Source organism: Pieris napi, chromosome 20 (assembly GCF_905475465.1).
Source record: "Pieris napi chromosome 20, ilPieNapi1.2, whole genome shotgun sequence".
Lineage (NCBI taxonomy): Eukaryota > Metazoa > Arthropoda > Insecta > Lepidoptera > Pieridae > Pieris > Pieris napi.
Window position 1 is genome coordinate 5,242,773 of NC_062253.1, and position 144,179 is coordinate 5,386,951.

The 144,179-nt window shown below is 33.6% G+C and overlaps 9 protein-coding genes across 13 annotated transcripts; 4 read left to right on the plus strand and 5 right to left on the minus strand.

Moving 5' to 3' along the window:
* Window positions 1-4,055: 4,055 nt before the first annotated feature.
* On the minus strand, window positions 4,056-57,199 carry LOC125059841 (neuroglian). Of its 4 annotated transcripts, none has more exons than XR_007118733.1 (17): window positions 57,062-57,198; window positions 56,653-56,734; window positions 48,746-48,872; window positions 37,558-38,175; window positions 35,440-35,630; window positions 27,826-28,101; window positions 23,069-23,210; window positions 18,641-18,768; window positions 17,834-18,115; window positions 16,161-16,528; window positions 15,043-15,204; window positions 14,382-14,585; window positions 12,610-13,378; window positions 11,064-11,268; window positions 10,470-10,567; window positions 8,836-9,562; window positions 8,100-8,237 (listed from the first exon to the last, which is right to left on the minus strand). XR_007118733.1 is itself a non-coding variant. In XM_047664481.1 (16 exons), exons 2-16 carry the CDS (start codon window positions 56,705-56,707, stop codon window positions 8,122-8,124), a joined length of 3,750 nt encoding a protein of 1,249 aa, XP_047520437.1. In that variant the 5' UTR covers window positions 56,708-56,734; window positions 57,062-57,199; the 3' UTR covers window positions 4,056-8,121. The 4 variants fall into 4 exon arrangements, 2 of the variants coding, with proteins under 2 accessions (XP_047520437.1, XP_047520438.1); XR_007118732.1 differs by having other exon boundaries at window positions 12,601-13,378; XM_047664481.1 differs by lacking the exon at window positions 8,836-9,562 and having other exon boundaries at window positions 4,056-8,237; window positions 12,601-13,378; window positions 57,062-57,199.
* A 2,697-nt stretch (window positions 57,200-59,896) lies between these two features.
* On the plus strand, window positions 59,897-61,562 carry LOC125059513. Its single transcript, XM_047663962.1, has 2 exons — window positions 59,897-60,175; window positions 60,329-61,562. The coding sequence occupies exons 1-2, from the start codon at window positions 60,172-60,174 to the stop codon at window positions 61,357-61,359; spliced, it is 1,035 nt and encodes a 344-aa protein (XP_047519918.1). The 5' UTR covers window positions 59,897-60,171; the 3' UTR covers window positions 61,360-61,562.
* LOC125059512 (scm-like with four MBT domains protein 1) lies at window positions 61,372-68,988 on the minus strand. Its single transcript, XM_047663961.1, has 7 exons — window positions 68,670-68,988; window positions 67,392-67,802; window positions 66,780-66,902; window positions 65,605-65,733; window positions 63,731-64,593; window positions 62,567-62,742; window positions 61,372-62,237 (listed from the first exon to the last, which is right to left on the minus strand). The coding sequence occupies exons 1-7, from the start codon at window positions 68,739-68,741 to the stop codon at window positions 61,420-61,422; spliced, it is 2,592 nt and encodes an 863-aa protein (XP_047519917.1). The 5' UTR covers window positions 68,742-68,988; the 3' UTR covers window positions 61,372-61,419.
* A 624-nt stretch (window positions 68,989-69,612) lies between these two features.
* LOC125059514 (CSC1-like protein 1) lies at window positions 69,613-73,127 on the plus strand. Its single transcript, XM_047663963.1, has one exon. The coding sequence runs from the start codon at window positions 69,902-69,904 to the stop codon at window positions 72,143-72,145; it is 2,244 nt and encodes a 747-aa protein (XP_047519919.1). The 5' UTR covers window positions 69,613-69,901; the 3' UTR covers window positions 72,146-73,127.
* A 3,579-nt stretch (window positions 73,128-76,706) lies between these two features.
* On the minus strand, window positions 76,707-78,152 carry LOC125059524 (translocon-associated protein subunit beta). Its single transcript, XM_047663974.1, has 3 exons — window positions 78,001-78,152; window positions 77,456-77,832; window positions 76,707-77,152 (listed from the first exon to the last, which is right to left on the minus strand). The coding sequence occupies exons 2-3, from the start codon at window positions 77,825-77,827 to the stop codon at window positions 76,952-76,954; spliced, it is 573 nt and encodes a 190-aa protein (XP_047519930.1). The 5' UTR covers window positions 77,828-77,832; window positions 78,001-78,152; the 3' UTR covers window positions 76,707-76,951.
* A 122-nt stretch (window positions 78,153-78,274) lies between these two features.
* Window positions 78,275-83,553, plus strand: LOC125059522 (centromere/kinetochore protein zw10 homolog). Its single transcript, XM_047663973.1, has 6 exons — window positions 78,275-78,405; window positions 78,652-80,430; window positions 80,705-80,911; window positions 82,065-82,194; window positions 82,758-82,899; window positions 83,301-83,553. Exons 2-6 carry the CDS (start codon window positions 78,912-78,914, stop codon window positions 83,514-83,516), a joined length of 2,214 nt encoding a protein of 737 aa, XP_047519929.1. The 5' UTR covers window positions 78,275-78,405; window positions 78,652-78,911; the 3' UTR covers window positions 83,517-83,553.
* Window positions 83,554-89,047: 5,494 nt separating this feature from the next.
* On the plus strand, window positions 89,048-92,214 carry LOC125059736 (RCC1-like G exchanging factor-like protein). Of its 2 annotated transcripts, none has more exons than XM_047664281.1 (7): window positions 89,048-89,283; window positions 89,471-89,646; window positions 89,890-90,081; window positions 90,494-90,696; window positions 91,162-91,334; window positions 91,444-91,608; window positions 91,805-92,214. In XM_047664281.1, the coding sequence occupies exons 1-7, from the start codon at window positions 89,172-89,174 to the stop codon at window positions 92,140-92,142; spliced, it is 1,359 nt and encodes a 452-aa protein (XP_047520237.1). In that variant the 5' UTR covers window positions 89,048-89,171; the 3' UTR covers window positions 92,143-92,214. The 2 variants fall into 2 exon arrangements, with proteins under 2 accessions (XP_047520237.1, XP_047520238.1); XM_047664282.1 differs by having other exon boundaries at window positions 89,239-89,332.
* Window positions 92,160-93,721, minus strand: LOC125059738 (mediator of RNA polymerase II transcription subunit 27). The gene has a single exon (XM_047664283.1). It carries the CDS (start codon window positions 93,593-93,595, stop codon window positions 92,699-92,701), a length of 897 nt encoding a protein of 298 aa, XP_047520239.1. The 5' UTR covers window positions 93,596-93,721; the 3' UTR covers window positions 92,160-92,698.
* Window positions 93,722-116,472: 22,751 nt separating this feature from the next.
* LOC125059930 lies at window positions 116,473-117,156 on the minus strand. The gene has a single exon (XM_047664627.1). It carries the CDS (start codon window positions 117,122-117,124, stop codon window positions 116,597-116,599), a length of 528 nt encoding a protein of 175 aa, XP_047520583.1. The 5' UTR covers window positions 117,125-117,156; the 3' UTR covers window positions 116,473-116,596.
* Window positions 117,157-144,179: the final 27,023 nt, after the last annotated feature.

Consider the following 144,179-nt stretch of genomic DNA (forward strand, 5'->3'; position numbering starts at 1 on the left):
AAGCATATTATACTTGTATTTAAGAATCAAATAGAGCGGAAATTGTTATTATTAATAATTTACTAAGATAACATATTTACACAATGTTGTTGTAACAGATTTAAACGTGATTTAAAATTCTATGGTCAAATTTTATTTATGCACGGTTATGCGTTGTAACACGTTAAGTGCGTGTTTAAATATTTTATTTAACTTAAATGCGTGTACAGTATTGTATACACATAAATATACAAAAAAAAAGAGTGTGTGTACTTATGTACATTGTACACGCGTTAGAAGTTATACTTCTTTGGCGTATGGAAAAAAACTAAAATGCAGTAGTGATTAACGATAAAAATATTAAAATTAATCAATAAAATTATTATTAGTAAATACTATCGCCGTCGTATATGAAATTGATTTAATAAAAACACCAAAATAATATTTATTTATTCACACTGTTTAATTGTACTGTTACGAAACACGTATTCTCAAATATATAAAAATACTAGAATATACAACTTGAACATAGTTATTATCGATTTTCATGCCACCTAGAACTAACTTCATACTGATAATTTTGTGTAACGGTGGGCGCGCATCGTAAAATTTCACTCTCATCAATTTTTCATAACGCGCCTAAAGAAGTATAACTTCAAAAATTGTGAAATTCCTTAGTTTTAAAAATTACCAATGTTTCGATAGTTACGTAGATTATTGCAAATATTTTAATTTATACTCATTCGAATGTCGGCGCCCGGCGGAGTCTGCAAGACTTAGCATTATTTTTGCACGTTATTCTTAATGGGCAGATAGATAGCCCCCTTAATTGCTGTTGTTAATTTCTTTAACAATCCCTGCAACGTTTGAGACAAAATACTCACAATTGTTCCATGTGCCTCGTACGAACACGAATTACCTGCATAATTCGCCGATGTTTCGGGTTTTATCAAACTACGAGTATGACACTAATTATGAGGATGTTGATATTTTCTACCTCACCAAAGAGGATGTGAGTACATATTTGAGGAGGCGGGAAGACTTTGACTTTGATTAGCAGTAACAACTGTTATTAATTGTTTAGTTATAATTTTCAGTTTTCTTTTTGTCTATTAATGTTAATACCTATGTTTTCTGCTTCATATATCTTGTTTATCAATGTTATCTTTTTTGGCTTTGTATATTGTTTAAGTGTTTTGTATTATAATTGTTAGCTGTAAGATTATTAATAAATAAAACCAAAATATTGTCACATTTTTTTTAAATTTATAAGGCCTTGGAAGTTCTTTCTTTACACAATTACACCTGTCATATAATATCAATATTATCTATGCTTTTTTTATCGGAATAACAATCAACAGACGATAATAAAAGTACTTTAGAAAAATTACGTCTTCTTTATAAATATTTGTCAACATTACATTTTTGGTATATATTATACAGCAGCCGTGGCTTCATCGTGCGACTCTCATCACAACCTTGAGGTCGTAGGTTCGATCCCCGGCTGTGCAATGCCAACCAATATACTTTCTATGTTCGTATTTGACATTTACTCGAACGGTGAAGGAAAACAGCGCGATGAAACCGGCCTTAAACCCTAAAAGCCGACGATGTGTGTCAAGCAAAGGAGGCTGATCACCTACTTGCCTATTAGAATGATAAATGATCATGTAACAGATACATAAATGTGAGGCTCAGATCTCCAGAAAAAGGGTACAGCGCCACAAGTTCTTTTATATAATACATATCCCCTCGAGAAATACGTGGATCCTCAAAAACTACCTACTAAATAGATTTTGATGAAATTGAGCCTGTTCCGGAAGTTAGAATATAGCTCTTGATTCAATCCAATACAAAAGATCGTCGGAATATGACGTGCAGTTAATGGGAAATTTTGCGATTTTATGATATAAATATTATATATGTAGTAATAAAATAAAATAGATAGAAAAATTCTATTTTATTCGCTTAAAGTTCTAAACTACATAATTACTTTATATCCGTAAATAGGTTTAGTACCTACATCCAGTTGCGCTTCAACACAGGGTTGAAACCCCGAGGATTGCCGCAAGCTCCTAGTATATTATAGTCGGTCTTAATAATATCTAAAATCTATCCTTGAATTTATTAGTTATAAAAAATTAAAAGCCTCACGTTATAAGTAATAGTTTTCGTTATTAAAACGAACGTCATAAATAAGCCTTGGTAATTTTGGAAATATGTAAAAAGCCAAAGAGCTGAAAGACAGCTTAGGTATAGTGTTATTAATGGAAAAGTGTTAATGATTGATAAACGTTTACGAGGCATTAGCCAATAATTTCAAATTTTGTCTATGTCATGCAAATCCGGATTACATGCGGATTTTGTAAATCGGAGGCATCGGTTCATGTAGAGAAGTTGTAGTTAAAAGTCTTCCCACCTTACAACACGGCCTCGAGGCCGAGTTGATCCTGCTAGTATGGGATGTGCTTTGGATCTAAAGGGTTTTTCAACAAGAACTTTGTTTTCTAAAACAAAATAAAACAAAGAATTTAGAGGAAAATGAATAAATTTTTTATTGTATTACAAAGAGAAAAGTTTGGCAATTATGAATGAAAAATGATATCTGGCAAATGTCCACCACGACCACGCTGACAGATGTTGATTCTTTCATCAAAATTTTTAATCACTTTTTGGCAAAATGGAGGGTCTATTTCGTTAATGACATCACGGATTTTGAGTTTTAAGGCTGCAATCGATTCGATTGGCTCCGTATAGACTCTGTCTTTAACATAGCCCCACAAAAAATAATCCAGTGGTGTTAAATCACACGATCTGGCTGGCCACTTAACAGCTGAATTTCGCGAAATTATGCGCTCGGGAAATTTGGTTTGCAATAAATTGATCGTTTCATTGGCTGTGTGACATGTGGCACCGTCCTGTTGAAACCACATTTCAGTGATATCCATGTCATCAATAATAGGCCAAAATTTAGTGGTTAACATCTCGCGATACCGTGATCCATTGACTGTTACCGCATTTCCAGCCTCATCTTCGAAAAAAAACGGCCCAATCACGCCTCCAGACCACATAGTGCACCACACAGTAACACGTTGAGTATGCAAAGCCTTCTCAATAATTGCTTTAGGATTTTCAGAAGCCCAAATGCGACAATTTTGCTTGTTGACGTACCCTGACAAATGAAAATGGGCTTCGTCTGAAAAAATGATTTTTTCAGAAAAACCAGCAGGTTGTTCCTGAATGAACTGAGCGAATCTGCGGCGATTTGAATGGTCGATCAGCTTTAATTCCTGCACCAGTTGAATCTTGTAAGGCTTCAAAGCCAAATCCTTTCGCAAAATTCGCCATGTTGTGCTTTTGGATAACCCCAATTGTTGAGAACGTCGTGAAATTGACAAATTTTGATCTTCTTCAACACTGTGGCTCACGGCGGCGATGTTTTCTGTTGAACGACCCGGTCGAACACGTGTTGGTGTTGGCACATTTTGTACCGAGCCTGTCGACTCAAATTTCGCGACCAAATTCTTAACAGCGGTCTCAGAAGGACGATTATGCTGGCCGAAAATATCACGAATTTTACGAAATGTAACTTTAACAGAACCACCATTTTTATAGTGGATTTGAATTATTTTAATGCGATTTTCGAGCGAAATTGAATTCATTGTAATAATTGCCTAAGCACCTGCTACGAATACCGCCAAAAACTAAATGTCAAAACTATCACGTTCTCGGTGTTGCCACAATTGAAAAACAAACTTCTTGTTGAAATACCTTTTAGTATATCGTCCGCATATTCAGCCATTTGTGAAGTATTGTAATCAATTGGGACTCTTATATTGAGTTTACAAGTATAACAAGATGTAGTGCTTCACCATGGTGACACCAGAGCGCATATCAGGGATCCGATTGTATTTTGCCACCATGATTTAGTGCCTTTAACTAGTCTTAGTAACTTACTTGGGACACCAAGTTCCTTTATGTCAAGGATTGTTTGCCTGCGCTTGCGTTATCGAAAGCCTATCTATAATAATGCATCACCTTTTCATATACTTAAGGCATTAAATAAAACCACAATATAATTTCTTAAAATTTATTTTCTATGCAACATAAAAAAATATCCATCATAGTTACAATAAATTACCGTCACTTAATGCGAAACAAAATGTAAATTATATTTAATTCGTGAACAGAATCTCGCGTACCACAAGAGCGATCATATAAATGCAAACTATTTCAAACTGTATAATTTCGACAAAAAAATATTCGCTTCCTTTTAATTTCCGAGTACTTTTAGGCACTCTAGGTGCTCTCTCACTAGGTTCCATTTAAAAAGAAACGCTTATTTCACCGCACTACCATATTACATATTACTTAACAGTAATTAACTATGACATCAAAATCTCAACTATTAGATACATTGCAACATCAGATCTACATATATACACTTGCCAGTTAATATACTGTATACGACTGCACTTGTGACGTCATAAATGCATTATTGTGCATATCTTACGTCACCTGTCACTTAGCGTCACGCACGTTCATAAATCACGTACACGCATGTACTTTTAGTAAGAAAAAAACTTAGAATAGACTTCTGCGAATCTAATATTTCCCGAAACATGTTCTGTAGGATACGCCGATCGATTGACGCTAAGTGAACAGCGGACTACTTATTTATACTTAAGGCAAGTGTCGACTAACGGGTACTAGATAGATAAATGAACACATACATAAACATCTTAGGGGAAGGCAGTGATGAGTATCACCGTAATTTTGTGGTCAACAACATCATTTTGAATGCTAACAAATTCGAATCAACGTGATTATAAAAAGCAAAGACGCGTCCTACATTAAATATTAAACTGACGAATTATCCAAATGAAATATCCGTAATTATATATTAAATTCTTACTAGACAATAGACGTGATAAAGACTCCTTAACAAACAACTCAAAGGGGCTACAGTAACAGTGCCATCAAATATAATGAATATAAGGTACGAATGGTTACAAAAGCTCTAAAGAACGTGGTGTTCGCAAACAATATACAATTTGAAATTACCGCTGACAGTTCATAAGCATTGCTTAGGTAAGACATTTTTAATTAATGAAATCCTAGATTTTTTAATCTTAAAAGCGAATAATCACAATGTTCCTCGCTGCCCGAAATTGAAGAAAGGTATCGAAACATCTAAATATAATGCTTATACTTGAGTTTAAGTTTTTTTTTATTCTACGAATGACAGTGACATGACAACAATGACAGCAGTGACAGCAAACTTGTCTAATTAGAATTCAAGATTTTGTTTTCTTTATGAACGTCAGCGCAGCGTCAGTCAAAGTTTTATAAACAGACCGACGAATCAAATAAAATCAACATGGTCATACCGTGGAATGTATTAGGACCCGACACCTTTCAGGCGTTGACAAATAAATACTTACATTGATAGACAAAAAGCCAAGCCAACTTAGTTTTATCTCATTATATTAAGTACCAACATGCACAGGTAACGTTTGAGTGTTCGCCTTGGTTTTTTCTCTATCGATATAACATGAAAAGGCATAGTATAATAAATAAGGGATGCGAAGCGAATGCGTTAGCTGCCTAATATTAGTTAACACGAATTCTTACAACTAGCACATACAATTGTCCCACGAGATAACGCAGAGGCAAATTAGTTTTTCATTTCAATGACGAAAAGCTTTAATGAGAATTGAAACTTCTTTATCCTAAGTCTAGTTAATCAAAGAATGAATTAAATCTTTATCTGAAACCGCAATTGTCTCGTGGATAAATTGAAACATCAACTGGTTAATATGTGAGGTGCAAACTTCACGAAGTCGATACGAAATAGTTAATACAAAAAGCCTAAATTACATAGCTAATAGATCATTTCCGCCAAATGTGATGGCATCTGTAAAAATATAGAGAGCATAGATCCAATAAACCGTTGAGATTCATGTTAATATCATTTACGATGCGTTCCTACACACAAACTAAGTACACTTTGGGAACGCTTCGGACCATCAAGCCAGCTCTACACAATTGACCGCGTCTTAACTATGACACAAAAATATGACGTTTATACTTGAAAATAGTAATGATTATTATCCGCTAACAATTCAGTATGATGAGAGATGTAATTACAAACTAGGAAACTGCACTACTGATGTTCAAATATGAATGTTTCTATTAAACGACCGAAACTTTATACACTTGTTTGTTAAGAACATAAGTGCGGTTAAAACCCGCAATGCGGTAGTGCCTCTTCATACCTCATATTACTGTGTCATGGCCTCGTGCCAGTGTGCGCATACGCCTTACACTACGTACAATCACAAGAGCGACAGAACGCCATCTTCCCGCAAAGCACCAACATCGTCCGGCGGTCAAACTTTGCTTTATTATATTCTGTATTTTCATACAAAAATATATTTTAAATAGATCTTTCGATGTTTGAACGTTGTTTTTCGTGTTTATAAAAATATTGTTGTTTATCATAAGAGTAATTGAAGTACAAAAAGAAAGTTCGAGGAATTACACTTAGTGTGGTATTTTTTACACCAAATGGAACCTCAAATAAGACTAGTATTTGAGGGTACCAGCAAAAAAATAAGGTAAATTTTATTATTTATTTAAATAGATAATCGCGCGTGTCAAAAGAAATTAGAAATCCACTATTTTACGCCATCAAACTTAATATCTTCTTTTAATAGATTTTTGATTAATAATTTCAACAAATTGGTTGATATCATAACTTTATACTGCTATTGTTTAAAAAAAATTCCGTCAACAGTTCCCTTTGGTGTAAAAAGAATCCACACCATACCACGTTGTGAATAGTCACAATTTCCTATTCAGTTTAATTTCACAGCTAGATGGCGCTATCTTCAATTAAGTTGAATCTTTAGATATATCTTTGCTACGCATATTGGAGTATAGAATATAATTTAAAAGCGCGATACAAAATAATCTGCGTAATGGTCCATCCGATATGATTTTGATATAAAAATAATTCGTTGATTTTACGATAAATTGACTCTGAAGTATCGAAGCAAGTCTGACCGCCGGCACCCAGAGCTAAAAATTTACATTCTTAATCATGTCACAAAAATAGCTTTTTCAACCTGTAGCGAAGCAACGGCGATTTTAATTTTACGATACGTGGATGATATTGTAGTACTTAAAATCATTGATATATTTTAAAACGTTTACCCTTCGCTTCGCTACCGGATTCTTTATTTCTCGCTTTACCATCCTATTTAATTGATATCGAGCCAGATCTAAACCTACATATTAAATCGTATGAAATGCCAGGGACTCAAAAGAGGAAACAATTTTTTTATATTTTTACTTAAAATCAGTCTCATAAAACAAATCTATGTCGGTTTCTAAATTTCACTATTGCAGCCGCGGTTAACAGAGCCTATTGGTTTACTATAAGGCCCATGTCAATTAATTTAAACTAAAATGTCAATTTAAATAAAATTAGCTACACAATTTTAAATATATAATATTAAGTATTACGTAACGAATTTTGGGTCTCGTCATACAATACGGAAAGTGAACGAAGTGTTTATATTATTAATAACAATGTTACGTACATGGTTTTTAATGCAATTAAAACAATAACAAAAGTATTGTAGCTACTTTTCCGTACTTTACACCACATATGACTTTTAGGTAGTATTGGTCACTGGGTAGTTACATAACGTTTTAATATTAGGTACAGAAAAACGTTACGACGCGTTACATGGGGGGAAGAGGGGTGGAAAATCTCCAAAAATTGCGTTACGTAATACTTGAACGCTTAAACGAAAAATGGCATGAACAAATTGTGACAGTTTAGGAACAATATTAATTCCATTGGTTACAAAATCACTAATATTTTCACTAGCACATAGTCATAAATCTTATTCAAAACTTTCAGCCATATACAGAACTGAAAGGCACGGAGACCTGTTAAAAATAACAGCGATTTGTTATGATAAATAGCAGATTTGAACCAGACGAAAATATCAGTGATTTCGCTTCTTAGCTAACACGGGTTATACGTTGAACGGTTAAAAATTCTGGTGTGAAGAGCAGGCCATACTGAGGAACTATGAAAAATAACAGTGATTTGTGAAATTAACAGTATTAGACGTAAGTGGGCGGTTGTTGTGCTGGAGCTGTTTGAGGCGCGGGCGGTGGAGGCAGAACTCGTGCGCCAGGCACGTACTGACCGATGAACGAACCGTCCTCCGTGAAACGACCTGTGAATTATCATTCATCCAAATATATTAATGTTTTATTAAACAATATGTAGTGTGTACTTGAGAGGTGTCGTGGAATTTAAATAAGTTTAATAACGAATTTTATATAATCTCAATCGGTAATATTCTAATTATGAAATGAAATACAGACTTTTATTGGTATATTTTATATACATACTTCTTTAAGATAATTAAAAAATTAAATTAAAGCATTATTCTCCTAACAAAACAATGCTTTAAAATATTTTTTTAATTATTGATGTACAATGTGTCCTGACCAAGGAGGTTTCAATTCAATTTAAGTACTTGTCTAATCTTATTAAAAACTTCACTCATGTTTTAATACCCTCTATTATATGACAGTTGTATAAACTACTATAATATTCTATCAGCTTTTATTTTTTTCATAACTGTGAGAACATAACATATAAAAAACTATTAGTTTTCGTATACGAAAGATACAATATATATGTAAATTTGAATTTTTCCGTCACTTAAAGTAAAATGCTTCAAATTGTAAACTAAAAATTAAAAAAAATCCAACTCAATATTCTTACAAAAAAGTAAAACATGCGCAAAAATAAAAACAAAATCATACCTCACAAAACAATATATAAATGAAATAGCTGCTCGTACGCCAGCGAGGGGAGAAAGGGAAAAGGACGGAAAACTGGACACGTCTATCTATCTATTCTAACAATAAATGCAAAACCATAAAATCAACACAAGCTCGTGCTATAAAAATTAAAAAAACATTCACTGCTCACTCAAAATATACTTAAAATCTTTTTTACAAACTACATTTAAATGTGTACTTAATAATAATCTAAGTAGCATTAAATTAAACATAAAGGACGCGTTGGGTCTTAGATAACTATTTTTTAAATAGTTGAAAGACTACGCCCTATAACGAGTGAGATAATTTAATAAAATATGGTTATTCCTATAAGTAGCATACCATATTTTATTAGATTATCATTCGAGATTCATACACAACCAATAAAGAAATGGACAGTAGAATTTCGGCGGGCGATCTTTAGAGAACAATTTCTTTTTTGTATTCCAATATGGAATGGAAAGCCTTAGGCCTTAATTATTTGCATTAGATGCTGTGATTTCGTATTCAGATCTGGGTTATGAGTGGTAAAACAGTTGGGACAGGTTAAACAGGCCACAGGGATAGTGAAGTGGAAGGAGTCAAAGGTTAGGTTAGGCCTAGACGAGCGTGGCGAAGGCCTGCGAAGCGGAGTCTTGGTGAGAAGCCGCAGGGGGGCGCCTCTTTCTACCGTACTGACCGATGAATGAACCGTCTTCGTTCATACCAGCTGCAATACATGCGTACACACGGACATGCCACATTACATGCTTAAAGAATGGCGATATACGAAACCTATACAAATCGTCTAAATAAAAATTATAAGCTTTTTTTATTAAATAACATTTTAACTATACTTTATACAATTGTCTACGTTAGAGCGCATTCATCTACGCCCGAACCCAATAATTAATCCACAATCTCATACCGTGACAGTCGATCGATCTCCTAACTGCATCCCAATAACCAAACCCTACGAAGACAATCAATTTTTGGCGACGGATAAAGTGCTCTTTGTCGTTCCATTTTACCGAGTTTTCACTCATATTTGATAATCAATGTAAACCAAATAAAATAAATAAAACCGTACAAATAACATTAAAATATACACGTCTATGTTTAAAACATAACAACCAGCTTTTATAATTATTAAAAAAACTGGTGTAAGTTAAAATCTGTTAAAATAATTAACTGTTGAAATCGAGCTTTCGTCAACTGTCATTTTCATACAAAGGTCTATCCACAGACACCGATCAGACCTCCCATGGATAGCTTATATCGACAGATGGCTATTACAATCCGTCGATTGGTTATTGGCTCACTTGTTACACCATTTGGATTAAGATTTCTATCTCAGATGGTCAGAAATGGGATAGGTTATTGGGTTCGGGCGCTAATCTAATCTAATTGACCTAAGAATGTGGAAATCAAACAAACGCGAATTAGGGATTTAAAAACATATAATGGATTTATTTAAAGGCAATTCAAGGTTTTGTATATCGATAAAAAAATAGCTTATTTAGCAAAATATTGAACTATAGCTAGTGTGTTAGCATAAAATTCAAATAAAACGAAATAAAATTGAATAATTTAAAGCCAATATATAATAAACACAATTAGTAATGGCCACAACTTACCCGTTTCTCCCTCGCCATACTCGGCCATCGAGTCGGTGTCGCTCTCGACGCCGGGCTTAGGACCACTACTCATAGAGTGTCGGGACTTGCTGTCCAATCTGAAATAATGTTTTTATCTATGTCACTGTCATAATGACGTAACTGTCAACTGTCAAGGTTTTCGGTTTGAGATACCAATAGGATTAGATTTTTTGTATTTAACATATTTTTAACTGAGAAATCAAAGACTTTAAGACCGAAGAAGTTTATAATATAAAATCAGTGTTCAAACATAAAAGTATTTCACTTAATAAGTTGTGATCACCCGATGAAGGTTTATTATTAAATTATTTATTTTACAAAATTAGATACTCAAAGGACAATATTTGGTATAGCTACAAAATAAAATCTACTAGGTAGTGTAAGAGAGCTGTCTATATAACAGGAGGAAAATGGGTAGCCTATGGAAACTAACATTGCCTGAAGGCTCGCATGTGCGTTGACGGCCTTTTAGTAATTGATACGCTCTTTTCTTGAAGGACCCTATATAATCTCCAAAAATTGCGTGACAGAGGTAATAATAACATAAATTTGGAATATTTAAAATATACTTACGGATGATTATATTCATGGAAAGCGGCGTCCGGATAATCCGCCCGTCCGTGAGCGAGTTCGCGGTCGTGCACGTCGTACTTCCCGCCTCGGTTACGACGCGCAACGCACACCGCTACCAGCACGAGCACTAAGAAAGCCAACGCCACCATCACTCCGATGAACCATCCTGCCGTTGCCATCGCCTCTTCCCGCATTATTACTGGATCTAGAAAATTAATTATATCTTATTTGTATTCTATTATAATATAATAATTGTTATTAACACCTTTAAGTCATCGAAAGGTATCTTGAACACAAAAATCTATAAATGTAACTTCAAGACCTGTTACGCTGTAAATTTTGATTCTATAGTAACTGTATGCCTCATTTTTTAATACCTGCTGTCCGCGTAGTTTATTTCTAATACTGGGTGGCGTAAAAGTACTGGCACTAAAGAATTTTTTTTTTTATATGACACTAGTGGACCCCACAGACGTTGTCCTGCATGATATTTCAAGCTATTAGGATATTAAAATATGAAAGTACCGACTGCAGCGCCATCTGGCGGGCTGATTTGTGAATTTAAACCATTCCCAGATCCCCTTGAACACACACAAAAAATTTCATCAAAATCGGTCCAATCGTTTGAGAGAAGTTCAGTGACATACACACTCACAGAAGAATTATATATATAAAGATTTCCTGTCATTCTGTTGTTGAAAATTGTGTAGTGAACAAATGTAAAATACACTGAAAATAAACATGGACCGTTTTACTCCCCAAGAACGTGAAATAATCCACGTTTATGTGGTAAAAATGATTTCATTCTACTGATTGAAACATTTTTAGTAGTCTTAAACACCGAAAAGACTATTAAAAAATGTTTTCAGTCCCAATATTGTAGGACTGAAGACTCATTAAGGAAACTAATTTCAAAGTCAAAATAAATTTATTCAAAACAAGTACACTTATTAACGTCAACAGAAGAGATGTTTAATTAATATTAAATTTACATTTACTACCAGTTCGCAAGTCAAGGGCGTAGAATGGACAAGAAGAACTGGCAAGAAACTCTCCGTCACTCTTTTTAATCGCAAAATTTTTATTTACAAGCCAATGGAAAGTACCAAAAAGTTAACAAAAACTTCTCCTCAAAATGATATCTTATATATAAAATTCTGGTGTCACAATGTTAGTTACCATACTCCTCCGAAACTGCTTGACCGATTTTTATCAAATTTTATATGCATATTCAGTAGGTCTGAGAATCGGCTACTATCTTTCAACCCCATAAGTGATAAGGGGAGTCCACTGTCCACCCCAAAAAATTTTTTTTTATTCTTTAGATTTTTTTTATGATATAGCATAAAAAATACATATACCCCCTAATTTTCACCCCTCTACGATCAACCCATATTTTTTTATTATTGTAGATAGCTATTTTTATTGAACTAAAATAAATTTGTCCTAGAAATAAACATGGCAAAACAATGTTTGCCGGGTCAGCTAGTTAATGTATAAAATCTCTATCCAAAAGGGATCTAAACTTGTAACTTACATAACTTACCGGTTGTCGTATCAACATCCATCACTTCACTGGTGCTAAAGTATTCTCCATCATGAGCTGTCACTTTCACCTCATACACTTGTCCGGGCTCAAGACCGGTTAGCACAACATAATCGTCTTCAGTTATTTCATTACTCCTCAACCAGTTAGGATGACCCTTGAGCCTGTACCATGCTATAAAGTGGCTTCCGGCGTGACCGTCTAAGGAAGGTAACCAGCGAACCAGTATATGAGCTGACCCCTCTTTAGCTGGGAGGGTACTGGCTTCGAACAAGGGTATATCCGGAACGGCATTCACCATCGCTTTGGTGGTCTGTTCCACGTAGTATTTGTCTCCTTCCCCAGCCTTGGTCTTAGCACGTATTTCAATACGGTACTTCGTGTTGGGTTCCAGACCAGCCAGTTTGGCACGATCCAATTTGGGGTCGATTTCCTTCTTCCTCTCTTGAAGCGGTCCTAGAGATGTGCCGGTGACTTTCTGGTAGTAAATTTTGTAGCCGGTTAAAATTCCATTTTCATCCATGGGTTTGTCCCACTTGAGGAGCATGGCTGAGGACCCGATGGGGTAGGCTTCGAAGGACTTGACCGTTCCCGGTTTCCCCTCTGGGGTAACGAAGGAGAGGATTTCGCTAGGCGGTCCATTGAAACGTCCATTGTAGACGAGAATTCGTGCGTTGTTTTTCTTGAACGGTTTGAACACGGATACAAGAGCACTGGACGCATCGGACTTCACGAGCACTTCCTTTAGCCTGTCTTCTTCGCCGTCAACCTGTAAATACATTTAAAATATTAGGAGATGTCAAACAATAATATAATAATTTCCAAATTAAATATGGCTGAGACATTTACAGAAACTACATCTAGCTTTTTTAAATTTACATCATTTACCAATTAATAATTAGAGCCATATCTTCTATATATAAATGAAAATAGTTTTGGACTTTCGGCTTCATTCTCCAAATAGGATACTTTCTATAAAACAATATATATATATTATAGGTTATATTTACTTATTACTAAATTGTTTTTTTATAAAATAAGGATATATTAAATAAGCTGAAAAGGCTTAATTTAGTTAATAGAAATTTTGCCCATATTTAGCGAAAGGCTCTTAATGGCTGTATTGTTCCCATATTCTTACTGTCCCCTAAACGTCGATATTCACTTCAACGTTCTGCTAGTCGTCATACAGAAGGCTTTATATATATATATATATATATTATATATATATATATATTGTAGTTTATATATATATATATATATATATATATATATATATATATATATAAACTACTAGCAGACCGGCCAAGCGTAGCTATCGTGTGTGGCTAAGGTTTTTGTGATATTACATAGTAGTAAACTATTCAAGGGAAACGGTAGGAGAACACCAGTCATGGGGACCACCATGCTTTTTTAGTGGTTATGCCATTAAATTGTAGCTTATGTTAAACGTTGGTAACTTTCAACACAGCGCCATCTGTTAGAATTGGGACTGTCAAATAATAGACAAAGATTTTGAAATAAAATATTATTGCGGGTATAAAATGTGATTTAAGCTATGCTATCTTTTATTTAGATCAAATTGCACACGGTGTGCAAATCTGATTGACATCGGTTCAGTAGTTTAGGGAGTCCATAGCGGACAAACAACGTGACGCGTATATATATTAAGATTGTTCATAGTAATTCCAAAAGTCTTGCAATATTTTTAAATAAAGACAATACGAAAAATAAATACAATTAATAAATTTCGCTATATTCAAGCTACATACCCAAGTCTGAATCTTGTACCCCTTGAAGTGTCCGCGGAGAGTTTCAGCTGATACTGGGTTCCAGCTTAACAATGCAGTAGTTCCAGTAGTGACCTGCACTAGAGAAAAGTTAGCGGGAGCTTGTAGGGGCGTGTCCTCCCCAGACCAGCCGATTACTTCCACCGGAGCCACGTTTGATGTTCCCTTTGAGTTTACAGCTATCACCTGTAAAGGAAATACTTATAATAATCTCCGGCTTATCTCAATTGATACTGGACTGTTCATCCGTGTTCAAACACCTCCAACTTCTAAACTTTTTTTTTACGAATTAGAGGAACGTACCTACCTAACGGCCCTACATCTGTAGGGCTTAAGGATCCGTAGGATTGTTCTTAGGTCTCACCCTCTCATATATTAAGTTATCTAGTGTACTTGCTAATATATCGGTCAGACAGATAGTTAAACGTTTTCGACACTGCTTTATTTAAATCAAAACGCTAGCAAGTTATTGAATATCGATATTTAATTAAATGTCTAGAGATTCAATTAACTCTCTGATTTAACTACTTTACTGCGACATATACACTACATATAATATACAGATACTTTTAATATTTAATACATATAAATATAAATACACATTTCACAGTCCACTGGCTGGCAAGCTGTACAACTTTCTTACCTTAATTTTATAAGGCTGGAATGTTGGCGTGTTAAGTACAATATACTCCGACTGAGTCCAATCGCGTATTTGCTGTTCGCTCCAAGGCGTTCCACTGATGTTACGTCGCCATGACACTTGGTAGTAGAAACCGGGACCGTTGTGCTCGATTTGAGGCATTTTCTAAATCAAAAATTAAATCATATCAGTTTTATTCTTAGATTATTTATTGATTATTCATATTAATAATCTAAAAAATAGTATAGTGTCACTAAAATTCGCCTCTAGCTTTTACAAACGCAAGATTAAAGAAATTAAAAGCTAAAATGAGTTCAAGTCTCAACTACTGAATTTTATGACGTTAACCAAATACAATTAGATGTTATTTCCTTTTCTTTTATAGTAGACTGAAACTAAACTGAAAGAGACCCGTTGTCTGCTTATAGGTGCCGTTCCTCTTGTCAGCAAAAGTAAGAAAAGCTCTCAAAAATAATAGTACATAAACATATAAATTTTTGGAAGGAATCCTCGAAATCGCATTTCGTTTTCAAGCATAGACAATGTGTTGGTATAAAACTAAATAATTACTGTTGACGTAATCACCAAATAAGCAAATTAAAGACCGCCGGTATTCGAAAATTGCACTTTGCTACATATTCTGCGAGAACTTTATTTCTATAGATAAACATTAAAAATCACTTTATTACTGTCTTTTATTAACATAACTTTTACATATTTAAAGAAAACACTTTCCCTCCATCTTTGAGTCGATATCAACTCCAAAAAAAAAACAGATAATACAACTTTTTCTACAGCTGTGATACTTTTTGACATTCAACAGTCACCGTGACAACGCACGCTGTAAAGCACGCGAAACGTCGGATTTTTTTGAAGTTTATATAATACATACGTGCTTAGGTCTTGGGTGTTTAAATATGTATTTATATGTTTATATACTACATACGTGCTTAGGTCTTGGGTGTTTAAATATGTATTTATATGTCTATCTATCTATAATATGTATGTATATCCGTTGTCTAGTACCCATAACACAAGCTTCACCAGCTTAGCATGGGACTAGGTCAATTGGTGTGAATTGTCTTAAAAAAAAAATAACTTTATTAGAAAAGCTCACTTACCGACCAAGATATGACCATATTAGTAGGATCGCGTCCTTTACCCTCAACATTATCCGGATTCTTATACGGTACATCCGGCTGTGTGGTACATGCATCCGAGTGTTTCGACGGCGTAGACGGTCCAATCTTATTCGAAGCTATGACTCGGAATGTATAGTTAGCCCAAGGACTCAATTCCGCAGTCCAGGACGTATCTAACCCGGGAACAGATTCGGACGCCGAAAGCCATGTATCGGGTGTAAAGGAGGTGTTATATTGTATCGAGTAACGGAGAATAGGGGCCCGATTGTCACCCATTGAATGCCAGCGTATGGTTGCGACTTTCTCGTGACATTCGATGCCTTCCAATGATGGTGGATTGGGTTTGTCTGGAATTTAAAAAGAAACCAACTATTTATTAACTTAAAAATGGCAACACAATTGGAGCGTTTAATATACGTTTAAGCCGCGTATCGACTACGCGCTCCAAGAGGGCGAACATTGGCGCGCGCTCCAGCCGCGCGCAATGGATACCACTTTGGAACGCGCGCCAATGTGTTCGTTGGAGCGCCCGAACGCGGAGCGGTCCGTTCCGACGGGTGTCGGTTTTTTACCACGCATCAATCGCGGCGCGCGCGCCAGTTGGGACGGACATATCGTATTTTTTTGTTTTTGTTGCGCTCCCAATTATAGATAACCAAAGTTGCCGTAAATTAATACAACTGTATGGTACAAAAGTTTTTTATTGTGTCTTCTACCACTTCAAACTGCATATCTCTTATAAGTGTCACTCCATACTGCATTCTTTTTCGGTACAGCTCTTTTATCCACCAACGCACTTGTCGTTTCTGCTTTTTCTTGTTTATAATACTGTGAATAATTACAAAAGCTGTTGCTGCTCGTACACGACTGGCTTCCATGATGAAGGGTCAAACACTGGAACAGTTGCCGCGCGCGCCAGGCGCGCTTAGTTGATATACTTCAAATATTTGGAACGCGTTTCACGGAACGCACTCTCGGAGCGGTCTATGGCGCGCGCGCCAGGAGCGCGTAATCGATACCCAGCTTTAGTGTACACAATTGTGTATGACAATTAATTGTAGATTTGTGTGTTATTTGTCAAATTACTTTTATTCACGATTCATTGTTGTTTCTTTATTTTATCTAGTTTCATTTTTTTGTGTTGTTAACAGTTAAGTGTCGGCGCAGATAGATTAATTATTATAGGTATATATCTTTGTGTATTTTTTTAAAAGTTGTAACAGACATAAAGATTCTAGAACCATAATGGCACCTCTGAGAACACACTTTATATAGTATAGTGCAGGAAATATTTAACCAGTTTTGAAGACAATTTAGTTCGATGTAAACTGTCAATACGACTGAAACAATGTTGACTGATCTCAAAAGAATCAAAAATAACAATTTTTTTGTCTATTGTAAAAATAATTATACCGAATGTCATAATCATTCCAAGTCTTAATGAAACCATCTCGCTCAAAGTGATAAGGAATTCCTATTTGTCTTTTCAACCACTTTTCTTTTTAATTCATTTGATACGAGTATTAGATTACAATCATCCAGCAAAAAAATAATGATTCAACACACCCTTTCTCACTCACGCACACTTACTCTCTCTCTCACTCACACGATTTCAGACACGCACACGCGTTAAATATTTGTAGTAAACATACCTTGAACAGTTAAAGTAGCCTGAGCCCTCGCTTCATCTATAGCTGTTCTCGCAATACATGTATATTCGCCGGAATCGAGCTCCGTAGTGTCGGATATTAGCAGCGAGTAGTCATTTGTCATTCTAAACCGCGGCTGGTTGTCAAAGTCAATTGGCTGTCCGTCATTGAGCCATATAATTTCTAATTTAAGGGAATCGTCCGCATTGGCATTACACCTGAATGTAGCTGAAGCACCCGCTGCAACTTCATACGGCTCAGGTTTGTCCGTTATTACCGTGTGCTCTGGAAATTTGAAATTAATTTTAGGTTTTTTATGAGTATTTTTAGAAATTTTTGTTTAAATAATTTTAAAATAGTATAATGATAAAAACAATACTTCATAGCTAATTTTTTTTTTATTAAAGACAATTCACACCAATGGATAAGTCCCATGCTAAGCTGGTGAAGCTTGTGTTATGGGTACTAGGCAACGGATATACATACATATTATAGATAGATAGACATATAAATACATATTTAAACACCCAAGACCTAAGAACAACACCAAATGCTCATCACATCGATGTTCGTCTCAGCCGGGGATCGAACCCGGGACCCATGGATTCGCAGTCAGGGGTACTAACCACTAGACCAATGAGTCGTAGACAATTAAGACTTATTTTATATTTTTGAATTATACAGAATTTCTAATAGCATATTTACTCAATCTTTCTTCTATTTAAATTATATTGTTAATTTTGATAGTATGCCTTAAAAAAAAACAAAATAATATAAGAAATAAATCAATTATTTCAATGAGACACTCACTCTTGACAGATAAGGAACCAAAAGCTGATTTTTCGCCAAACTTGTTCTTAGCATAACATTGGTAGGTGCCAACATCTGTGTACGACACGTCAGCGATTACCAAATCACCTTCCGCTGTTATGTTGTATCTGCGAAAATAAAAATAGTTTATCTAATACCATTACTTTACGCGGCAAACAAAATAGATCGAGAGAGATGACACTGTACAACAAAAGTACGAATGTGATTGGCTTAGACCAGTGATTCCCAAAGTGGTCTATATCGACCCCTAGGGGTCTATGACAACCTGCAAGGGGTCTACGTCTGCGAAAAAAAATTTGGGGGTCCACGATAGTGGATCTCAACACATACACTGATAGTACCTATTTACTTACATCATACTATCTTATAATATCATATACATTATATTGACTTATTGCTTATGTTATTTTATTTATAGTTTATATGTTTATTTAATGCTACGTATATTTTACATAACAGATAAAATTTTATTTTGAGTAGTTTTAATTTAAATTCAATTAATAAATGTATAAATTACCATATGTTTTTACTTTAAGTTTTTATTAACACTAAACTTCACTACAGTTAGAAATCTACAGGAAATCAATATCAGGTAAGTAGGGGGTCTACCCAAGACGAAAATCATGGCAAGGGGTCTACGACACAAAAAAGTTTGGGGAACTCTGGTCTAGACTCTAGTCACACGTTGACACGACGTGATACCACGTCCGTTTGACCAATCACAATAAAACGCAATGCTTTTTTTGGGATGCTGTTAAACAATTAAAGTCATATATAATTTCTACCAACTCCTGCAATCCTGCTACAATAAATACGCATTTTTATTAGATATCCAATCCCTGGCTAATAGATTTTCATGCCAGACTATTCTAAAATACCATTATAAAAAAGACAATGCGATACCTGACAACTCTAAGTACAGTGACTGTGTATTAGGTTAATAGTAACTTATACTGAATTTAAAAATTCCTTCGTACATTTTCGCTTTGAAGAAACTTGTTATAATTTTAAAACTAGAACTTTTCACGTCGTCCTAATTGTGTTGAGTACGCCTAACTACCATTAAGTATTCAGGGCATGCAATTTTAAAGTCGGAAACTGGAAATCATAATTGCCTACTACAAAACTAACTGGACCTTTAAAAATTACGTTTTGGTTTTATATCGAATACCATTCTTGTTTGCTTATTGGAGCATAAGGTGACACAAAAGAAGCAACCATTGGTTCGGAAATACTTCAGTGGGCAGCTGGTTCAACAAAGTGGTGGTGCGCGGCAAAAACTGCCTTGAAAAACGCTCAGTATGGAACGGCGGATGTCGAGGTGATACGGGTGGAATTTCGTATTCTGCCTCGTCGTCCGATGATGAAACTCAGCATAGCGGGATGCAAACAAGGCTTCGCTGATACCATGTCCTGCCTCGGGCGAATGCTGGTGGCGCCGCGCCGTGGGGTTTTAGTGGGTATGCATAACGGCGAGTCCCACATAACCCTTGGCGATTTTTCTATATATTTGACCAGCCTTCTGGTATTAAAACAAAAGACTAACTCAACCTGGGTTAAATATAGAATACAATGCTACTGCGTCATGAAGGTTTAGTTTATACTAATAATAATTCGAAACATAAAGTCATTCATCAAAATAAACTACAATACTATAAGATTACTAGCCGACCCGGCAAACGTTGTTTTACATACATTATTTCTAGGAAACATTTTTTTAGTTCAATAAAAATAGAGGTACAGATAAGAAGAAAAATTTATTAGTTACAATAACAATACAAAAGATGAATGAAAACTGAAACACATATTGCCAAACAAAGGTTTGAGTGTTTGCGTAATTTTTCTTTTAAATTGTCTCCCGACTCCTATAGTAGTTAATTTCAAAGCCTTTCAATTATTTATTTTAAGTTCGATGCTATATAAATTTCCGCCAACGGAAATCGAATTTAATATCGCATTGAATTAACCGTGCGCCTATGAACGCACGGTTTCATATTACAGTGGAAATTAATTATAGCCACTCTCAGTAAGTGAGGGAAATGAGTTAATAAAATTATCCTGGTATTTATAAATGCCAGGGGTGGGTGACGGTATGTTTATTGTGTATAGGTGGCGTGGTTACATAAGGGCTATGTCACTGACCTATAGTGTTAACAGGGGTAGCGACATACAAACTCGGCCAATACGGTTTTATTGTTTATTCAGTTCCACAATACCTAATAGCCAGTGTCAACAAGGTGTTAGGATTTTATATGGCACGAATATCAAACGCAGACAAGTATATTACGCATACACGCGATGCAAAATTAGATGAAAATTTTGAATTATGAAAGTAATATTAGAATAACAAATATGTCAGCTGTAACAGGTTTTTGTTTACGAATTTTAAAGGTAAAACTAAACTAAGTAGTAAGCACTACAACCTTATTAGGTCTGGACTTCAGATTTCTGCATCTGTTTCATGATATATCAATCTAATAGGCAAGAAGGTGATCAGCCTCCTGTACCTGACACATGCCGTCGACTGTTTGAGTCTAACGTATGCCGGTTTCCTCACGATGTTTTCCTTCACCGTTCGAGCATATCTTAAATGCGCATTTAGAAAGAAAGTCCATTGGTGCAGTCAGGGATCGAACCTACGACCTCAGGGATAAAAGTAGCACGATGAAGCCTGTAGGCTCAATTTATTTAGTAAAGGTTTTGAATTACAAAAAAGTTTATTTATGAGCCTTTCAAATACTGAAAGCCTTCATATCAAGTCTGACTTTTAAATTAATTTAACACCCAAAACAAAATTACTGCAAGTCGAGACTTGCGTCTCATTAAGGGCACCCCATGCTGTTAAATTTGGTTTTACGTCACAACCTCGCCTAATACTAATAATGGAAAATTTGAATATTCATGAAAACAAAATTGATGATTGCTACCCACGAGCCTTTGTACCTAGACTTTACCACTGGAGGTGGAGGTACCAACATTTTACTTTTATAATTCATTAGGTTTGGTTTAACCTACTGAAAAAGTATAAAACAGACTCATGATCACCATTTGGTTATGATGGAGCTGTAGCTGAGCGCATCTCGTTGCGACAGCAAAATCGCATCAAATAGTAACACGAAAAGCAAAAGGAGTATCAGGAACATCTGACTACTTCTTTTGCAATTGCCTGACCATTCTCTTAGCTCATACAAATGCTCCTCATCACACTTGCAGACTGTATTCCATAGACACAATGTATTATCATATTTCTTCGCGTACTAGCTTAAGTCGATCACATGAAGTCCCTTTACACTTCCCTCACTATTGCGGACACATGTCGACGGCCGGTAGAAGCGTCTTACGCCCGAATAGTCAATCCACAATCTCACATTGAAAATTATCTGAGATCAGACCGTGACAGTCCATCGATCTCCTATCTGCATCCCAATAACCAAACCCAACGAAGAATCCATTTTTGGCGACGGATAAAATGCTCTTTGTCGTTTCCATTTTACCGAGTTTTCACTCATATTTGATAATCAATGTAAACCAAATAAAGTGCAAATAACATTAAAATGTGTATGTTTAAAACATAACAAACAGTTTTTTTAATTATTTAAAAAACTGGTGTAAGTTAAAATAATTAACTGTTGAAATCAATCTTTCGTCAACTGTCATTTTCATACAAAGGTCTATCCACAGACACCGACACGACCTCCCATGGATAGCATGTATCGACAGATGGCTATTACAATCCGTCGATTGGTTATTGGCACACTTGTTACAAAATTTGGATGAAGATTACTATATCTCAGATGGATTGAGATAGGTTATTGGGTTCGGGCGTTATATTATTTGATACATTAACGCCATCGCCAACGTCCGACACGAGAACGAAAGAATCTTGAGGACGATTGATTGAGAGAAGCATTAACTTTAAACAATAAATTATTAACGTTTTATAAAAGTGAAAATGGAGTTTAAAACCGTACAGAGACGTTAAATGGAGGTAATGGTAAGCCATTTTATTAAAATAGTTTGTTTTTCTCAGTTACGCTTGTGTATTTAATATCGACTTTTATATAAACACGCAATCATAAAACAAATTTTGTACAAAAATAGGTGTGACCTTGGAAGACTCGTACGAATACGACATTATAGTAAATAAATTGGTACTTGTGGTTGAATCATTGTCACTATAAACATGTGCCATAATAAGACCTAAACTCACAAACAAGGCCATATAAAAAATCTATTATTCAACGATTTGATAGACACGCCTTTCAATTATCAACTGATCTACCGAGTGGCAACTTACATCCATTTTAATATATTTTTAATATGGAATTAAATATTATTATTTATACTTATAAAGAATTTGGTGTTGATCCAGTATTTGGATAAGCTTAAATAGAAAATGGTACTCACTTTCCACCAGTAACATCGACGTCATCTCTCATCCACCTGACAATGGGTTTGGGTGCTCCAAACACACGGCACTTCAGCACCGCTTCGGAACCATCTACTTTGGTCAAGTTTTCTGGGCCTTCTTTGATCTCCGGTGGTATGGCTACAAACATTTCACAAAAAATATTTAAAAAGGTATACATTATTTTTATTATAATAGCTGCCCCCGCGAACTTCGTTTCACCTTAATATGACTTTTTTAACTTAGCCTACCTTTTTAATAGCTACAAGCTTCTCCATAAAGACTGTTTGCTTTTCCGGAATAAAAACCAAAGTACTAAATAAAACAATGTTTTTTATTTTCTCTCTATAAAAAATTAATAGATTTAAAAAAAATACTCGAATTGAGTCAGCCGTCTTCGAATTTTGCGCTTAGGTGAACATTTTCTATATAGAGATATCTTTTGATTTGTGTTCGACTGTCGTTTCTCAGTACCTAAGTACATTAATTTTTTTTTAGGAACAGTGGCCATCGGGCAGGAGGCTCACTTGATACAAGGTGATACCGCCCATGGACACTTTCAATGTCAGAGGGCTCATGAGTGCGTTTCCTTTTAAGAACTGGTATGCTGTTTTCTTGAAAAACCCTTAATTAATCTTAGTAAAACTATTTCGAATTATAAAATTCCCAAGCAATTTCAAAGTACGTAGTTTATACTATCCCACACGCGAGCCCTATACATTTATATGATGGTATACGAAATGGAAATAGTGTCTGCAAAATTAGCGTGGGCGTATAAATCGTACGCCAACCTGTAGGATGTCGTATATTTCAGCTGACTGACATTTGTCTAGTTTACAGCAATCATTATTAGATAATATCCGTAACATAGTACTCTTAATCTTAGGTTTCCTAGAAAAGCGGTGCCGTTATCTATCAGCCGTAATGTAACGTTGGGTGACGTCACCCATACGTTGTCTATAAACATCGGAGTAGGTTTTCTAGAGAACGTTGTGTATCACCGTAACGTCAAATAGTGGTGCTGTCATTTGCATGACGGCCGTCATAGCGGTGAAAAACATTAGTTCAACGTTTTTCGCATGTAGCGGTGCCCATATTTAATTAATACAATGAGTGGAAACGTGACTTGGACGAGCGAAAATGATTGTTTTTTTGCATTATGTTAAAAAGTAAAGACAGGCGTTATTAACAACCGTAAAATGACGGCCGTTAGTTAACGGCACCGCTTTTCTAGGAAACCTAAGCTTAACAACCGTAGAATGACGGCCGTTAGTTAACGGCACCGCTTTTCTAGGAAACCTAAGCTTTAGGACAACTAAAGATTGTTTCCCCGAGTATGGCTACTCGTTAGTTTATGTTTTCCATTCGTCTTCGTCAATTCGAATTCGAAAGCGTGTACTTTCGCATTTCCGTTCAGACACAAATACACCCACGAAACGCTATTTACAAACATACATTACTATTACGTGAATTGTATTTAGTCAGAAGTCAGAATTGAAAGTTTTGAAAAAATACAAGGAGATTTTCCAACAACAATTGTAGCTAATCTTAAACAATGATATAAAATTACGTATCAAACGCTTGACTAGTAAAGCCTAAAGATGTAGACTGCGCCATTGCCAGCTTATATTTTCTTAATAAAATCATAATATTTGGCAAAAATTATCTTTTCTTATCATTAGGTAGTCGTTGTCGAACATCATTTTCTGTCCACATTATTCTTAAACTTATAGTCTTCCCAATTTTACTAACGATAATCTCACGTGTCCATTCATGACCATCTCAGCCCCTAGTACGGGGTGGATGAAATATTTTTACGTCGCCCGGTCACTCACCCCATTCGCACCTCAACTATCGATTCACTCCAACTATTTGCGATACCGATCGAGTGGAGGTTGAGGGCAATCTCATCCCTCTTATAATCTCTCCCTGACTCTTTGTAAAGGATTTTTATGTCTGCACAAACAAACCTTATGTGTGAGGGCATAATAATTATATCTACAAAAAGAATATCGTCGAGTTCCCAAGGTGCAGTTGCTAGTAAAGGAAGAACAAAAATTTCGACGAAGACGGAATATAAAGTTGTAATAAAAAGTGCCCAATTCTCTTTTACAAAACGTCGTTGCCTGATTTTTTAATATAAGCATTCCGTATAAAAACTCAGAGTTTTTTTGGAAAATCAAGGCAATAACTATTGCCCCGGTCGAAACTAAAAATTTAAAAAAATAATAACTATTTTTTTGTATTATTTTACAAAATTGTGTGGAGTTTTATAATTTCAGGATAAGTATACAAATTAATTATAGCAACAAGGGTCGAAATAGCCAGGTAGCGTGTTAGACACGTGGTCAGAAAAATGCAGCTGCACCTATTTCATTGTCACGCAACCGCCTTTAAATAGATCCTTAGAAAAAAGAGTCGGGTAAGAATACAATAGAATTTTATACGTACATTTTATACGCGACAACCTTTACTTCTAATCCTTATATACCCATAAACATTGACTAATTCGATGCTACCATAGGTTCCATTAAATTTACTGTGAATAAAATTCACTTACGAAAGCAATAATAGCGCCATGTAAAAGTTACACAGAACACAATTTATATAGATTTCTGTTTTAATTTTCCGGATTACTATTCCGGATGGCTGGTGATCTGTTACCTCAGGACTTCTACGTTCCCATATACATATATGTTGCCTATATACAAAGACAGGCAATACTTGTTTATTTAAACTTAACATTATTTCAATCATACAAGAGGATGGCAAAAAACGTTTCTAAAAACGCAGGTAATCTAATAAACTTCTATCAAATTAAACCAATGTAATTAGTGATGTATAGGATATACGATGACATCAATCTTTAAATTGATAGAAGGACTTTTCAATGGAGTTATTAACATTTTTTTCAATTAGCACAGCGCGGATGGAATACAATAGTCATGCCATGCCATTCGTTGACGTTTTGTAGATTTATTGTCTTGTTATTGATGTACTCGATTCGGTACCTGGGATTATATAAAGCGACAAAATCATTTTAGATCATATATTAAAGAAATATTACAATGCTCTTTTGATTTTTCAAGTTTTTAACTATGCTCCCGTTCGCCTAATGCTTCAATTTTTTATCATAAAGTAGTGGCTATTTAAATAAAATACATCAACAAAAATTATCATTTTTTGTAAGGAAAGTTTTGATAATTCAATGTGGGATTTAATATACGTATATTATAAAATAACAAAGTAACCATTATCATTCTTACGTATTCATTAATATGTCTCTCAACTATATGGTAACAATTTATACAATTTCCACGAAGAATAACTGTCACATTACGCGGTTAATTTTAACGGGTTCTTGTATCATTTATTAAAGATTAGGTATATGTATTTATATACCACATTGGCAACTAAATCAGTCCCATTACATTAAAATGTATTAATCTTTCTTTTAATGAGAGCGTAAATACAATTACATGGAAAGAAACAAAAGAGTACTTTAATTAAAACAACAAGAGCGTAACAAAAAGCCTTTATAAACACTCATACTTATTATTTATTTACTGAATAACTAACCATTCATTATCTTCTTACCTATTATAATAAATAAAATTGCCTTCAATTTCTATATAAAGAGTATACACTTTTGATTGTTACGATTAAATTAAATGGACACTTCTTATATCAGATCATTAAATTTATTGATCATAGCTCGCAATTAATCTTTTATTAAAAATATAACCAAAATCCATTAAACTTCACTTCTTACTAAGAGATTTGGATTAGTAAAATACAAACTGTAATTCATAAATTGTACAGAAGATTTATGATTATACACTTGTAATCCCCTTACACTAACATTTTTATTGCACCCGACCGTCACCCCACGCAAAGATGCTACCGTAACAGCAGTTTCTTTGTATCTACCCTCAGTTTGTTTTTGGTCGATTACCCTCCCCTTTCAGTAACTCTTGATTTCCATCCTTATTGCTTTGCCAGTATAGCAATCTATATTGTTAATGGACATTGGCAAATTATATTTGCTTCAGCATTTCATTTATTAATCCTAAACACGAGAAAAAACGTACATTCAAGTTTGTTTTTAAGCAATATTGATCCAGATTTAGATTCTGAATATAAATCAGAAATCGATCTTGAATACATTACGGGGCACTGCGAGGTGAAACTTCAGGATTAGTGTGAGCTAATTTAAATACACTGTAAACACTTTGTAAGTCAACTAAAGTTTCTTTAAAATCGAGTTAGTTGTAAATTATTGTATATATAATTCAATATACGAGTCTGAATATAGCTATGATTTCTCCTATATTTAAATTGTCCATTTTGAAGATTTTTAATTAAAAAAATACGGCTCATTAGTAGGGATTCCTGACCTTAATCAGATTATAAACTATTCACTCTTCGATGAATTGAAACTGCTATATGCGCAATATTCGATCCCAATACTCGTTATTATATCCAGGATTTAACCTACTTCACTGGAGATAATTTTGATAAATCTATATTAAATCTTTCATTAAAGTTCGGTAAAAAACCAATTACGTAATATTTAACGCCACCTTCGTGGCACAGTAGACAGAGTTCATAATCAAAGGTATTTAAACTACCCAACGGCCCGGAGTAATGATAATAATTAGAGATTGGCTGATCTCCGACTTTCAAATTATTATCAGTCAATCTCATGGTATCGGAACTTTATAAAACTTTTCAATAAATTAAAAATATTACTCACATTGAACATTAATGTAAACATCCTTGTACACGTAGCCGTTCGAGTTAGTGGCGTTACAACCGTAGTTGCCTGTGTCTTTCTTCACCAAGTCCGTGATGAGAATCGAATTTGATGCCACTTGACGTCTGGGGTTGGTCTCCGCCTGCTCTATAGGCTTTCCGTTGTGGACCCAGGTGATTGAGGGCTCTGGGGTACCGCCTGCCTTACAGTGGATGATTGCTGTCTCACCTTCAGCCAGGTTTTGGAACTGCGGTTCCTCGATGAAGAACGGCGCGGCTGTAAAAGAAATGGTAATTAGAAAGAAGATAATGTTAAGGTTAATTCTTTAAAAATACCAAAAAACATATAGTCTAGATATTTTTTATGAAATTGGTAATTTTACTGTAGTAGTAATAAAAGGTACACTTGTGTAAATATGTTAATTTTTTGTAGGGGTTGATGTATGCCACACACTTTGTATAGCGACAGTGTGTAGCGTACAAGGGAGCGTTCAAGTATTACGTAAGGAATTAGTACTTTACACCACATAATGGTAACTTTTAGGTATAAAGAGTCACCTAGGTGGTCGCGAAACGTTTTACTATACTTGGGTGCGTTACATGGGGGGGGGGGTCAATAATCTCCAAAAATTGCGTGACGTAATACTTAAACACTCCCCAATTGATAGCGCCGGTCGTTCTTCCCGCGCGCCATAAAATATTAGCTACTGATTATGTTTAATTTCCTACACACTCCTTCTAGGTGACCGCAACCGCCACAACCACGCACACCAAAAATATTAAAAAGCAGTGGCGCTACAACTCTTAGTCTTGGCCTCTAATTTCTGTCTGTTTCGTGGTCATTTATTTTCTTGTATTGCATTGCATTCAAGTAATACGTAACGCAAATTTTGAGCCGTTCCGGATTCCTCACGATGTTTTCCTTCACTGTACGAGCATAGACAGAAAAGATCGAACTAGCGAACTGTGGAATCGACTCCCGGGGGGGTCTTCCCTCAGAGATACGACCTCCAAATGTTTAAAAAGCGAGTCTACTCCTCCCTCAAAGGCCGGCAACGTACCCACTAAAAATGGGTGTCTATGGGCTGCGTAGACTGCCCTTTTTGGTCGTCCCGCAAGCTCGTTTGCCCCCCTATTATATAAAAAAAGACCATTGGTACATTGATGAGAGTCGCACGCTTAAGCAAGTAGACCAATACCGCTCTTACCATTCAATAAACGTGGAACTGGGAAGTCAGGCTCCTTAAATTCAGTTCTTACTGCAGTAGCCATTAGGGCACATGTTTATGTTATCATGATGGCAATAAATTATTATTATCGGACATTACTGAAGAATTTTCATGGCTTTTAAGTACTATTGTACTATATATATGCATTTTTTCCTCGGACTTTAGATACAAAGTACAGCATATTCAAATCTGATCATTGAGTATCTTAATAAGTAGTTTAGTTCAGACGTAAGCTTTATCAATGCGATTCTATTATAAAGAGTGTAATATAATACACACAACCACGAAAATAACTGTATATGTGTGCGATCACTAAAAATTCCTCTCTAGCTCCACACAATTGCTGTTATGAAATAAACTGGGGCATTTGTACACTAAAATTCCAACGTACAAAATCCAGTGTAGCGATGTATTGCATTCGATGGGATTTTATTACCACCGCCCGTATGTGTTCACGTAAAACACCAAAATAAATGGCATAGGAACATCAAGATAAAATATCTTTAGCAATTCTAGAGATTAGTTCATACAGTATAGGTAACCCGTTTATATGTGACTTGGTAAACTGTACTGAGAAAATCTAGGAATGGTTTAAGTAGTAAAAATCTATTTCATATATTTTTTGAATATCTACCAAGTAAACTTTGTCTTAATTCCTTTTATTAAAGACTAGTTGAGCTCTGTAGTTCCACCAGATCGTAGCTCGTACTATGTTCTTTATATATCCTAAAGCTTTACTCAGTACTTTAAAATGCAGATTTTTTTAGACATATAGTATCGCGGACTTAGGTATCTACACGCGGTATCTATCGCGGACTTAGGAAGTCTTGTAAAAACTGTTGTACATCACTTTCCTCCCTTGTCAATAGTTTCCGCATCGTATGCGATTTAGGATTTAAGAAAAAAAAAACTATTTTTTTATTTCGAAATTCTTTCACCGGTAATTTTACAAATTATTCGTTTTAGACCCTATTCAATGCAAACAAACAATCTAATCTTTCCTCCTTATAATTTTAGTATAGATAATTCAAGCCGTATATTTTAAGAATAGATGGCGTTCCAAATACAAAATTGCGAGAGCCAATAGAGTAAAGCTCGATTATGATTGGTCAACGAAATGTCTAGACACTGTAATGCGTTTTTTAAGTATTTCGACCCCTTTGCAATTTTCAAATAAGGAATACTTTGTCATACAATATATAGCTCGGTAAGAATAAAGAGCATACAATGGGCCACTTAACATATCGTCAATAGGAAGCGGAGTCCGAAATAACGAGCTGTATAAGGCGAGCGGCGCTCCTCAATTGTGTGAGGGCATTTCCGGAATTTATTATTTAACTTGATCAAATTACTGCTATAACTATTTGTCAGGATCATTGTCTTCATTAAACTATGTAGTTGAGGGGCTTCCTTTCTCGTACGACGTAATTTATGCTTCATATTTCGTAATTATTATATATTAGATACGCCATCAATTATTGAGGATTACGAAAATTTAAATGGTTTGATATCTCTTGTAACTAAATGAAACTATATTTATATGGTACATAATAGAATAACTAAATTCATACATCTACAATACTTTATAAAATAAAATATGTGTATTATAGAACATAAGATTGAATTTGTAGGCATCCCTACTCATTGGCAAAGAAGACAGAGGGTAGGCCGAGAGAAAAAACTCTCGGTACTCTTTTAAAATAGCAAATCATCAAACAACACTCTCACACACAACTTTTTTTTTTATAATAGGGGGGCAAACGAACTTGCGGGACGACCAAAAAGGGCAGTCTGCGCAGCCCATAGACACTTTTAGTGGGTGCGTTGCCGGCCTTTAAACTTACTATACCTTAGTGTACATTCAATTCAAATATTGTATGGAATTTTTAGGGCAAAGCTTTTTAGCGAAAATTCTACTTCAAAGACCGGAAGTATTTATAATAATCTACTACCTAATGTAACTTATCTACAAATTATCAATAAGAACTGTTTTGATGATTCGTAACATTTGATGCCAGTAAATTGCAATAACGAACCCTAAATAAACTACCCCACTGGGATAAAATAGCTTCTATACTATCAGATTCGGAAGTTATATCATCGGGGGGCAATCAAGCATTTGATTCAATAATAATAATTATAATCACGATACATGAATAGACTTTAATGATATTAAACTTGGCTGTACCCTGCGAAAATTCGGTCATATAATAAGGTTTAGATACTTATTTCTCATTAAAAATACCACAACATTCACTTACATTATTTGTGTACTACACTATTAAAAAAATAAAACATATATAACGCATAACAGTTGGCAAGAAACAGAAGACTTATTATAGAAACACAATTACAAATTTTAAACATTAAGAGAGAACATTAAAATTCATTTTTATGATGCGCAAACAAAAACCTATCGCCTAGAGCGCGACCATAAAATATGATAGAGTAATATTAAATAGGCTTTCCCCAATAAGTGGAAAGAAAGACAAAATCATTTTTATTCGTACCAATAGTGCTGAAATAAGTGCGTTAAGCCAAACAAATCAGCTTTATAATAGTTAATAGTTCAACTTTAGTACGCATTTAATAGATAAAATCGCAATGAATGCTATGACTAACCTAGCCTTTTCTAATTTTGTTTACGCTATGATTAAAATGTGTATACTATACGTTTACGATGTCTGCTTAAAATATTATTTATTTACTAGCTGCCCCCGCGAACTTCGTTTCTCCTTAATGCCTAGCCTACCTTTTTAGTACATACCAACATGGAACATTATGCTTGCTACCCCAGAGACTGTTCGGTTTTCCGGAACGAAAACTTTTTAGGTTTTTCTGTGATTTTTCTCTATGTAAACCTTAGAGTTATAAGTTCTTAAGTAACAAATAAAAAATAAGGATTGATCGTAGAGGGTAGATGAAAATTAAGGGTTGTATGTATTTTATCATAAAAAATAAAAGCATTTTTTTTTGTTGTGGACACCCATTATCACTTAGGCCTTAGGGGTTTGAAAGATAGATAGTAGCGGATTCTCAGACTTACTGAATATGCATAAAAAAATCATATGAATCGGTTGAGCTGTTTCGGAGGAGAATGGGAACGAACATTGTTACACGAGAATTTTATATATTAGATTTAGAAACAACCACAACACAATGAACATGACATAGTAATATAATATATATATTTAATCTCATTTTTAGTTACGGCTCATAAGTAGTAACAGTTTAAATTAGGTACTGCAATATAACCCTATAGTTTTGGTCTTAGATTACACCCGTTTCTTTGATTATATACTTAAAATAGACGTTATTTTTTTCCAACGACCCAAGTTTCATAAGTACAGTCGCCATGACAGTTCACGCACCATAATCTACCACTTTTTTACTTGTAAAATATTCGAAAACTTTCTTCCCCTTATTTTCTTGCATGTGAATCACTCAATAATTTACATAAGACGGTATAAAGTTCGCTACTATATATTTCATAATGAAAACCATAATAAAAATCTACTTAGTTAAATCGCCATTTCCTAATGGACTTTTTAAGATGGCGTTAGGTTAGATTATAATGCCATATTGTTCATATTCAAAAATAGAATGAAACCATAAAAAGTTTAGCCTGCACCCTCTAAAAGGCAGGGTTCTAGGAATTCTACTTGAACGCAATTAGCTACTTTAGTTTCAGGCAGACGTGTTAGAGCTAACATTGTACTTTATACAAATTTAATTCCAAAACTTATCTCGCAAATTATAATTTGCAATCCGACCGGGAATCGAACTCGATATCCCTATATAACGGTTAGAAACCTATTTGCTATTTTATTCAGTCGCAATTTGAGTACAATATGTGCACATATTCATAAGTTTTAAGTGATGACATGACTCTTCTCAACTCTAACAATATTTTTAACTGCCTCCCCATTATACCATTCCGCAAAACAATCAGCATCCCTCAACCCTTGCATCATTATCATGAACCCCTAAATCATGAAAAATTAAGGCTCACCCTTAGCGCAAAAAATCACCCTTTTATCATCCCCCATAACTATTTAATGCGAATATGAATGGACTTCTAATACCATAATCCTTGTACGCATATGTAATTTATGGATATGCTTTATACCTGTGCGATTAAAAGTATCACAAGACCCCTATACAGGGTATGGAATAGGGGTTTGGTTTATCCCACGGGATTAATACTAAATCGTTTAAAATTAATTAGAAAATTGCAGCGCAGCAATTCATTTATGATACATAGGTCACAGAGATTCGGTATAATCAGCGTTCTTGTGCGCACATCACATGCCACAAACAATGCTTTCATTCTTAAGACAAGCTTCATTAAAATAACTTATGTCTCGAGATAGATTTTGAGTTTCGGGTACAGAAAGGTTACAAAATCCATTAACGCCCGAACAAAATAATCAATCCAGAATCTCAGATTGAAAACAATCTGAGATCAGACCGTGACCGTCGATCGATCTCCTATCTGCATCCCAATAACCAAACCCTACGAAGACAATCCCTTTTTCGCGACGGATAAAATGCTCTTTGTCGTTCCACTCATATTTGATAATCAATGTAAACCAAATAAAGTTAATAAAACGGTACAAATAACATTAAAATATACATGTGTAGGTTAAAACATAACAAACACTTTGTTTTAAATATTTAAAAAAAATGGTGTAAGTTAAAATCTGTTAAAATAATTAACTATTCAAATAGAGCTTTCGTCAACTGTCATTTTCATACAAAGGTCTATCCTTGGTCCTTGGTTGGTTGGATAGGTCCACAGACCTATCGTACGACATCCCATGGATAGCTTGTATCGACAGATGGCTTTTGTCGTCGATTGGTTATTGGCACACTTGTTACAACATTTGGATTAAGATTACTATCTCAGATGGTGGATTATGGATTGAGATAGGTTATTAGGTTCGGAGGTAAATGAATTATGAACAGTTATCCAATGGGGAGTGGAACTTCAAAACTCTAACGTATACATATTAAATAGTGATATTATTTAATATGTATACGAATTGAAGGTACGAAGTATAAAACATGGCCTGTACATAAGGCTCTTAACAATTTGTAGACGTGTATAACTCACATGAATTTTTCATAGTGGAATGGATGCCACCCCTCCGTTTAACGTTAAACTTCCCTAGACATATGGTATTGAGATGTATGTCAAAGTGCAGACGGCATTCAAGTTAAATTACGCGTAATCCAAAGTGTGCGCATTTGACGCGTGCTCAACTCGTATACAATATATAGATTATAACTTTAAAAATAGGACTAAACTTAGTAATATCATACAACCCTTAAGGACCTAAAAGTCTCTACAGTGAGGCTATGGAATTCGCTTAGCTCCTATATCTTCCTTTAAATCTCTACTGTACAATCATTACCTGTCCACATCATATCCCTAACTTTCGTACTGATGTGAAATCGATCTAAAATTATCGTAATTCATGTGCACTTTTTCTTTTTCATGTGTCCTTTGTTGTTTCTGTTTTAGTTTTGTCTAAATAACTATATAGATATATAATATGTATTTTTACACTTCTTGCCTAATCTTATCTAAAAAAATTTCTCACAGTGGTTGCCTGGAAGTGATCGCTCGAAAGCGATAAGGTCAATTATATTATATTTCTATATGCAACGAAGTGTTAATAAATAAATTCTTTAAGAACAAGTGAGTTGATTTTAATAAATCCAATGCATTCAATTAATGACCTCGTTAAAAACAGAATTATATCTTTAATAATTTCGAAGCTTTTCTGTGCCCAACTCTTCCAACTATGCTTTCCAGTTCCCAAGTGGCCTTTCGCCAGATACTAATACATAATTAAATCCTATATAAAACATATTGCATACTTTCCCATTTATTAATAATTATTATTTAAGGTAAACAATTTAATAATATTTAATATTTAGGATATTATTCAATTATTAATCAATATTAATAACAATTATTATTATTATTTATTATTTTATTATATTATTAATTCAATTTAATAACTTGGTATGTTTCTAAACCTTTTAACTAAGTAACAATAGGTCTTTGTGAAAAAACATTGCTAAATTTCTTTGAAAAAAATAATTAAAACTCCTTTATTTGTTTAAAAGGTAAATGTCATTACGGTCATTCAAAATTCTTGGCATAGCTGCTAACTTCACGCATATTCTATTTCTTTTTACTTGTAGATTGTCTTATTCCCATCTCGCTCGCGCACGCTATAATCACACTGACAACTTTGTGTCACGGTGCGCGCGCAATCGTAAAATTTCACTCTCATCAATTTTTCATAACGCGCCTAAAGAAGTATAACTTCAAAAATTAATCTCAAAACCTGATTTATCTTTGAAAAACTCACCTTCAACATTAAGCTGTATAGAGTAAGACTGCGCTTGACCAACTCCGTTGCTAATTTCACACGTGAAAGTTCCTTGGTCTTCATATCCAGCACGTTTTATCACCAATGTCTTGCCGTAGTTATCTTGAGTTATTCGCTGTGACGATAGTATTGTTCGACCATCTTTCTTCCATACCACTTGGGGCAATGGCCTGAAAGTTTGAATTTCGAATAATAAACTCCAAAATTGAATATCACTATCGAAGTTCGAAGTTTATTTTACAAAATTGAATAACAATTATTATATTGCGTAATTAAGTGTTAAATGAATCACCAGTACCAGTTGAAATGTTATATCAATTTAGTTAATTTTATGAGACAAATATCTGCGCGTTTCAAACCGATGGAATCCAAGGAAATTAAGAACGAACTAAATGCGTTATAGGTCTGACATTAAAAAAAAAACTTATTGTAATCTAAGACCTCCTTCCAAACCAGTAACTCAAAAACAAACAAGGTTTTTTAAACTAGATTTAAAATGCCTCAATCCAGCTTTACATCGTACACGTTCTCAACATAAGGGTCTTAAAGCTCATAATCTCTTAAGTGTCGTTTTTACATTTTCTTTACCGTTTTCCATATAATAAAAGACGTAATATTAACTTTCCATTAAGAGATACATTTTTATACAATTACTAGCTGACCCGGAAAACGTTGTTTTGCCATGTTTTTTAGTTCAATAAAAATAACTATTTTCTATAAAAACAAATAGGGGTTGATCGAAGAGGGATGAAAATTAAGGGGGTTGTATGTATTTTTAATGCCACATAATAAAAAAATCAGATTTTTTTTGAAGTGGAGTTAGGAGGATCACTTAGAGGTTTGAAAGATAGATAGTAGCCGATTCTCAGACTTACTGAATATGCATAAAAAATTTCATAAGAATCGGTCGAGCCGTTTCGGGGAAGTATGGGAACGAACATTGTGACACGAGAATTTTATATATTAGAATATAGGGATAGTTTGTAGGTACACAGTAAGATACAGGTCTGCATGACCCACTAATATTGGCTGTGGTCGGCACGTCATACGATTATATTAACTAGAACAATAATTAAAATGACGTGTAATGAATCACGGTATGAATATTAATAGTCTTTATCAATGTTCGCAGGACATGCTGGAGTGACGCATCTTAGCATGAGGCGCCAGTATCAGAGACTGATTTATGAATATGCAATAGTGTCATGTCTAGGGGACCTAGTTGGCATCACAGCACTGCTGTTTGCCAATTTCGTTAATTGCTTGAAGGTTCTTTTTAAAAGTATATATAACACGAGATCCTATACCAAGCTAAGAGTAGTAATTTATTAGAAAACCTAATGTGTAAAAATAGTACCGTTCAAAATAAAAAAAAGAGTGCGTGTACTTACGTACGCGCGTAAGAAGTTATACTTCTTTGGCATTATTAAAAATAGTTTTTTATTGCATGCAAATAATTAATTACAATTAAATAATTAAAGACTGGAAAAGGAGTCATTATAGTCAATACAGTTCGGTTTACATTTGAAAAATTAAATAAATAAATCTTTATTATTATTCTCTTACATTAAGTGTAACATAAATTATATTATTATTCGAATGTTATTTTTAAATTATGTCCAATGCCGTAGCATCTTCCGTGGGCAACTTCATTCTGATAATTTCGGGTCACGGTGCGCGCGCATCGTAAAATTTCACTCTCATCAATTTTTCATAACGCGCCTAAAGAAGTATAACTTCAAAAAATAAACGGTCGAAAAAAGTTGCTTCTACTATTTGAATATATTAATTTATGCGCGATGATCTATTTTATACGACTAATGCACATCTGCAATATTGTGTCAAGAGCGAGACCTAGTTGGCTGCGGTGCCAAATTGTTACATCGTTAATATCATCTTAAGGCACTTATATGGAGATAATAACATGCCACTAGCTTTATTCTCCTTTCAGCTTTATATATACCCGCGTAAATAAACTACAGGGATTAAGATCTTAAGCCCATACTAGAAAATACTAATTGGATTCCTCATTAAAATTTTCAAGTAAAGTTAACCCTTCAATTATCCTATCGACCCGAAGAAAATTAAAATACTTACGTTCCGCCATAAATGCAGTAGAGTTCAACTTTTTTGCCTCGCCATGCCTTTTCTACTCTCCTGGTAGTGTACTGTCTGACTGGTTCATGCTTGTTCTGGGTAGGAGATATTCCCGTCTGCTGCACTTGAAGATATACTTTATTACCTAGTTTGTACTCGTTTCTGAAGACAGATTTAGCTGCGCAGGTATACGCGTAATCGACGCTAGCATCGTATCGCGTGACGTTAGAGAACCAGAGATTGCCCTCTGGATCTAGAGTCATTCTGGAGTTGTTTATGGTTTTGAGTTGACCTTGTTCACCTTGCAACATCCAGTATACGTTTGGGCTGGGGTGACCATCGGGAGGGTTACAGGTCAGTTTAAAGGGCAACCCCTCTTGGGCTGTGATCATCGTTTGCGGCCCATCTGTATCTTTGAAAGAATTGAGCTCGGCTTTCCGTACAAATACGGAGTTCGATGTAGCCGTTCCCCACTCGTTGTATGCAAAACATTGATACTGCCCGAGGTCTTCATCTCTTGGTCTGCTCACCACCAGAGTACCACGGCCAGGTTGCTGTGAGATTCGATTGTCGTAACTCGTATATTCGAATGACTTTCCGTTTTTAATCCATCTGTACCTGTTGGACAAAAATAACTCGGTTAGAACGTGACGTCAGGAGCATAATGGATGATTTATTGCCATTGAGCGGTAGGCCTATTACGTAGGCGGATGGGAAATGACTAGAATTATGTCTAGGAGCCAAGGTAGGCAAATGAAATCAAAGTGACTTCTTCCCATAAATGTTTTCTTTAAGAGCTTCACAGATCATAGTTTATAATAGAACATATCAATTAAATTTGAGTATTCCTACACGTTGTGAGTAAATAATAAAAAATAAACATGACATAATATTTCCGATGGCAGACGAGATCGCCTGACTCAATCAAGGCTGACTCATGAATAAATTATTACTATACGCGTTATACAACCGTTCAGACCCTCGCCGTATTTACTTCCCAAGAATTTAAAAAAATATTTTTACAAATCCAGCGTGCAATTTTAATATAAGTAATGAGGCTAGATCAAAATGCAACTGGGAAACTAATTTTCCTCGGGAAACTGCTACAAAGGACTCCAGTCACACTTGACCGCTTTTCATCACGCTTGCTGAGGTCGGGTCTCATCAGGATAAATTTAAAAGTAGATCAAATACATGCAAATACGAAAAAGTAGGCTACTTTCGCATTCGTGTTCACATTCAGTTTATCATCTATTAAACTTGCAAAGTGTTTAATTAAGTAATGTATCTGTTATTATTTCATTAACCTAGTGAAAATGTCGTTATTAATATTGAAAGAGGTCAAACCAAAGTAACAAAATAACTTTTTTATATTTCAAAATATACACAATTGATCAATAAAGTATGTCCGATAAATACGAAAACATATATTACTTAGTGAATTAATTTAAGTTTTCCATACCATATTAAATACAAAGGAGACAAAAGAGACTATGTATTTAATAAAAATCATCTACTATATAAAAATAAGTCGGGTTTTCCTTCCTGACGCTATAACTCCAGAACGCACGAACCGATTTCCACGGTTTTGCATTCGTTGGAAAGGTCTCGCGCTCCGTGAGGTTTATAGTAAAGAAAATTTAGGAAACATTTCAACAGAAAAGCGGGACACACATACATACAACGAAGCCATCTGGTGGCGAAACGGAGTTCGCCGGGTTTGCTAGTTTACTATAAATATGTCAATTATTATTAATATCAACTTATTTTACCTCAGATCTCCAAAATAAGATACTACAGTAGAAGAGATATACAAACGTGGACAACAGTTCGTCGAAACTTATTAATATCCATTATATTATCAACACGTCCTAAGTCACCTCAAGGATCAAGACGATATTATACATCAGTATATCGAAGCATGCGCCCGACGGATACTACCACTTATGGCTGCTAGGAAGTGCATTGCAAGCCGATTAGGATCCCCTTACCTGACCTTCCTCTAAGGCATATGGCGGAAAAAGTAGGGTTCTCTTGTTTATGACAGTATATCGGTAAATGCCTAACATATTAATACTGCATTGCATCATAGGCAAATTAAGAAATAGCCCTGCCTTTTTTTTATGGCTCTGGCACGGTTTGCGCATTAGCCAGCGTCAAGTATAAGATTTATATAATTCGTGCTTTTCCTCCATGTACGGTTTAGGCACTCGCCCGGTACCGCACAACCCAAAGGCCGAGAACAAATTTAAATTAAATTAAAACTTGCCCTCGAACCGGGAATCGAACCCGCTACCCCTCACCTAGCTGCCACTTAATAAGACCGCTAGGCTATGAGGCCATTTAGCCCTGCCTTTTGCCACTTTGGCCGTTCACGAGAATCGTAGTCAATTGTTTTCATTCACGTCACGTAGCAACTGCGTATAAAGGCTTCATCTTAAATTCTTTATTCACTAGAGTTTAAATACTCGTAATTTGTACCAAGTGTTTGTTCGCGCTATCATGAAAAATTTAAAAATATATGAAAGAATGCAGCCTGCATTCATACAGGATTTGAATGAGAAATCCCAGATGAATACAGTGGATGTCATCGTCAGAGCTTTTGCATAAAATCGCTGAAGCTTTTGCATAAAATATACGTAGGCAGGTTGTTCAACTTGCGCAAGCTTCCTTCCTTAAACAATGGTGTTGGAATTTTTTCGTTTTTAGGGAGTAGGACGCTTGCAGTATAACGGTAAACGGGCTGCAAAAGTAGAAAAAGACGCAACACGATTTTTTCCTTGGTAATAATGAAGTTGGTTAAAAACTATAACACTTATATGACTTTCAATGTTTGTTGTAATTAATTAAATAGTGTAAGAACGAGCGTATTAAAATCTTACTTTATTTTAGAATTATTTTTCTACTGGATTGACTGTTTTTTTTTTCGATTGGTTTATCTCTATATTTAATAGTAAATGAATTAAGTTTATTTAGAGGTTATAATTTATACGATGAAGGTTACAATGTTAAAAAGAATAATTTATTATTATTTATAAGAGTAGTTTCAGGGTGTTTTTTGATTTGATTTATTTTTAGCCATCCTTATATGATTTTTTTACCAATTAATTTAAAAATTATAGTAATTTATGTTAGAATTTCTCGAACCCTGCTGATTCTTATTTGACAGCCGTCTAGTTTCATAAAACAATATGGTACTTACAATGATTGAAGGCTAAATAAGGACACATTATCGATTGAAACTATAACCAATTCCATCCGATGATATAAAAGCAATAAGCTGTCGCTGTCAAGGCTCTTCAGGTCAACAGCGAGATTCCATACAAAAAAAAAAAAAAAAAAGGACCAAACAGTGACATATGTAATTATAATGAAGTTTAGGTTTAAGAACCAGGATAGAACAATAAATTTACTTGCAAAATTCTTTTTGAAAATTCCAAATTTATATGTAAAATATAAAGTCAAATTCGCGTGTTCAACCCTAATATCCAGGGAAATAGAGATATAATAAAATTTTGTTTACATATCCCTCGCCGAGGCACGCGTGCGGAAGGCAATCATACACCGGATATATATTCTTGCCGGCCGTTATTGGGTGTAATGGCTACACTCGTATGGGCATAGTAAGTACCTTAATTTTAGGCTCTTAAAGTTACCACAGAGATGTCGCTGTTAGTTACTTATGGAAGTAACTGATGAAAATGTTATTTATATAAAAAATACATGGTAGCTGAAATGTTATATATATTATTAATTGATTTGTTAATAATACAATAACACTAAATCCATCAATGTTATATAGGTACATAATATATAGTATTTGGTCAAGTATTTGTATACGACATTACAATTGTAACAATAACTTTCTGACTGATTGAACGAATCCATTTTCCAAATGGTAGTATAGTTTACTTTTTTTTAGAACGTCAACAAGCCGGCGGGTCACTTTAAACATGATAACCGCCACCCATGGACATCTCCCGGAGCTAGCGGGTGTGTTGCCGACCTTTCACGGTACGCTCTTTTCTTGAAGACTTCTAAGTCGTATCGCTTTGGAAATATCCCTACTGGCATCTGGTTCCAGAAAGAGGTGGTGAGCAGCAGAAAGTGCATTAAAAAGCGCTGTGTTATGGAACGTCAGGGGTTAGACATGGAAAGGATGGAATTTCGCACTCAGCCTTGACGTCTGATGATGGAACCACCGGTATTAGTCCGAACACAGAAGTACTGTTTCGTTACTACTGCTATTCAAACGATATATATGACCGTGCTTTAACTTAGTATGTACCTAAAACGTCCACGAAGCGCTGTTCATGTTTTTTAAATAAAAATCTTTTACAACTTGACTATGACGTTAACTATTTCAAATTGTTTGTACTAACTGTACTTTCTCCATAGTGACTTTAGCATGTAAGAGTTAGTATAGAAATCGATAGTAAATGCATTGACATTCAATTTGAACGTATTCATACACCGTATGATGTCACTAACCTTGCCTTTTAGCGCCTTTGCAGCTAAATGACGATTGCGACTAAATACGGTGTAAGATGACGTAACTTTGTGCCTTCGATGCATTGATTGTTTAAACATTACTAAGTCTTGATATACATCTTTAAATTCCAATTTTAGTAGTAAGATATACCCTAAAAACTCTTAAGACCACAAATTCAATCATGTGTAATATCACTATATAAACTATTCGTACGATCGAGTAGTTAAAAAAATAATGATACCAGTAGCTGGCGTGCAATATATACCATCAAAGCCTTTCGTATTTGTAACGAAACCTTAAAAGTGCATTTCAAATAGTATTTGTATACCTACTAAATCATGGAAAACATTTGTGTTGCTAACATTATCGAATTTAACTATTGAACCTTTCGAGTACTTATTGGTCGAACTTTATTTTATTAAAAAATACCTAGAATAGATATTAAATTTAACTGTGTACTTGTTTACCTATATGAATAAAGTTATTTTGAGTTTGAATGATTGCCCCGTTTGATTCTATTTAGGCTTGTATAGTTATAATACAAACAACATCGTAGGCAAGCATTAAAATATTGTGATTCTAAATAGAATGTATGTAACATAATCGTCTAACTCTCGACCGAGAAAGCTGTCTGCGGTTACTACTGATAATTCAATAATCGCATTATGTGTAAGAAAACGAAGTAAAATAATGAATACAACTATATTTATCTCTCATCAAAAATATTAAATATATAATATTAATAGAGCCTTGTTGGCCTAGTGGCTTCAACATGCTACTCTCACCCAGGAACAATTTATTTTCTGTCTATGTGCGCATTTAACACTCAATGGTACGGTAAACATATCGTGAAGAAACCGGCATGCCGTAGACCCAAAAAGTCATCGACGTGTGTGTCAGGCAGAAGGCTTATTTATTAGTAAAAACAAATGATCAGAAAACAAACACGCAAATCTGCGGCTCAGACCTAATAGATTGTAAGCACCACTATTTCTTTTTTTTTCTTTAATACAGGAAGGAAATATATTCTACAGTGAAAATTATCTGAATAATTATAGCGCAGAGATTAAAGATAAGAAGCCTGTTTATCGCGACAAAATTTGATATAATTTTATCCCCTGCTCTAGACTAAAAACGATTATAATTATTCAATAGTTAGGTCAAAATTACATTACTCAAAGAACCCTTATGACGCCATTGAAAAGCCTATATTTCGACGTTCGTTTTTCAATATCCATAAACCTGTCGCAAAACTTAGTGGTGTTAAAGTCGAAATTGGGATCAGAATCATTGTTACTGTAAGCTTAAATCATGGGTTGTACACGGGTATACTACGTTCCCGATACTCAACATATTTATCTTTTGACCTAGTATCCACATCGCAGTATTAATAAATGCGCCACAATTATGCATTCAGCTTTACCCACTTCTTGGAACACGACCTAGTGAAACAGGTCGCTGAAAGTTCAATAAAATTACATAGCTTCCCAGTTCAATAATATCATTCTTTAATAATGGAAACAATGCTATCTTACTTAGTTAGCATTTAAGCTTTATGTACTACTATGTGAAAAACTGAATTTTGACATTCATACATATATGAAAAAACTATATTTTTTTCCTTAATATTTTACTGATTAATTCGAATTAAAGAAAATATATTCTAATATAATCTTTCATTTACATACGAAATAAGATTCGCATACTAAATACAAGTGAACAAAAAAGTGCAGAGCAACTTAACCATTTGAGCGAACGAAGTTGATTATAGTGTTTTAATTAAATGTACTCTTAATAAACGCGTGAGAAAAATAAGTTTAACGTTGTCCCATATAATCTGTAGCAGCAAACTTTTAATTGGTTTTAAAAGTTCGCTCGCCCTTCAATATCCGTTGACGGCTGACGCTTAAGTACATCAGCCAGTTTCTTGTTATGCGTCTATATTTAACTCACAAACATGACGATACGCGTGCTGTCCACAATTTTATACGTTAACTGCGTATATTACCAATATTTATTACTCAAGTACTAGAAAAAGGACTAGTCAAATGTCATAAAGTACGAGAAAGGTAAGTCAGGAAGGCAGCAAGAGGACATCCATGGTCTCTGCCTACCGCTTCGGGAAAGAGGCGTCAGTGTATAAATGAAAAAAACAGTGTAATATACACCTTCTTTGAAAGAAGACGAAAATTTAATCATAGTGGAATACAGGGTGATGAAAACGAATGTAAATTTGTTTAAAAACAGTTTTTTTTTAATTTAAATGTATGCATTCACAAATTAACAAATCGACTAATACTAATTCATTTCCGGACCGATTTCAAAAGTTACCATAACCGATAGAAGTATAACTTATGTACACACGTAAGTTATACTTCTTTGGCGTAACAAGATAAAAATCATTTCAAAACTTTTATTCTATGTTTGTAGAAAAAACGACACTAACAATAGAAAAAAGGCATTTAATACGTTGAAAGTTTTATTATAATGCATTATCTAGTTAAATAGCTTATTTAAATATCACAAAAAAATGATTTCTACATAATTAAAGAAATGGACATTTTAAAATGTTGGCTATGCTAACTTCAGAGTGTCGATTTTTTGTGACGGTGTGCGCGCGCATCGAAAAAATTTACTCTCATAATTTTTCCCTAACGCGCCGAAAGAAGTATCTATAACTATATAATATATATATAATCTTCTTAGATATTACACAGCTCGTTCGTTCAAAATACAACTTAAAGCTCTTTAAATCTTTTATCTATTCCATTAATAATTTTAAAGATATTATCAATGTATATTGAGAAGTGTGAGTCAATATCGTAAAAATCTTTCTTCATTACGCATTATTACACGCAAACTGCCAAACGCCAAACTACGAAAATATAAGCGGAAATACAAAGCAGCCATTAACAATAGATCGCGAATTAAAAGTTTACGGGGTGTTTTGTAGTCCGTTGCTTACAGACCGCTTTCGAAACACGCTAACAATAAAACGAACACAATGGGCTGCCGATTCTACGCCGGAGCATTATTATAGTGAATTGAAAGAATATATTGAAAATTGCATATCGGCCACGAGGCAGAAATTGGCTTTTATCTTCAAGACAAACGGTGAATTATTAATTCGTATATAATTTCCTATATAAGGTAAGTCAATTGTAATAAATAAATTATGAACTTAGAGACTGAGACACGAAACTACCTTTTGGAAGGGGCAACTAGAATCTTCTTTATATATATTTTTTTTTTGACGTTCAAAAGTGCCATTTTAGATGGTCTAATTGAAATAAATGATTTGACTTTGACTTTGAGATACGTTAAAGTTAGGTAAAGAATTTGAACTAGAGTCTCAATACAATGTCTCTTGAATTTTAACAGTAGTCAAAGTTCGCGCTAATTCTCGTTTTTGAATCATACCAGTAGACTGACTCTTTTGACAAAACCCAAGACGTTTAGGGGCGTAATAGGTACTTAGTCTTAACTCGTAACTTGGCCAATTTATGCGTGAATAAAAGTCGCGCGTGTAAAAAGAAAAATCGTAAAAGCTTCGTCTGTGCATCACTTCTGACATTTATACTAACCATAATTTTCCGTACACTATTGTGAATAGATGGTAGTATTGTATAGTAATAAAATAAAGTTCAAATAATCAATTACGTTTCTCATCCTTATCTAAAATCATAATCACCGCAAAATACAGATTGCGTATATTTTTACCCTAAGCTTAAAAGTTTGACGCAATATTTGTATTGCAATACAAAACCTTCATGTAAGGACCCTCGTGGAGTCGAGCATCGTTACGCTCCAACGAGTGATGGTTTTGGGATTTTATGCATTCAGTATATTTCGCAATTTTGTTACCGTATTCCGATAATACGTATGACTAAGGGCGATAAATAACATGCTGCATATGAGCACGTACAGGATTTGAATGTAAAAAAAAACAAAGTGAATTATGTTTTTAAAAATATCATTCATGTATGCTTGTGTGGAGTTTATTTTATTGGGTTATTTATTTACATACAATTTACTATGTCCCATGAGAGCTACACAAACCAAAATTTCAGTTGATGTAGAAATCGTTTTGATTTAGTACCCATGTATCTATTTTGAAGTAAAATAGTGTTGGTCATGCGGTTAGTAATATTTTCAACGCTAGTCGCTATGTCCTTACGTTTAAGTCCAGACAAAACAATCATAGACCCAAATCGACATGTGTTAGGCACAGAAAGGAGATCTATGTAAATAAGATGTTTATAATCACATAATAAACATTATCAAATAAACAGATATAATTTATGACCCATAAGTGTTGTAGTAATTAATAAAATTGAGTAATAAAAAAAAATACCTTTAAACTGATTTAAACTATGATATAGTACACTCATAAAATGTCCGTTCCACATCACATACAGTCGCTTGTCACGAGGCCTCGTAGGCACTCACAAAGCTTAGGTATCCACGCCTTGACCTAGTCCTACATGGATCTGGTTTCTATAGACTATCCAAGATGGACAGCCAAGGCAAGAACTAACAATAAACCTACTAGACGTTAATAACACTAGACTTTATTATGCTATATAATGTATAAGCAATGATAGCCTAGTGGCTTCAGCGTGCGACTCGCAACCTTAATAACCACTGAGAAGAAAAAAAATCTGTTTTATACAGAAATTTCAAGCCTTAAAAAGTTGTGTTTTTTATTGTACAAGGCCTATTGATTTTAGTTACAAAGATAGAATAGAACTAACAGTCTTTCAGTATGCCATTTTAAAATAGTTAAGAAACAGACTTCCAGATTCGGTGGTTACTTTTTTCTAGTACCTTGGAGATGAGCGATGTGCACAAAATGATTAAAATACTCTGCTAATATTCAATGATTCTATTAAACGTATGAGCGGATAATATAATTAAAAAATAACTGAATATAAACAAGCTCCAGATTATTCATAAGTTATATGCCGTTTGCTCCACATTGTAGATATTTTTATAACACGTAAACAACGATGGGAAATATATCAGTTGTAACAAACGCAAAGCTTAACCCATCGTCACAATTTCGTTACAGGAAACGAAAAAATGTTTAATTTCGTCAATGTTTGTTAAAATATTATTATGTGTTTTTGGCCATAGTTTTAGATGGTAAAAAGGACGTATTTATTAATAACATAAATAAGTCCTTACTTCATGATTATACCAGTTAAATGACATAAGAGTCGTTTAAGAATAAAAAATAAATGGTTTTTGACATACGAGGTTATCATTCTACAGTGACGATATGCTCCTGAGAAGCATACTTAATCACGTTACTCTTACCATAAATGTTAATGCCTATTAGCTTTGACCGTAACACAGAGACAAGTAGTCGCGACACATAAATGGTACATCAAAAAAAAACTTGAATCAATTAAACGCATACCACTTACGGTAACCAATTATACCGGCTCACTTTTCCGGCCAGCGCGATGCAAGATTGAAGCAAAATTTTCAGAGAAAATTCGATATGTTTGTACAACTAATGGACCGAGGGCATTGACCGGAGCTTTATTCGCTTCAGGAAATACAAGCTTTGGGCAAAAGTCATGGGGACAGATAATATATTCGTGAGGTTATTTCGCGTCCATGTGCAGAGGTATTGTATGGTGACCATGTAACACTAAAACTGTACATATATATATTATACTACTGTGTTTTGATGCGTATGTAAACATATATCAGTAAATAAGTAACGAATGAAAGAGTAGAAATTTTTAACTCATTTCATCACTTAAAATAGTTTACTTATTATTAACAAAATAAATACAAGCGTTTTCAGGAGAAAATCCACGAATAATCCCACAAGGTACGCGGAAAATATGAATGCGGATATTCTATATTAGAGTTTTTTATCGTTTGTAATCGAGGGCTCGAACCCTTCCGAAACGCTTTTAAATATATTGAAAATAAATTATGGGGAATTATGGATACTCAGCTTATTACCGTAAAGTAGGTATATAAAATTAGAATGCATATTTGAATTAAAACAAAAGCGATTCTTTATAATCGTAGAATAAATTTCCCTTTACTATGCAGCTAGTTCTGCTCTTACAAATTAACTGTATAACCCATCGACCGACTTTACAGTACACACAAAGACTCGTTCATATTGCGGTTCCTATATTATACACAAAGTAATTATATTGCACTAGGACAATAGCTTTTTTAGCTTTATTGAAAATTACCGACCTGTTTTGGTTTCGGTTGTGGAATAATTTAGCATTGTATATTGGAAATTTGTCGAGAAGTTTCGGAGCTTATACAAACATACAAATCTAATATATAGAAAAGAAGAAGGTTGCAAGTTTCTTGTTTAATATATACCTTTGATACCCATTTTATATATTTAATTAAAATGACAGTCGTAAATTTCAATTCATACATAACCTATTGTTAAATAATGAATGGTGTGACTGATTCAAATGGAAATTATGTTTCCGGCATTTCCCTGATAAACGAAATATTGGGTATTTCACATTACATTACAAAATAATTGGCCAGTGTAGCAAGGGCCAGACACATGCATTGCTTTCGACATTTCTTAATATCTGGGCGATTAACCTTATACTTATAGAAACAATTATATCTAATCCCAAAGTAATAAGAATAAGTCAAATGTATCACAAACTCAGGTACTTAGATTAAATATATACATACTTAGGCGCCGGCTCTCCTTCAGCTTCACATTCTATTATGAAGGGTTTGTCAACTTCTCCTGGTTGTGCCACTTGGAAGAGCAGTTCTTCCACCGTCGGTTGCTTGACTATCCGAGGCGGTGACGTCACTGTAAACACAATCAATTTATAACAAGATGTTACTCTCCTCTTTGCATGAACGCACGGCTCTGAAATATACCTTCTTTAGAACGTATATTGCTATTCGTTCATACAAATTATCTACGAAATCGTAGTGTTTTCTACTATGATATACATTGACGAAATATTTTAATATAGCGTGGGTATTTTATCCTTTTTATATTATTTTATTTCCCAACATTTAATTCAGTGTTATATCTAAAGTAAATACATTTTATACTTGTAATCTGCATTGGTACACTATGTGGGCTATGAACTAACCCTTATTTAAAATTCATAAAACTAACATTCCCTAACTCTCAACTTGTGAGGGGAACAAGTGCTTTAATTATGCAACAAAAGTTCAAGTGTGTTATTGCACTGAGATTTAAGTATTGGATAATTTAAATTCTGTGTTAGATGTGTGTAGTTCTGAATATTATATAAATTTAAGTGGGTGTGAAGTTTCTTTAATGTAGTTGGAGGCAACAGCAAGAGTGTTGAAAATAAAATATTCTTAATTACTACTGCCAACTTTTCTCTTGTTAAATCTAGCCAGGGCATGTACTTTGACCAATATAAGCAAGATTTCTTTACTGTTATGATGAGTCCTCATAAGTTTAAATGACAATGCAATAAAGATTGCTGTAAAAAGTATTTGACAATGAACATAAATTTTAAGAATATTGTATCGTCCTTGCCTTATTGCCTTATGTCATGTGGAACATAATGTAATGGTTGCAGCTTCTTACAAACATTGTGTAAAACAAAAAACTTGATGATTAAAAAGAGTGGCCGAGAGTTTATTGCCAGTTATACTGGATTTGAGAACTGGCAGTAAATGTAAAATTAGAAGCATTTAATGTGTATTTTTTTATTGTCATTCATAAGTGTACATTTTGTTACCTGTATGAATAAATGAACTTGACTTTTGACTTTTTTGACTTAATTGCATATGGTTACCCCTATGTATCATGTCTACATATATCCCATTTAAATATATTTCCAAAGTACAGTCTAAGCTAAATTTGTTTAGCAACTTGTGATTGATATACTTAATTATAAATTCATAAGATTTTAAGTGTTAGAGACAGACACTTAAAATCATTAATAATTCTCATTTTTTATATAATTGTATTAGATATATAAAACATATTTATAATGTGTGTTGTTTATTATTTTGTTTAAACAAATTGTTCTATTCATAACATAGCTATCAAATAGAACTGAAGAAGAAATATGAAAATTCTTATAATCTACATTTTTACTTGTACTCATTATATGAATAAGCATGGTACACAGCAATGCAACAGAGCTATTGCAAGGCAATAGTAATGGATTCAGAATGCTTAAAACATTGCAGCAATTTAAAAATAACAAAAAAATTCACCTCATTCACAGTATATGAATACTAAAGGATACTGAAACTTTACATGAAAAATGAGGTCTAACAATGGTGTGGAGTAGGTTTATGCAAGGATTTTACCCAGTTTTGAGTTGAAACACTGTCCCTATTTTATGAAAAAGGTGTTAAATAGAGTCAAAGAAAAGACTAAAATGTACATGGGAATTCTTAACATTGGGAAGTTTTAAAAGTTATGCTTTAATTAATTAATTTCCCAGAGGCCTAAATTAGTTAATGAATGTTTTTTCATTTGCAAACTAATACATGAGTAAATAAAAAAGAAGAGTATAAAAATACATTTAAATCAAAAAGAATTTCAAATATTTTTGCTGTGGAAAATGACAAATTTGTGTACATTTACTGATGGTATTGTAGGCCCCTAGAATAAGAATGATTTCAGACTCGGAAGGCCATCAATTAAATTTGTCCTAAAATGTCCCAACAATGTACTTTAGGTTACATAGAGGGATTGATAGAGAACACTAAAACCACCATATATATATGAAATCAATAGCGCATTTGTAGTTTTCTTCCTGTTGCGGCGATAAGGTTGCTTTTTGACTGGTTAACTATTAAGTATAATTTTAGTGCAATGAAACGTCTGCTTCGCGTTGAATCTACTTTATTACTAAATATTAAAATTACAAACATAATATGACTGAACATATCCGCCCACCAAAGGACCTTTAATGTCCTTTCAAAAGATTACATGCAAACCCTTAATATGTACTTTAACAATTTGGCACTTAAGCTTCATTAATTGGGAGATAGCAAAGATTAGATACAGATCGTTTTACAATATTATTTCCATTTTTAACACTTTAAGTTTGGTGAGTATGCAGGAATGAAGTGCCATCATTTGCTAAGCTGTCTATGATTTCTTGGTCAAATTGCAATTTTGCTTCTTCCCATGCTTTACGTAACTCTTTGTTTGCTCCTACGAAGTTTTTTCCCTGATCACTCCAAAGATGTGCGGATTTACCTTTTCTTGATGTAAATCGTCTGTATGCAGCTATGAATGAATTTGACGTCATGTCACCGACTAGTTCTAAGTGAATTGCTTTAGTAGACATACAGACAAAAATCGCAGCGTAGGCTTTGTTTGTTTTGATACCTCTTCCTTTGTTCATCAAAATTTGAAATGGACCAGCGAAATCTACACCTGCATTGATAAATGGTCGAGAAGGTGTAGTACGAACGGAAGGTAAATCACCCATTAATTGAGTTTTTACCTTTGCACTTTCCTTAGCGCAAATTAGACATCGATGGATATGCTTCTTTGTCATGTCTTTTGCACGCAATACCCAATATTTAGAGCGTAAATAACAAAGCATTAGCTGAATACCTCCATGTAATGTTCTTTTATGAGCGTCGGCGATAATAAGTGAGACAAGAGTGTTGTTGTTTCCAATGATTATAGGATGTTTAGTATTTGTTTCTAAACTTGATTTTGCTAATCTTCCGCCCACCCTGAGCACTCCATTATTATCTAAAAATGGATTAAGCGTCTTCAATTTACTGTTCTTTTTAATATTGTTCTTTTTCTTTAACGAATCTATTTCAGTTTCGAATTCTTCATTTTGCACTTTTTTGATACATGTTAGTAATGCTTCTTCTATATCTTCTGTTGTGATTGTTATATTTTTATTATCCTTTTTAAACTTAATAAACTTTTTACAAAAAGCTATGGTTCTTAATAGTTCATTTAAGGTAGTAAATCTTTCAAATTTTTCAGAAAATCTTTTTTCTTCTTTAATGTTTGTCAATATGAGAATTTTAATTCTTTCCTTTTTCTTTTCTAGATCTGTTGTAAATATGTTCTCGTCTGTTAAGATGATTTCTCCTTTTTGTAACCAAGTAGGTCCTTTCCACCAAAGGTTGCAGTGTTTCAAATCGGAGATAAACATACCTCTAGATGCAATATCTGCTGGATTTTCTTGTGACTGGACATGATGCCATTGTTCTCTTTTATGATTTGCTAAAATTTCTACTACACGATTGGCCACAAATGGCTTCCATTTCGTGGGTTCACCAGACAACCAAGCTATGACTATAGATGAATCTGTCCATGCGAAAACTCTTTCCATCGGTATTCTCATGGCCTGTGCTACTTGGTTCAATAATCGGGATAAAAGCAAAGCTCCAGAAAGTTCTAATTTTGGCAACGAAATTGTCTTGAGGGGAGCCACTCTAGTTCTGGCTGCAATTAATGATGTTCTATATGAACCGTCCGTTTTCTTGACTAGGCAATACACCACGGCGGCGTAAGCTAAAATAGAAGCATCACAATAACCATGAATTTGAATTGTATCCATGTTGGAGCATGAAGTACTTAACCATCGATCGATATAAATGTTATTTACATTCATAAGATCTCGGCGAATCTTCAACCATTCTTCTTTCAGAAAAATGTTAAGATCCTCATCCCAATCAACCTTCTCAAGCCATAGTTTTTGAATTAATATTTTAGCTTGAACAATACTAGGTGCGATCCAACCTAAAGGGTCGAACAACTTTTGTATATCTGAGAGGATATTCCGCTTCGTGATAATGTTTTCTTCATCGACTTCAGGTAAGTCTAAGTTGTATTCAAATCGATCATTTCCTAAATTCCATTGAACCCCTAGTGCTTTAATTATTCCATTTAGTTTTAAATCGAAATGAGCTTTAGTAGTTCTTTCGTCTGGTTTTAAACTTTGCATAAATTCAGTATTATTAGAGGACCATTTCTTCAACTCGAATCCTCCTCTACGTAACAATTCTTTTAAATCTTTGCTAATCTGAATTGCTTTTTGAACGTCATCACTTCCAGACATGCAATCATCAACATAGAAATCTACATTTAATATTCTAGCTGCTTCAGGAAACTTATCCCCTTCATCAATCGCTAGTTGCTTCAAAGTTTTTACTGCAAGATACGGTGCTGAGGCTGTCCCGAACGTTACAGTAAGAAGGCGATAGTCACGTATCTCATCAGATGGATTTTCTCTCCATACTATACGTTGGTAATCAACATCATCTCTATGAATTTTTATCATTCTATACATCATTTGAATATCTGAGACGAAACAAATTGCATGAATACGCCATCTCATGATTAAATTTCTTAAATCTTCTTGCAAAACTGGACCTGACAGAAGCTCCTCGTTAAGTGAAATATTGTTGGAGCCTTTACAGGAAGCATCGAAAACAACTCGTGTCTTCGTAGTTTCTTTGTCCTGACGGACAACAGCGTGGTGAGGTAAGTAAACTGATTTTTTATGTAATTCTTTTTCAGGTACTTCTTCAATATGATTTAATGTTTTATATTCATTTATTACTTTCAGATATTCGTGTTTTAGTTCTGGATTTCTACTAAATCTTCTTTCAAGCTGCATTAATCTCTTAATTGCTGTTTCTTTTGTATTTCCTTCAGATGACAATGGTGCTTCAATTTTAAAGGGTAATCTAACTATATATCTTCCTTCGTTATTCCTAGCATGAGTTTCTTTATAAAATTCTTCACATCTCAATTCTTCTTTAGTTAAATTACGTTTTGTGTCTGTATCTATCTCCCAAATAGTTTTAATTAAATCATTAAAACTTGCATCAGTTGTGATATTCATTGCCATTATGGCTTTATGCTTTGGTTTCATGTTGATGTTTATTCCACCCATCACAATCCATCCCAGGCTGGTTTTCTGTGCGCATACTGTGCCTGATGGACCCTTGATTAATCCTTGTTTAAGAATTGCTGTATACTCTTGCACCCCTAATAGCAAATCCAATGCTCCGGAATCCATAAAATTTGGATCTGCTAGATTCAATTTCTCAAAGTGACGCAGTTCCTGTTGCATATATTCTGATGAAGGTATGTTAAACTTTAATGGCTGTGACATCACGTAGGCGTGTATTGGTAGCTCAAAGTTAGGTTCCCAGCGTGACAATAAATCAAAATTGACTTCTTGTTGGATGTTTACCTTCATATTATCCATACCCGTGACGACCAAATTTACAGGTTTGCGTTGCAATTTTAGTGCTTGAGTTGCCTTTTGAGTGATAAAGCATGACTGCGACCCCGAATCTATTAGCGCCCTAAGTACAGTTGTGTGCCCATAGTTTCCCTTTATAACCACAATTGCGGTTGCTAATAGATTGATATGTTCTGTAACATTATGTAAAGCTGTCATTGTACCAAGAGTCTTCTCCTCTTCCTGAGGTAATGTCATCGGTTGCTTGAGTTCTAAAGATGCCGATGCATTTGCTTTAGTTGACTGATGAAGAAGAGAATGATGACGAGCCTTGCATATTCGACATGAAAGAGGTAAATTACATCTAAATGCCGAATGCCCTGGAGCCAAGCAGTTGAAGCAGAGTTTGTTTTGTTGTGCATAGTGACTTCTTTCTGCAGGTGACATTTTTGAGAATGTTTTACAACGACATAAGCTATGATTTTCCTTACACATAATACATGTCTTCTCTATAGACATGTGGAAAACACGTTCTCTTAACGGCTTGAGAGTTGGTTTAAACGGTGGATTTAACAATTCTAACGTTCTAAATTTTCCTTCTAAAAACTTCTGTAATTCAAACCAGGTAGATAATTCTTCTTGACTTATATCATACGAAAATTGTTCCCATTCTTTATGAGTATCTGGATCCAACCTTTGAACTACTAAAAATACAATTATAGGGTCCCATGACTCTGTGGATACCTTAAGATTTTGTAAGCTGTTTAAAACTTCATTTGTTGTATCTAATATTCCTTTTAATTGTAAAGCCGATTGTGACATAATTTTCTTTTGTGAAAATAATCGTTTAAATAATGAATTAATTATCATACGTTTATTCCCATATCTAAGTTTTAAAGTCTCCCAAGCAGATAAGTAATTCGACTCTGTGATTTGGATGTGTTTTAATAAGGATGCTGCTTCACCTGTGATGCTGCATTTCAAATAATGTAGTCGCTGAACATTAGACAGTGCCGTGTTATCATGTACCAGTGCAACAAAAATATCTTTGTAAGAAGGCCATTCTTCATAATTACCCGAAAAAGTAGGTAATTCAATGCGCGGGAGTCGAACCTGTGATTGTACGTTGTGTTCGACTGCAGTGGAGCCGTTCCCTTGATTACAGGATTGTTGTCCTCTTTGAATTTCAAGACCTTCTAACATATCCCTGATGTCAGACACCATACATAAATATAAATCCTCGATCAAATAATAATCCTCATTGACAAAATATGGTAAAATTGACTTTTGTTCACGCGGTGTAATTTTTATTAAATCTAAATGTGCACTTTTATAAGTCTTCCAGTAACTTTCTATACACTCCATCCGTGTTTTTAGATAACCTTTCGTAAGTCTAGCCTTTGCACATTTTTTAATATTTATTTGAGTCTTTTTTAATAGTTCATTATTATTTTCAAGTACACTTAATAATTGTTCCACATTTGCCATTATTTGATCACTTTAAAGTCACTTGCACGTTCTATTTCAATAATATTCAAAAGTTATAAGTCTAAAAATTGCACAAAATAGTTGCTAAACGAGTTCCTTATCGCAATGGAATGCGTAGTCTATTGTTCCTTCGATGCAGCTCAGTAGACACAAGATCCGGCGAGATTGCGACCATATGTTGCGGCGATAAGGTTGCTTTTTGACTGGTTAACTATTAAGTATAATTTTAGTGCAATGAAACGTCTGCTTCGCGTTGAATCTACTTTATTACTAAATATTAAAATTACAAACATAATATGACTGAACACTTCCAAATCCGTTTTATATAATGATAAGCAACTGATCAGTGCTATAATAAATGCAGTGTCCTAGAACTTATTTGTTTTTATATATTAAGGTTACTTACTAAATAAAAATGAAACTTACTTGCTTAGCTAGCTTTCAATGCAACTTGGCTTATATAAAGTTCCTTGCTTTTATGTTTCAAAGTAAGAGTTTCATTGGTGAATTCACACCATGAGCAGTGGAATTTAAAGATAAAATATGATTGATTGTTAGGTTTTTAATTTAGAAGTTAACCAGTTGTTTTGAGTTATTTGATTATTATGAGTTCAGACACTTTAACAGCTTAACTAAGGAATTAAGAGTTAAAGTAATAATTAATATTAACACACATTATTTAGGACTATATAATTATATGTACTATAGATACTATGTAATAGGCCTCAAATTAAAATGATCTTATTAGAACATAAAATTGTTTTGTTTTGATTTTAGTTAAGTTAATAACTTTTGTCTAAAGCGTTATCTCTCTGTTGCGAGACAAATAAACAAATAAGTTAATGAACTTGCCGCGCGAGACGTTGGCAAAATGATAACAGTAAAGTTTCTTAAGCTCTTTTATCTTACTTAAAAGTGTATACTTACGCAGGGCCGCCGCTTGAGAAATTAAAACGAAGAAACATAACACTTTTGTATCCATTTTTGCAATGTTGTACTGCTTGTCGATCTATTGAGAAATTAAAAACAGAATTTTAATTATACGACAACTTTTCGGCACACATGTTCGCGGCACTCGATGACCTAATCCGAAGCTATGACAACACCCACTAAAATAGTTGTAATACCACTCAACTGCCGTTATAACACAAAATGTTTTTCACAAATATTTTAGTGCTATCTTCTCTACTGCTTTTCACTTTGTAATTCTACTAACTTAGTAAAACTGCTAAATCTCACAAGCAAAACGAAAATTGTTGAGACTGTTAGTTGGCTTACTAACAAACCCACTTTCCTTATATTAAAGAACTTAAGCTAAACAATATTTTTTTATTACCTAAAACTTATATTTTATAAAAACATCGCGAATGAGCCGTTTCAGTTATATTTACAGAATACTTTATAGGCGGGGCCTTTGAGATTCCCGAATCTCGTTTCGACAGTGATCAATTCAAGCACTACCATAGACTACGGAAGAATGTCGCAACATAGAATGAGTTTTGAGAGTTGTTTCAAATACTACGTTGGTACGGTAATTGCTGTCTCTTTCCTTCAATAGGGTTATATAAACCGCTATCTCTTTTTAAAACCATAGACAAAATAATATACTTTATCAATTACGTCAAGTATACCATCTTCAAAATCGTTACTAATTTAAAAGGAATAGTTATGATGATGTGAATTAATTTGTACTATGAATAGTACAAGCTAATGACATCAATTTAACTTGGAAATAATTAATTTTATTAATGTTCATAGACCGTTTTTTTGTAGTGAATATATTTTATTTATTAACACTTTTTTGCACAACAAACATTTTCAATAGCTTGAAAACCTTGAACAGGAAATCTTGTGTTACTTTTTTCTTGGCCATTAGATAATACTTAAACTGTAGAGATTATGCAAAATATAATTTCTGAGTCTTGTTAAATGTATTATTGTTCCCATTTGAAACTTAATTATTTAAGTTAATTTGAGTTTGCAGATCGCCAACAAGCTTGATATTGGATATTGACAGAATCCAAAGTAGATTTTTTTTCTATTTTGTAAAAAATATTATTATTTTTGGGCCACACTGTGTTGACACTTTCCAACCATAGATAAAGCATTTATAGATGGAAAAGCTGCCGATTGAAGGCTTAGAAGAATGTAGATATCAAAATCTGATAACTGCGAAGATTTCCACAGCTCTCCGTTATACAGATAACGTAACAAACATCGCTACTTCCGACAAACCATTGCGGTTAACTTATAGAGCAAGATCCCAGGGCCGCCAGACCTCACGTATTTTCTGACGGATGAAATGTGGACGATTGGGTAGTGTTAGTATGTACTATGATCGTATGCCTACCTGCTAGCTTGGTCAAACGGCCAATTTCCAGGTATCAGGTAATCAAGGTACACAAAAACATTACTTACTTCACGTAAATTCTCATGGCTGATTTTTATATATGTTTTCGAGTGTATAGTTAAAAATAAATTGTCAATACTCCCAGACACTTTCCGTCGGCCATATTGCTTAACAGACGCTTTAAGGGTCTCAAAATAATTAGTCAACTTCACGTAAATTCTGACGCTCCATTTTTATATATGTTCATTCGACAACTATTTTAAAAGCTTTGACAAGAAGACAGACCGATCCAAGGGGCCAATCATCCCCTAAACTAAATTTTAATATCTCTATGAGTGAGAGAGCATTATCTACGCGCATGAGACTGAGTGAGACCGACTGCGCTGTTAAAGCCATGAAAATTACTTGAACAGATATTTTATAATTTTTAGAACTTTTGTTGACAAGTAAATTATAGCAACAAAAATAAGAAAAAAACACATAATAAATAATACTAAAGTTAGCCGACATTTTTTTTTTCAATTTATTAATTAGAACTAAAAAATATTTTTTAAAAATACCGCTTATATTTAAATAGCAGCAATTTTTTTAATTAATTATTTATTGGAAATTTGGAAACAAAGTGGAAAAATATTAATTCTTCAATATTTCTTAACAGTGGCTTTTAATCTTCATTATCATCATCATCAAATATCAATCTTGAAATTGAATATCTAAATCGTGATCGTCATCATCAGCATTATCCTTATTTTCTTCCTCTGTAAAAAACAAGTTAAACAATGAAGGTCTGAAAAAACTAAAAAGATACAAATAATATGAGAAACGAAAATAATTTACCTGATTGTTCTTCCAGCGACTCACTGACAAAACCCGGTAATTGATCTCCATCGAACCAATGAAAATCATATTTACCATCTTGTAGTGTCCAGCCATTGTTTTCGGGGTTGAAAATATTTATCATCTTCATACTTGCATTGTTCCAAAGCTAGCCCGTCGAAACTGTTGCCAAAGCTCACTTTTACAAGGTGGTAAGTTACTGGCATCGAAGTTTCTTAAATTCTTTCGATTGAATTCTTCATTTATATCAGATACCATGTGTTGAATACACGTTCTTCTTCATCTACATCACCAACAAAATCCAACGTACCAAAACGGTGAAATGCTTGTTGGTACTCTTCATTTTTCTTCAAAATATTAAACGGCTTTTGCTTGCCCTTTTTGAATAATAATAATTTTTCAAGTAATTTTCATGGCTTTAACAGCGCAGTCGGTCTCACTCAGTCTCATGCGCGTAGATAATGCTCTCTCACTCATAGAGATATTAAAATTTAGTTTAGGGGATGATTGGCCCCTTGGATCGGTCTGTCTTCTTGTCAAAGCTTTTAAAATAGTTGTCGAATGAACATATATAAAAATGGAGCGTCAGAATTTACGTGAAGTTGACTAATTATTTTGAGACCCTTAAAGCGTCTGTTAAGCAATATGGCCGACGGAAAGTGTCTGGGAGTATTGACAATTTATTTTTAACTATACACTCGAAAACATATATAAAAATCAGCCATGAGAATTTACGTGAAGTAAGTAATGTTTTTGTGTACCTTGATTACCTGATACCTGGAAATTGGCCGTTTGACCAAGCTAGCAGGTAGGCATACGATCATAGTACATACTAACACTACCCAATCGTCCACATTTCATCCGTCAGAAAATACGTGAGGTCTGGCGGCCCTGGGATCTTGGACCATACCGCGATTTTGAAATTCGAATATCTTCACCGTTAAATTATTATTTTTTAAAATGCTACAAAATAAATGGTAAACTGTGTATAATTTCACACAGTGGGCTTAAAATAATGCTGAAAAGACATTTAGAAATATTTACTATGTTGTAAATTTTCGCAAAAATTTTGGTGTCGTAAAGTAGGGCGTGGAGCACAGTTTTTTTTAGCTTTTAATGTGTAATGTACTTTTAATGAAAAAATACTGGCCATATTAACTTTTTTCAATTTGTCATCGTTTAATCAAATTTGAAGGTTGAACTGTGTGTTATGAGGTTAAATAATTTTATTTATTCAAATATAAATTACAGTGTTCCAAATGGGTATGTAATCACTTATATATTATTTTATCAAAAATTTTGAGTAGTTTAGAGTAAAATTACATAGTTTTTATATATCTATTAAAAATAATTTAACTGAATGTATTTAACATTCAGTTAAATTATTTTTAAATGTAACCTTATACTTCTCTTTAGATAACATTCAAGCGCGTCACAGTTCGTACACAAACGCCTACCCTTCAGTATCAGTGGATACAAGAACATTTTCTAAATCAGATATGAATATGAGCAAACCTCATTGCAGTAGCAAATTGAATGAGAGCGATATATTCCGTGTCAAAAACAGTTGTGAAGAATACTATAAAAGATACGAATACGATAAGATACCAGTTAAAGAACACAGCTCAATTGACAACAGCTATAAGGAAGACAGAATGTCTGGCGACACCAAGGATTCCATGGCTAACTCAGAACTAGATAATTTAGAGTTAAAAGTATTAAAAAATATATCCCACGAATTTCAATCTGATGATACGTCAATTGAAAGCCTCGAGTCTAACATTAAACTATTTAAATGCACTGTTCAGGAAATATTTGATAAATTCTATAATAGCATGAATGATTATGAACTTTATAAGCAGAGATATAGAGAGATATTATCGAAGAAGAACGATTCTATCCTGGAAATGGAAAATTTTATTAAAAATATGATTCAAAATATACTGTCCATATCTGAAACATCTATTGATAACATTAAGAGAGAATCCAATGTGCCAGTAGTACCTCAGGAGAATGCTGTTGAAACTTACAAAAACGAAAACTTTTCATGTGAGTCGGCTGATGATTCAAAATGCAGGAATAAAAAAGAAGAAACACTAAACATTTACCTTTTAAGTGTCGCTCCATATGTAGCGATAAAAATGAATAACCGCAATCAGCTGTCTGAAATCGATATACGAGATTCCAGTATAGATGAACTTGAGGGGCAATTAGCTTCGGCAGAAAATATTAAAATTATAGCAGCCAAGAAAAGACAACTGGAAAGATACATAACCCAGCACCATGTTCAGCACAATGACAGAAGTATACCTATAAAAGTATCATGTCCAAAAAAAGATATATCACTAAATGAAGATTTTGCTAAAGACAACCAAGAAGAGAACATGTCACTTATATCTAAAATTTGCAATTACATCTGTAAGAGGTTTCGCAAGACATCTTTCTAGAAAAAGTCAAGATTTTCCAGTTTATTTATTTGAAGACTAGATAATAAATACAACAACTAACTATTCATTTTCTTCAAAATTGATTACATAATACCATCTTATCATTGTTATGTGCTTACACAATTGTATAGCAAATTCCTTTTTCATATGGAGAAAATCTCTTATGATGTCCAAATCCAACATAATAAATGCTTGGCCGTCTATTTCTTCTTGTTTCATTTTCTCTGCTACCAACTTGCAATCTTCTGTATTCTTTAGATAGTTGTACACGTCATCAACTGTCCAGTGCAATGGATTTGGAGCCAGTTTAGTTTTGCCTTTTAGCCAGGCCATTGGGAGATCTTTTTCGAACATTTTATTATCTGTGGGCAATGGATCGTCAAAGCTAAATTTAAGTTTCTTAAGTTCTGGTTCCTCACTGTCTGAAACATCGGAAATGTTTTTATCTCTCGAATTGGAGCTACTTTCATTGGTTTCATTCTCTGTGTCGCTATCATGCGTTTGTTTCTTTGCACATGTGTTATTGTATATTGTTTCTACATCTTTTTTATTCCAATGAGATTCTTTCATTTGTAGGGCAAAATTTGGTAGTTTAGCGCCGCGAGTTTTCATTTCCAGTTTCGGGAAGTTCTTAGCGTCCCTCCTTCGTCTAGTGTTTCGTTTGTAGTCTGTGAGACTTTCTGGGGAGTTAGGCCTAGTTCCAGATTCTGATGGTGGTGTAGATCCAGCGCTATGCTCGCTTTCAACAAATTCTCCATCCTTTGGATTTTCAGTTTCAATTGGTTGTGGTTCTTGACGTTTTTCCGGTACAGGCTTTTTCTTCTTACGTCGTCCATTTACCGAACCTTTGGGCCTACCACGACGTTCGGTGCCATTATCTAAAACAGTTTTATTTATGTTAAATAAACTTTACGGCTCGGTTTGAAGTGCAAGCTACATACCAATTTAAATTAATTTTCTGTCAATCCTAGAACCAGCTGAATGAATTGTACGCACAATTAAGCACGCATTAGATTTAGAATTAGTCTCAAGAAGAGCCAACAATAAAGTTGTATAATACAATCAAGATTACAATTTAGTATTTCATATTTTTACTAGTATAGTAGCGTCAAACTAATTTATAAATCGCAATTCTACGGCGTTAATGATTTAATTTTACACAGGGAACCTTATAATTGAAACAACGAAAAGAAACAATAAAACTTACGGAATGTAGACTTATCAACATTTTGGCAGTTATTGGGGCACACGTCAGGATAATGCGTAGGTCCGAATAAGACAGGGCATCCCTGCAGCTTAACACACACGGAGCGGCAGAAAGACACAACTTGGTCCGGCGAAGTTACTACGGGGACGTATGCGTGGTACGTACTTGTTTTAAGTCTGCAATGGTCGAAATATATCGAGGTTATAGCTTATGTTTATTCTAGGATTCAACTTTCAGCTGGTTACCATGGTTGTTGGTTTAGTTTTGCCAAAGTTGGTTGGAATGTTAAGGCAAGACTAATAATAGGCCTAAATTCAAGCTATATCAAAAAATGGTTGGAACATTGGTCATTGTGTGGGCTCAGGTAGAATTAATTGGATAGAGTTTTTCAGTAAAACGCATTATTAACTAAAGGTTCTAACACGCAAGAGTTTTTTAGAAGTTAACTAAATATATTTTAACATTTTATACAAACGTTATTCGTGACGGTATTTAAACACTGTAATAATTATAGGAATATTTTGAAAATAGAAGAGTAAGTACTATAAATAATAATCAATGGCGTTGCAACCTTTTTAGGTCAGGGCCTCATATTTCTGTATCTGTTTCATGATCATTTGTTTATCTAATAGGCAAGTTGGTGATCAGCCTTCTGTGCCTGACGCACGCCCTCGACTTTTTTGGGTCTAAGGCAAGCTGGTTTCCTCACGATGTTTTCCTACACCGTTCGAGCGGATGTTAAAGTAGAAGAAGTATAGGTCTGTTATCTTAAGCTGGCGGCTTGCTTGTGTAGTGTCTGAATAAGCGCGAGGCGTGACGTCACACTGAATATGCATCATGAAAAGACTGTCCTTCTCTCTTGCGCTCGGTCAAGCTTATGAGTATAAAAGAGACAGTTATTGTTTTGCTTTTGCTACTGTTTATAAAAACATGTTGATCTTTTTTCTCATTATTATTTTGTCTGTGTTTGTTTACTTATTTTAAAAGTCATATTTTTAAACATAATAGTGAAATTGCATTAGTGTGAGTACTGTGAACGCGCCAGCTTTCGATAACCGACCTTAACTATAAAAAAAATGTGTCTCTTGTATACCACAAAAAATATTTTAAGTGGTATACAAGAGACACATTTTTTTTTATTAAAGACAAGACGACTTTACTTACTTGGCTCTCAACATCTCAAGCCTCATACCCTCTTCGGGCGGACCTTCAGTTTCCCAATCTTTCAATAATTTAGCTGGCTTGTATGACGCTGAAATGATTTTATTTAAAACCTCTTTCAAGACCAGACTCAAGGGACCTGGTCCGACATGTTTTGGCAACTGAGACAATTTGTTCCGACTAATAGATGGACCAGCATAGCATTTGTAGTTAAAGAATATCCTATCGCACCATTCCTCGGTGGTTTTCAATTCTTCCCGCACTTTTTTGGCTGCCGGAGGGTCTTTTGGAACCTCCTTAGGTGACACATCTGGTATATGTAGTTCGTAATTATTGCTATCGCACCACCCAACAGGCAAAAGGAGGTCGCTGTCTTGAGAATACCAAAATTTATCACCAATCGGAAGTAATTCCACTAAGACCATATGTTCGGCTATTCTTTCTATATTTGCAACGTGGATTTCTTCTTGGTTGAGTGGGTTAACGGCTTCCAACTTCATGTCTGGCTTGATGTCTTTAAGCAAATCCTTTTTACCAAAGCAATATTCTGGTGCAGGGACAGAAGAAGTGTCAGCGAGATATTCATCCCAGTCGAAGTTATCTTTACAGGATTTTGGTTGCTTGAATGGAATGTTGTTTTGCTTAGCAAAGCCTATAGGATAAATGTATGGATGCATGCTATCACACAGCCAGGCCATTCTGGTATCTTCATAGTCTTCTAAATGGTCATCAAAGACAACTAAAAAATGTAGGTTATTAAAGATCTTGGTAACAGTAGCTGGTTGTATGGTTTTCATATCCTCAGGATTTAGTGCTTCCACTTTCATTCCCGTTGAGAAGCTATGAGCTTCATAGGTCTGATTGGCCTGTGGATGTTAAAAAATACACTTAATAGAATACACAGTGATAATTATTAGCACTTATTAAGACAAGTCAATTTTACCCAGTGATCTAACCGAAGATATTGGGACTACAACAATTAAACCACGGAGATGGGAAATACGAATTTTAAATGATATTGAAATGCTGAGTTGTTAGCAAGTCTCTTAACATTTAAGACTTGCTAACAATGCAGCCCTCATCTTATTTTAATCTTAATATATAAAAATTACGCGTCACCTTGTTTGTCCGCTATGGACTCCTAAACCACTTAACCGATTTCAATCAAATTTGCACACCGTGTGCAGTTTGATCTAACTTAAAAGATAGGGAAATTAATTTATACCAGCAATATTATTATTATTGCAAATTATTTGTTTAATATTTGACAGTAAAAATCCTAACAGATGGCGCTGTGTTAAAAGTACCAACGTTTCACATAAGGTACAATTTAATGGCATAACCACCAAAAAAGCATGGTGGTCCCCATGACTGGTGTTCTCCTACCGTTTCCTTTGAATAGTTTACTACTATGTAATATAACAAAAACCTTAGCCACAGCAACGCTTGGCCGAGTCTGCTAGTATATATATATATATAAATTACCTGTCACGTTGTTTGTCCGCTATGGACTCCTAAACTACCGACCCGATATCAATCAAATTTGCACACCGTGTGTAATTTGATCCAACTTAAAAGATAGGATAGCTTACATCTCAATTTATACCCGCAATATTATTTGATTGCAAATATTTGTTTATTATTTGATACAATTCTAACAGATGGCGCTGTGTTAAAAGTACCAACATTTCACATAAGTTCTCCTACTGTTTCCCTTGAATAGTTTACTACTACGAGTATGTAATATAACAAAAACCTTAGCCACAGCAACGCTTGGCCGGTCTACTAGTTAATTATATAACTTTTTATGTAGAGTTAAAATTTGTTAAAAAATAAATTTGTATTATATTAAATTAATAAATGTTGAAGAAAATTACCTGAAATAAATCAGATGGTGTTGGTTCCTTTATAGATTCTTCTGCGCTCTGCCTTAGTTGTGCACTCAATTTGTTCTTACACGAAAACTTATTCACTTTGCCGGGATATTTAAACTGCCACGGTGAACCCTGACAATAAGAATAATTTTATAGTGTACCATTGTTTTAATATTTCTTTTGAAGTGAAACTTCTTTAGGCGCAGAGGGTAAAATTTTCACAGAGCGTCACGAAGATGTGCAGCGTTTTTGTCGAGAGAGAGTGAGAAGTGCGAATTACCTTATAGAAATTCTCTTTTCAAAATTAAAATTTTGTAGAGAGAAGTTATGAAATATTAGTATATTTATTTTATGCAAAATAATTTATTGAAATCTCAAATGACGAATTGTAAATGAAAATGCCTCGTGTTTTTATTATAGAAGAAATAAATTAAAAAATTAAATTTATAATTTGTATAAATTTTCGACATTTATCAATATTTTAATGACAATTAAATTCCTAACATATCTTCTTTTTTCCCTCCCTCTACGTCTCGGAAATCTAAAGTTTTAGATTTGTATATGAAATATGAACAAGACTTTTTTTATGTAATAGGAGGCAAACGGGCAGGAGGCTCACCTGATGTTAAGTGATACCGCCGCCCATGGACACTCACAATGCCAGAAGGCTCGCAAGTGCGTTGCCGGCCTTTCAAGAATTGGTACGCTCTTTTCTTAAAAAATAGTTTGCCAAAGAAGTTTCACTTCTGACGTGTATGTGTACTTTGTATGCACACACTCCTTTTTATTAACACTTTATTGCACTTAGTGCAAAAATAGTGGTATTATTGGCTTCAGATATTTCTGTATCAGTTTTCGTAATGAGAAAGTATTAATCGAGATCAGCTGTTTTTTTTCCCTACGAAGTTTTCCGTTAATATACTGTAGTATTATTACGCAAGCATAAATTAAATGGTCACACAGATTTTTTTTTGTTTTGTGTATGTATATAAAAATAAAAAGATCAAATGACATGGAAAGTTATATTATCATAGTATTTGAAGATTTATCGCTTATCCGATTATCGCTGGTGATAGTCGCGTACGATCGAGAAACGAGAAACTCTCTTCATCTAACGGACCTTTATAAAGCCAGACATTTCTGGTCGGACAAAAAATGTAATCCCAATTAATTCTCACCTTATTAGTGACAGAACCAAAGGTACTTATTCTAGGGTTGGAGAAAAATAACCACGACTGTGGTAGATCATCGTCTGCACCGTCGTAACGCACCAAGAGACGACCACCAATATTATCATGAACCTAGAAAAATATAAAATTAAAATTCTAAAAAATTTATAAATGTATAACATTATAATTAATGATGTTTTGTGATCAGCAAGAGCGATAATATTATGTTTGGGAAGTAATTGTTTCTTAAAGACATTGCCTAAACTGAGAGATAATAAATATGTACATATAGGCAGCTCATTTGTCTAGTGGTTAGTGGGAATCCATGGGTCCCGGGTTCGATCCCCGGCTGAGATAAACATCTATGTGATGAGCATTTGGTGTTGTGCTTAGGTCTTGGGTGTTTAAATATGTATTTATATATGTTATGTCTATCTATGTATAATATGTATGTATCCATTGCCTAGTACCCATAACACAAGCTTCACCAGCTTAGCATGGGACTAGGTCAATTGGTGTGAATTGTCCAATAAAAAAAAAGGCTTATTGATAAGCCATTTATAAAACTATTCAAAGTTGTTTTTTTTTATTTAAGTATAGAATACTAATATAGTAACTTACAGTAGCAATCCAATATTTATATGGATCCAAAGAATTCTGTATTTCCACTTTCATACCAATTTTTATTCTATCTATCGGAGAGAGTCCTTTATTATTTAAAGCTTCCATAGACACAGATTGACCAACAACAAGGGCTTTTTTCATGATTTCTATGATTGAGTCTCCACATCTCTCATTAATTTCATCAGGCGGTTCTATCAGTTCATCATACTTCCCACACCACCCCAGAGGATGGACTTTAGTATTGGATATGTCACACCAGAAGTCTGTTTCGGCTCCAATAAATTTGATTCGCAGGAGGTGCCCACAAACCATAGTTATTTCGGCTATCCAGTAGACATCAGGATTGTTTTTGTGGCACACTTCAAGGAGCATGCCTTGTTTGATTCCATTATGAAGACTGAGTTCTACCTGTATAATTATAAAACTTGTCAGTAATCCATGTAATGTGGATATTTTTGTGCAGCTGTACCCAACATGTGATGCAGTGAAACTTAAAGAAAATGTTTCTAGTTGTTTATTTTGTTTTGTTTTTGAACAGTTTTATCAAAATCTCAAGCGATAACTCTTAAATTGGTTATGGTAGTTGACTCTAGAGACTTGATTGAAAATTTTTAATTCACAACTATACAAATTGTTAAACTGTTGTACCAGATAACACATGAAAATTAAGCTTTCTACTAAAACAAGATTTTACTATGCATATGTATACCACATTACATTAATATTGCTTGACTTATAATTTAATTTGCATTCAGTATTAAAAGAAACAGAAGAAAAATTCAAAACAAATCCTGGCTTTAACCTACTGATATATTTATGAAAGATAAACATATATTTTTATTTAAGTAGATAAACCTGGTAAAATAATTTAAACTTTAGATATCATTAATTTTAATTTAATTACTATTCTATCACTCGAAAACCATATTTTTCTTATTTATATTTATTTTTAAACATTAAATATAAGAAACATAATTGTTGACCTTGTATTTATTAAATTAAAGCAGTAAAAATTAACAGCTATGTTACTTAACATTGAAAATTAATTAACTTTTTTTCTTTCAAAGATATAATATAAAATGAAAGAACTTTATGATAAACATGTGGCATTTAATTTTAGGCAATATGCTGATTAATATTCCTTCGCCCTTTTGCCCATCAAAGTTCTCAATAAAAAAAAGTATTTATTTCAAGCAAAACATTTATGTGCAAACAGTATAAATAAATATTATTGTACAGATACTTTATATTATGATACTACAGTTATGGACTTACGTGAGAAAATAATTCTTCAGGGACAGCAACGCTTTTATTGTCTTCTAAATAGTTATTCCAATCGAATTCCATCGCTTATTTGTTTAATTTGCTATTGAAACAACTGTAGTAATTAATATTGGTAACAATAAACACATACCTAAAATTTAATTAAAATTAAACAACTTTTGAGATTGCTTCATTACAAAACCTCTCACTCTCTTTGGACCTCATTCATGTTTCATAATTAATTTTTACACCAATGTTAATAACTAGTCTGTGCGTGAATTGATTACTGACGAAAAATTAAAAAAAAAACTTTCTGGCAAGCTTATATATTATGTATTACAATATATATACAGCGGCTTGCCATTTGTCACTTTTCTTCATTTGTACAGTGACAAGAATAGTTTGATTTTGATATTGATTTATTTGTGATGTACATATTATGTACTAAATCGTAACTGCACCGGTGAACAAAACATAGAAAGTTTGATCATGTGGTCTAAAATATTATTCAGGATATAAATCTAAGTAATTTAGTATGACTTGCACCAACAAAATTACATTTAATTATAATATAACGTTTATTTTTTTAATAGCCTGGACAAATGGTTTTTTATTCTAGGAGTGATCCGCTGTCGACATACCTTGTGATCATTTCTAATATAAATCGTCATTCGTCATCATATTTTATTGAATCAATAATGATAAACCATTCGCGATACCATTTTTTTTATAGAACATGGGACAAACGGAAAGGAGGCTCACTTGATGTTAAGTGATGCCGCCGCACATGGACACTCTCGATACCAATGGGCTCGCGAGTGCGTTGCCGGCCTTATGACATTATGTCTTCGACCGCCTCGTTAAAAGTATTTTTCGGCGAGAACTCCTCTGTTTTGCGTAAAATGCATTAAGTTGGTACACTGACAGCTAGTTTATGTTTTTATAAATTGACGTTGACAGTGTCAGTCAATAATAAGTGACAACAATCATTTTTTCCAATATCCATTTTCCAATCGAAATTCGAAACAAAGTTGAGAACTCGTAATATTTATCTGATTTTGTTAGCAATTGGATTAACGATTTAGTGTAGCTTTAACTATCGAAAGTTCCAGGTATTTAAAAAAAATTGTATTAAAAAGGATAATAAGTGTGAGTCATCGGTGCATGGAATGAAGTGCTTTATGAGTATAGTGTTAATTATGTGATACTTGTCCTTTCACTGCTGCTGTATTACAACACCAATAATGAGTCGTTTTACTTCTGATGGTTTTTTATATACACTGTCATCAAATTCCTCAAACGGAACCGATGACGAGGGTTGTATGTTATGGAATTCAACACAAAATGTGATAATTACTGGAGCATACAATGGAATTCCGCAGACCTTGATTTTAAATGTCATATCATGGGTTTGTTTAATTTTATTATTCTCTGTATTGCGCCGTACAGCATGGAATTATGGACGTATGGCACTGGTGCAACGATCGAAGAATCGCTGGACGAACCTTTTCTACCGTGGCGGCGATGATGACGCGCTTGTTGATCGACGTCGCAACACCGATGAGTCTCTCAATATTGATGAAGGTTTCTTCACGTGGCTTCCGGCTGTGTTCCGTCTCACTCGGGAACAAGTGCTTGCAAAGTGTGGCCCAGATGCTGTACATTATCTGTCCTTCCAACGCCATGCTATAACACTTATGTTTATTGTCACTTTAGTTTCTATTTGTATTATTTTGCCAATAAACTTTCAAGGAACAAATTTACAAGTTGATGCAAGCACATTCAGTAGAACTACTTTGTCAAACCTTACAGGTACATCTTATTGGCTATGGGTTCATACTTTGATAAGCATCTCATTTTTGCCAGTATCTGTATTGATAATGAGAAGATGCACAGGAAGAAAACCTGTTCCTACATCCATGACTGGAACAATAATGATAACAAATATCTCCAGAGCAGATAGAAATGAAGCAACAATAAGAGCTTACTTCGCCCACAATTTTCCACATATACAAATTGTGGACCTAAAAATGGCATTCAATGTAAATAAACTAATTGATGTACAAGAGAGGAAAGAAATGGTTTCTGAAGCTTTAGTTTACACAGACACTTATTTTAAGAAAACTGGGAAAAGAATAACAGTGCGCCCCCAACTCTGTGGACCTGATGTTGATGCCCTAGAGTACTACACAAATGAAGAAAAGCGTTTGAAGGATGAATCAAAAAGGTGTAGGGCCATAGTACTCAATGATCCGTTGGGTATAGCTTTCTTAACGTTACCCTCTTATCAATTAGCTGAGCATGTTATTTCCAATTTTAGTTTGCATCGAGGTTGGGTTCTGACTCATGCAACAAATCCATCTGACATAATTTGGGAAAATCTTAGTGTTCAGCCAGGAGTGTGGTACGTCAAGGCCATTGCTGTAAATTTTTGCCTGTTTATTGTTTTGTTCTTTTTGACAACTCCAGCTTTTATTGTAAATTTAGTGAAGAATGTTTTAGTTAAACCAGAGTCAGTAAGCAAATTTAATAGCCTTATTTTGGATTTTCTGCCTACTTTATTACTATGGACTATGGCAGCTGTGATGCCTGCACTGGTTTCCTTTTCTGATAAATTTTTATCCCATTGGACAAGATCGCAGCAGAATTATTCTATAATGACAAAAACTGTAACATATCTACTACTCATGACTTTAATATTACCTTCCTTGGGATTGGCTAGTGCAGATGCTTTATTCCGCTGGACATTGCACCACGTCAATCAGACAATGCGCTGGGATTGCGTGTTTTTACCCGATAAAGGCGCATTCTTTGTAAATTATGTAATAACCTCAGGGTTCATCGGCACTTCACTTGAATTGGTTCGCTTTCCTGAACTATTTCTTTATGTATGGTATCTTTTGCAATCGAAATCAAAAGCTGAAAAAAGTTACGTAAAAAAAGCGATTTTGTATGAATTCCCCTTTGGAGTCCATTACGCTTGGAGTCTAGCAATCTTTTCTATAACAATGGTGTACAGTCTTGCATGCCCTTTGGTTTCTCCATTTGGACTAATTTACTTTATTTTGAAACACATTGGCGACAAACATAATTTGTACTTTGCTTATGGTCCAAGTGACATGAGTGGAGTTGGCGGAGGTCGTATTCATTCGACAGCCGTGCGACTTATACGAATCGCAGTGTTACTTTTACTTATTAATATGGCTGCGTGGGCGGGTTTGCGAGCAGGCTTCGAAGCTCGTACAATAATTCTTATTATGGCATCTATTGTCACATTTGGAACGTTTTTATTGCTCAGCCCATTCCCTAGTTGCACACCACCAGCACCTCTGCAAGAAGAATCCAGTGTCATCCCTAAGGAATACGTGGCTCCCGTATTATTACGACCGGTTGATACAACCCCTGTGTCAACGCCATCTACTCCAGATTATGGAGCTTCCTCACCAGTAGTGAATCTTGCCTATAACCCAGATACCATAAATATATAATATGTAAGTAATATCAATTGGTATAGATCATTTATTGCGAATCATATCGCGTAATATACCAAATATCATGATAACTGATAATAATAGCCACATGTCAAAACCGAAATGTGAATTGGAGATTAAGTGTTGTAAATATAATACTGCAATATTTTTATATTTAATATCTAAGTATATGCATATTAATTATATTCACTTTCATGAAGATCTTAAATGGTCCAACACATCTCTATTAGTTAATATTTAGTTTTTAAATTTGTAACACAATGCATACCTAATTTTAAAATGTTTTTATGAGATTGTATATGAAGTGTCTCTTTACATAAACTATGTCAATAAAATTAATTCAATTCATAATTCCATTAGTAATAGAAAAACGTTTGGAATTCAATTTGAATTTAATTTATTTAGATGCAATTTATTTACACTATTAAATATCAGTATATCACTCATCATCTAGCACTATTCAGCAATTTCAAGAATAAATATTGATTCTAGAAATACTAGTCGTCTACATAATTACTTAATTATTCATAAGTTGTATTTTATAGATGATTCCGCATATCCATAATAAAATATTCACTATATAGAAGTGTTTTACATAATAATTAATGTGTCTGTTTTATCAACCGCCTTCATGAAGTATTAAACTACAATGTATTCTAAATTTTCAAATCAGTACATTTCAACATGGATATCAGCTTATAGTTCAATTTTTTTTTACTTAGGGCAATTTTATTATAATTTGAATTAATTAAATAATTTTTAAATATAAGTTTTTTTATAACAATCCTAGTCCAGATTAATCAAATGTATATATGTATTTGGATTGTTTGATTTTTATAAAATATTAGTATACAATCTGGCTGTCTATTTTCTTGCTTTATTTAATTCATTGTTTTTTTTGTACAGAGTATATTATATTATTTGCCGCATTCGTTATTGTAACTTTGTATGTGCGATGAATAAATGACGTTTTAAATAAGCGTGCAGTTTTATTGTTGTCGATGTTCCGACACTGTTCATCCCACGGAAATATGTTAGTCAACAGTTAAAATCTCTAATCTATTGTGTAATTTTGTCTTAGCCATTACAAACAAGTCTACAAAAAGTATTTTTATATCTAAGGGAGCGTTCAAGTATTACGTCACGCAATTTTTGGAGATTATTGACTCCCCCCCCCCAATATAAGGAGCCGTTCATAAAATACGTCACACTAAAATCAGATTTTTTTGAAGCAGGTACTAATATAAAAAAAAATTATTGTTGTAGATGATCCTAATAAACTTTTTGAAACGGAAAACGTTTCAAAAAGTTTTACCTAGTAAAAAAGGTTATACCTAATTATTTTGTTACATACATAAATATTTAATTCAAAACTTACATAAGTACGAATATCGAGTATTCAAATTTTCTTAATAAAGTACCTACTAGTTTCTTAAACTAGTTCACACATCAATATGCTCATACCAATTTCATTTGCGAGAGCAATTCATTGATTGAATTAACCAATTTGTTACTAATAATAACTATTTTTACGGTATTTATATAGAATAACTATATACAATGTGTGGCGAAAATAATCCCCTTGCCATGATAGTCTTAAAAGATTTGCAAAATTTCAATTAAATGTGTTAAGCCGTCTCGTAAATCTGGTTACAATAATTTTTATTCGTTTTTACAACAAACAACATTTTGTAAGTAGTGAAATACAATGAATAGTTTCCATTGACAATTTTTACATGAAAAGAAGGGAAATATACGTATCTAGTAGTAGGCAAAAGACCTCGGGCACCACATCCCCTGCCCTGTCCTACTTACATTTTGATCTCTCAGTCAATTTGTCGCTGTGACCGAAATTGGTAATGTAATATAATGTGCGTTTTCCAATTACAGAGCATTATGCGACTCAGTGCCGCATAATGCTGAAGCTTAATTGGAACGTGAAATCAGCAGAGTGCGCTAAGTCAGTGTTGAAAAAAAATGTTCTGAATAGAGTTAGCAACCTCATTAATGTATAAATAATGTGGTTAACAATAATAATTGGTTGAAAACTTTTTACGCTTATTTTAATAATCAAATTATTTCATTAACATTTTTTTTACTGAAATAAGAGAAAACCTTTAAAGAATATAAGGTTTTAACAAGCTAAATTAACAGTAAAGTATATAGTTTTACGTAAGAAGTTTACATCATTTACGTTTTGAGCAATTTTTTAAAAATTATTTCTAAAAAAATTATATACTTTTTCAAAACCATTGCAATGTTTACAAGAGTATAATCCTGTAAAATAAATTTGTTTACAGATCCGAATTTTAAAATAAAATTGTAATCATATTTTAAATGTGAAATATAAAAAAAGTAACTATTTATACCTTCATCCATACTTAAATTTTTTTTTTAGCAGTTTGAAATAACTTTAATTATTTTCAAAATTTACGACGAAACAAATTTTTCAACAATAAATAATATTTACTAACGAAAATTTAGATAAATGCCAACTTAAAGAAAAACACTGGTCAATTTTCTGTCACTGTGTTGGTATTTATTACGAGAAGCACGCGAGAGCATTCGTTTTGGGAGTGCTCAATTGTGCGAAGCGTTGCTGTAGTTGGAACATTCAACGTAGAGCATTATGCCGCAAAATGCGCTCTAGTGCTGTAATTGGAAAACGCACAATGTCGTTGCGCAGGTGCCGATCCCTTATACGCGTGTATTAATCTTAAGTCTTACGAATAAAGAAATTGTGATTTGTAAAAACCAAAATATTAATAAGGGATGTGATAATAGTGGTAGTAGCTTAAAAACCTAGGTCTAGAAAGACCAATAAACCAGGTACAAATAAATGTGAATTAATGTATGCGTCGCCGACAGATCTAGTTCAAAGAAAGTCGCGCGCCGGGCACCGCTTAGCGCTTTTCACTTAACATCTAGGAATATAAGATCACAAAATCATATGACTCTAGTCTCTACGTATGGTTATTACATTAAGTTTAATAATGTGAGTTAACACAATCTAAGCAAACCTGAACCTATTGAATTTATTACAAAGATACTTTTTTCTTGGTTAGGTATTTAATAGATTTGAATTCTAGGATTTTTTAAATAAGTTTAACGATTATTAAATGATCCTAATCCTTGGGATTGATTTGCTGCAGTTCAAACAATTTGTATGACTCAAAACTTGGTCTAACGTGACTTTGACTCAAAACGGGACTGTCCCTTTTTCCAATTACGAGTCCCGGTGTCCCCAAAATGAACTGTGGGACGCAAAATTGTCCCGTTTTCAGAAACCGCGCGAAAATTTAAGCCAAGAATTTCATTCTTATTTGAAATCGTCACCAGCAATATTAAAACAAATTTGTTCTTCTGATAAGCTAAACATTTTGGATACTTACCTATATTTTGTGATTCGTAACTAACTTTTTATAAATACTTAAAAAACTGTTTTTTTTCATGGACTACTTATTATTTGACCTAAATTAAATCAATGTACCGTTTTATGTCAAAAATAAATGGTCACTTTACCTAAGTATACATTGTCTCGATTGTATGTGGATCAGAACTCAGAAGGTTTACGGTACGCAAAATTTCATAATCAATTTCATTTACATTTTACATCATCAAAAAATCATTAGTCTATAGGCAGGTAATAACAGTAAGATAATGCTGCTTTATAGAAGTTGGGTAGCCTACCCAGGGTAGGTTTGTGTTTGTATAAAATAAAGACGTTGATAGGGTAGGGAACGATATAACTAGAGGAGGGTGCTCAGGATCAACTTTACTAAGTGACGTCATTGCTTGAGAAACCTGACATGTCTCTAAATCAGCAGAACACATTCTAGAATGTTACGTTGGTTGGAATTTTCTATAATTTAGAAAGTACCTAAAATCTTCTTGGTTATGCCTTATAGCCGACGTGACGTTTTTTTTATATGCAATATTGTTGTTAACAAGATTCTAATCCATTACCCATATATCCTCTCAATACCTACTTTGTGCTTTGGTTTTAAATTGAGACATTTTAAAACTGTAACTAACACCGACTCTCTGTCTTATAGCTGTGAAACGGGAAACCCAGTGTGTCGCCGGTCTCTACTCGACACTATATGTGACACTATGTATGACGACCTATGATCGTCGAATACTACGTTATCATATAGGTATTTTATACAATAATTTAGCCATGATTGGGTTACAATAGTAAAACATTTTTTTTTATCGAAAGAATAAGTTTTGTAACGAAACCCCTTACCATTTTCATAATATATGTATCAAGATAATGTATTAAATACTATTTTAGAAATAAGAGAAAAAAATTATGGGATAGGTAATAAAAAGTAGGTAGGAACTAACTTCCATTCGTTACTCCAATTTCTCTAACAATCTAGTCTTTAATAAGTATAATTATGGAGGGTTCTTATTTTTCTCGGCCATTGCTAACCCAGTAAATTGATATCACACTTTTTTGCCAAATTTAAATCTCTTTATGACAACCTCAATGTATTGAATATAAATAACAATTTCTTTCTTTCTTTGGACAGAGGATTTAATCAAACCAATGTTTAAATAATTGTAAAGTTTAATTTTTTCTTTAATTTAATAACAATGAGGATGATTGAGTTTGAAGTAAATGAGACTAATGCTGCCTTAGGATACTACAGAAATATAGTGTTTTGTGCATGTTTTAATTAAAGGGTGAATGTTAGCTTTCCTAAAAAAAAACACAGAATAAATTTGCTTTATACATTACAGATTAAAATCAAACTTTGCAACATTAGCTATGTATGAACCTAACTACATATAATTCTAATGAGTCTTTTTTGGCTTTGCAAGTTTTTCATATTTGCTTTTTGATGAGTACCATAGACCAAATGGAATTGCTAGTGAAGGCAGTGTCATAACTGCAAAAGCTGCCCAATCAAGAATATGTGACGAGAATTTACGGTCATAATCTTTCAAGGCAACAATAGCCCCTTCACCAGGTGCACTGCTGATTGACAATTGTACCTTCAATAAAAAAAAGAATAAAATCATTATATATTGACAAAAAGACTGTATTTTATAAACTAGCAGATGTAAGCATGGGCACACATTTCTACCAATGTTTCAATTAAAACTTCTGTGCCAACCAAAATCTTGATTTAACCCTGTTACACAGGGGGTATAACGGTTAATTTAACTAACTTTAATATGATTATTAATTATACTAAACAAAATTGTTAATTGATAAATTGCTATATTTTAGTTTTATGCAGGCATTCATAGCTAAATTTAACTAAAGATTTTCAATAATTTATCTTTCAAGCTCACCTCAGTAGATTCCTCATTAGGCCGGTATGATACTTCTGCTGCAGTAAAGTTGAAGTAACCAAATCTGTTTGATCGAACAGTAACTACGTGTGATACATTTGTTTGTGGTGGTATTCTATCAATTTCAGCAGAGAGTTGACCACCAACAACTGAGAACACTTCAGGATGAAAGCCATTGTCTATAAGTTTAACATCTACGGCTGGTGCTGTTCCGACATTATACAATGTATATTTGATAAGAATGTCCATATTTTCGACTAAGTATTTGTTCAGTACTTGTTTTGACACTAATAATTTTGCGGAAGCTGCTTCTTCATCTGCTGCCACTGCAGCAACGATTAACACGAGGAAGGAAAATATTTTAAGTGCCATTTTATCTGAAAAAATAAGAAATTGTTACACATCAATTGTATATATTTCAATCTATTCCACTTAACAGCAAGTATAAAACGTTTTTTTTTAATGAAAGAATATACTATTAATTGACGTTATTACCAAAAATCTAATTTTATATATGAGGTGACAAAATGAGACAGAAATCTTACCAAAAATATTATCCAAAGTCTAACGAAATAAATTATAAGCTCGAAGCCTCGAAAGAAAAACACCGCAAAGTTAAAAGTGATTGTTACGATTTTGACAATCTTTCATACGTGGCGTAGCTGACGTTTCATACCACGCGTTCATCGTATTGACAGTTAACTCGCGTTCAAGCTTTCTAATTTCAAAGTAAACTTGATCAAGTCGTAAACGAAACTACAAAATTAAACGCAACTCTTAAATTTGGTTGTACTGATTAATGATTTTCATATTTGACATGACTAAAGACTATGTCAAAAAATTCGTAAAAGGGAGGACGGCGATTTTAATTACTATATTTTTGATGTTTTGATCTTGTTATTTATCAATTATCGCTATGGCTAAACAATCGATAGGATTGCTGTAAAAAGGTGATTGCTAATTGCTATCATATCGGGAGACGAGATAAGTTAAGAGAATATTTCGAACTATGACAGATACACAAAATGATACAAAAACCCCGAATAATGAAGTGCTAGATGACGAAACTCTAGAGAAGTATGTTAAATTAAACATATGTTATTTAGTATTATTAAATACGCTGGTATTCAAGATTTAAATAGACTTTAAATAATATATGCTAATTTATGCCTGAAATAATATGCGCTTTATTTTAGATTAGCAGTTGAGGAGCTTATACGAGAAGCAGTTCAAGGTGCAGCAAGAGCGGAAATTGTTGGCCCTTCAGGTTGGGTAAAAGCCCCACAGCAGAAGACTAACAAACGATTTCTTGTCAATACACTTCGGAATGCTGTGAGCTCTAATAAATATAATACAGCACGCAATAAAAATCGGCATTCCTACCATAAATATCCTAAACAAGACCAAAAACTCGAAACTACTATAAAGAAGGACAAAATTAAAAGAAAACATTAAAATGGAAGAATTCAATATTGATTCCATATTATCCAATATAGTGGACCTTCATGAAACTAATTGGACACCCATCACAAAAATTCCCATTGTTTTAAAAGAGATTGAAAAAGTCAAAACTGAAATGAAAACTTTTTTGAACAATAATGACTTTGATATATCAGCTGTTCTAAAAGAGTCCAATGAATTATGTGTTGAAAGTCAGCAACTAATCAAGGAAATGAAGACCTGCAAACAGGAAATTGAAGAGGTCACTATGGATGAAATACTCACATCTATTGAGAGTCATGACTTAATTACCAAAGAATTAGAATCTGTTAACTTTGCCTATAAAATAGTCAGTGACATTGTCAACTGTGGGAAATATGTAAAAGAATTTGAGGAAAGAAAAAAAGACCAGAGTTATTCAAGAGCTGTTGACTTTGTGTATGATTTACTAACCTATGTTGATAATACTTCAGAGGGCTTAAATCACTTGGAAATATACAGTAATGCAAAAGTTACTGGACAGCTCATATTAGAAGGACTAATGCATGAATTATTAATTAAATGGCATAAAATGATAAAATGTGACATGCTCAAAGATGTAACTAACCGCACTGTTGCAACCATTAATGTAGGATTAAGTGAATCTCTATGTAGTATAGACATACTGAATGCCCTGGATAGATGCAAAAAGTTAGAAGAAAAAGTCGCAGAATTAGCACAGTTCATTTTGAAGGAGATGCTTATACCTTTAATGCATCACCTTTGCGTAACTGAGTCAAATTCTGATGAAAAGCTTTCCATTGTGGGTGTGTTTATTGACCAGAAACCAAATTATAAACCTACTTATGAAGAAGTTATAAGTAATATTAGATTATTTTTCCATTACATAAGCGAAAAATTAAATTTTGAATTTAAAAGATCAGTAACTATAATAAGTTTGATTGGTCAACAAATTTGTGAAGAATTTTGTGAAATGATTATTAAAAATGTTTTTATTCACACTGTTCCAAATAATATTACTGATCTACAATCATACAATTTGGTTACTTCTGTTATACAAGAATTTCAAGTATATCTTCGCTCAATCTACTTTTTGCCTGAGAATGGACCTTCATTATTAAGTTATATGGATAATATAGATTTTCTTTTTGCTGATAAGTCAAGCCAATATTTCTTGGAAACAGCAAGAGGAATTATGGTCAAAGACTTGAGTATTTCTATGTCAATTGGGGTTGAAAAAATACCTAATAACAATCGCCAAATGAAGATGACCAATAATGATGATGTTGCAGAGGCATTTTCCATTCTTGATAAGACAATTCCACAAAGTCTTTTTTACTTCCCTAGATGTATGATCTCAAAGACAACTCAAGAGTTGTTGGATTTAGTGTATGGGCTTATGGAGCAAGCAGTACAATGCACAGATGTTGTTTGTAGAAAATTATATAATACTTCTCGGTTAATTTTTGAATTGTATGATGCTGTTGTTCCATATCATCATGAAAACTTCCTGCTGACCATACCACAATATGTTGGTAAGTTTTACTAAGAACTTTACAATTAGAAAAGATTGACACAAGGAAGTAGTAATCTGAGTTATGTGCAATATGGCAGTTGCCATTATTATTGGTACGTTTCATATCAATTCATAGATTAAAACTGACCCATGTTTATAAATTATGTATATAAGAAATGTTTCTTATATGCAACTTTGCAGCTGAGTGCATTTCCCTCTCGAAGGGAAGCTAAACTTTAGACTATCTACTTTTATTTATGTTCATACTACTGTAAATTATATATATTTTACAGCATTATTCCATAACAACTGTTTGTACCTTGCACACAACTTGCAAACACTGGGTGATAAATGGGTTAACCTGATGGAAGGCCGTCAAGTCAACTATGCAATCAACTTCGTAGACCTAGTTCAGAAGATGAGAGAGCTTGGTTACAAGTACCTCACCATGCAAATGCAGCAGCAGAGAAAACAAATATTGGATAATATACGCACGTCCGGTAAGTGTCACTATTTAATTTAATTTCATAATTTTGTATAATAAATAATTACTATCACTGATATGAGAGTGGAAGAATATTTATACCTCGGCCAACTGATGTCTCCAGACGACAACGGAAACAAAGAAGTCGAAAGAAGAGTTGCAAACGGCTGGAAAAAATATTGGAGCCTAAAAGAAGTGATGAAAGACAAGACCCTACACAATTCAACGAAAAGCAAATTATTTAACACATGCATCCTGCCAGTGCTGGCTTACGGGAGCGAAACATGGGCTTTAACAAAAAACGTAACAAATAAACTCTCCGTATGTCAACATGCCATGGAAAGGAGCATGACTGGGATCAAAAGAAAAGACAAAGTAAGGAGTAGCAACATCAGAGGAAAGACTAAGGTACAGGACATAACATTGAAAATAAGAAGACAAAAGTGGAAATGGGCAGGCCACATGATCAGGGGAAAGGACAAATGGAGTAAAATAATCACACAATGGTACCCAAGAGATGGAAAGAGAAAGAGAGGTAGACCACAAAAAAGGTGGGACGACGACATTATACAAGTCGCTGGAACAACATGGGGTAGAGTGGCCATAGAAAGGCCAGAATGGAGAAGGTTGGAGGAGGCCTTTGCCATTTGGCAAACGGACACCCAAAAGTGGAAGAAAAGTACAATATACGAAAAATAAAGAAAAATTACTGGCATGTCCGAATAGAGGCTATAATAATAATAATAATAATAATAATCACTGATATGATAATTAATCCAGTGCACTAATGAATACAAAAATACAATTCCATACAAGTCTTGGCCTCAGTATATGTGCCTTTGATAATTTATATTTTATAGTCAAGTAGAAACGTAAGGAGAACAGCATTCTGACATAATATATTTTTGATTCTGTAATCAAAATTCTAAGACAACAGTTTCCTCACTGTTTTCCTTTACCATACAAACAAGAGTTATATTTGCGCCTAAAAACATCCATTGATGCTTGTAATATGTGTTGTAGTTGTGATTTGGGCCTCTGAGTTGAGATTCGCGTGCTTAAGCCTCTCTACCGACACTGCTCTTTAATTAATTTAATAATATATAATTTGCATTTGCAATACCCTATTTAATATACATTATTTACTAAACAATTTAAATATTTTGCAGATTTAAATTGCATGGTTGGAAAAGATGCACTCGGTGAAAACGCAGAAGCAGCAGTAAGACAGTGTCTCCGTCAATTACAGTTACTCAAGAATGTTTGGATCGGAGTCTTTCCAGCTAATGTATTCACCAGGTATTTTATATATTTGGCGTAATCCCAATTGGTATTCAACAAATAAATAGTTAACTAAGAATAATAAAAGCTGATTAATCTTTTGTCTTGAAATTAGTAGTTGATGCAACTGTTGTATGAGGATTAGTTAACCACTACATATTTTTAATAGCATTTTACTACACGCAGAACTAAACTAAACTGGGCACCTCGCTGTCGTGACGTCATAGTGATGTACTAACTGCATAAAAAAATTCAAGTAATCTTTAAGGCCCCTCTACACTCGCGATAGTTTGTATCTATTGATTATTTATAATATCAACGTTTATTAATAAGGGGGTTAAATGTAGGTATATTTTTAGTAACAGTTCTATATCCATAGGTTAATAAAACAAATATAATTTTAGTTTATTTTTTAACGGTAATATAATTTGTTGATCGTACTGTCCCGTCATGATTTTCTGAATTCTATATTTAAATTTCACAAGCCACTACAATAATTTTGACTTAACTCAATAATAGTAGGTAAAGTTATTTAAAAAAATATATTAAAAAGAGATTTGATGGTTTTTTATAAATTACAGATTAATGGCAACACTAGTCAACATGTTTATGGATGAGTTAATACACAGAGTGTGCACTGTTGAGGACATTCCCGTGGAGATGGCAACACAGCTCACAGACATGTACAACTTGGTTGTGCTGAAAGTACCACAATTATTCCATGTATGGAATATTTTTAATAAACATTATATTATCAAGATATATTTAGGGTTAGATTAGTACACAAATATCAATACTAATTAAAGAAGTGTTGTAATATTTTAGGAAGTTATAAGTGTATTTTTGACATAACAGCTAGCTACATAATGCATAAATAATATACCTAGTCAACATTAAAAATCTTCATAATTTTAAACAAAATAGATTTATGACTTTTTTGGATTATATATGTATATAGATTTGTAGTTAAATTTCGGTAAATTGTAGTTGTTTCATAGTGTTAGTTTCCCTATAATTTTATATAACAATTTCAAAATCAAAACTTAGGTTTTTGAAATACAACTCCCAGCAATCGCTTCTACTGCTTTTAAGTGCTTGTTATTTACCGATATTTGTGTTTATAGAAAACCGAAGACGTTGAAAAGCACGTGAAGCCATGGCCAAAGTTCAAGGAGATTATCTTTGTACTTGGAGCATCCCTTAGAGACCTTGATAGTCACTGGAATGACGGAAGTGGACCACTAGCATTATACTTCAGTACAGAAGAGTTAAGGAGTCTCATCAAAGCCTTATTCCAGAACACACAGTACCGCGCAAATTTCCTTCTCAAAATTAAGTAGATTGTAGTCAGTATCTTAATTAAATGGTGTATGATTACATTGCTTTTTTAATAGTCTACTTATGTTACCGCCTCTGAACCATGGCACCTACCCCACATTGCATACCTACAGTCTGGAGGTCCCGGGTATATAAAAATATGATTTCATAGATGCATAATATGATTACCATACGTTTTTGTTTTATGCAAGTAGTACATATTTGAATAAACTTTAATGGGATATAAACTCAAATTTGATGTTTGTTCAGATTTCAGTTAAACATTGACCGCAATGTTATTGTGGTTGTACCCAATTTCAACAGCTGAAGGTGCGCGTTTCACCGACAGCTCACGAGTCTCATCTTATTTATGTGTGAATAGGTGTAAGTTAAAATATTATATGATATACAATAAATGAAATTTGAATATAGCTGTCTTATTCCTTCCTCGCATCCTCTCAAACTGGCGAAGACTCTTAGAAGCCATTAATTATCGTGGTGAGCGGATATGCGAAAACTGTTGGAAGTGGGTGCCGCGCGAGCTCATAATCAATCAAAAACAAGTAACGAATTCATGATTCTGAGCGGTGTTTGAAGCTGTTCAATAGAAACAAATCCGAATTTTTGGGCAAGATTTGACTCCCAGTGACTTTACCTAAAGGTCTCAGAACAGGAAGAAGTGTGAAAAAAAAGGAAAAGTTCTCTAAGGGTTTCTAAACACGTTGCCACAACCTCACCACGGCGTAGCGACAAAATGCTGTCAAGCAGTGGATACGTGTGAATAGTGTCGCTGCAGCTTTTTGTAGTTGCGTTGTGGTATCGACAAAATGTCCATTTGGTTGCGTTGTCGCCAGTAGTTGCGATGCGGTAGCCGGTACGTCGTGTGGAGACACAGTTTGACTCTGACTTTCATAGCGAAAACCACTCGTCGCCCACTAGTTCGCAGTGTCGCTGGTGGTTGCGTTGTGGTTGCAATGCGGTCGGTATCACACACACGGTCGATAACGACTGCAAAATGTAGTACGTGTGAATAATCCTATTCATTTTCAATACAAAATATACGCCTGACCACATGGTGTGGTTGTGGTACGTATGAAAATTGAAAAAGCCCTAATGGTAGGGGAGCCCACGATGCTAAATGGGGATTTACTCGAGCGTCGTAGAGACCTATTGGGATGCAAAGCTTAGATAATAAGAAGAAAAAATTTTTATATGATATATACCTTTTCATCGGTGGGGGAAGCGGCTATAGATTGTTAAATATGTAAAAAAAAACTGTTGCATCGACATCCTCGAGCGCGTCAGATATTGATAGCATCAATGCCCTACGTATTTTTAATAATGTACGTATGTTAATCTGATCGTTTGCATGATGCGGGTGGTTGTATTTAAGGGTTGAAAATGAAAAAAAAATAAAAATTATCGAGCGCGTCAGATTTTCTAAGGGAGTGTTAAATGCACCAAAATAAAGCTCTCATTCACTAATCTGACGATTTCGATGGGACGCAAACAATTTTCATAATTTGCAAAAAAAAATCGCAATTTTGAAATACTCAAGCGCGTCAGATTAAGATATATGTGGTTCATCTTTATGTTCTAAACGTACTGTCTCATAATCTGACGATTATCTAGAGGGATTCGCCTGATCTGACAATTTTTTTTTAGAAAAACGGTTCACCTAAAGGGCCATCCCTGCAACTTCCCGCTAATTCCATTCCTAGGCGCTTAAAATTGATATTTTGAGCTCGCTGAGTTCAAAGAAATAACATTTCTATGCATTTGAGCTCTCCCAGCTCGAAAGTCTGATAGAAGTTTCATAGAACACTATTTTTGGAATTTTCAAACCGCAATAACTTTTGAATGGATCAAGCAATTTTCACGCGGTTTGCATTCGACGCAGTTTTATCATCATCATAAGTAATTTTGCAATTTTAATTGATCGAACCACAAATTTCGGAGTAATCCTGAAAAAACACTTTTTCGGGTTTCTTTCGTTCACGATATCTCTCGAACTAATCAACCGCTTTTGACCAGCTTGGTGGCGATCGACGTGGTTTTTTAATCTCTAAGGCGGATTAGTTTTTGAAGTTGATCGATAAAGAAACCACTTTAAAAAAAAAAATATTTCTTATTTTTTTAAGATTTTTCAAAATTTCTCAAAATCTATCGGTCCGAATCGGTTCAAATTCACAGGAAATGTAATTTTGAGGGAAATATTTAGAACGCAGTTTAGTAGATTCCGATCGGTTTAAGGAAATGTAGGCATCACGCAGCTGCACGCATTTAACTTTATCGACGAATTTTTGTTATTTCGGCTTGCGGAAATCGTCAGATTATATATTTTTCATTATTCTGGAATTATTTCCTTCAAAATAAAAAAAAAAATTAGCTACGCTCGAGAATGTCGAGATGACGTTTTTTTTTTACAACTTTGTTGCCCTCCCCTTTTTTTCCGTCACTCTCAAATTGTCAGATTAGTGGAATATACACTTTTTAGGATGTAATTAACTCACCCTACCTTAATCTGACGCGCTCGGGAATTTCTGATGGTCAATTTTATTTTACTAATCTGATCCTGTCTCCTTCACGCGCGGCCTTATATATGGGCCTCATATTTTGTGGAGGTTCTTAACCGGGTACAAGGTATCCCCCTATATAGAAATCCCCTCTTGGGCTCCCCTACCATAAAGATAAAGCTCAAAGTGTATGCGCATTTAGAATTTTGCTTTTATACCAGGTAACGAAATATACGCTGATTTTTTTCTCTAACTCACCCTGGCTATTATACTAATTTATTTACCGTAAAAACTATGATTAAAAAAAAAAGGGTGCGTGTACTTATGTACGCGCGTAAGAAGTTATACTTCTTTGGCTTTCTTTATTTTCTTTAAATATAATTAATTAATAATTAATATTTAACGTAAACAATTTAATAATATTTAATATTTAGTATATTATTCAATTATTAATTAAAATTAATAACAATTATTATTATTATTTATTATTTTATTATATTATTAATTCAATTTAATAACTTGGTATGTTTCATAACCTTTTAACTAAGTAACAATAGGTCTTTGTGAAAAAACATTGCTAAATTTCTTTTTTGCTAGATTGTCTTATTCCCATCTCGCTCGCGCACGCTATAATATTACTAACGTAAATGAATGGAACTTTAATAAAGGAAATTTTTTTGTCATTATTTTATATTCTTGAGGACGTAGACTGGAGAGAATTACTTGCTATTGATGATGTCGACGAAGCGGTGGAACATTTTAATAGCATTCTATATAGCTCTTTTGATCAATGTTTTCCTAGAAAAATTCGAAAGTTAACTAAACAAAGGGTCTACCCTGTATATTTTAATAATGAAATCATCGCTAAATTAAGAACTAAAGCGCAGCTCCATTGGCAGTGGAAATTTCTTAATGATAATAACGCGTGTTTAGAATTTAAACGTCTTAGGTCAATCATTAAGAATGACATTCGCAAAGCTAACATTAACTATTTACATACCATCTCATTAAATTTGGTTAATAAACCTACGCAATTTTGGCAATATATTCGTTCTCTTAGAAACCCAAAAGCTAAAGAGTCTGCAATTTCTTATAATGATGTTGAATATTATGGTTGTGACGCGGCAGAGGCATTTGCTAGTCACTTTAAATTGGTATTTCTGGCAGATCACCCGAAACTAATTCCAGAAACTGCCAATCATAATCCAAAAGCATACTCTAATCATTTTGAAATCAAAAATTTCGAAACAGAAGTTATTATGCGTAGTGTAAATAAACTAAAATCTAATACACCTCCGGGTCCAGATATGATTCCGGCTTATATAATTAAAGGACTGGCAGAATATTTAATATTGCCTATATCGCATATTTTCAATATTATTTTATATTCAGGGGTCTACCTAACGTTATGGAAGACATCCCGCGTGACCCCAGTTCCTAAAGCTGATTGTAGAAGCAGAGCTGAAAACTACAGGCCTATCGCGATTCTGTGTACGCTGGCGAAGGTGTTTGAAATGTCCTTACACTCATTAATGTTGCCTAAATGCATTCCCCACATCACTCCTTGCCAGCACGCCTTTCTTCCACGCAGATCAGTTAATACTAATCTATTGACTCTGGCTGACATGGTATCGCGTGAAATTGATAGGCGGTGTCAGGTGGATGTAGTGTATTTGGATTTCCACAAAGCGTTTGATCGAGTAGACAACGACATTCTTCTCCAAAAGCTGGCCGCAATTGGGTGTGGACCTGTTCTGCTTAAGTTTTTTTCTAGTAACCTATCAAATCGTAACCAATATGTTAAATATGGACAATATATCTCGCAGCCTTATCCGACAATTTCTGGTATTAGCCAGGGTTCAAACCTGGGACCGTTGCTATTTTTAATAATGATTAACGACCTTCCAAGCGTTATCAAATATTCCAAAATACTATTATTTGCTGACGACGTTAAGGTCTTTAAAATAATTGAGACTGACAATGATCGTCTGTGTATGCAACTTGATTTGGATGAACTGCTGCATTGGAGTGAATTAAATAAACTCCAATTCAACTATGACAAATGTGAAGTGATGACCTTTAGTGCCTCTCCGAATAAAATATTCTGCGACTATGGCATAGGATCGAAAGTTATTAGGCGCGTAGACAGAGTCGGCGACTTGGGTGTCCTTTTCGTGCCCGATCTTTCATTTGCGGAGCATATTCGGACGATTACGGATGCTGCTTTTAGGAGATTAGGGTTTGTCCTGCGAAATTCGGTTGGTCTGACGGACACTGCCACTAGGGTGCTATATTCATCATTAGTAAGGCCAATTCTCGAAACCAGCTGCGTCATATGGTCCCCTTATGAAAGGTATTATGGGGATATGATTGAACGAGTTCAAAAGAAGTTCCTGAGAAATCTGTATAAAAGAAGATACAATTTCTTTCCTTACCTCTACCCTACAAAGTTCTTGATGGGGGTGTTAGGGTATAATTCATTAGAGCTTCGTAGGGATTTTTCGGTGGTCAGGTTTGGTTTGAGTGTAATTAAGAATGAAACGGAAAGCGCATACTTGCTGGGAGAGATCATGAGGCTATACGTCCCGGACAAATATTGCCGCTGCCGGAAACATAACCTTTTCGCTGTGCGTTCGGCTCGCACTGTCCAGCGACAACAAGCGCCCATTCCCCGGCTACTCTCACTGCTTAATGGGTTTCTCGACTCTTCACCGGAGAGCGACCTGTTTGGGAAGCTTATGGGGGAGGTATACTGTGCTTTCAGAGTGTACCTGGAGGGGTTAAGGGGGTAATGCTACCCTGTGTTGTAAATCTTAATTGTTTTTTAGTCTAAGTTTGGCCATTGTGCTGTTATTAAATAAATAAATAAATAAATAATCACACTGACAACTTTGTGTCACGGTGCGCGCGCAATCGTAAAATTTCACTCATCAATTTTTCATAACGCGCCTAAAGAAGTATGACTTCAATAAAAGACGAAAGTTGCAGATATCATCTCTATAGTCATGTCTGTCAAGTATCAACACTTCAGATTGAAAGTTGACATATTCTGGCTAGAACTGTCAATTTCGGCAATGCACGAAATACAAATGGTATTTTGAAATTAAAAACAAATGAAGTTTATTTTTTTAAATGAATTAGTAGTAATATTTAAACACAAACATGAATACACTTAAAGTTCTTTTGCGATCTCGAAGTAATAATAACCTTATATTTCGTACGGCGACTACAAAAAAGAAAATTCACGATCCTAAAGAAGAGGAACTACTACCAAGTAATTTTCTTTTGTGTTGTTTTTATACGGTCTTCTCTTTAATTAGATTGTGAGTTAAATATACACCTTCTTCGTGTCTTATTTTGGACATAGCTGTTATTTCTACAATACGCCTATCTAAGGCCGACCCTGTGTATTAATTATAAAAGGTTTTGGGCAAGACTAAAATGAATGATTCCTTTTTTAGTTTTTCAGTACCCAGTTAGTAAAAGTTCAGATAGACGTGTGTATGTGTGGGGACTAGCAGAGACTGGAGCTCTTGGTTTACACATGCCCAATAAAAGGAGAGCTAAAAAATCTTACATAAATGACTTTAAGCTAGCATGGCATCCTATGAGATCAAGTTTTTGTGAGCGGTTTGATGTAAGTAAATAGATGACTGCATCTACTAGATTATATTTATTATACGCTATGTGTCTATGGGTATTGCTCCCATACAATTAAATGACCTGGAGGATGTAGGTTAATGTTTGGTGATACAGAATTGTTTTAAATTGCAAGACAAAGATTATTATATTATGAGGCATGATTCTGCTCTTAGGTCTTGCCATGAAACTTCTCATAACAATTTTTATTTTGTGCCTTTAATAGACAGGTTTTTTTCAGGTTACACAAATTGCATGTGGCTATGGATTTACAGTTGCAGCCATTAAAACAAATGAACAACACAAGGTTTTTGGCACTGGTATTAATACAGACTCGCAGATAGGCTATCATGCTCCTCGAATTGGTCATCCTTTAGAAATGCTTCTTAGTCCTGCACCAATTTATGTACCATATAAATCACTGGAAAATAAGGTATTCCAACATGTTCAATCAATAATACATACATACATAGACTAGGAACTTTGTAATGGACTCCCTGAGTTTTTTTGGTAGCATCCAGATTTTATATCTTTGGGAACATGCTCGATTAGTTTACTGATACAACTGAACTTATATATATATATTTAATTTATATAAAGTATTTAGTATCTAATCAAATCATTTGTCTGTGTTTAATGGAAGTAAGATTTTACCTAGTTACATATAAGATTTTACCGAGGTACATATTAGAACTTTTTGAAGTAAGTAAACAAAATTCTTAAAACCTTATTGTACCTTCAATAATTTTATAAATATTTAAAATTATTAATATAACTTTAAACTATATTTGCATATATGGTTTCTTGGAAATTATGTAATTTAAATATTACTTAAAAAATTCCAGGTTATTGGGGTAGCTGCTGGACGGGCACATACTTTTATACTGACAGACAATGAAGGAGTTTACTCACTTGGTAATAATGCATATGGCCAGTGTGGTAGAAAAATAAATAATGCAGAGGAATACCGGGGGAGTATGCATTCCCACCATATAAGCAAACTCGGGAAAGAAAAAATTATTGATATATGTGCAGGACAAGACCATAGGTGTTTCAATTTAATTTTTCAAAAACAAGTATATATTTTGTAACATGCATTTAACATAACACAACTTAAAGAAAAAGCAAAAACATCAGTCTTCAATAAATTACTTTTTTATATTATCTCTTATAATCTCAAATATCTTTCTGTTGTGTAATTAAATGATACAAATTTATGGTTTAACTAATTCAGTTATATATAAACAATAATAATAAATCCTTTATTTGCAAAGAAAGAAGTACACGAGATGAATGTATTGTAAAAAAACTGCTTTAGCCAAGTCAAACTAGCATGCAAATATCAATATATACCTAACTCAAAAGAATTAAATTATTTATAATATATTCTATCATATATGTTGAAGCTTATAATCTTAGAACTCTTTTGCATTATAAGAGATTTATTAAGATTTAGTATATCTTACAAAAAAAAAAATTTTTTTTTATGCAATGATAATGTTCTTTGTTGCAGTCTTTTTGTGACAGAATCAGGCAAAGTATACTCCTGTGGGTGGGGTGCAGATGGGCAGACAGGTCTGGGTAATTTCGACAATCAAGGTCCACCAGCTGCTGTAAAAGGTGACATAACAAGTGAGAAAATCATCAAAGTTGCATCTACAGTTGACTGTGTACTTGCTTTAAATGGTATGTATGATTATACATACTTATATACTTTGACTACATAATAAATAAATGTATATAAAGTTTTAAGTTTATACTTTAATTTTATATGTATTGTGCAATTTTCTTTCAGATAAAGGTGAAATCTTTGGCTGGGGGAACTCAGAATATGGACAAATTCCAATGTCATCAAAACAACAGCAAGTAAACATGTCATATGCTTTGGTCAATTTCACAAAAGGCCTGGGAAAAATTGTTGATATTGCAGCTGGAGGTTCCTTCTGTCTTATTTGTAATGGTGAGGTTATTTTAACTTACAACTATGTAATTTTAATAGCTCTTGACAATATACATTTTACTCTAACAAAATGAGAGTTTGTTAAATCTCCCATTGAGCACTATCATAGTAAAGGTATTATAAAGTGTGGTTAGTGTTTTGTAAGTGTAATATTTTCAATACTCTCAAGCATAATAATTAATTTTTTTTTTTTTAGATCAAGGCGATGTTTTTGTATGGGGTTTTGGTTTACTAGGACTTGGCCCAAATGTCCACCACACAGCCAATCCCAAACAAATACCACCTACCTTATTTGGGAGAAATGAGTTTAATTCTGAATGTATGGTACAAAAGGTATCAAGTGGAATTGGTCATTTAGCAGCAATAACAAATAGTGGGGATTTGTATACATGGGGTCGAAATAGACATGGTTGTCTTGGTTTAGGTCATGATAAGGACCAGCATTTTCCATTAAAAGTCAGTATAGGGGCTCATGTTTTGAATGTAAGCTGTAGTGTAGATCATACTGTTGCCATTTGCAAGCCTTTTATGTAGTTAAAAAAATTATTGTACAAAATAAAATACATTTATTAATAAATAAATTTTTAATTATATACACAAAAGTTATTTTGCTTATTATTTATTGATAATCTCTAACTGTTTATATCATGCCAAGTTTATTAGTTATTATGTGGTAATCTACCCAATAAAGCTATATTTAGAATAACAAATGAGAGAGCCTAATTTTAATTAAGAAGCATACAACTTGTAAGTACATTGAAGATATACCAAGTTGAAATTTTTATGAGTTTATATTACAATTTTATTAATGAATTTTTAAGAAGCTGGAAAATAAAATTGAAGTTTTTCTAGAGATGTTATAAGCAAATCACAATAATACATATCTTTAAACTTTATTACATAATATTTTAATATTGTATAGGAAATAAATGTAGATTTGTCTTAAATTAAAAATATGTGCAGTGAAACAGGTATTTTATAAACTGAAATTATAATCTAACAATAATCTACTATTTCAGTTTCTGTATTGAATGAGAAAGTAAACATAACACGGGTATGCATTCCACTTTCTCATTCAATACCACATAGACTATTGTTTGCATTCATCATGGAATGGTTCAAGTGAGCGAAAATCACGCCATGCTGGGGGAAGCATTGATGTGTGGTGAAGATGGCACCCGCATCTCTTACATGGATCACTAAACAAGTTTACATAACTATGCAGCCAAGTCATAAAAGAGCGAACTGCTAACTCTGGTATCATTGGAGAGTAAAAATGTAACATAGCTGCATGGGCATTTTCAGTTACTTTACGAAAAACATTATGTCTTGATTCTGTCCATAAATCTAAGGTTTCTCCATAGCCCTTTACCATCACCCACTCCATTAGGAGTCCTTTAAAAGCTACTACTGCTTTAAGGACATGGCTTAAATTAATTTGTACAACAGCATTGCTAGCAAATGGGCGTGATATAGTTATCTTCATGTCGTTGTATGATCTACCAATATTATTTATTACATTGTCTACTTGTAAGGGAGCAACATTATGATTACTTTGCATTTTACCTCGTCTTTTTGTGGCGGAGTTAATGTTTGATCTTTTAAGAGAGTTTTGATTTAATAACGTGTATGCGAAAGAACTGTACTCATGTATTTTGTCTGTCCATTTGTAACTATTGACCAATTGAGTATACAAAGCTTGCCGATCTTGCGTCGTGTCTTGACTTAAAAATGTCGTATTGCCTAAATTAAAAGGTGCGGTAGGTATTGGCAAGCTGTTTACAGTTTGTTCTAAATCTCGTACATTTATATTAACATTATTGAGAAGTTCTTGGAGCTCGGATAGAAATTTGTCTTTACCATCTTCACCGTGATCAGCTCGAAGACCGTTTGAAAGCGTTTCAAAGACATGGCTTACACTAGACCGTAGCGTTCTAAGCGATGTTAGTGCAGAGTTAAGTTGATCCACATTTATTGTCTGATTCATATTGATAACTTTTCATGAATCAGTTTATTTGTAAAATACAAAATAGTTAAGCGGAATCAATGGGCGAAAACAAGTAACAACATTTGGTTTTGACTTTTACAGACTAGGAACACTATTTCAATGTTGACACTTGACTGATTTGATCATTGGCGAGATTTGACATTATCAAATGAATACTTCATCTTTCTTGTTCCCAAGTGTCACTGCCAAGGCTAAAATCTATGCTTGGTGCGTTTTCCAATTACAGAGCATAATGCAACTAAGTGCCGCACAATGCCGCAGAATGCTGAATAGTACGGGAGGTAGCAACGTTTGAAAAAAAAGAATTTTAGGTCAGCTGATTTTGTGATATGTCTTCCTTCTTGCACTTCCGGTTAGAGTCTGGGCAATCTGGCTGGCGGTAGCGGTTGCGTTCATTAGTGCGCATCCTATCTGTCCAGGTAATAATTCTGGATTTTAAAAGCATTTTAAGAAGCGTAATTTTTAATTTTTCGTTTTTAAATACGTCTACCTGACATACTTTTTTTATTGCCAGACATTTTTCACGTTGCTAACTATGTGCCAGACGCGATTTTAAGTTTTATTTTTATAAAAATTTCAAAGCATTTTAGAATGTCTGTAATTTTAATATTATGTTATTTAAATATAAGAAAAACTGAAAATGAATTTGCCAGACATTAATTCGGTTGTTAAGTCTTGAATTAAAATGATAAAGTATTGCAGTATGATGAAGCATTGCATTTTAAGAAGCGTAATTTTAGATTTTTCCTTTTTAAATACGTCTACCTGACATACTTTTTTTATTGCCAGACATTTTTCACGTTGCTAACTATGTGCCAGACGCGATTTTTAGTTTTATTTTTATAAAAATTTCAAAGCATTTTAGAATGTCTGTAATTTTAATATTATGTTATTTAAATATAAGAAAAACTGAAAATGAATTTGCCAGACATTAATTCGATTGTTAAGTCTTGAATTAAAATGATAAAGTATTGCAGTATGATGAAGCATTGCATTTTAAGAAGCGTAATTTTTGATTTTTCCTTTTTAAATACGTCTACCTGGCATACTTTTTTTATTGCCAGGCATTTTTCCCATTGTTAACTATGTGCCAGACGCGATTTTAAGTTTTTTTTTTATAAAAATTTCAAAGCATTTTAGAATGTCTGTAATTTTAATATTATGTTATTTAAATATAAGAAAAACTGAAAATGAATTTGCCAGACATTAATTCGATTGTTAAGTCTTGAATTAAAATGATAAAGTATTGCAGTATGATGAAGCATTGCATTTTAAGAAGCGTAATTTTTGATTTTTCCTTTTTAAATACGTCTACCTGGCATACTTTTTTTATTGCCAGGCATTTTTCCCATTGTTAACTATGTGCCAGACGCGATTTTAAGTTTTTTTTTTATAAAAATTTCAAAGCATTTTAGAATGTCTGTAATTTTAATATTATGTTATTTAAATATAATAAAAACTGAAAATTAATTTGCCAGACATTAATTCGATTGTTAAGTCTTGAATTAAAATGATAAAATATTGCAGTATGATGAAGCATTGCATTTTAAGAAGCGTAATTTTTAATTTTTCCTTTTTAAATACGTCTACCTGACATACTTTTTTTATTGCCAGACATTTTTCACGTTGCTAACTATGTGCCAGACGCGATTTTAAGTTTTATTTTTATAAAAATTTCAAAGCATTTTAGAATGTCTGTAATTTTAATATTATGTTATTTAAATATAAGAAAAACTGAAAATGAATTTGCCAGACATTAATTCGATTGTTAAGTCTTGAATTAAAATGATAAAGTATTGCAGTATGATGAAGCATTGCATTTTAAGAAGCGTAATTTTGGATTTTTCCTTTTTAAATACGTCTACCTGACATACTTTTTTTATTGCCAGACATTTTTCACGTTGCTAACTATGTGCCAGACGCGATTTTAAGTTTTATTTTTATAAAAATTTCAAAGTATTTTAGAATGTCTGTAATTTTAATATTATGTTATTTAAATATAAGAAAAACTGAAAAAGGAATTTGCCAGACATTGATTCGATTGCTAAGCCTTGAATTAAAATGTAAAAGTCATGAAAAGTATTGCAGTAATAATGCTTGTAGTACGAGCATAAAAAGGAATATAAAATTAGATTAAAATTAATAATCAACACTTTATTTAAATTGTCCTAATTACTAAATGTAAGTTATGAATAATTAATATTAAGTTTTCAAGTTGTTTTAGCCTATAGTGACGTAACAAAAAAGAGGCATCTTCATAATCATCATCATCATCGTCGCTGTCTTTGTCGGTGTCATTCATATCATCTTCTTGGGAACTTTCGTTATCTTCTAAAACTCTATCAATTACCATCCTCAGTTGCAGATATTATTGTTCAAAGTAAGTGTTAAATGGAACATTTATCAATAATAACTAAAATGTTTAATAACGAGCAAGAAAAATTACACTGTTTATTTTTTTTCTGTTGTAGAAGATAGCGAAAGTTCCCAAGAAGATGATATGAATGACACCGACAAAGACAGCGACGATGATGATGATGATTATGAAGATGCCTCTTTTTTGTGACGTCACTATAGGCTAAAACAACTTGAAAAACTTAATATTAATTATTCATAACTTACATTTAGTAATTAGGACAATTTAAATAAAGTGTTGATTATTAATTTTAATCTTATTTTATATTCCTTTTTATGCTCGTACTACAAGCATTATACTGCAATACTTTTTCATTTTAATTCAAGGCTTAGCAATCGAATTAATGTCTGGCAAATTCATTTTCAGTTTTTCTTATATTTAAATAACATAATATTAAAATTACAGACATTCTAAAATGCTTTGAAATTTTTATAAAAATAAAACTTAAAATCGCGTCTGGCACATAGTTAGCAACGTGAAAAATGTCTGGCAATAAAAAAAGTATGTCAGGTAGTCGTATTTAAAAAGGAAAAATTAAAAATTACGCTTCTTAAAATGCAATGCTTCATCATACTGAAATATTTTATCATTTTAATTCAAGACTTAACAATCGAATTAATGTCTGGCAAATTCATTTTCAGTTTTCTTATATTTAAATAACATAATATTAAAATTACAGACATTCTAAAATGCTTTGAAATTTTTATAAAAATAAAACTAAAAATCGCGTCTGGCACATAGTTAGCAACGTGAAAAATGTCTGGCAATAAAAAAAGTATGTCAGGTAGACGTATTTAAAAAGGAAAAATCAAAAATTACGCTTCTTAAAATGCAATGCTTCATCATACTGCAATACTTTATCATTTTAATTCAAGACTTAACAATCGAATTAATGTCTGGAAAATTAATTTTCAGTTTTTATTATATTTAAATAACATAATATTAAAATTACAGACATTCTAAAATGCTTTGAAATTTTTATAAAAAAAAAACTTAAAATCGCGTCTGGCACATAGTTAACAATGGGAAAAATGCCTGGCAATAAAAAAGTATGCCAGGTAGACGTATTTAAAAAGGAAAAATCTAAAATTACGCTTCTTAAAATGCAATGCTTCATCATACTGCAATACTTTATCATTTTAATTCAAGACTTAACAATCGAATTAATGTCTGGCAAATTCATTTTCAGTTTTTCTTATATTTAAATAACATAATATTAAAATTACAGACATTCTAAAATGCTTTGAAATTTTTATAAAAATAAAACTAAAAATCGCGTCTGGCACATAGTTAGCAACGTGAAAAATGTCTGGCAATAAAAAAAGTATGTCAGGTAGACGTATTTAAAAAGGAAAAATCTAAAATTACGCTTCTTAAAATGCAATGCTTCATCATACTGCAATACTTTATCATTTTAATTCAAGACTTAACAACCGAATTAATGTCTGGCAAATTCATTTTCAGTTTTTCTTATATTTAAATAACATAATATTAAAATTACAGACATTCTAAAATGCTTTGAAATTTTTATAAAAATAAAACTTAAAATCGCGTCTGGCACATAGTTAGCAACGTGAAAAATGTCTGGCAATAAAAAAAGTATGTCAGGTAGACGTATTTAAAAACGAAAAATTAAAAATTACGCTTCTTAAAATGCTTTGAAAATCCAGGATTATTACCTGGACAGATAGGATGCGCACTAATGAACGCAACCGCTACCGCCAGCCAGATTGCCCAGACTCTAACCGGAAGTGCAAGAAGGAAGACATATATCACAAAATCAGCTGACCTGAAATTCTTTCTCGAAAACGTTGCTACCTCCCGTACTATAATAGGCTAAAGAAAAATTTTGTCAAATCTTTCCGACCTGTCATTTATTTAAATCCAAATCAAAATATTATTTATTTATGGTAGTAGGTAATGTAACTACTACTGTTTAGAAGCAAATTACATACGGTACCCTAAAGAACTTTGCTGACATCGCGGCACGTGTATGGTCAACGTGCCGGCTTCAAGGAATTACTCTGCTGACACAGTGTTTACCGCGATTTAACATTTTAATTAAATAAAATATGTTTGCCACTCCGATTATATCTAGCATCGATAACGGATGTCATTTTGTAATTTAATTATAAGTTTAAATATAATAAATACCTAGCTAACTATTGGTTTTTTTTGGGAGTCCGGGCTGACGAAATCGTAATTGGCGCAGTCGGTAGGATACTTTCGGGGCTACTACGATCGTTATAAAGAAGATTTCCGGGGTCTAGATTCGACACCGCGCGCGGTCGTTCTAGCTGTCGCTCTTAAGCGTTCACCGAAATATCAAAGAACATTTGGAAGCAGCCGGGGCGTACTCAAACTTCAGTACAACGCAAAGAAAACCAGGGAAGTCGACGAGTTATGTGAGTACATTGAATTATTTTTCCATCAGTGTTGCTTTCTCCTCGTCACAATTTTCCGTCCTATGAAAAATAGTCCTGTGTCCTCCAGGCATAAAATTCGTAGGGATAGCTTAGTAGACTTGAATCGTCAATTAGGTGTAGACTCGAATCGTCAATTAGGTATAGACTCGAATCGTCAATTAAGTGAAGGCTCGAATTGCCCTCCAGTAGATTTAAATAATTTTCCTGAGAGCTCGAATTGCCATCAAAGTTTAGACAGTAGGTTGAATTTAAGTTTTAGTAATTTAAAATATAAAATGGATCCTGATACAGTATATAAGGCTCTCCGCCCAGTTCCTGAATTTGACGGTAACCCACATATTCTCCCTAGATTTATTAGAATATGTGATCAGATTGTAATTCAATGTGTGAAGGACGAGTTAGGATATGAATTATCGAATTTATGTGTTATAAATGGCATTTTAAATAAAATAACTGGTTCCGCAGCTCGTACGATAAATTCGAATGGTATTCCTGAAAATTGGATAGGAATTAGGAATACTTTAATTAATAATTTTTCTGACCAAAGGGACGAGACCGCCCTTTACAATGACTTAGCATTAGCGACACAGTGTAATGAGACTCCACAAGAATTCTATGACAAATGCCAAAACCTTTTTAGCACTATAATGTCTTATGTATCGTTGCACGAGACTTTAGAGACAACTATAGAAGCTAAGAGAATTTTATATCGAAAATTAACTTTACAAGCGTTTGTAAGAGGTTTAAAAGATCCTCTCGGGTCCAGAATCAGGTGTATGAGACCTGAAACAATTGAGAAGGCTTTGGAATTTGTCCAGGATGAACTTAATGTTATGTACTTGCAGCAGCGAAATAATTTAGCAACAGATCTGAAGAAACCATTATTACCACTAACACCACACAACTCACACCAACAATTTACACAGCCTAAATTTCCTCCTATGAATAATAACTTTAATTCTCCTAAATTTTTACCCGGACCTAGTTGGCATAAACCTAATTTTAATCCCCAATTTAATAGTCATCAGCGCATGCCTATGCAACCAACGCGTACTCAGCAAATGTTCCGAGCACCATTGCCTAATAATAACAGTGGTTTTAGAATACCTAACAGGAACCCTCCACAGAATAATTCTGGCCCTAAGCCTATGAGTGGAGTGAGTCATTTTGTGACAAAACCTTTACCACCTAGAATTCCCGGTCATGATTGGCAAAAATTCGGCAATCCTCCTCCATCTAATTACTTTAAGTTTAGAGAAGTTAATTTTAATGAATTTAATGATTATAATGATTATGAATACGACAATGATTATGTTGACTATAATTATTGTAATACTGACTATGACTATAATGACTATTATGGACAATACTCTTATTGTGACTCAGATAATTATCAGTACTATGAACAACAAGATTTACCACCAATAGAGGATACTCGCTATAATAATAACATGCCTAGTACTAGTAAAGACATTGAACCGAGACATGCCAAAGGTAGAAAACGTCAGGATTTTCAACAGAGCCATCGAAAATCCCCACCAGAATAGAATTAAATATACAATCAAAAAAAGAATTACCTTATATCAAAATTAACAATCCACCTTTAAAACTTCTTATTGATACAGGAGCAAACCAATCATTCATAAGCCCTGAAGCAGTAGATAAATATTTCAGTAATATTCCGAAAATGTACGATCCCTTTGAAGTTACTAATTCTAGATTAACAAGCGTTCATGAACACTCAATATCAATTCCTAGTTTTCCTGAATTTAATGAGACTAAAAATATAAAATTATTTATCTATAAATTTCATAATTATTTTGATGGTTTGATAGGATTAGATTTATTAGAAAACTGTAGAATCGATTTTAAAGACGATATACTAATCACTGACAATGCAAAAATCCCTCTATTGCGTTATAAATGTAAAAAATTCACAGAACAAATAATACCAGCGAAATCATCTCGTTTAGTTGGTATACCGATACATCATGACGATGGTGACGTGTTTATACCAGAACAATTTATAAGTAATTGCATTATTCACGAATGCATTACTAATGTGACTGATTGGACTGGTATAGTAGAAGTTGAGAATATGACAGACGAAGACATTGTATTTCCAATAGACAGACCTTTACAACTTGACTTATTTAACTTTGAAAGTTCTTATACTGAACTGGACTCAGACAGGGTAAACCAAGTTTTAGATAGACTTAGAACTGACCATTTAAATAGTGAGGAACGAGTTAATTTAGAAACCCTATGTAAGCGCTACGCTGACATATTTTACATTGAAGGCGAACCATTAACCTTCACTAATAAAATCAAACATAATATTAGAATTCATGATGAAAACCCAGTCTATACCAAAAGTTACAGATATCCTTTTGTACATCGTCAGGAAGTTAGGGAACAGATAAGTAAAATGCTCGAACAAGGTATAATACGACCTTCTGACTCTGCTTGGAGCTCACCCATTTGGGTAGTCCCAAAGAAAGCTGATGCATCTGGTAGACAAAAATGGCGACTTGTAGTGGACTTTAGGAAGTTAAACGACAAGACTATTGACGATAAATACCCTATTCCAAACATCACTGACGTTTTAGACAAATTAGGTAGGTGTCAGTATTTTACGACTCTTGACCTTGCATCTGGCTTTTACCAAGTCGAGATGAATCCTGAAGACATACCGAAGACAGCATTTAACGTAGAACACGGTCATTTTGAATTTTTACGCATGCCAATGGGACTCAAAAATTCACCTTCGACATTTCAGCGTGTAATGGACAACATCCTTAAGGGTTTACAAAATGAGATATGTTTAGTGTACCTTGATGACATCATAGTTTTTAGCACATCTTTGCAGGAGCATATAATTAATTTAGAAAAAGTATTTAACAGACTGAGAGAGTCCAATTTTAAGATCCAGATGGACAAATCTGAATTTTTAAAACTTGAAACTGCTTACCTTGGTCATATAATTAGTAATGAAGGTATTAAACCGAACCCCGATAAAATTAGAGCCATAGAAAATTATCCTTTACCTAAAACAACAAAGGAAATTAAACAATTTTTAGGACTATTAGGTTATTATAGGAAGTTCATACCTGACTTTGCACGACTAACGAAACCGATGACTAAATGTCTTAAAAAGACTAACAAAATAACTTTAGACTCTGACTATATCAAATGCTTTGAGAAATGCAAAACCTTACTTACTAACGATCCTATTTTACAATATCCCGACTTTAACAAAGAGTTCATTCTGACAACAGACGCCTCCAACGTAGCTTTAGGGGCAGTACTTTCACAAGGCACAGTAGGCTCTGACAAACCGATCTGTTATGCTTCTAGAACATTGAGTGACAGTGAATTGAATTACAGTACTATCGAAAAAGAACTTTTGGCAATAGTTTGGGCAACTAAGTATTTTAGACCCTATTTGTTTGGTAGGAAATTCAAAATTATTACAGACCATAAACCACTCCAGTGGATTATGAATTTAAAGGAACCGAACTCGAGACTGACGCGATGGCGACTTAAATTGAGTGAGTTTGACTATACAGTGATTTACAAAAAAGGAAAATATAATACCAACGCTGACGCTTTATCCCGTGTACAAATTAATAATGAGGAAATAGAATCACTCCTTAAAGAATGTGGTATAGATGTGTCAGTAAGACCAGAACCACCTGGATCTACCACTGTAACAGCACACACATCCGCTGAAAATCCTATCCTCGAAATACCCATCACAGATGAACCACTTAACAAATTCCATAGACAGGTTTGTTTGACTATAGTAGGTGACATTAAAAGAAGACCGAATGTTACTAAACCTTTTGATACCCATACGCGTACGCATATACAAGTCTCAGAGTCTTCATTAGAACAAGATGTCATAAATGCAATAAAAGAATTTGTCAATCCTAAAATAAAGACTGCTATTAAAATAACTCCACCATTAGGTATGTATTCGATAATCCCAATCTTACAAAATAACTTTAAATGTAACTCTATGAATCTGGTTTTAGTAAAAACCGAGTTAGAAGATGTTAAGGAGTATTTACGGCAGCAAGAAATAATTAAACACTATCATGAAGGTAAAACTAACCATAGAGGTATCAATGAATGTTATTTAGCCTTATCACGTCGTTATTACTGGCCTAAAATGAGGGAAGAAATCACTAAATACATAAATGAATGTACAATTTGCGGACAAACTAAATATGATAGAAATCCAATTAGACCACAGTTTAACATAGTACCACCTGCAACAAAGCCTTTTGAGATAGTTCATATGGACCTATTTACAGCGCAAGCTGAAAAATATCTTACCTTTGTAGATTCTTTTTCAAAATACGGCCAAGCATATCACTTACGAGATGGTACAGCTATAAGTATCATTCAAGGTCTATTACATTTCAGTACTCATCATGGACTACCTTTGACTATTGTAACAGATAACGGGACTGAGTTCACTAATCAACTTTTCGCAGAATTTGTTAGACTTCATAAAATTAATCATCATAGAACACTAGCTCATTCGCCTAATGACAACGGAATTATTGAAAGATTCCATTCTTCCTTACTAGAACACCTTCGTATCCTTTGCCTGAAAAATAAAGATGAACCCACGATAAATCAAATACCTTATGCAATCCTAGCTTATAACAGTTCAGTACATAGTTTCACCAAATGTAGACCACACGATATCATTAGAGGTCATTTTGATCCTAGAGACCCTTTAGATCTTAATTTAGCTGAACACCTTATGCAACAATATATTATAACTCATAGAGACCAAATGAAGACAGTATATGAAATGATTAGCGAAGCTACAACTATTGACCGTACGAATTTAATGACTAATAGAAATAAAAATCGTGAGCCAGAAACTGAATATGTACCCGATCAGCAGGTTTTTATTAAGAACCCCTTAGCAAGTAGACAAAAGTTAGCACCACGATACACTCACGACACAGTTCTTGCAGATTTACCCATACACATTTACACTTCAAAGAAAAAGGGACCTGTTGCTAAATGTCGCTTGAAACGAGTACCAAAGTCATCAAAATTGTTACAGGTACCGACTAATACTGATAATGACAATGACGAAGGCAGCAGAGATAAAACTTGAGACTCTTGACAATGGACCTGGACTTTTACCCTTTAAACTTGGTCAAGCTAAGCTAATATCTCATTATCATACCTTTATACAATATTTAGAACTTTCAGAACTAGAGAATCGTATTAATTCTATAAATGAACAGTTAGACTATTTTAAAATTCAACTAGATAATACTACTTTGCCTATATATGAAATTCAGATTGATTATCTTTATACTAAGTTGTCAAAAATAGATTCGCAATTAAAAACCTTGGAACCTTCTAAAGTAAAAAGGGGACTTATTAATGGATTAGGATCATTAATTAAAGGTCTTACAGGTAATTTGGATCATGAAGATGCTGAAAGATTTAATAAAGCTATAGAGTTATTAGAAGCAAATGAAAATAAATTAGTTTCTGAGTTAAATGATCATATAAGTATTAATAAAAATTGGACGAGCCAATATTCGCAACTTATTAGTAATTTAGCGGAAAATCAAATTAAAATCAATGAAACACTGAAATTAGTTATGGATAAGCATTATCTTTTTGAAGTTAAGTTTGCTAAATTCGCTCAATTATTAGCTATTATTACTGAAAATACAGATGATTTATATTTAGAGCTAATTAGAATAGAGAATATTTTAGGATTTATACGTGCAGCGAGCACGCATCATAGTATGATAAGCATAGATAACTTAGAATACATGATAGGTAGATTAAGAGAAATATATAGTAATAATGAAATCTTAGATATTGATTTGAGAGAATATTATAATCTTATTAAACCAGGTAGTTATTTCATAGGTAAGAGAATTGTTATAATTTTTAAAATTCCTGTAATATCTAAAGATAGTTACGACTTATTTAGGCTTGCCATTGTTCCTAATAAATTCCAACAGACCTTTATACCTATACATCCTTTCATAGCAACCAATGGGAAATATTTCATGTATTTGCAAACCGAATGCCCGAAAGTCGGCGAATACCTTCTCTGTGAGAAAAGCACAAATTATTACCAGCCTCAAGAACACGCAGATTGTATCCAGAGTATTATCATTCATCAATCTTTAGATAAATCATGTATCCCCACTGAAGTCTCCATCACAAGACAAGCTATGAAACAACTGGATGATAGACACTATACTATTGTCTTCCCAAAGATTACGAATGTCGAACTTCAATGTGAACGGCAGGAATATGTATCCTTATCTGGCAGCTACTTAGCAACAATTCCCCATGAATGTTCACTACGAACAGATACCTTTAAGATAACCAATAGTGAAGATGAAGTCAAGGGACAGCCGCTGAAGATCACCGTAATACGAAGTAATTTCACTGAAGTTCAAGATAACGAGATTCCACATATAACTCTAAATTCTTTGAATCTCGATAACTTACATCATCTGGAAAACAGAATTATGCTACAGAATCCCATACGTGTTGCCCACTTTGATTCTTCACTGTACCATACAACGTTGCCCCTCTATGCACTTGTATCTGGTATAGTTATAATTTTCCTTGCCTATATTCTTCGACGATACCTGCGAAAGAGCCCTACTACACCAGAAGAAGAACCAAGAAGCAACCCTATATATGCTGTTCCTGATTCTGAAAAACCTGGAGTACCAGCAACATTTTCCCTCAAAGTGCTCAAATAGTTGCTGTTCTGAGGGTGGAGGAATTACATACGGTACCCTAAAGAACTTTGCTGACATCGCGGCACGTGTATGGTCAACGTGCCGGCTTCAAGGAATTACTCTGCTGACACAGTGTTTACCGCGATTTAACATTTTAATTAAATAAAATATGTTTGCCACTCCGATTATATCTAGCATCGATAACGGATGTCATTTTGTAATTTAATTATAAGTTTAAATATAATAAATACCTAGCTAACTATTGGTTTTTTTTGGGAGTCCGGGCTGACGAAATCGTAATTAGCATTATTTTTTTACTAACTTATGAACGTTAGTAAAAAAATAATGCTTCTAAATTATTTGACATAAAATATTTAAATTACTGCTATTTCCCAAATATCTTCCCAAGGATGTAAAAAAGAAGAGAAAAATGAGTGATTACTCTTTTAAATCGTTAAGTTTTTTTTTCAAAGTGTTTGCGTACCAACCTTATGATCTATTACATCACATTAAAGCAGGTTAATTATTGTATTATAGAAAACAATTAATAAAATGTATTTGAGATGGAATATAAAACTCTCATTCATTAAAAATTATAAATAATGGTAATGAACTAATAAATTCCTGAATCAGTAGGGTTATAATTGAGGAGATTTCTGAAATAAATTTCGTGTGTTTTCATAGGTAATGTTAGGATTTATCCTTTGTAGGATTACAGCGGTTAGATAAAACCATATATCCTTAGATTTGTGAATCTATTGTAAAGTTATATGACCCATATATACCTACTTAAACACCGGATAGCTATACAATACAACTCTTGGTACTATTGAAATGTACGGTTTTTATGTTGATTAAAACAACAACTTTCGTTGGTCAAAATTATTTTCGGGTTAAATTAAAATACCCCGCACAATTACCTCCACTCTCAGTCTTCGGCAAGCCTTAATGTTCAAGTTTTTTAAAGAAACAAATAGCCTGATCATAAATAAATAACCATTAAAAACCGAGATGTATTTTCAAGTTTCCTCAACTTTTAGAATGAAGAGATCGCAATTCATAAAAAAAACAATTCTTGCAAAGTTTTGTCTCTGATAGTAAATTAAACTTCATTCAAGTAGCAATTGCTTTTTGAAATGAATATTTTATTGAAATTAAATGCTTCTTATGAATTTCTTTAAACGTGTTTATAAGAACGAATTATTATAAGGTACAATAAAGTTTTATCAAGTATTTCCGAACCCATTCTTACTCCACTCTGACTTAGTCCTTCAAGAAAGAAGCGAACCAATTTCTAAACGTTCGGCAAATCACTCGCGTGCCTTCTATCATTGATTGTCCATGGGCGGCGGTCCATCACTTAACATCAGATGAGCCTCCTGCCCATTTGCCCCCGTTTCTTCTATAAAAAACTTACTGTAGGTAATAATTCATTTCAGTTTTCACCAATATCTTAAATAGTTCATGAGGTAGGTGTATAATATTTCAACGTTACGTTTAGTATAATAATCATATCGCCTATAATTTTTAAGTCTAGGTTATTTTCACATAACATTTAGATTGCTATTTCAGTTACACTTAGAAGGTAGAATACGTATTTGAATTAGTTACAGTATATTTTATACGTCAAGCTAATACGATGTATAGAAGTATTTCTAAGTAAAACCAATTTAGCAGTCTCTTGGAGATGCTAGCACGGCTAGTGTGAAACAAACTGAGTTATAAGGGACGTGAGGGCACAAACTTGATCTAATGTAATTACGTTAACGTTTATCAGTACGTTTAAATTATTTTAGCGTGGCAAAGTGATCTAAGAATTAATCTAGTCCTCAAGCATCCCCGTTCATAACGCGTTACATGTAAACGAAATAAAATGGACAATCAACTCATACATATTATTTTTAAAGCTATAATCTGCTTTGTGATCGTGGCTTATTTGATTTATTATGAATTTAGATTTCAATCAAACTGCCTCTCGAAAATATATCAGAAAAGTTTTTCTCTGTTATAATAGCAGAAGCAGTATTTAAAATGTAAAAAAAACTAACTTTATATCCAAATATGTACTTTTCGCATTTGAAAATAGAATATAATTTAACCTAGTCTATAAGTATTGCGAGCTGTGAACCATTGATAATAATAATAAATGGCGCTTACGGCCGTCTGCTGCCGCACCTTACGCTAGATGAATTATTACATAGTATAAGAACTGATTCAAGAATACGAATAAAATTTATATAAACGCAATTAATTACACGACATGCATGAGATGTTTTCATGCATTTCTGTTTTGCCTTTATCAAATGAAATTAGTCTTCTTCGCCGTCCAGAACCCAGGCGTATGCTGCTAACTAGAGAAGTAATACTGTTTAAGACTGGTCCTATTAATATCCAAATACATAATGGATATTGGAAAGTGAAAATAAAAATATCCATTATAACCACCTAAACCTTTAAATACTGGACTTATGGCAATTACATATAATAATTTTGTAGTTCCAAATATAATTAGAATATTTGTGTGAAATTATTACGTAAGTAGGTAATTAATTACTAATAGATGGCTGGAAATAACAAAAAAGTTAAAGTTTCAAAAATGGAAGGATTTTAATCTACTTACTTACTATTAAAGTAGTTTATTTTATGGAATAAAATAAAGCTATATTATTAATAAATTAAAACTTTCATACATTCATGACAGAAGATATAAATAGGAATTCGATACATTATTTATAAAATTTGACGTTTCGAATCCTTATTAAATTGTTATTGTTAAAAACATCTTTACACAGATTATAAAAACGTATTTTGCATGATATTCACATCATAATCTTTCGAAGCGGTTTAATGAAAAATGTCCCTGCAACTGGCAGTCAGCTGTTAGACCACAACAAAGTTTTATACCGAGCCAATCGTTTCTTATAAAAGGCTCGGTTTCCCCTTAATCCTCACAATCTCTTCAGAGGCATATTTTGTGACGCAGACTATTATATATTATCCTCTTATATTTGTCACAGACGCGTAGCATGAGAGCCTATTAAATTTTTTAAAGGATTTATCGTATTTGACATTTACCGATGAGACAGCTGTCAGCTGTCAAAGTTTTAATCAAAGACGAGAGGAGAGGTTGGTTGGTCGGTGGACTCAGTTTCCGCAATAAGACTCTCACGAGGTCCGTTGTGCGTACGAGAGGAGAGTGATTGACGATAAAAATGTAGAACAGAAATACAAGAGATACACGTACACGTACAAGTACATACTGAATAAGATATTTGTTTTACTGTCGTAATTTTACTAGTCATTAAGTGGGACCAGAATATAAAACGAAAATCGAAACGATGTTTGCTCTAATTACTACTATTAATTACATAGTAATTTGTCAAGAGAATCAACTCTCCAAATACAGACAACCACATTTAACCATTGTCCATTGTATTGTCTTTCCCTTTGACCAAGGATCAAAGAAGACGAGACGCGACCGCGTATTTCCGTCGTTATTTGTCTCTACCCTCATTATTTATTTAATTGTTTGTAAGTTATCTCGGTATTCAATGTAATTTTTTGATGAATTTAAAGGTAAAGGCAAAAAGGATTACACCATAACACAGTAGTTCCATTCTTTATTCCGTCGACAATACCTGTTTGGAGACAATATAGAATAAATCGAGATTCATTCGTACTCGTGGATAAGTAAAGTATTTTGGGCATAGGAATATCAACATAAGCGATATTAAATAACTAAAATCAAATCAAGACTACAATAATTATTAATTGTAAGCATTTAATTAATTTGTGTGCGTTAGGTTAGTGTGATATTAATAATTCAATAATTCATAGTATGCAAAACTCTACCCGTTACATCTTGACGTATGGCGTTCTGCGACAGACCGCTTTTCGACACGCACCATCACATCACGTAACCAGCTGTCATTCCGGGTATTTCAGAACTGTTACGACTGAGAGGCTTTCTAAAGAAGAGCGTACCACTAGCTTAATGGACGGAAACGATCTTGCAAACTTCCGGGTTTTGCAGGTGGGCGTGTTGCATGGGCGGCGATAACTAACAATAGTAAAATTTTACTTTAACCTGCTGCTGCTTTTTAGCCTGCTTGTTTGTCTCCTGTCACTAACAGAAATGTATAAACAAGAGTACCTTATAATGAAATATAACAAAGCAGGTTTGTTTTGGTTTTGGATTACATAGACAAACAATCAAATACACTCAAGTTCTAAAACAACAAGTCAAGATCAAATATATAATTATACCGTCATTTGTATTATAGTTTACTAGCCGTTACACGCCCGCTTTGCTGGACGAATTAAAATAAATTTTATGTTTCATTATTTTATTTTTTTTCATATTTTTATTATTCTTCTTTTTAACTTCCCGCTAAGAAAATTGAAATATTAAAAATCGAGTTTTTAACAGATGTTGACGTTTAGAGGTTCTAGGAAGCCTCCCCGAATGTTTCCGCGGTGAAGTCCGTATGGATAAATTTTCATAAAAGTAAAACAGCAATAAAAAAATGAAGGAACGTTCGAAAAATAAATAGCCATAAACCATCTAGGAAAAATTTCGCATCGAATGGTGGTAGTTTCATGTCGATACGATCAGTGGTTTAGGCGTGATTGAGCCTCAAACGAAGACCATTTTCATTATATATATATAGATAGATAGAATATATATATAGATTGTAATCTTATCTAAAATACAATTTCATTTGTCTCTTAAATTCTTTCATTTGTTTGTGTAGTAAATAATTGAATAATTACATTTTTAGCCTTTTAAATAAAAGACATGTATCATCCCAGCTCTTCCATAACAAAAGCACTATACATTTTACTCATAAACACAATATGTATGTACAGACCAAAACACAACTTTAAATTTTAATAAGTTACAAAAAAATCTATCTCATATGAGGCCCAAGATCAACAATTAAATTAAAATGGCGAAGCTACACCGTTAGAAACTATTGATTCTGGCGGATGCAATTCAATTACGTTTCTCGATCTCAATTTAGTTGTACAAATACACTCTGAAAGTTACAGGTAAGGTCTGACCGAATCCGGGTCACAGAAGAATCGAGCTAGATTGGACAATAGAAAATCGAGCAGTGTAGCGTTGATTGCTCGCCTTTATAGTGATTTGTTTGAATGTTTTTACAAATCCTGGCTGTAAACTATCAATGTATGTTATAAAACTGTTCAAATAAAACAATATTTTATAGTTTGTAACGTGTCTGTTACTATGGTTACGCTGTCAATATATGTAAAGAACGGAAACCATGGTAACTAATTTAAAAAGCGTGTTTTATAACAAGGCTGTTGGATGAATTATTATTAGGGCTTCATAAAATTTGTGATCATACTGATGTACCTAAATATTTCTGTAAAAACTAAGAATAATCTATCACAATCTACGGTTCCGCTAATGTTAAAAAAAAGGTCATATTAGTAAATCTTTTACAGTATATGAGAATAGTAATTATAGTATCTTATTACATATAGAACTTAAATGAAGCAATAACGAGTTTCATATAAAAGTTTTTTTCATTTGAAAACAATTCAAGCTCTCAAATATAAATGTTACCAACTTATAACAGCGTCATTTTCCTCTTACTCAAAATACAAATAAGTACACGTAACAATATAAAATTATTCACCTGTTTCAGTATCCCGGAGTGAAATAAATGAATTTTCCTTTTAATGAAGAAAATAAAAACTTCATCAGGACCTTATGAATTCATAAAACGTTTCTTGGGAGCCCGTTTCATTTGCGTCGGGCCTATTTTGTTGCAAGTATCCATACAGAATATTATTTCGTTTGGAAATGCTACTTTTTACGTTAACTTAACAGTCAATCAGACTTTTGGTTATATTAGTTCATATATCGTTCATTTGTTTTCAAAATATTATATGTATAAAATTGTATTACACGGGTCAGCACCCGGTAAATGTTGTGTTGCCATGTTTATTTTTATTTTTGATATGGGCAACCCTTTGTTACAATTGTTTGTATGTATATAGTGTGGACTCAGTTTCCGAACTTAGACGCTGATTGAACTACTTACACGAATCTATAAGCACATGGCCGTGCCGATTTTGCTTTTACGAGGAGAAACAGGAAGGAGTTTAAGCAATGTATAACTGTGTGTTTTCATAATATATTATACGTGGCCCATTTCTTAACATCTGTCAAAATTTAAAGCAACTTAAGGGTAATAAGCCGGTAATTTACTAAGTTTCAACAGATGTGTGTATATATCAAGTATTCCTTGGCTTAAAGTTAAAGATATTAATTCTTCTTACTAATGGGCCAATGATCCCTCGATGATTAATTACATTAATTTACTCTACATTGCAATTTCAGTAATCGTGATTAGCTGGAGTCTCAAAAATACCCGAATGTGTATTACAGTCGTATTCCAAATATTTTATACTTTAAAGCAGATGAATTTGACTAAATTATCCAAATTGTATGTAAAAATTTTCATGATTTAAAATGCGACATAGGTAGTTATCATCAAATTAATACTCAAATGTTCACAATACAGTCAACAAGACCATATTATATATAGAAATATATTAAGTTTTTCAAAGTTATATATTGTGTACTAAGCACACAATACTTGGGATAATAATATGGCCTTCTTTGTCAAGTTACCGATTTAAAACTCTGTGCAAGGTGTTATCCAAATAATTATGATATGTTGTAAATCAACCTGATTATAAATTTCTATCAGAAATCAGCCATAATAATGAATTAACCTTCTTAATGCTTATTTAGGGGGCCTCCATAGCCTAGCGGTCTTATTGAGTGGCAGCTAGGTGAGCTGTACCGGGTTCGATTCCCGGTTCGAGGGCAAGTTTTAATTTAATTTAAATTTTTTCTCGGCCTTTGGGAGGGTTGTGCGGTACCGGGCGAGTGCCTAAACCGTAAACGAATTTCTAAGGCAAAAACTACGAATTATAATAATCTTATACTTGACGCTGGCTAATGCACAAACCGTGCCAGAGCAATATAAAAAAAATGCTTATTTAGTAATAAATATTTAACACAATATAAAACAATCTATTTACGTACACTTTTAATTTCAACATAAAAATACAGGTACATTGAGGAAGTGGTAGATTTGTAAATGTGTTTTACGGTGTACTTTGCTGGAATTTCCTGACGTTAAGTGACTGGCTCTGATAGATATGCAATGCCAGTTGGCTCGCAGCCTTTGTCAGTCTTTTAAAAAGCGTTGCATTCTTTCGATGGTATTCCACTTGTCACTGCACAGAGGTGATACTAAAAGCTAAAGCCTTTGAAAATTGTATTGGGTGCTTCTTTAATCTATTACTTTGATTGTAAGATTTGAAAAAATATTAAGTATAATTTAAACTTTGGTTAGCTTTATGATCCGGCCAGTGGCGGATTTATAGATTTGCCGCCCGTAGGCTATTAAATTTTTGCCGCCTCTAAATTTTGATATCTTACCACAATCATATCAATTTTCTATCAATGAAATTCCAACTTTATAATTTGTGCTCCATCATCCTCGTTACATCAACTTTTCCCATATATACATTATTGAGAACTATGGTACCGTGTTAGATCCTTGATTATTTTTACAGCGAACTCTGATAAAATGTATCAATTTTCTAATGAGCAAATTGTCTCACTGCATATTTTGTGGAGGGAATTTTTTTATTGTCAAGTCACAGTCGTTCAACTATCAGTTATTTGATTAATATGATCTCTATAAGATATTGAACTAGTTTTTTATTTAATAAAAATTAGTCAGTATTTTTATTAGACCATCGATATTATATCGATTGAATTGGGTAAGCAGATCTCATAATTATTAGGTACACGGAGAAAAAATTATAGCAGTTATCAGTGAAGAATATATGTAAAAATTACTAAATTTCGATTGTAATATCGAATCGCGATATTCTAAAAGTTCATAATCATTAATGTATAATTAGTAAAGCATTTAGGAATTGTTCATGCAGAGATGTTGAAATATTTATTAATTAGCACTGTATATGAGAATATTTCAATTTTTGTTAAATATTTTAATTACTCTCCAATTTTCGAAATTCGTATTATGTGTGTGTATAATTTTTTTTTTTAATTTGTAAACCAAAATAAAAAATTTATGAACTAAATTTGCCGCCCCTTAAAATTTGCCGCCCTAGGCTCCAGCCTACTCAGCCTGCTGGTAAATCCGCCACTGGATCCGGCAACAGTTGGATCAAATCAAATCAACACAACCTTGGTCTCTGACGCCTACCTAGCTAGAGATGAAAGCAGCAGTGCAGTAATCTGCCACATGCGGGATCGGGAGTATCATGACGCTCAGCATTGAGGAAGAGATCGTAGTAGGAGAAACAGTTTGTTTAGTTAAATGTACTGATCTCGGGAACTACTGGTTTGAATTGAAATTTTTTTATATCCCCTAAGGCTTATTAAAAGGTAAATAAGACCAGCTATTATTAATAATTACAGGGTAAAAAAATTAAATAACATTTAATAAAAGTTCCAACATATCAATTATCACTTTTAATTAAACATCCTTAGTATATTTTAACAAAAGTTTAAGGTAACAGATAATATAATTATTACCCCAAAACTTTGAGCCGAAGCTTTTAAAGGTATTCAATTGCTTTTCTTGTTCCGATAAAAGTTTATTTCCGCTCTATTTCTATCAGCAACTTTTCTCTTAACTTTGCCTTGATTTTGACCATTGTTTTAGTTCAAATGAATATTGACAGACCCTGCTTTGTGTCACAGAGAAATTGCTCGTAGTTGCTAGTGCTAAGTGGTTAAAGAAGCACTTGTCAAGAGTCTTGGGTTATTTTCCAGGTTACACATTAAGCTGATCGTTGCTTATTAATAACAATGAAAAATAACGTAGAATTGTGGACATTTGTACAACAATTATACGTTCGTTAGACGATTCATATACATAATAGTTATTTTTCAGCGCCTTACGTTTATAGCCTCATTAATTTTTTAAGATTTATTTCTACTATGTAGATTAAGTAATTGTTAATACTCTACATTTGTGTGTTTAATAATTACTATAGATATTTATAATTTATTTATTTATTATGGTTAGGTTAGTACCATATCTTGTTTATAAAAGAACTTTCGCATTAAATTAGCACTAAATTATTTACGAATAAAAAGGTTATAGTGAGTAAAGCTTAAAAGATACGTCGGGCCCTTTTAGAAAGATAAGACAGTTTACTTGAATTGTGTTTGTTAATAGGAACAACGCCTTCATATTTGATTTATGCGTTTTTATTAAACAGTTTTCGCAGCGCACACAAGGTAAAATTTTTACTTCAACATTTGTCACTGATGCTTCGCTTTTGTTTAAGTCTCGTTTAACAGAAAAGCAATTAAATAACATAACACAAAAGGATTTCAACAAAACAAACAAACCAAATCACCCCATATTAGTTCAGTGTTTGAGGCATACAAATCTTTGGAGTATTTTTTTTTATTGAACAGGGTGCAAACGGGCAGGAGGCTCACCTGAAGTTAAGTGATACCGCCGCCCATGGACACTGGCGCAATGCCAGGGGGCTCGCGAGTGCGTTATTGGCTTTTTAAGAATTGATACGCTCTTTTATTGAAGGACCCTAAGTCGAATTGGTTCGGAAATACTTCAGTAGGCAGCTGGTTCCACATAGTGGTGGTGTAAGGCAAAAACTACCTTAAAAACACTCAGTTGTGGAACTACGGATGTCGAGGTGATACTGGTGAAATTTATATAGCATGGATATATAATAATGTTCCTCCTTAAAGCAACGACAAAATCTCATTGTGTTTTAAAATGCTTTTAAGATGTTGAGAGCCTGGCCATATCTTTATTTGTACTTTTATTTCCCACGGTACGAAGTGTTTTCGACATTTACTAAAACGATAATTGTAGCTTAAAAAAACCGTTACAAAATCACATACACAACTTAAAAAAAAGGGTGCGTGTACTTATGTACGCGCGTAAGAAGTTATACTACTTCTTTGGCATTATTAAAAATAGTTTTTGATTGCATGCAAATAATTAATTACAATTAAATAATCAAAGAATGGAAAAGGAGTCATTATAGTCAATAAAGTTCAGTTTACATTTGAAAAATTAAATAAATAAATATTTATTATGATTCTCTTACATTAAGTGTAACATAAATTCTATTATTATTCGAAAGTTTTTTTTAAATTATGTCCAATGCCGTAGCATCTTCCGTGGGCAACTTCATTCTGTTAATTTTGTGTCACGGTGCGCGCGCATCGTAAAATTTCACTCTCATCAATTTTTCATAACGCGCTTAAAGAAGTATAACTTCAAAAATCGTTTTAGTTAAAAAAACCTTTTTTGGCTACTCTTATCGTTCTGGTTCATATGATAATGGATACGAATAATCAAAGTAAATGGATAAAAGACTAAGTATAAGATGGAATAAACCTTAGTAGGTAATTTTTCATAAATTCTTTCTTGTATTCTGAAACAAAATTATGTTCACCTTTCGTACCATTGACAAGTTTCTTGCTTGAACGCACCACATCATGTTGTTTCGTTAGCGTCCGTCTGATCTGGTGAGATGTGAGGGCGATACTCAAATACGGTGATACGCAGTTTCTCCTCAAAGAAATTTTGGGTTTTAGCATTTAATCTTTTAATCTATAGAATGATTATCATCATACCACGTGACAAATATTAAGATAATAAAAATAACACGTACAAAGTGTGGAGAGATATATCTGTTAACGTAAAATTGTAAATACCGTTAGATTGTAATCTATCTCGCGAGATTATAAACTGTCGAAAGATTGTGAACTCAACGTACTGCTTACAATTTAACGTATTATTAAAATATTCCATAGTATTTTTAACTTATAATAAAGACAGATTCCATAAATAATTTGGATTTTGGTGTTAATAAGAAATAATTATAGAATTATCTGTTGTTATTGGAAGTTTATTATTCTTCTTCTTCTAGAGATAAACTAACCAGACAGGTGAGGATAAAAAACGTAACCATTTTTGATAACGATTTAACGCGTTTGATTGTTATAAAAAGTGACGTAATGTTGTGACGTATCGTATTGGACTAGAGATCCTTCTGGCTAATCAAAACTGAACCCACCATTTCTTTTTACATTTCTCCATGATGTTTGGTGTCAATCAATGGTTGACTAAAAAACATCCATAGTGAAAATTACAAATGATTATTTCGATCGCAATAATACAAACACGTAGATAAACATATAGGTAATTTATTAGGTTATTAATAATGTAAATATACCAGGAACTTATCTATTCACACCTTCGATGCAAAGGAAAAGTACTTAGTTATTAATTACATGGATTCATTGTGGGACTGTTTACTTGAGTTCCTCGGGGATGTTTTGTGCGATGTCAGCATCGAGTCCTGGGAGCTCTGGGTTGCCAATATCAGCGGGGGATGGGGCAAGAGGGAGGTCAGGTACTCCAACATTGATGCTCTCGTCAACAATGTCAACGGGGTCAGGCTTGATTTCCTCAATAATAGCGGGTCCAACATTAATGTCTTCGACTTCGGGGATGGTGGCATCTTCCACGGGGATCTCGATAACGTGGCTTTTAGAGTTGATGTTGATGATAACTTGAACGAGGCTGGATTGCTTTTGTGCGTCGTCGACTAAGGCAGGTCCAATGGCGATGTTTTCGGGGACGAGAGCTGGGTCAGTAGCGATGTTTTCGGGGACCAGAGCTGGGTCAGTAGCGATGTTTTCTGGGATCAGAGCTGGACCAGTAGAGATATCTTCTTCTGGGATTAAGATGGGACCAGCGCTGTCGGGTATTAAAGTACCACGAGTGGGGCCGGCGACGGCCACGGCAAGGCAAGCAGCAGCTAGTACGAGGAATTTCATTTTGATCTGAAAATTTTGGAAATAATTTTATTAGAAGTTGCTAGCTTGTGATAACTTTATTACAATGGAAATAACCACAGGAAATAAGATTTAGTGTCTAATGAAATGCTATGAATATAATATTTTATAAACAATAATTGTAATAATCACAGACTAATAACAATCTAGATATTTTTTTACTTCATTACTTCTGAATCAGTTTCCTTTACTACAAGTTTACTCACCGATTTCACAAATTATGATTGAAAATTAAAAATTCACATTTATATACACATAGTTATCTTGACTATATTAAATTTATGATGTTTAAATTCGCTATAATCCTTGCTTCACGATAAAAATGATATATCGGTAATTGTGAAGTTCTTTATAAACGAATCAAGTAATAAAGGATTACCATCATCCGGAAAAGATAAAATTTATGTTCAGTAACAATTTTCATGCATTATACAGGCGTCCTATGAAGATTATTATAAGGAAGGAAGTATTCTATAAACTTATAATTTTATAAATAATTCTAGGATCTTTTAAGTTTTAACGGTATATGCTAATGGACCAAACAGTCATTTAATTATATATATGTGTGTTAATAAAAAAACCGAAAAACAGCGTTTTTCATTTTTAATAGCATCCTTGATATTATCTTGACATTTGTCTTTATCACTTATAATTTATGACGCCATTAAATGTATTTTATTTGCGTACGAGTTTTAGTGCACAAATGATCAGAAAAGACTTGATAATATTGAACAGCGCACACGTCACTATCTAATAATGTGAAGCGGAAGAGTTTGTTTGATTGAAAGCGGTATCTCTGGAACTGGTACGAATTTAATTATTTTGTGTTGGATAGTACATCTATTAAGGCTAGGACTAGGCTACTACTAGCAGCAAGGAAATCAATGAAAAGTGTTGCAGAAACGTGAAAAGTGTTGTTTGGGAGTTCTCTGCAAAGACACTCGACTTAAAATCATACCTAGCATCGGAATACTGAATATTGACATATCGAACGACGTTCAGATTCGCTGTCATTTGGAAGGAAAGGCTATATTAGCCAAGAAACTTGGTGCTCTCAGCAGGGTGAGACGGTATTTCACTCCGGGTCACCGCTCGCAACTGTATATAGCGCAAATTCAGCCCTACATGGAGTACTGTTCTCACCTCTGGGCGGGAGCTCCTCAGTACCTGCTCCTTCCACTTGACCGTATTCAACGAAGAGCGGTTCGCATTGTCGACAACCAATCCCTTTCCGAGCGGTTTGATCCCTTGGCGTTGCGTAGAGATGTGGGGTCACTCTGCATCTTCTACCGCATTTACCATGGAGTGTTCAGAGGAGTTATTCGGATTAATACCTGCAGCTCAGTTTCATCATCGGACGTCGTGGTAGAATACGACATTCCACCCGTATCACCTCGACGTCAGTCGTTCCATAACCCTGCGTTTTTTAAGGCAGTAATTGCCGCGCACCACCACTATGTTTCCACATGGAGTTACAGGGTCCTTCATGAAAAAATTGTACCATATCTTAAAAGGCCGGCAACGCACTTGCGATCATTCTGCCAATACGTTTGCCCCTCCTGATTATAATTATTTTATAAATTAATTTATTATTGTAAGTGTAACCTTTGCCTCAAAATTTCATAGTAAATATCAATAGTACCTGCACGAAACCTAATATGGCATTATATTGGTAGATGTACTTGACCTTGCTAGTAAGTTCTATAATATATGCAAATTCCAAACTAACCAGACACATTCTGTGGTTAACATGCATTCCTTAATAGCTATACATATTATTTCTATCTCCTTTCTTCACCGCAACAGCCTTGGGTTCTCATTCTACAGGTTAACGGTGTGGGGTTGGAATGTGATGGTCCAAATGTAGTCCGAGACCCATCACAATTGATCAACACTTATTTCGCTTTTCAAGTGTAGACTCTCTCACTTCTATAAAAGTAAGGGAAATAAGAGAGAACTGACTTCACATACCTAAGAAGCAATTTATGTCTAGCTCAATTCTACTTCCCTATGTTCGTTGCATATTCCCGCTTTATGCCCAATTGGACGGTGACGGAACTTCATACATACATTTCTTACGCCTCTATCTATATAAATAATAATTAATCACAAGATATGTTGCTGGGCGCAAAACTCGAAGACGGCTGGATTAATTCGAGTTATTTTTTATCCGTAAACTCTTAGGAAGGTTTTTATGGAGAGAAATATTTTGAAAAAAATGTTAGCAAAATGTTCCATATGCAAAAAAGTAGGCTAAGTAAAAAAAAATCACATTAATGCGAAATTAAATTCGCAGGGGCAGCTAGTTTTCAATAAAAAACTAGCCCTTGTCAATAGCGGTGTTAATTATATCTTATTAAGTACTATAATTTTAATTAAATGTTATTACTAGAAACGGAACAAGTGGTGTCATTCATTCGCAGGTGAACTCAATATTCAAGTTATATCTTCTGTTAGCTCTCCACCAGATCCTATCCGCCCGTATAGTCTAGGAGTTGGCTTAATAAAAATGGAACCTCAATTCGTAGATATATAATATAGGTAGGTAGGTAATATTTACATAATATTAACGCGAATGTTTAATATACTTTCATAGAGGTTAAATTTTGTTAATTTATCCCAATTTAAAAATCATTATTTGGGATAAATTTAATTTTAAAGGCCGGCAACGCACTCGCGAGTCCTCTGGCATTGAGAGTGTCCATAGGCGGCGGTATCACTTAACTTCAGATGAACCTCCTGCCTGTTTGAACCCTATTCTATAAAAAAAATGTTTAAAATGGAGTATCCTTAAGCAGAACGTCCTAACAATGATATTCTATTAAAAACATAACTTGTAAAAAAAACAAGTCTCCCAAATCAGTTCTTCTACTATGAAAAGATTGTGAGATCCATACCAAATCGGTTAATATATTCAGTCCCTACTTCAGGGACCTTCTGTCTTAAGTTATTACATAATAAGCTAATCTAACAACATCTTATACTGACAATATCGATATTACAAGTCTTTTATGTTTTAAATGACGTCTCATTGGTCTAGTGGTTAGTACCCCTGACTGCGAATCCATGGGTCCTGGGTTCGGCTGAGACGAACATCGATGTGATGAGCATTTGGTGTTGTGCGTTAGGTCTTGGGTGTTTAAATATGTATTTATATGTCTATCTATCTATAATATGCATGTATATCCGTTGCCTAGTACCCATAACACAAGCTTCACCAGCTTAGCATGGGACTAGGTCAATTGGTGTGAATTGTCTTTAAAAAAAAAAATACATCGACTTAGCGATGTTATATTAAGTTAGATTGTTTATCGTGCCAAGTCCATCTCTCAATCATAAGCAAAAGAAAATTCTCACACTTAACGTTTTTAACTGTACTTCCGATAAAATCATACAGGAAAATCCCAATGTGCGGGAGTTTATTTAAAAAGCATATTAGACATTTACTAAAGCTTGTATAGAATAAACTAGTTTTTTTTTTCAACAATTATCTCTTTGACTACATTCTATATAAAATAACTCAACAGACCTCTCTATTATCAGCGAGTTTGCATTCGATTCTCGCTTCGAAATCCAATCTTCGATCTTTAACAATTTCATTCTAATACTTTTGTTTGCATAGTTCTTTGCTTATCTTTTATATCCAGTAGAGTTTAGTATATTATCGTATTAAATATCTTTTAACTACTAATTTATATTATAATTGTCTATCAGGATAACATCTGATTATATTCCGATGGCTGGCCATGCGTCATACTCGTGAACGGGTGCTACTTTGGTGACTGGTCATACTTGAATTCGTGTATGCGGTGATGTTAGTTATTTCGACTATGTATTTGCGTGTTACCCTCGAGAATGTAAGTGCGTGCTCCTATTTCACCATGCCTCCTGCTCATAGAGGACAGATCTTTGTTTTAAATTTATTTTATTATTATTTATTACTTAAGATGTCATGTGGAACATGGTGTAATGGTCCCAGCTTCTTACAAGTGTTGTGTAAAAAAAAAACTTGGCGATTAAAAAGAGTGGCGGAGAGTTTATTGCCAGTTCTTCTCTTCCGTTCTACGCCCTTGATTTAAGAACTGGCAGTAAATGTGAAATTAGAAGCATTTAATGTATATTTCTTTTTTGACGTTCATAAGTGTGCATTGTGTTACCTATATGAAAGAATGATTTTTGACTTTGACTTGACTATAAAAAAATATTATTTTACTGTATAAGTATATTAATTTAAAAATTCAGATTGAGAATGTATAGTACCGGTGACCCCTGAGCTGGTGCTTTCCTCGCTCAACGAATAAGTATCACAATACAGCGAGTAAATGCTGCCAGCATTTTAGGTATACCGCAGGGACCAGTTTTTAAGCCAAGGTTCATTGTAGTGCCTCTGGATTATTATTATTTCAAATAAAACATTACTAAATTCTCATTTTCAAAAACATCAAGGTATTTTAAAATTCAAATTGCATAAGCGCGGTCATAAATAATCTATATAAATAAAAGAAAGTCGTGTTTGTTACAACACTTATAACTCGAGAACGGTTGGACCGATTGCCATGGTTTTTGATTTGTTGGATTTGTTTCCGTCCCGAATAGCAGAATAAGCAATAAAATATCGGATAAGTTATCGAATAACAATAAATAAATTAATTAATTTTACGAATGCAAAAACCATATGGTGCCATCTGTTGACAAAACTACGCATCATTTTACGTCGAATTCGTGTCAGTTGAAGAAATCTTGAGGTGAATGAGGAGATGCATAACCATGCTTTGATCCTGATCAAAAGATGTTGGATATCAGAAAGTGCTTAACATGCAGTATCGCCATATTGACGCTAGAGAGAAGATGCCTAATGTGTAAAACTGCCATTCTTCTTTCGCAATGGCAAGCAATAAAACATTTCTGTATTTGCAAAAAAGTTGTATTAATGTAATACTTAACATTAATGAAATAAGTTAAATTAAAGTAACAACGATATCATAAGGTTGTAGGGCGGAACGAAGTTAGCCAGGTCAGCTAGTATAAATATAGATTAAAAAACACACACATACACAGTTAGTAAATATGTGTGTGTGTGATCGCAGTCATTTAAAATGATCATTATTTAATTTCCTATTAAGCAGTGTTGGCTTAGTGACTTCAGCGTGAGACCCTCATCCTTGTGGTCGTAGGTTCGATCCGCGGCTGTGCACCAGTGGACTTTCTTGCTATCTGTTTATTTAACATTCGCTCGAAGGGTGAAGGAAAACATCGTGAGGAAACCGGCTTGACTTAGATCCAAAAAGTCGACAACGTGAGTCAGGCACAGAAGGCTACCGATTACCTTCTTGTCTATTAATTCAACAAATGATCATGAAACAGATACAGCCACTGATTTATTTATTTTTATTTTTTATTAAAAAAAAGTTCACAGTGTTGATAAATACAAAATTGGTTTTTATACATCAAAACGTCAAGACACTGATATTTTTATAATGCATCTTCCTTTGATTAATATGCTAAAGCGTATTAGATGCATAATAATTGGAGTGTGAAATCGATTTACGAGTACACTTACTGCACTATATAAGCCATCTTTGTATGACGTTTTCTGTTTAATCGGCTATAATTTCCGTTATCTCAGTTACAAGATGACACAACGCATATTTCCAATTGGTCGTCATATACTGACTGAAAATCCTGAAGGTTTTCAATTTGACGTTTTCCTGGTCCGTCTGGATCGATCTGGATGATAATGGTGTCAAATGCTCTTCGGATTTCCACTAAAAATGTAACAAATAACAATTTCTTGTATTATGCTTGCAATACTTACATATATGTAGTAAGGTGCCCAGTCTGAATCTTCGTAACCCTTCGTATCGCAAGTCATAGTAGTAGTCATATACCTACAATAAACTAAACACTTCATACAGTTAATTCAAGGTCATAAAAATCCCACGAAATCTAGTTTTCATACCGTCCAAAAGTATTTATTTATGTATTCCTTATAGTAATTTTATTAACAATTATTCATATTTGTTTACTACCTATATAAATTTACAGACAAATCTTCCAAGACTTCTTTAGTTACACAGTTAATTTTTACTATTATTATTTTTCTCTACTATTATTTTTACATTCTTTCTCTTTTTTTGCGTCTGAGGTGCAAACTAACTGTTGTGGTCTCTCGCAGAATGACTAGCGCTTTGGAGCACGTTTAATCCACAGCATAATGCTGAGCCAGGGCCAGTTACAACCACAACACACACACATTACACACAATAAATGTTATGTCTATGTCTAAAATAAGAAATGTTTTCAATACATACTTGAAGTGATACTTTTCCTTTTACATTCGTTGATTAACGGGACTCTCCAGTACAAGCATGTTGGTTCTACTAAATATTATTATTTTGCTGGATTCTTCTCTGGGAAATAAATATTGTGTTTTGTGATCATTACACCCAAGAGGGTGTCGTTGGACGAATTTCTTTTTAATAATGCTAGTTGATTTCCCGTTGGTAAGCTATCAGTAACATCTTTTCTGTTTTAAATTGGGACTGAACTAATGTCTTCTCCGTTGAACTTAATAATTACGTTGGTTTAAATCAATGGCGGTCTAAGGCATGTCAGTTTCCTTACGATGATTTCCTTCACCGTATGAGCGAGTGTTGCGCATGTAGAAAGAAATATTTATCGGTGCACAGCCGGCATTCGAATGTACGAAATGGAATTATAGTTCAATTAAACTGCTTTTAGTAGGTATCTATTAAATGATATACAAAAAATGTATTTAATTTACGGTCATGTCACCCGGGTCTCCTGTGTCGAATTGCTGAACACCGAGTGCCCTCTTGCGAATACCATCCTAAGGGCGTGTGGAGGGCTGAGGTGTTTTTAGTCGGTAGCAATATAATAACCACAGCCCTGCGATTCTGTAACTCACTTGTCGAACTCACACAGCGGTTTTCGCATCGGCGGTCGCTCTGAAATCAGTCGTGAAGCAGTCATTTTATGATTTGGCATTCTGAGTGAGTGAGTTCGAAAAGTGAGTTACAGAATCGCAGGGCAGGACTGTGAGTGTCGACAAGCCTTACAGTCCCCGCGTCAAGAAATCCTCGATATCCATAGGGATAGCCTGCCTACGCGCACTTTCCCCTCCTTCAAAGAATATAATGGCTATATAGATGGTCAGTCTACAAAAATTCTATTTTAAAAATTTATTTGTATATAAATTCAAACAAACCAATCTTATTTGTATATTGATGCGATTTCGATGAATACATTACAAACTCAATAATTAAACTCGCTGATAATATTCAGCCGCAGGCCTGAATATTACAGACATAATTATTGACAAAATGTATTTACGCTTTATTTATTACTTCTAAATTTTACTATTAATCGCGTTAGCACCATGATTAAGTGTAAAATATTATCAATGGTGCAGTGTTTAAGATTAAAAGTTAAATTCAGCCCTGCGATTCTGTAACTCACTTCACGAACTCACACAGCGGTTTTCGCATCGGCGGTCGCTCTCAAATCAGTCGTGAAGCAGTCATTTTATGATTTGGCATTCTGATAAACAATAAACTACACGCTCCCACCTTTTTAGAATGCCAAATCATAAAATGACTGCTTCACGACTGATTTGAGAGCGACCGCCGATGCGAAAACCGCTGTGTGAGTTCGTGAAGTGAGTTACAGAATCGCAGGGCAGTAGCGTCAAAGACAAAGTAACAGTACGTTTTTAAAAATATTATTTTACATTTATTTTTTATTTCAACCCAAGATATAATTGTACAAAGTAATGTTATAATTTGAGTTATAATTTTGATAATGGTATTCCCATTTTATGAAAGTTAATATTGACCAGAGTTTTCGTAAGTAGCAATTGCAATCACCTACGTAATTTTTTGTCTGTTTTGCTTTTGAATAATTGAATAAATCTTTAAGTCCATCCTATACATTTGCGTTGTTGCCTACTTGCATATTGTCGCTATTCAGAGATTGGCAACCTCGCTTAGCCATCGGGGCTTTTCAGATTTCATTTGAACATTGCCAACGATTGACACGGCTACAAGTTCCAAATTTTAACAGCTAAAGATACGATACACGGACAGTTTACAAGTCATTTTAAATATGTATTATTAATAATTAATAAATAGTAATTCATAGGGATGTTAGGTTATAAGGTCTCAGCCGCTCATATATTTAGTTATCTAGTGGAACTTGCTAATACAAACGGCTTGAGGCTGACTTTCATTCAGGTCGTAGGTTCGAATCCTGGCTGTGCACAAAATTATCAGTGAAACATTTTTAGATTAAGCTTGACACAGTTTTGTAGCGACTGATTATAAATGTCATTTTGTATTTATTAGCAGATTAATTGATATATTATTAATTTTGTTCAGTTAAAATACATACAAAATAAATAAATATAGTACCAATTTTATAACAATTTTAGTTAATTTTAATTTTTTGTGACGTTTTCAGATTCCAGATTCGTATAACAAAATACTTAATTTAAAAGTTACTTAGTGCGTATAAATAATCAAAGTTTAATTATTCAAGTGATTCTGAGTGACATTAATAATGGAAGTTCAGTCTAGATATTTCGAGAGCCTAGATTTTAGATGTTTGCCATCTGCAGCGCTCGGCGAGAATTTTTAATCAAAGCAATTTCGGCGAGTGATCGAATCGGTAACAGGCTGTCACTTGATTACTTAATTTCGAGCTTCAAATCTGACGAAAATTTGACAGAATCGAGAAATTTCGTCTAAATTGCAAAGAAATAACCAAGGTTTGACTTTGCCTATAATGAATTAGCGTCATAACCGATTTGACATACAAACGTCATACTTCGAGCTAAAAAATAAAATATATTATATGTTTTTATATAACTTAAATATATTATTTCCTTTCAATAATATTTTATTTATTATATTTTAATGTTAGATAGTAATTGTTTTTTGTTATATTAATTCCTGTGAATTATACATGGTATTATGAGTAAGTACATATTAGCAAAAACTCTAAAATAGAACGCAAGTAATTAGCGTGAGTATGTAATCACTGTTTAAAGAAATAAATGTGTTTGATTTCGTTGTAAAAGCAACATAGGATTACAATAGTCCTATCACAACAAGGATAGGTATCCTTACCCCATACAATTGTTCTCATATAGTTTATATGTAGTTGTTTTTACATTAAGAACTAGGCATCGAAACATGCGTCCATCACACTTCAGTAGCTTTTGGAGCTTGTCAAGAAACTAAACGCTAACCTATGCTAAATTTATTACCATATAGCACCCTAGTGAGGCATCAGTATTTTACCGGAAATCGAATATTGGACCTTCGGGTACGCCATGTATGTTACTGTGTCACGCAAGTATGCTGTGTTCCTTTCTACATATATTTTGCTCTCCAAACTTCAGTTATGCGAATGCGCTTATCTAAGTATCTTAAGTTTACATATATAATTTGCGAAATTCAGCGGAAATAAACGACTTTTGCTTTTTTATTTGTATTTGTTTTTGTTTGTATCACCGTTGTTTCAGAGTCGGCATAGACATGTTTCTATATTCAAAATGGATTTTAGAATCAGCGCATTTTATAGCATTTTTTTTTCATGGAAAAAATACAACTTGTAAGCAGTAAAAATATTAATTAATTATTTTTTACAACATCAAAGCCAACAAAAAAAGGAAAGAAACAAAGAAAGTTGTACAAATTAGAATTAATGAGTACCCTCAATAATAGGTACGGATGGCGTGCACAAACATTATGCTTATACAATTATAATAATGAATAAGTTTACAAAATAAATATTACAAAAAGTACCTTAAATTATAAAGCAAAAGAATCTAAGGGAGTGATATCAGAATGCTCTTCCTCTAGGAACAACAATGTTCATGACAAACAAGAAATGAGGTCCAGCATATAGTTGCACGGGTTATAAAGAAACATGGCATCCAGCAGATACGACAAAGAAGTGTAGTGCTGTAGACGATCGCTATACGATTGTGTTTTTCCTTCAATTTTGTCTTTCAAAGACAAAAAGGCAACGGCTGGAGTTAAACATTAATCTGTGTTAATCTAATTGTGGTTACATAAATATGAGCCGATAAAACAAATGACTACACTTTTGGAGAGCTCATTATTTTGTTTCATAATAACATTTTATAATTTACCAACGAAAATATTTTATGGTATAATTTTTGTATACAAAAATACTTTAATAATTAAATCGGGTATTTTTGTATAATTTTTGTATACAAAAATACCCGATTTAATTATTAAAGTTGAAGTAATCTTTGTCTCACAAAACAAGCCAAATTACGAAACGTCTCGTCGTTTGTTCCTTTAAATCAACTGTCAATTAATTTAAGGAGTCGGAAATTCTTCTTTGTAAATCTTCGTTCATTTTTTGCTTACCTTATAATTTTTGATACTTCCTACTTTTCACTATTTATAGGCTTAATGGCCTGTATTCACTTTGATTAGTGCGAGTGCAAGTGATTAGTAATTGACATTGATTAGTGCAGGTGTGTAGTGCAAGTAGTGTCCAATTATTGTTTAGTGTCTTAAGTAAATTCAGTTGTCATATAGTTTGGCAGGCACGCTGCGAGTGAGGGGGAAGGGAGGGCGCACGCGTGTCACTACTCGCAGTTCACTCGCAAAAAAATAGAACACTTTACTACGCAGCCAACTAATCACATGCACTAATCAGTCGCTGTCCACGCTTGTTTTCTCCTAATCACTAATCACTATCACTCGCACTAATCAAATTGAATACAGGCCTTTAAACAAACTATGTATCAGCCTTGCTTTTTGACAAAAAATCTAATTTAAAATTGTCATACAAAATAAATCTGACAATAAACATTTAACGAACATAACAACGTAAACAAAACATTATTTGTGTTCCCGGTTTAATTGGTGCGCCGTTCCCGAAGGCTTTGACGTTATTACTTCCGCATTTGACCTGCTAGATTCATGGCACTATTACAATTATGCTAATAAGTAAATAAATTGTTATTCTGTGTATACGTGAAGCTGACGTTGTTCTTGGAAATAGTAGAGTTAGTGTTAGAATTATTTTGTACGTAATATACGATTTTAATTTATGATGCCTAGAATTTGTTTGTTTATTTTATTTATCTTTTGAGTCCATGTTGGACTGGATTGATCGGCGTGATGGCCCCAGTCGCCCCAGGCTACGGTTGAGAGGTTGTATACAGTCAACCCCACCCTCCTATCACCCCATATAAGTACATAATTAGTTTTGCGTAGCTTTGCACCTATTTCAATTGTGGTGATAAAAAATAAACTAAACAAGTTTTTAATTGTTCAAAAAACGGTTTTGCGATAATACTCCTACGCCATTATAGGATTATTTCCAGGATCCTTCCTTAGGGTTGGAGGATGTATAATTGCTAAGCTTAGAATGCGCTTGTTTTCGATTCTTAACATTAAAGTAAACCTCATTACACAAACGTAGCTAAAGTGTAAACTAGATAACGGGAATGATTCATCTGAGAGAGATGTAACCACATCTGCTTACAACTATGAGTGGGACTTCACAGATCTATCCAAATTTATCAACGTTTACTTATAACGCACTTTATTCAGGAAAGCGGTTTAGTTTTATATATTTTGATATTTTAATTATAATATTTGTAACTTGAAAGTAAATTAATTGGTGGAGCACAGGACAGAAACCGCTGGAATTTTCGTTCGTTTCGGAAGCTAAGACACTTTTTGGGTCACAAAGCCAGCGAAACAAGTAGAATCATTGAGCGCACCAACTAAAATGGTGGTTATCATTACTTATAATCTTCTTTAAACATTTAAATCTTCATACGTTGATAAATAAAATAAGAAAAGTAGAATGCAACATAAAGGTTATCTGGTTTTTGAAGCATGAAACAAACATTGTTTTTTATAATAAAAGGAAACAGCAATTTTATTAATTAAATATACTGTATGACTGAACTGAACCGCCTCTGTATATTTATTCATAGCCGCGGCAACGAGGCAACAAGGCCACACAGAAAAAAAGAAAGAAACAAGATATACAATTTATAACCAATATGTGTTCATAATGCTTATAATATAATAATGCGTACAATTAATAACTTTATAAAGAAAAATATTACAAAACAAAATACCTTAAATTATAAAGCATTGAGAGTATAAAGCACTGGTTATGTGTGATTTACGCCAAATCTCGTTAAATTTAGTCGCACTTAACCGATCAAAGAAACAGATACAGAAATGTGTCTGTTCTGTATCCCGATGCTCATAGTTTGAAGATGAAGGTGAGCTTAGGTTTTTTTTTTCGTTAAAAGCTCTCCAACGCTCGGCCCACCGATACATTACATACACGAAGAGATCCAAATATTAAACAAAACAATTAAAATTACAAAAACTAAACAAAAATCGATTTTAAAGTGTGAGGGGGAGCAACTATGGATATCCAGACCTAGCTCGTTTATAAGAATGCTCAATCTGGACATCGGTGAGCTTCGACCAAAACGCGTTGTTCGGAAAGGAGGGACAAATGGAATGATGGGATATTTAGAGGGTATTCGAAATTTAAATTTTGTTAAAAGGTTTTGGCAATGAACCTGCTTATTAAATGCAAACGATACATCTATTAATTTTCTATGATTTTAGATTTGATATTGTCATAATTTACCTCGCTAAAAACGTTTCACGATTAGATGTATAACTTCCCCGACTCTAAAACACCGAATACGGTTCACGTAACCACTTCAAAGGATGCTCAAAGTTAGATAATTAAACGTCAAACGTATCTATTCCAATTTCGACAGTAAACCGTTATTGCTTAGATAACTTCGTTACTTCGCGTTTATTGTCTAAACTTTATGATATCCAATAATGTCATTGTAAAACGGTCAAGTGCGAGTCTCTTAAATAAACAATAGACAATTTGAGGCTATAGATTAAATTCAAATTTTCAAACTGTAATGTTTATCAAAATCAAATACCTTTTTGACATACAACTATTACTTACCGCTAACCGCTAAGTATCGATTAAAGAAAGGAAGATGCAACTTAGAATTTAACTAGATTATTATTCTACAAAATTCCTTTTTCTTAAATTATGGGTCTATAATAAAACAAAACTTACTATAATAAGTCGTATTTATTCTATTTCAGCCATCACATCTTTATTAATCGTTCACCAAGTGATGCAAAACCAAAGCACGAGTAATTAATAATAATATGCTATACACAATAGAGCAGTGAGCAGTGTTGCCTTAGTGGCTTCAGCGTGCGACTATCATACCTGAGGTCGTAGTTTCGATCCCCGGCTGTGCACCAATGGACTTTCTTTCTATGAGCGCTTTTAACATTTGCTCGAACGATGAAGGAAAGCTTCGTGAGGAAACCGACATGTCTTAGACGGCGTGTGTCAGGCACTGGAGGCTAATCACATACCTGCCTATTAGATTTAAAAATGATCATGAAACAGATTCAGAAATCTGAGGCCAAGACCTAAAGAGGTTGAAGTGCCACTGATTTATTTTATTTTTTATAGACTAAAGATAGATAGATAGATATTTAATAGTAGATATTCATATATTTAAAAATAAAAATGGCAATTCATTGGTGTCACAGACTTCGTGAAATTGACAATATACCGCTAAATAAATATTCCTTTGAACGTGATATTCTTTTTTTAAATTCGATATTCTATGTTTTTATGACGTCATAACCAATTACTATTCGTAATTCAAATATTGTGTTAATAATATTATTAACATAGACTCGATAAAGTATGTATATTCCATGGACGTGGACTTGTTTGTAAGTCATTCCTTTGAGCGGAACATTGAGTGTATCATAACATTCATAGTTTGTATTGCACGAAGCGAATATGCAAACAGAGTAAATTTGCTATTTATTGCTCGGTATAATTTCCCTTAGGGCTTCACTTAGCTTTTCTTTGTGAAATTGTTTTTAAAGGCAATAGATTGAAGTTTAAAATATTAGATTATGCTTTGAAAGCTGCTTCAAAGTGCTGAAAGACGATTATTTTTATATGAATAGACGTTTAGCAGATTACAATTTTAATGTTAAAGTTATTTATCATATTTGGGCTAACAGTTTCTATAGCAGAAACAGAATCATCAGAAACTTCGATTCAAATCAGTCCACGCAGTAACCGATTTACTAGCAGACTGAGCAGGCTGGAGCCTACGGCGGCAAACTTGACTCAAATATCCTAAGAGTATTTCTTGAGTCAATTTTACTAAATCGTGAGTTGAAAGAATAACCTAGAAACTGGCACATCCCTTAGCGGGAATAGACAAAATAAAAAATAGATGAGAAAGTACAAATCATAAAATTGCAATTAATTTGACAGCAAAAGTTTAATAGACTACTGGCGTTTTTTTTTTATAGAACGGGGGGCAAACGGGCAGGAGGCTCACCTGATGTTAAGTGATACCGCCGCCCATGGACACTCTCAATGCCAGAGGGCTCGCGAGTGCGATGCCGGCCTTTTAAGAATTGGTACGCTGTTTCTTGAAGGACCCGAAGTCGAATTGGTTCGGAAATACTTCAGTGGGCAGCTGGTTCCACATAGTGGTGGTGCGCGGCAAAAACTGCCTTGAAAAACGCTCAGTTGTGGAACGGCGGACGTCGAGGTGATACGGGTGGAATTTCGTATTCTGTCTCGACGTCCGACGTCCGACTACTCATAAAATTGCAATTAATTTGACAGCAAAACTTTAATTTAGGCGGCAAATGTGTAAATCCGCCACTGAGTCCACAGACGGAGGAGCTATGCTAGACTCAAAAACCACCTAATTCAGTTTTTTGAAGTCGGTGAAAAATTATAAAAAATGCACTGTGCCATTTAGACAACAAAGATAGACGATTGTACTGTATCAAGCCATTTGGGCTGGATTGCTGGAAGTCCGTTCTTTCAAGGTTCTTTGAAGTCGGTGATAAAAATATACTGTGCCGTACGTAGAAAGCAATTAAAATCTAATATATATAATTCTCGTGCCATAATGTTCGTTCCCATACTCCTCCGAAACGACTCGACCGATACTTATGATTTTTTTATGCATATTCAGTAGGACTGAGAATAAGTTACTATTTATCTTTCAAACTCCTAAGTGATAAGGGGTGTCTCAAAATTTATTTTTTAGACAACATTTTTTGTTATATTTTTTTATGATCCAGCATACAAAAATACATACAACTCCTAATTATAATCTACCCTCTACGATCAACCCCTATTTTTTATTTGTTAGTTAAGAACTTATAACACAGAAAAACCTAAAAAGTTTTAATTCCGGAAAACCGATCAGTCTCTGGGGTAGCAAGCTTAATGTTCCATGTTGGTATGAACTAAAAAGGTAGGGCATTAAGGAGAAACGAAGTTCGCGGGGGCAGCTAGGTGTACTATAATAATCCATTTAGGCTGGACTCCGACAGGTTACTCTGCCAAAATAAATTAAGTTTATTTGAATCGTAAAACCATTAGGTATATTGTTATCATAATGTCCCTAATTATAAATGCAGATTCCAAATAATATTGTAAATTATAATTAATAACAAATTATAATTTAAATTATAAAATTTACTAAAAATAATCAACCTATATTGAACCTAAAAACAATAAACATAGAGTGTATTTTCTAATATCACATGATATTTCGCAACTATAGAATTAATAACAATGGATAAAGTATTAAATTTATGGCCACGAGCAGATAATAGTCCAATTTATTGAGGTGTAATAAATAGTTTATAGATTAAATCACTATCTGGTCTGTTGATAATTGCAATATCTTTTTAATTTGTACTTTCTTAACGGAGTTTTATTAAATTGCTAAGAGATCACTTAATTCGTAATAAATTTATGGGCTCGAAATCCTTTATGGATTTATATTAAAGTTTTTATAGTAAGGTAATTAGTAGGACATTATGAGGCAAGGTACAAAACATGTTTATTCCGAGAACTAAAAAGATAATAAAAAATAGTATAATATTAAAACAAATGAAGATCAAACTCTTGATTGATTGACGCACTGTGAAAGTGGATACTGGCTTTATTTACTATTATGTAAATTCCAAATGATAATCAAAGATACGTCCTGTCCTGTCTTCGCCGAAGATCGCATCAGTTTTTTCGATACCTTTATTTCTATAGACAAGTATGCCTTCTATACCTCACATGTAGATTTTTTAGGTTTAAAATTTCTTTGCCTTAGACATTTTTGGCACTAGGTGTCACTTATGCTATCACATAACACCAGGTGAGCCTCCTGCCCGTTTACCCGCTGTTCTATAAAAAGAAAATTCAAAGTTTTAAGAAATGTGAAATGTCTCAATTATTTTTATTAAAAAAAATCAGTAGCGCTACAACCTCTTTAGGTCTTGGCCTCAGATTTCTGAATCTGTTTCATGATCATTTTTAAATCTAAAAGGCAAGTAGGTGATCAGCCTCCAGTGCCTGACACACACCGTCGACTTTTTGGGTCTAAGACAAGTCGGTTTCCTCACGATGTTTTCCTTCATCTTTCGAACAAATGTTAAATGCGCATATAGAAAGCAAGTCCATTGGCTCACAGCCGGGGATCGAACCTACGACCTCAGGGATGAGAGTCGCACGCTGAAGCCACTAGGCCAACACTGCTCTTCTCAATTATTTTTATATACTTCCTTATATACATGCACACTTATATTGAAAGTATTCCGCACGTTATGTTAGGCCATAATGAATTTATCGCAACCGCCAATCATAGACTATTCGTCTTCATTAACACAGTTTTTCTCGTAAATATAAGATATATCTTCGTTAAATCATATTATTGTTAGAGAAACGTTCGAAGATTATTATTATATATCACGTTTATTCCTTTGTAGTAGATGAGAGCCGTCCATTAACAGTAAATAATTTATAATAGATTGGAAGATAACATTTTTCTCTCTCTCGATTTTTCCATTAATCGGGCGTTTATTAATTGACTTGTTCATTGAGAAATAATAATTTAAATTATGGATCTGTTTGAATACAAGTGTATTGTTTTTATGGTCACTTTGGTGATAAATGTACTAAGTACTGAGCTCAGCCGATGGTATAATACATCTACATACAGCTATATAATACAGATACATTTAAGCTGTAATAACATACGAATTATCTATTCAACTGTCCCCTATAATATTAATTCAAAAGCAACAAAACACATTTAAATGAAACTCCTACGCACCGCAAAATGATTTTGTTTCTTTAATGTAACACGAAGTAATCTAATCATAATTAAACACATTAATTTAGAAGGTCTAAATATAACGAGGTGCAACAAGAGTAATCTTTTTTCTATTTGGCAATTATAAGCCCGCCGCCTGTTTGGGTTAAGGCATGCCCGATGTTTTTCATACCTTTACGATTGAGGTACGAACCTACGACCTTAGGGATGAGAGTCGCACGCTAAAATCAAGTATAAATAAGTGCTAGTGCGTTTTTATGTTCCTATCATGTCATGGATGGTACGCTCATTCTATAAAATAAAAAGGATATAAAATCGTTAAAGTACTTTGAGAAAATTACTTTGAATTTCAAAGGAAGCGTCTGCAAATTATGCTTACATACTGACTGTTGGAATCGTTATCTCCAATCGATACGAATTCCATTACGCTAGTTTAGAAAAATAGAAGACAGAGTTATCGGCTATCGGAGAAAGTAGACCACTCAGCGCTGTAGCGATGATTAAAGCGCTCCAAACTAACGGCTCGCTGATCCCAACCTTGTTACCTGCACGCTGACACTCCATTACCTCGCCGAATTTATATTATGGGCTAAAGTATAAGCGGTGACGAGAATTTAAGCGCTTTTATGTATTTTAGTTTACCTTTTTCTGAACGTCGAACTTTTTTATAATTCACTGAAATTTTACTTACAGTGTAGTTCTCCATCTGAAGCAGGAATAGTGGCTTGAGTGTGCGGCTTTCACCCTTGACGTACGCCCGTACAGCAGAACAACATCGTGAGGAAATCAGAAACCTTAGGCACAAAAAGACGACGGGTTGTGCCGAACACAGAGCTGATCACATTTTTTTAATGTAACAGGAGTGGCTTATGGACACGCACATTGCCAGACGGCTCGCAAGTGCGTTGCCGGCCTTTTAAAGAAAATCTACCCTTTTAGAAAAAAGAAATGATCCATCAGATTTGAGATCTCAGGCCTAAAAGGTTGTAGCGCCTATGGACCATCGATTTATCTAAGGTTTATTGGGACTAGCGCCAGTTTTGTTGATTGTGCTTAGACACGTGAAGTCGCTAAGCACGTAATGTCAATTATACATACCCATTTTAGTATTAGGGTCTGTTTCACAATGTATGGATAAGTTCTACATAAGTTCCAAATAAGCTATTTATTACTTATTGGTAGGATAAACACTATTGTTGCGTTTCACGACTGTCAGATAGCGCTATTCGTCACATAAAGTCCATCATAAGTTATGAGTCCGATGAATGTCAAATAGCACAATTTATCTTCCAAATAATTTATGTGTTGCATAGCTATTTGGTACTTTATCCAGACATTGTGAAACAGGCCCTTAGTCACCTAAATTTGTTGATAAGATTACACTGTCTGCGCATATAAATAACGATTTTATAACCGTGTTCAAAGCACAATTCTTATTTTTCATGATTGTACTTCAAAATATGATTTAAAATGTAAGTATTATGAGTTCTAACAAGCAACTAGTAACTAAGTTCTTTATATCCTTTATTGGTCTCACCAATAAAGGTTTTATATAGAACTTAGGTAAATTTATTTCCATAAAAATTTAAAATATGAATTTTATACTTTGTAAATCTGAAATCAAAAATATAGTAAGTATTTAAGTGGTCTAGAACTATGTCTGTGTCTGTGTATTTGTCAAGTGCCTTACAACATAGGAATGTTATGCATTGTAATTAGAATTATAAGATTGTCTTACTACGTATATACTAGAAGAACTGTTTTTGGCAAGTGTATTAACTTTTTATTATATAGTCATCCCCCTCTAACTTGAACCACCTCTGAGGTCTTTGCCACGTAATAGAATAGGACAACGTGTCGTAACTCATTGCTGGCTCTAGGACATCAAGCAGTATAAACTAATGTAAGCGGTGATGTCTTCACTGACAATTAAATTATACAGGGTTTACTTCAACGTGAAATTTTATGCATCTAAATAATGTTCTCTTGGTCTGAGTTTGATAAATGTTACATTTACACTTTCAATTAGGTAAGTACTAATACGTATAATATTTCAAATTTTCCAGAAAATTTAATTGTTATTTTAACTTATTTCTAACAAGAACATCATCTATATTAGATAATAAAAGATTAAGGGTCTGTTTCACAATGTATGGATAAAGTACCAAATAGCTATGCAAGACATAAATTATTTGGAAGATAAATTGTGCTATTTGACACTTCATCGGACTCATAACTTATGATGGACTTTATGTGACGAATAGCGCTATCTGACAGTCGTGAAACGCAACAATTGTGTTTATCCTACCAATAAGTAATAAATAGCTAATTTGGAACTTATGTAGTACCTACTTATCCGTACATTGTGCCTTAGTGTTGAGGACTTACCGTTAACAATAAGTTGAATGCGAAAATTGATTACATTTTTGACAAAGTCAAATCCAAGGATAAGAACGGACCAAAACGAGCGTGAACTGTGACTCCAGTATGTCAAAAAAAGCCTTTTTTAATGACGACGACGACCTTCGACTCCTGTCTCTCTCTTCTAAGAGAGAGAGATCGCATATGTCATCTATACAACGCATAGTATAGAATAGTCTCTAAGCAATATTATCAATGCAATTCAAATAGATTTTACATGTCCTACATAATAAAGTTATTCAATAACATTTGAAAGGTGTATCGGAGGTTAAATATAGGTCAGGTCTCACGCATGGAGGCGCTAACTGCCTGTGGGAACGTAACTGACAGTATGTACATAGACTATATATAGATGTTATATGAATAAGGATGGTTTTTGTTTTACGCGTGCATTTAAAAGTATTTGAGAGCTTTTTGCTGTCATGACCATAGCTGCTGAATAGTATTCGTATGTACCGTTGAACAAGTTTTATTTAAATCAAATAATATTTGGTGTTTCATATAAGAATTACCTTTAATACTGTATCAGCACGTGAATATCTTAGTACCAACTGTTTTTTACCAATAGCTTTAGGTAAGCTTGGAGCTTTAGTAAGCTTTTTATAAGATTGTCGAAGGTAAAAAGTAACCTGCCTTGCGATTCTGTAACTCACTTTTCGAAATCACACAGCGGTTTTCGCATCGGCGGTCGCTCTCAAATCATTCGTGAAGTAGTCATTTTAAGATTTGGCATTCTGAAAAGGTAGGAGCTTGTAGTTTATTGTGAGTTACAGAATCGCAGGGCTGCTTTTGAAATCCATTTAGAGATCAAGATATTGAAAAAAAAATGCCTTGTGCAAAAAAAAATTCAAGCATATTTTGCCATCGCAATCTATTTCGTCCTTCTTGAGTCCAACGAAAAAAAAACAAAAAAGTTGTTTAAAGGTCCTTGACGAATAATATAGAGAGGTACATAGGAAAATGTCTTCCTGCTATCAGTCGTTTATACAAAATTTATATGTCTGTGGTATTATCAATAGGTATTTATGAAAAACTGGCTGAGAAACAACTGTTGAGTCAAAGGTAATAAAACCGATAAATGCGAAAGAAATAAAATTTATTTACACTTCTTTGGCGACATTACAAGTCTTTGAAACTCTGGATTCAATCTTTTGAGTCTAAATTCTAAAATATACCGTCAGCTATTTTTTATTATCACGCAAGGGTACACAATGCGTGAGTAGGTTTTGGAAATTATCTTAGGAATGGCTAAATTATCGGATGGTCCATTATTTCGGAACCTTTCTGGACCTTTTTGTTCCTGCGGGTTCATATTTTACACAGAATTAACCCTAATGCGACTTACTAAAGGGTTTTATACGTTGCCTTGGAAAGAGATTAGATTATTATAAATATTTGCTGGTAGGTTACACTAAAAGGTTTATTAAATGATTCTTCATCTATCGTTACATGTACCTACCAATAAAAATCTTTTTTGCGTAAACCAGGGAGTGATTACATTTGTGGGACTTGGTATCCTTATGATGTTAATTAAAACATGTATTTTAACAAACAGCTTAAATTACAGGTTCGTCGGAAGTTCCCAAGGATAGCGCCTAGTCACTAATTGCACATTATAAAATAAAAATGGTGCGTGTACTTATGTACTCGCGTAAGAAGTTATACTTCTTTGGTATTATTAAAAATAGTTTTTGATTGCATGCAAATAATTATTTACAATTAAATAATCAAAGACTGGACAAGGAGTCATTATAGTCAGTAAAGTTCAGTTTACATTTGAAAAATTAAATAAATAAATATTTATTATTATTCTCTTACATTAAGTGTAACATAAATTCTATTATTATTCGAATTTTGTTTTTAAATTATGTCCAATGCCGTAGCATCTTCCGTGGGCAACTTTATTCTGTTAATTTTGTGTCACGGTGCGCGCGCATCGTAAAATTTCACTCTCATCAATTTTTCATAACGCGCCTAAAGAAGTATAACTTCAAAAAGTTTTTATTTAAATGTGGGTTGTAATATTTAATGGGCTTCAGATTTGTGTATCTGTTTCATGGTCATTTGTTTTTTTCTTATAGGCAAATAGGTGTTCATGCCGTCGACTTTTTTGGTCATGCCGGTTTCCTTAACCGAGTGTGTGGGTTTAGCGCACCCGGGGTTTGAGCCTACAGGGATGAATCGCTCGCTGAAGCCACTAGACCATCACTGATATTATATATAATAGAATAAACATGAATAAAAGTTTCATTTCGAGGTTTTTTATTTTTATTATATTAAATTTTTTGTCCACAGGCAACAGTTTCATAAGCACAGATTATATATTGCTTTGAAAACCAAATTTATTATGGTTTTAAATTAAATTGTGATTAAAATTTTACAATACGAAATTTAAAAAAGACAACACTCGTCAATCGGACTATACTGTATCGTGAGTCAAAAATTGCACAAACAAATTAAAGCAACTTTACTTAATAACGTCACGTATTATAAAGTTCATAATTGTCTGAAAAGCTATTAAGTAGACGTCGGCGTGTGACGTCACGTTCGTTTCTTCCGGTCAGGTACCCTTGTCACGCTTTTCATACCGGGTTCAAGGTTTTTTGCTTCTTTTTACAGTTCACAAGGAACATTCTTAGATATAAACTATTTATTATGAATACTGAAGAAATATCTGGTAAATATATTCTTGAAAGATTTTAAAACAATAGGTGACTTTCACCAGTATAATACACGAAACAGAACTAATCTAAGCGTATGACCAATCAGGTTTCAGTACATAAACCACTCCTTATATGGAAATTGTAACCTTACAACAAACTCCTAAGCTAAATTAGCTAATTAGAATGATCACTGAATAAATTAAAAACTCTCGTTAAACGTAAATTATTAAAGAAGTTTTTAATACATTTTACAATTATTTAAATGATCCTAAAATTTGGGATTATTTTGCTCCAGTTCAAACAAATTGTATGACCCAAAACTTGGCGATTAAAAAGAGTGGCAGAGAGTTTCTTGCCAGTTCTTCTTGCTCGTTCAGCGTTCTACGCCATTAATTTGCGAACGGGTACTAATTATACATTTAGAATCAATTTAAAAAATGTTCTGTTGACGTTCATAAGTGTAATTGGTTACCTATATAAAGTTATTTTGAGTTTGTTATCTTTAATTTTTTAGGCACTTGCTTTTTACATACTACATTGTAGCATAAACTTGCGATCGCCCTTCTTTTACAGCAATATACGTAGATTTTTAGGATTCTAAGCCTATGATTTAAAGTCGAGACTTAGTGTTACGTATGTCACTAAGGCTTGACCTTCAGGATAAGATTCTGTGACAAAAGAATGTCTAAGATCTCAATCACACAACGGTAATTTGAACACACAAACTTGACCCAGCGCTGTACTCTTAGGATAAGATTTAGAAACGAGACCAGGCTTAGTTTATCTTCTGTATATTAAAAACATATTGTGCTTTGACATACGTACACTACTTAGATCTATGTCCCATCACAGAATCTTACCCTTACCCTAGGCCTACACTACCTAATCATATTATAATCCTTAAATAGTTACAGATTTATGTTTCACGTTTAATGTGCTTAAACATCGATATCCAGACATTAACAATGCAAAGATAACAGTGAATTATATCCCTTCCCTTATAATTTCGTCATGATCGTAGAACAATGTCGGATTTGAAAAAAAAAAACAAAATTCACCCTTTATCATATTTGTATACTACATTGACTAAATATTACGGCTACATTAAAAAAAAAACCATGTGTTTTAAATTTCAAATTGATCAGTCGGTAAAGTGGCGGATTTGATAGAAACATGTGATTTTTCTAGAAAACTGTGCAATTTATTGTTATTATTTTTATTTTGTTTCAAAACAAACCCTATTGTTTGCTTGTATGCCAATTTTCATAATAACAAAATATGAATTAAATAGGTTATGACAAAAACTTACATGATCATATTATTTTGAAATGGCTGCCCTGTAAAGTTTACTATTTGACAGATCCGTCACTATTTGACGATTTATCTCTGCGTGAATAAAGATCAATTCCCTTGCTTAATCAAGCATTAATAACCGTAAAATAGTTATTAAATTTACTATACGTGAGTCAACCGCAAATTCTAAATTGAAATCTTTTCAATCAGAATGATTAACTTAAAGCAACTGATCGTGGCATGCAATCTGTGTAATTTGCAACCATCTCGCTTAAATCTAAGTAATTCGAGTAGGACGGGAGAAAATTCAATATTCTGAAAATTTGTAGCAAGTATTCTGTTGTTGCTGGAATTTATTGGTTTGTTTATTTTGTTAGGCTTCTACAGGGTCGAATTCAATACAATAAGGCATATTATTAGATCTTATAAGCTATAATTATGAAAGGCACCGAGTTCATTTTCTTTAAGTTCTAATTCAAAGCGGTAATAAACACTTTAGGGGCTTATGAAGACCTGATTTGCTTGACTTTTTGCCGTAAAGTAATAAGTAAATTAAGAGTTAGACCACTATTCTACCAGGTGGTTGTTTAATATTGGTTTCTAGAAACGTCTATTTGAAGTATTTAATTCTTTAAGGTGCTATAAAATAAATTTTATCAAGTTAATTGTATGAAGTTAATGTCGTAACGATAACAAAAGTTTTTACATTTTTTATCTATAAAAGGAATATATATGTTTTTAAACTATAAAAGGGAATATTTATACGACTTTTACACACTTTATTTAAATTTTAATTGATAAACAATAACTGGACAAAAATAATGCTTCAAAATCGAGGCCCCGCTCACCTCATAAATAATTCGTAACCGAATGTGAATTCGATGAATTTGGGAACGGACAAAGTTTCGGTTTGATTTAAGGCTGTGGTATGTTTGGTTTGCTTCGGGTCTAAATTGCTTTTGCTATTCAACCTTCTTTTTAACGAAACTCAGTTGAACTACTTGGGATTATCTTTGTCATTATGCAAGTTGTGAGTTATGCCACGCGATTTAACTGTTTCGTAATTATATTATTTATTACATAGGTTCAAGGCTTGTTAGAAACGCTCTCTGCCATTTTCAAACGTGGATTAAAGTTGGTACCGTGTTCACTGCCATGGTTTCTGCATGGTTACATACAAGGAACGGTAACCATGGTAACGAATACTGTATTTTAGTCCACGTTTTATAATAAAGATAATGATCTCTAGGTCCTGCCACTGTTTCAAGTCGCATAAACTTGCGACTTCGTGAACTTGCTATGTGAGACCTAGGCCAAGGTTTTTTGACAAACGGGAGTCGTACATAGAGGGGCGGTCAAAAAGTTCGCGGAATCGCGGGATTGGCGGTTGAGTTTACTCATCCAGGCGCTAATTGAGTGACTCATTGTTAGTATATATACCAATTTTCAGCCTAATCGGGTCATTATCTTTTGAGTTATCAATGAGTAAACAAGTAAATCGGGAAGAGACCATCCACTATGGAAAAAATTGAACATCGCGCCGTGATAAATTTCCTTAGCAAACAAGGAAAGGCAACTCAAACCATCTTACAAGAGATGTAAGCTGTTGGGGACTCCGATCCTGGTAAAACCATGATTAATAAATGACACGCCCACTAGTCACTTACATTAACCTCACCTTTAGCATGTAAAGCTTTAGTGGGTAAACCCACTAAAAGCCTTTTTTAATCCTCTCTTACCTTTAACCTTTAAATACACCCTAATAAAGTTTAACCAGACGTTGCCTAATTAATGACTTCTTAAGTAGTTGACCGGTTTAGAGTAAAGTTAAAATTATATTTTGCTGTGAGAGGTTCCTCTACCAGTCTAAGCAATAACTTGCCGGAAGGCCACAATGGCTATCTCTATATACTTAGCTGCCAGAATAACTTAGTAAACTCGTTTCATTTCACGGCAAAGATTTAACGCAGTGATTTGTAAGTGCAGAATGTATATGTCCCTACATTATATTGTAAAAAATAAATGAAAGATAAATTAGCGGTATGTCGCTACATTATATTGTCAATGAATAAATAAAAGGTAAATCAGCGTTACAAACTCTTTAGGTGTGGGCCTCAGATTACTGCATCTGTTTCATGATTATTTTTCAATCTAATAGGCAAGTAGGTGCTCAGCCTCCAGTGCCTGACACACGCCGTCGACTTTTTGGGTCTAAGACATGTCGGTTTCTGTCTCATGTCTCACGATGTACTCCTTCACCATTCGAGCGAATGTTTAATGCACATAGAAAGAAAGTCCATTGATGCACAGGATCGAACCTACGACCTCAGGGATGAGAGTCACACGCTGAAGAAAAGTGCATAAAATTAGCCTACATTATAAAAACACATATTTTTCATTGTGCGTGTGTGCGTGCATTCAAAAAGACTTAGTCACTCAGTTTTTACTCCCGCATTTCAAAATCCAATAACAAGGCAAATGGAATCGCAAATTATGAAGCACGTTTGTACATGCTTTTCTAAGCCCTGAGAATCAAGTGTACGCGGAGGTTCTATATTCATCTGTTTCTTTTATAATAACGGTATTAAAATTAGTTTTATATAATCTCATTCGGTAATATTCTAATTACGAAATGAAATACAGACTTTTATTGGCATATTTTATTTACATACTTCTTTAAGAATTAAAAATAGTAGTTTATGCAACTGTCATATAATAGAGGGTATTAAAACATGAGTGTAGCTTTAAGTATGTAGTTCAAAAAAAGGTTACACGAGTGTTTTAATACCTAATTATATGCAGTTGCTTACACTACTTTATTTAATCTCTTCATTTAAAAGTGTTCAGCTGAAAATGTCTTGGCTTTCTTCCCTTTATATCCTTGTGATTTACGTTTCAGAAATCATACAAGTTTTGAATATTTGGCAATATCAATTTCGTTGTAAATACTCAGTGTACTATTAATCATAGAATAGAGAGATAACTCTTGAAAGTAGGCTAGCAAAACGTTATTAGAAATTGAGATAGCCTTTTTGTTTATTTTCCAAGTTATAAAATCTTGGAAACATAACTTGGTAAACTCTCACTCATGTTTTAATACCCTCTATTATATGACAGTTGCATAAACTACTATTTACGTTGTATTTACTAACCAGAATAGATCTCTGATGGATGGATTATTATTATTAATACGTTTTTGACATACATACTTAGCACTAAGTCTCACTTCTGAATACTTTTAAGAGGCTAATTCGAGTTTACAATTTGTGTTATTTGAATGTGAAAAAAATATCTCGTAAACAACATTTTTACTACACATCATATTGTTTGATCTTATAATAAATCACTAATAGCACGATCATTAATGTTCGTATATGGGGAAAATACAAAATACTAGTATAAAGAAAAACGAACA

Excerpts from the sequence above, each read along its gene's own strand:
- LOC125059512 (XM_047663961.1), bottom strand. The coding sequence starts at position 68,741 with ATGGAATTCGATTGGAATAACTATTTAGAAGACAATAAAAGCGTTGCT. Across the intron at positions 67,803-68,669 it reads CTGAAGAATTATTTTCTCAC|GTAGAACTCAGTCTTCATAA; the intron begins GTAAGTCCATAA and ends ATAATTATACAG. Across the intron at positions 64,594-65,604 it reads CACCATCTGATTTATTTCAG|GCCAATCAGACCTATGAAGC; the intron begins GTAATTTTCTTC and ends TAACATCCACAG.
- LOC125059522 (XM_047663973.1), top strand. The coding sequence starts at position 78,912 with ATGGAAGAATTCAATATTGATTCCATATTATCCAATATAGTGGACCTT. Across the intron at positions 80,431-80,704 it reads GACCATACCACAATATGTTG|CATTATTCCATAACAACTGT; the intron begins GTAAGTTTTACT and ends TATATTTTACAG. Across the intron at positions 80,912-82,064 it reads GGATAATATACGCACGTCCG|ATTTAAATTGCATGGTTGGA; the intron begins GTAAGTGTCACT and ends AATATTTTGCAG.
- LOC125059738 (XM_047664283.1), bottom strand. The coding sequence starts at position 93,595 with ATGAATCAGACAATAAATGTGGATCAACTTAACTCTGCACTAACATCG.
- LOC125059930 (XM_047664627.1), bottom strand. The coding sequence starts at position 117,124 with ATGAAATTCCTCGTACTAGCTGCTGCTTGCCTTGCCGTGGCCGTCGCC.
- LOC125059514 (XM_047663963.1), top strand. The coding sequence starts at position 69,902 with ATGAGTCGTTTTACTTCTGATGGTTTTTTATATACACTGTCATCAAAT.
- LOC125059736 (XM_047664281.1), top strand. The coding sequence starts at position 89,172 with ATGAATACACTTAAAGTTCTTTTGCGATCTCGAAGTAATAATAACCTT. Across the intron at positions 89,647-89,889 it reads GTTTTTGTGAGCGGTTTGAT|GTTACACAAATTGCATGTGG; the intron begins GTAAGTAAATAG and ends GGTTTTTTTCAG. Across the intron at positions 90,697-91,161 it reads TGTGCAGGACAAGACCATAG|TCTTTTTGTGACAGAATCAG; the intron begins GTGTTTCAATTT and ends TCTTTGTTGCAG.
- LOC125059524 (XM_047663974.1), bottom strand. The coding sequence starts at position 77,827 with ATGGCACTTAAAATATTTTCCTTCCTCGTGTTAATCGTTGCTGCAGTG. Across the intron at positions 77,153-77,455 it reads CTAATGAGGAATCTACTGAG|GTACAATTGTCAATCAGCAG; the intron begins GTGAGCTTGAAA and ends TTTTTATTGAAG.
- LOC125059841 (XM_047664481.1), bottom strand. The coding sequence starts at position 56,707 with ATGGATACAAAAGTGTTATGTTTCTTCGTTTTAATTTCTCAAGCGGCG. Across the intron at positions 15,205-16,160 it reads ATATGGTCATATCTTGGTCG|AAAATGCCTCAAATCGAGCA; the intron begins GTAAGTGAGCTT and ends TTTTTGATTTAG. Across the intron at positions 11,269-12,600 it reads TACGACAACCGGTAAGTTAT|ATCCAGTAATAATGCGGGAA; the intron begins GTAAGTTACAAG and ends TTAATTTTCTAG.